General features: G+C 44.2%; 2 protein-coding genes across 12 annotated transcripts; one reads left to right on the forward strand and one right to left on the reverse strand.

Annotated features, from left to right (window-relative positions):
• Positions 1 to 3,138: 3,138 nt before the first annotated feature.
• Positions 3,139 to 94,481, reverse strand: SUSD6 (sushi domain containing 6). Of its 11 annotated transcripts, none has more exons than XM_030239810.2 (9): positions 94,323 to 94,481; positions 85,344 to 85,456; positions 75,437 to 75,528; positions 50,461 to 50,648; positions 46,010 to 46,039; positions 14,994 to 15,191; positions 11,901 to 12,039; positions 10,336 to 10,757; positions 3,139 to 9,338 (listed from the first exon to the last, which is right to left on the reverse strand). In XM_030239810.2, exons 4-9 carry the CDS (start codon positions 50,579 to 50,581, stop codon positions 9,313 to 9,315), a joined length of 936 nt encoding a protein of 311 aa, XP_030095670.1. In that variant the 5' UTR covers positions 50,582 to 50,648; positions 75,437 to 75,528; positions 85,344 to 85,456; positions 94,323 to 94,481; the 3' UTR covers positions 3,139 to 9,312. The 11 variants fall into 11 exon arrangements, with proteins under 11 accessions (XP_030095670.1, XP_050830605.1, XP_050830604.1 ...); XM_050974648.1 differs by lacking the exons at positions 85,344 to 85,456; positions 94,323 to 94,481 and adding exons at positions 52,590 to 52,681; positions 82,044 to 82,322; XM_050974647.1 differs by lacking the exons at positions 85,344 to 85,456; positions 94,323 to 94,481 and adding exons at positions 52,590 to 52,681; positions 81,102 to 82,020.
• Positions 94,482 to 96,247: 1,766 nt separating this feature from the next.
• Positions 96,248 to 99,904, forward strand: CCDC177 (coiled-coil domain containing 177). Its single transcript, XM_030239805.2, has one exon. It carries the CDS (start codon positions 96,248 to 96,250, stop codon positions 98,144 to 98,146), a length of 1,899 nt encoding a protein of 632 aa, XP_030095665.1. The 3' UTR covers positions 98,147 to 99,904.
• Positions 99,905 to 101,835: the final 1,931 nt, after the last annotated feature.

Below are 101,835 nucleotides of genomic sequence, written 5' to 3' on the forward strand. Positions count from 1 at the left end.
GAGGGAGGCAATAAGAGAAATACTGAAGAGTTTCACAAATAAATCAACTATTTTAAAGCTTCCTGGAGGAAGCAATTATTTGGAGCCAGGTTACATTTATGAGGGGAACAGACTGTAGGATGGTAACAACTCTATCTTGCAGAGCTGAACCCAGAATAATAAATCTCCAGGAAAGAGCTGTTACAGCGACATTTCTGCCATTCTGTGCAGGTGGGTAATGGAGATGGAGGAAAGTTGCACAAGTCTGGAGTCCTGTCTCCTGTGCAGCACCCAGGGAGAAGAGCACAAAATGGGAAACAGCACATCTGCACCCTTGGGTACCAGGCTTCCACTTCTGGCTCCCATCCAGGAGCTGGCTCCCTAGGAAAGCTCTGCTACTCCCAAATCTGGCCCCTGATCTTCTCAACATCAGGAGATTTTAAAGGTGGGTTTAAAGATGAACATATATACCTTCTAATTACAGGTAACATGTTATCCCTTCTTAGTGGAGGATCTGCCTGTTGGGCAGAGCTGGGGCAGAAGCAAATCCAGCAAAGCAGCCAGCAGCTCTGCCCAGTCCAGCCAACAGCACCCCAGCTGCCACTGACCTGTCAGGAAGGTCATGCACTGCCACTGCCAGCTCTCACTGCTACCTGCCCTCTCACCCCCAGCTGCCACTGAACCTGATGAATAAGACAGGCCTCCCTGGTGCTCTTTGGTATTCAGAGGATGCTGCGGCCCACAACAGCTCCCCCCTCCCTCCCTGAGAGCAGCAGCTCTGTGCCCAGTGATGCTTGGCTGCTCGAGCTGCTGGGTGCTGTGGTTTGACACATGTGGGGACAAGGGAGACCATGTCTGTCCCCCAGCCTTATTAGGGTACATGAGCCTGGAAGATAAACCCTGCATGCCACACAGAGCTGCTAAACTCAGTGTGATCTCAAACACCAACCACTAGAAGAGCTGCCAGATCAGAGGGGCATGTCTGGACAAGGAGTCAAGGGTATTTGTGCCTTGAATACTGGAACCAGTCTGTGCCCTCTTGCCCCAAAATCTGTTTTTTTCCTCACTGGTGTAACCTGAAAAGCCTGAGCTATATCCCACAGATGCACCATGGGCTCAGCACGGACCACATGACAAAGAGCTGTCAAAGAACAATCACCTTACGGCAAGGTACCCTCAGGGCTGCTCAGCTCTGCCTGTGTCCCACAGAAGGTTAAGGTGAGGAGTTTGGTGAACATCATTGACCTGCAAAAAGGAACAGAGAGAATTAGGAAGTCCATTGCGTGTGCTTTCCCATCCCTGCACCCCAGCTTGGTGCCGAGAGAGACCGTTTAGTTTTGCCGAGTACCACCACCGATGAGGAATGGGGGCTGGCAGTGTGTCCTGGCCAGACTCGGCTCTCCGCTCCAGTGACAGCACCGTAAGGGGCCCTCTGCACGGCCCCGGCAGGTGAGGAGCGTGCTAACGCCTTGTTGGCATGTAGCCTGCTGGCATTCTGCTTTCGGGAGGGGGAATCTGCATTTTCACGACACTCTCAAAAACAAGTCAGCGGCTGGGGGAGCTCTTAGTGCGGGGGAGGGCCGGGCAGGGGCAGCGCTGCAGCAGCGAGGGGCAGAGCTGTCCGCTGGTGGCGCTGCGGCACAGAGCGGGGACCGCGCCGCTCCGGCTGCGGCCGCGGCACAGCGCGGGGCGCTCCGGGCTCCCGGCTTTGTGCTACTCCCGGACAAGCCGCGCGTACGGAACATCCCGGCTGCGAGCGAGCAGGACGCCTGGTGAGGGCAGTAGCTCATCTATCCCCTTCCCTGAGCGAGTTGCTCAAACAGGCTTTGTGGCGGGGTCAGTCTCTGTGTCGGGGCTGCTTTTCTGGAGCAGAGATGTTCCTGTGTGCCCTGGCCGTTTTGCCCTTCCTCCAAAGTGCCAGCTGTCAAGGAAGATTGCCCAGGCCACCCACCGCAGGCTGGCTTCCTTCAGGCTTGTCACCCACAGTCATTTCTCATTGCCAGTACAAACCAGAGGTGACAAATAATTTCCAATGTGTCAAAAAGGGCACATTCCTGGCTGCCAGAACTGTGGCAGGAGACCATTGCCCAGCGAAAAACAATAATTAAAAACAAATCTTGGAGGCAAATGACTCCCATGTGCCAGCTGTCTGGTACAGGAAGGTATGCACAGACCAGGGAGCTCCAGTTTTGCAGTAGTAAAATTACAGTAAGATCTGCTTGCTGTGTGGGAATAATGTCTGGAACAAATGGAAATGGGGAAGGTAGATGTCACCCCTTCCCTTCTCTTTAACCTGGCTGTTCCTTCCCAAAGAATAAAAGTCATATCTACAATTACACAAAAATCTTAACATCTTTGAGGACTGCTTTGAACAAGCTGGACAAAAGGATCGCCTCCCTCCTTCCCTATTACATGACTGATAAATTCTGTTAAAAGAAAGGAACACTCATTATGACACACCTGAAAAGGCAGTTACCTTAGTTTTTGAAGCAAAACAAACATGAATAAAAATGGTAATGAACTGTATATAGCACTGAAAGAACAATGGGTGCCTACTCCTCTGCAGTTTCTTGCTTTCTCCCATCCTCTGAGTGCAGCACAACCACAGAAGAGGGACGAGCAGAGCCTGCCCCAGCCTCCCCTCTGCACTCACAGATGTACTAACCCATGTATCTGGAGATCTCTCTAATGTCTCCTATACTGTCCTGCTACCCACTTGGGATTAGTATTTCACCAATGAAACCTATCTCCCCTCTAAAAATAGCACTCTCTTCCTGTACAAACTGTTCTTACACAGACTCAAGGATTAATTAGCCATTTATTACATTTACTGTCTTCCTCTCTGAAATCCACTCATACCATACATGATCTCTTTAAACCTTTCCCCCTGCCCAGCTTGGTCTCATTCCTCAAGGAATTCTATGCAAGAACACCAAGGGCAGCCTTTGCTTCTGAACTTGGGAATTCGATCCTTCTAAGGCTGCACCAACTCTGAACCTCTCTTCCCCAAGCCACTTGAGCATCCCTAAGTTTATCATCTTCATCCTGGTTTTCACAACTGCAACAAATTAATGATCTGCTAGAATTCCAGGCCACAAGGCCTAAGCAGCTAAAAGAAGACAGAAAAAACCCCATCAAACAAACACAAGAAATTATAGCTTCACTTCAAAAGAATTTTTTTAATTTAGAAATGCAGTTATATACATAGAACAATTAAATTAAACTTTGTACAAATATTAAAATACTATTTTCACACCCACTGCAATGTACAGGATACCAGAAAATACATATAAAATAAAGCAAAATAAAACTGAGTGACATCCTGCACAGCATCAGTTATGGTTTTAAATCCCACATATATATGGAGTACCATTCTGCAAATAATTCCATAGTGGTGCAATTCAGATAAAAAGAAAACACATACAGGAAAGAAAAGATTAATGCAGAAAGGCAATCAAGCTCCCCTTGCACTTGGATCAGCAACTACCAGCAGTCTACCCACCACATCATTGGTCTTTGCTTCACAGACAATTTCACTTTGTTTTCTTTTGGAAGGAAGCAACTTAGACAATCTGAACTAAAACACTTTCCAGCAGAACTCAATTGCCTGTCTGACTTCACTCAAGGACAGGAGCAAAAGCATAGCTCACAGAAAGCATATGCAGAGCATCAGTACAACATGTTCTGGTGGGTACAGAGATCTGAACATCATCTGCAGAGGGTTGAGTTTGAAAGCAGTGCTGAACACAGGGCCCTGAAGTGTGGGAAGGGGCATGTTCTGTCCTGGTGTGCTAGGACTGGAAAAAGCCTTACTTCTTATATAAAAATACACCTTAAAATGAAGCCTGCTCTAGGAAACCTCTTTGCACTTTCAAAGCTTGTAGCAGAGAAAAACTGTTTTCTAATTAAGCTCTTCTGCAAGCAAAGGTTTTCACATAGAGCAAATTCAATCTCCTGTTCCCTGTTCCCTGGTAAGGACTGAAGGGTGAGGATGGGGTGAGGCAAGATGTGCAAAGTGAATGGGATTTATTGCATTTATATACAAAAAAAAAAAAACAACCCAATGTGATATTTATTTAAATAGATATCTGGATAGAGTAACAAGGCAGATTTTTTGTTTAAACTGCTATCAGAACAGTAAAACCACATTTTTTGCAAGTACGTTCTAAAAAGATCAGCAAGGACAGCTCAAGTGTGTCCAGCCAGTTGTACATTAATTTTTTTTTTATACAGCAAGCCTGCTGGTGTATGCTAAATCATCTAACAAAGCACAAGCTTCCTTACAACCTGGTCATGATTGCATTAGCTCATTAGTCTGTAGTAAACCTCTGTTTTCTGCTCTTCCTTACACAGCTCCTTGTGTTCCCTTTTCTGTACTGCAAACAACTTAACCATCCCAGATTATTTCCAATGGCTGAGCCAGTTGCTCTCTTACCCCAATCCTCAGTACTGACCCAAGTCATCCACCTCTTGGAGCACCTTAGGATGTTTCTCCTCAAAGCATGTGGAACAGATTTCTTCCTACACACCTGAGTTCTCCACACACTGAAAGGCCAAATTAAGACTCCAGATGCAGTAAACAATTCACCACACCAGAGCTGTAAGGCCAAGAAGAAACCTCAGCAGAGATGTCCAAGGGGTGAAAAGCACTCTGCTTGCTGAGTACATGTCCTGCTACCCAGCAACTTTCCTGCTGGTTAAGGATAAAAATGCATTAAGCTCTTCTCCCTCCCAAACTCATGTTTTAATTCAGCAACAACTCCAAAGGCTCACATGCTTCAGTGCATCTCTCTTGACTTAATTTTTACATCTGCAGTTAATGATGGGGAGGCACAAGCTATTTGAAACCAGAACACACAATTCCCTCTCTCACCAGTGCTGCTGACACCCTTCAAGGCTGTGACACAGTCCAAGCTGGCTCATCATTTGAGGTGAGCTGCATGATGCAGACCCTGATGAGAGACTGGCCCACTTCCCCATGGGTCACTGCCAACTTCACATCGTGGTTCTCTCAGGCTGGTCCAGTTCTACAATGCTTGGGCTGTAAACACTGCAGTGAGTTGCATTTATTTTTTGAAAGAACTATGGAACTGGAAAGGAGCAAGGAAGTTTTTCTATTGCACATAATACCCTGAATTTCTGAAATGCCCTTCCCCCACCCCCCAACTATCAGACTCCAAAAATAATGGAAAGCTTTAAAATAAGTGCTATTTTTACTTTTCTCAATATAACTAAATAATTTTAATGTTCTTGAATATCACAGGATCCAGCACATATGACAAAGCATGAGATGATTATGTTGGGAGTGTTAAATAAGAAAAAATGCCTCCTTTTGAAATCTTTTACCAGACACGGGTGGTGGAAGAAAAGGTATGGAGACTGTGGCCCCATCAGGGAAAACAAAAAAAGGGTAAAAAGCCATTTACAGTACTACATCTTGCAAGGCTGAGCCTCTGTGCTTCCTATCCACAACACTGAGATCCAGGCTGCATCCACTTATGGCAAAATCCAGAGAGAACACACTCACCTCAGAGATAGCAAACACTTCTGAGGCAGAGCACAGCTCAGATCTGAGCAACCTTTGGCTTCAGGCCTTGCTCCTGTAAGTAAAGACAGGACTGTGCAAAGTAGCTGTAACTCTACCCAAACACTTCTCAGTCCTTCAGCCTCGGCAAAATTAAAATAAATATGAATGAATAATAATCATTTGATAACCAGTAAAGTGAGGCCTTGCTCTCCCTCCCCCTTGAAAAAGTTGTCAGACATTTTCTGGGTTCCTCCCCTGTTGTTTCACCTCTTTTTATTAACTTTTTATTATTTATTAAGAAAATTAACTCTAAAGCTAAGGACATAGATGAGCAGTGTGATGCCTCCAAACTGTGTTCCATATTTTGGCTCACACAGATGCTGGGGGCCTGTTCCCACAAGATTTGCTTCAGGGAATAGAGCTCTTCTGCAGGATCTAGAATAATCAGATGGATTACCAGCCAGCACAGAGACTGGCCTGGAAGCTGCTGGCTCACTCTCAACAAGCCAACAGAAGCTGCCTGTTTATGCTTGATCACAACAGCTACACTTGCATATTTCCCTCCTCCACCTCTGCATTTCCCCAACTCGTTAGTAAAGCCATTTCCAACAACTTTTATAGAATCCAGTGATATGAGCTTTAACAAGACCAAGTGCCAGGTGCTGCACTTTGGCCACAACAACCCCCTGCAGTGCTACAGGCTGGGAGAAGAGCTGCTGGACAGTTGCCAGGCAGAAAAGGACCTGGGTTCCCTGACTGATGTCAAACTGAACATGAGGCAGTTTGCCCAGGTGGCCAAAAAGGCCAATGGCATCCTGGCCTGGATCAGGAGCAGCATGGCCAGCAGGACCAGGACAGGGACTGTCCCCCTGTACTCAGCAAGGTTAGGGCCCACCTTGAGTGCTGTGTCCTGTTCTGGGCCCCCCAGTTTAGGAAGGACACCGAGATTCTCAAATGCATCCAGACAAGAGCAACAAGGCTGGTGAAGGGTCTGGAGCACAAATCCTACAAGGAGGCTGAGGGAGCTGGGGTTGTTCAGCCTGGAAAAGAGGAGGCTCTGGGAGACCTTATTACTCTCCCCAACTTCCTGAAAGGAGGGTGTAGTCAGGTGGGGGTCAGTACCTGCTCCCAGGTAGTCTTAAGCTGCACCAGGGGAAGTTTAGGCTGGACATTAGAAAGAAATTCTTCACAGAAAGAGTGACTGAGCATTGGAATGGGCTGCCCAGGAAGGTGGTGGAGTCACCATCCCTGGAGGTGCCATGGTCTAGTTGACAAAGTGGTGTTTGGTCATAGGTTGGACTTGATGGTCTTAAAGGTCTTTTCCAACCTACTTAATTCTGTGTGATTCTGTGAAATTAAAGTACTCCCTCTTTGTAGAGCTTGCTTCCTTTTCTTCCCCACTCAAACTGAATTTTCTCTTCCAAGCTGGCAGTTGCTTGTTTTACAACAGCAGAGAGGAGGCCAGGCCACAGAGGATGTGTTTTCTGCTGGTGGTGCAGGTGCTCATCCAGCACAAGGTTAGGCCTTGGGATCAGCTTCCAGCTTCTCCCACCAACCCAGAACTAGCACTACCCCTTTCAGGAAGGCAACACATTCCTAACTTCTATACCTTGAATTGCAGAGGGTCAGTTTAAGCAGACAGGACCTTAAATGAATAAAAAGCAACTCCTGCTCTGAGCTGTTTAGGCAGCAGGAAAGTCACACAGACTTTCCTCCCCACTCCACTTGCTGAAATCCTCCAATAAACCAATGAAGGAGAATTTACTCAAGCTCAGGCCATTTCCTACAGTCAAAAAGCTAAATACAATCGTCCCCATGCTTATTTTTAAAATTCCAATGGCAGATGTGTAAACAACATTTATCCTCTACAGCTCTTGAAGCTGAGATACCACAGCCCACTGTAAAATGACACAAGATTTTCACCATCCAAACTTAAAAAAAATACCTAAACCACCCAAATGGGATTTATCAAATTCCTGTGTTAATTCAAGGTAACATGAGCAACAGGGAAGGATGTTTAAAACACTTTAATTTTAAATTAACATCCCTCTATAACAAGGATAGGGGGGAAAAAGGATTCTTCCATCCGCAGACACACACTGATCCATGTGTCCTGGGATTTAACAGCTATTCAGAAAAAGGAATAGCAAATACACAGCTGGACACTATGGCCAATCCCCATTTCAAAGAACTGGAGCTAAGCCACAGTGATTTTATACATAAAGATGTTGTATCATTGTTGTCAAGTGCTGTAATGGATTTTACTGTAGCAATGAGGATGAGGATGGTGAGGATTGCAAACCAAAAGCAAAGCAGCAAAGACAGCATCCCTGTTTACCTGCACATTACCACATCATGTGTAAGGCCATGACATTTTGCTCCTTCAACTCAAAAATGTAGCAGCTTCTCATAGGGCAAACACTTCCCTGGTTACTTCAAGACAGTTACGACAAGGTACATGCATCTAAGAAGCCAACTCTTCTTGCTGAAACCAAGCCCATGGAACAGTGTCCAGACCTCACGGAGGAACCTTACAATCACCACAGCACTTGGATTTGGACTGTCTACCCCAGACAAATGTGGCTTCCTGCAGTTATGGAGTCCCAACACACACAATCTGACCTGCTGTAGATAACTGTGGCAGGCAGAGGTACACCTATTTCTGAATTTTCTCTTCCTGACTACCAGAACTTGAAACAATCCTCAAAACTTCAGCACTGAGCTGTGGTGTCCTCTAGCACTGCTGTCATTGTACTCAACTTTCCCTCACAGCAACAGGCTGGCACTGTGTTTAGGAGAAGCTTTACAAAAGCTGCTTACCCCCAGCCACAAGGGAGGAGCCCTTCTCTAGGGGCCCACTGGAGCCCTCCAGGTTAGAATAGCAGACCCTTTGCTGTATGAAGCAAGGAAGACACACCAGCCTATGAGATGGCAGCTACCCAGGATTCAAGTACCTACTATGGCTGGAAAAGGAATTTGGGATTGCACCAATGGCACTAGGAATTCACTACCTACAGGCATTTTTTTTGTCTTGGTATTTTCAAACACCTGAACTTCTTCCAGTGGGCTGCACTGGTAGAGGAAGAAGGAGGAAACAAAAGTCATTTTCAGGAACGGACTCCTGCAGACATGGGACAGAGGGCATTCCTACATGCTGGACTTCTCAGCCTTCAGTGTTTAAGCAATTTCAGTGAACTGCTCCTGCAGGCCTAAGCTGTCACACAGCCCATCTTAGGCGCTTCTAGACATCACAAGTTGCCTCTTAACTCCAGCCCTCCCAAGCCCAATGTCAGTCCCAGTGAGTCATTTTGTTCTACCCTATCACAAAGAGGATGCTGGAAGAAGAGCCTATATAACATATATATGTATATTTAAACTGTGTCTGCACCCAGCGAGCAAGCGGGTTTAGCCCCTGCTCTCTGGGCAGCAGAAGGGCTAGAAAGGCTGATAAGCTGCAACAAGCCGGTGTGAGGAGGAGAAAGGCACAAGAAAAGAGCAGCTCTTCAGAGACTGCTGTCAAACATCTGGCTGGGGAAGAGGAGAGCTCAAATCCACTCTGTTCCTTGAGCCCCTGATGCTGATGGAATGGGGAAGCCAGTGCTGCACCAACTCCACTGGTGCATCCAGGAGGCAACCTGGCGACATCCTTTGGATCTTCAGCTGAGGGCATCTCTTCTTGGAGGTATCCAGGGTACAGCTTGCGAGGATGGGGAAGACTGCACAGAGTGCTTCTGTCCCAAAGGCAGGGAGAGAAGAGGAGGAAGAAATCCAAGATGGAGCAAACTAGACAAACAGCAGACCTCACCTCATGCTTCCTTCAATAAGGGAATATCTGAATGACAGGGAGAGAAAAAAAAAAAAAAAGTAGTCAAAGTTCTGTAGTTCAACACACACCAGAAAAAGTACTGCTGAAAGCAAGACAGGCTCCCACTTTCATAACATGACAATGCAGGGTCTTCCTCTCATCACATCACAAAACAGCACAAAGGAACTCTGGAGGACTCTGCTCCAACCTGCCCCTGAGAGTGGGACCATCACCAGCTCCAGCCTCGAAAAACTCCAGGGACAGATTCCATCACCACTCTGGGTGTATATTTGGTCCTGCATTATCCTCCTAGCACAAAGTACTTCTTAATACCACAGCAAGGGGAAGTTCTGCCCTGAGCTATCTACAAGCCAGTTACATTTCATGCCTAAGACACAGCAGTCCCTGCAGAAGCAACTTTAAGCTACATCTTCACATCAGCTCTGGCATTGCAAAGCCACTCCTTCAGGACAGGACAGAAGTGAGGAATAAAAGATGTTTTGACCGTTCAAAAGACTCGCCCCTCTGCCCTCTACAGTAAGTTCAAGCACATCCCTCTAATGTCTTGCAGGCTAAGGCTGCAGCACTGAATGCTTTGTGGCAGAAAGCTACTTACTAAAATAGTCTAAAAATTAAGCGGCCCAAACATCACAAAGGGTTTCTATTCCAAGCACGTCCTCCCACGCCCACCAAATTAGTTTCCACAAAATACAGTTATTTTATGGCTTTTGCACTATGATGCTAGAGGCTGGATTTCTCTGAAAATCCTTTTTTAAGAGTAAGCAGACTTGATCAGACTGCCCTAGGCTCCCAGTTCTGAGAAGAGTGAATTCTTCGGAAGGTATTAAATACTGCTTACATGTTTAAGAGGTGAAACATGCTATAGAGACTGCATCTTTTCAAAAGCTGCTCTAGTGGCAGACACACATAGGGGCATCCCTTGCTATTTTTTCACCCTAGATAATCAACTCAGAACCTACTCTTATAAGGGTCTCATGTAGTGCTCCTTGCACAAGTCACTTACCATCTGTGTATTCCTCAGAGGAAGTGAGTGATAAAAGGCTCTGTATGTCACTGCTTTCTGAATCTTGGACCTCTTTGTGTACAGGTCTACTGCTAGCCATGCCAGCTACCCAGGAAGAGGTAGCAGCCTGATGCACAAGAACAGTTTCAGAGCGCTGAGAACCACTGGCTTCACACAGTCCAGAATGTCCAGGGGCTTCATCTTCTCTTTCAAAGGTATTGTGAGCCCCTTGGTCCGGCTGCTGCATCTCTCTGGGTCCATTCTGTCCAGCTCCCTCTGAGAGCACGATCTGCACTCGGGAGTCTGAGGGTGGAATGCAATTCCCTGTGCTGCCATATACTGCTTCTTCATAGGATGGCAAGGCCACTTGGACACCATCCACCATAATAGAGACCTGATCTCCAGACACACCTTGGTCCCGCCTCAAAAAATAAAGGAACAAGGGGGGAGGGGGGAGAAAGAAAATAAATCAAGTTGAGTATTTATTTTACTATACATATCTTACCAAGAACCCCAGTAACCTCCCTTGGCAGAACTCTAACTCTCACCATTTAGGGGAGGACAGAAACTTGAATGGTGATTTTAAAAGGTCAAGCAAGCACAGTCTTGGAGCCCTACTGTGAATTGCCACTAAACATGAGCAGGGGCTGTAATTCACAGCACCCGATGGACTTAGCAGCAAGAGCTGAAAAGGTTACAGTGCTTCCCCCCACCCTCCCCGCTTACCTCCATAGCTAAATTTGACAAAGGTCATGACTCAGCTCTGTGCTTTTAGCAAAGAGCACCATTGAGGCCAGCCTGGTGCACTGCTGCATTCTACAACACCCAGCACTGTCTGTTCCACTGCCTCTGCTGCTGGCCAGATAACCTCTGGCAGGATGGGGAAGACAGCTCAGGCACAGCATAAATCACCTGGCCTCGTAAGACCTGAGAGAAAATTTTTCCTTTCTAGGAGTATGGGCCTTTTCAGAAGAGGGCAGACTGTAGGGCCCCACCTCTCAACCGCTCCACTGCTGGAGTGTCTGCCTTAGCTGGCAGCAGTGTTATGGTTGGGCCCTCCTCTCATCCACAAACCCAGGCCAGGAGGGTTCTCCTCCTGCAGCAGAGAAGGATGGCAGACTTGCACATGTATCTGAAGAGCAGCACTGTTTAATTTCAGGTCCACAGGACCTCAAGCAGTCAGGGAAAGATGCACATATATATACCCAAACACAGACTTTGGCAGCTATCCAAGGCTAGAAGAGGTAGGAAACTGATCTACAGCCAGGCAAATAAGTATCATAACTTTTTCCATTCAAAGCCAAGGCAACAGCATAAGGAAGGAAGTCACTCAATGGGTGGCACATAAGACTGGGGACTGCAGGTGGGCATCACAGCCCACCATTTCAGAGAAGTGCTGGATCAGCAGGATGGGGCAGAGATGTCTCTGAGGTGATGAAAAGGGGAACAGAGAAGCGAGGAGCCAGGTTGCTCCAAAACTAAGGTCTAGCCCACCTACCTGAAGGGGCTTCTACTGCAAAGAAAGAGGGGGGCCTCTGAGCCCCTCCAGACCCAGCTACACTTACCTGCTGTGATGGAATGACTTCAGCTTTGGCTGCAGCAAAACAAACAGCACAACTAACAGCAGAATCAGGGCGACGGAGCTTGCTGTGGAGGCTACTATGGACAGCGTGGGCACTCCAATTGTGGGAGGAGAGTCCTTTTCTACAAAACCAAGGGGAACACAAGGTAAAATGTGTAACTGCCATAGAGAAGGAAAAACATTCACACTGCTCCTCAGGACTTACTCCTGGGTGTGTGTAAGGAACCCGTTTCCCCTACAAGACACAGAACCTATCTCAGTTTGCAGCTTATGATGACACCTCTCCATCAGCTGTAAAGGGAAACCAACACAACACAGGCACATACAAGGGTCCTTTGGAAAAGCACAGAGCAAACAGAAAAGCAATGGAAGCAGGCCATGGGAACTGACAGATGGTGTAAGGGTCATGTTATATATAGATCTGCCTGAGCAAAAGCTAGAAAATGTCATGATGTCACCAGCAAGGCCAGTAATTGTCTAGCACAATAAGCAGCATATTTTAGGCCAAACAACAGAAAAAGTTACAGAAAACATTTTTTCTCAACTAATGTAACAGTCATGCAAAGAGGGGTGGAAGTCAATTGGCTGGGTATTATTATGCATTTATTACAATTAAGACACAGAAAAAATTAAGTTTCTCTCATACACAAACATATGCCAGAGGATGGAGAAGGAAGGCAGATGTTTTTTCAGGGTGCTGAGTTTTCAGTGTTAGATACATGTGCCCTGTTCACATTACTCTTTCCTGCCCTTCTGCAGCTGTGCTGTGTGACTGCATGGAAACCAATTTGGCTTTTAAAGGACCTGGGCAGGAATAAACTGGGAGCAAAGAGAGAATGGCTTGGAGGTGGTATTGCTGAGCACTGCATACCATGCCTAGAAGGCTACACTAGTCCTTTCACCTCTCTAGAGGAAATGTCTCTGTGTTGTTTCTGTCCCTAATTTGTGTCTTTGGTAGAGATCCAAAAAGCCTCACCTACCCACCAGCAAACACTACTGTGAATTGCACATTTGGTTTACGCAATTCCCCAGTTCCTCTTTCTATATCCAACACATTCTTCAGAAGCACAGGGATCAAACTGCAGAGTGAATTCAGGACACATGCAATGAGGGATGAGAGGCAGAGCAACAGGTAAACAAAAAAAAAAAAAGAGTTGGAGAATCATTTTTTTAAGCCTACAGCCTGAAATCTATCACAAGACAGGCATTTAAGATGGAAACCTAGTTTGTAATTTTCTGCATCATCTCTTGGGGTCAAACCTACTTGGTTTAGTTGTTTTGAACTTGTTTCTTCGAAATCTTTTAGAAGTAGCTTGACCCCTCCCCAGGGAAAAAAAAAAAAAAAAAAAAAAACAGTGTCTAGCACATTTTTCCCTCTGGCAAACAGGGTTGAGTAAGGATTTTAACTTCCAGCATTTCTCAGGGCACTAACAGGAACAAGGGAAGGCAAACAGAGATGCCCCATTTTCAGCATCAGCACATGATGCTGTCAAACTGCTCACTATCCAGGGTGCACTGCAGAACATTTATCATCTCATATGCCAAAAAAATGTCACTACCTCATACAATAAACTGCCAAAAGGCTATGGGGCTGATAGGCTCAGAGCTGCACAAAACACAACTGCTAGGGACTTACTTTATCCTATATGGAGCAGGTAGGATCTTACCCTTACCAATAATTTTAAGACCTACTGCCTTTGTAGAGTCTCCCACCCCCTTCCCCTTCTTTGAGCCTTTTGAAGGAGAACCACTAGTCAAGTCAGCTATCTCTGACCCTGAGCAGTTGATTCAAAGCTTGTGTGGTGAAAGCAATGGCTTTTTCATTGGGTCAGACTTTTGAGGCACCATATTTTTGATAATGCCACTGACCCTTCAAGATGCTAAAGAAATCTGAGGGATTTCTGCTCATCACAACACAATCCTTCAGCTAGACCAAGTGCCACCGTTCAGGAATGCCACTCATGGAACACCATGTGCAATAGCACAGCTTTGCTCTCCAGCCTGGGTGCAGCAAGCGGAAGAAGGATCGCTGCAGAAGGGAAGCTTAAGCTGAATTTAAAAGTCTCCTTCAGGATCAGGATTTGCTGCCAGGTAAACTCCCAGATCCTTCCTTATATATCATAGGAAGGGGCTATTGGAGTGGCATAAAAAGACAGCGTCTTTGGGACAGGACAGGATGTTCCAGAGATGAGATGTATGCATTGAGCTCCATAAAGAGTTTGATGATGGTAATTTTTTATTTCCTGTTTCTTCCCAATTAAGCTGACACATTTTGCTTTATGTATTATGAGACTTAATTCCAAAGTATACATCCTGCTGGCTCAGCAGGACTGAGTAGTAAGGTTCTATCAAGTAGCCCACCTAGAAGAGGGGAGAGAGTTCTCCTTTTATCCAATATACCCACTGTTAAAAGCAGAAGAGTCATAGGCAAATTAAGAGCTGTATTATCAACATTTTCCTGCAAATCTTTTTACTTTGCTGCTTTGGTGGAGGAATTCCTGTTCAGCTGGGGAGACACAAAACAAGAGCTGTCCACTTCTATTTGGACAGAAGCAGAAATCATTTGTCAGCAATGTCCTTTCCCACCAGTACAGTGAAAAGTAGAACCAATCTTTTCAGCACAGGAAACTGACGGTTACTTAACCAGTTTGCAGGGAAGACTGACTAAACACACACACACACACACACACACACACGCACGCATAGACTCACTGAAGGAGATGCACCATCAAACCCATCAAAGAAAAAACAGACAGCATGGAAAATGCTACTGTTAGGGCTTCCAGCATTCCTGGGATGAGAGGCTCAAGATAAGAGGCTCCACGTAAGTAACAAGTTGCCTACTTTATACTCCTGTCCATGGCTTTTCTCCTTGTGTTAGGGACTCTAAATCTGCATCTGACAGGCTGCTACTGAAGAGACATTTTAAAGAAAGAGTCGTGATTGTGAGCTGCATTTATGAAATTGCTGGAGCAATGAGAGACAGCCATATGGACTTCCTCAGCATTACACTAAGTGCTTAAGGATAATCTGAAAAGTCAATGCAAGAGCAATTCTAGAGTCAGGGAGCACTCACCTGGGCTAAGTCTGCAGCTGACTTCCATGGCTGGGTTCCACTCTCCATTCTTGCATGTCAAGTATTTATAATCTCCTTTCAGCATGTAGCCTTCAACACACAGATACTCTATAACACTGCCTGAAGTCAGAGGGTTGTTGCAGGGGCTAGGGTGGCATTTATAGCCTCCATTCTCAGGTTGTGGTGGCTGGGGACAATCTGGTAAAAAAGAAAGTATCATGAGGGACATCTCAGAAGAAGACACCTATTACACAGTATATATGAAACAAAGGCAGACTTCCACCACAAACACCCACTAAATTAGGAAACTACTAAAACCAAGAAGAAAGATTGTTATACAATGGTAGAGAACACCTCTGATAAGGTTTCTCTGATTGTTAAATACTGCTTGTTATCCCAATAGTACAGTCCAACTGGCAGGCACCAAACTGGTGATATTTTTGAACAGTGACACAACATAGATTCCACATGAGAGAGGCCCAGGAAATCCTTACTGCTATCTTCTCCCCACAGCTGTTTCACTAGAGACTGGGGTGAACCTAAATACCAGGCTTTCCTATTAATAAGGCAGTGGAGGAGTGTGAGACCTATTGAAAGGAATGAGGAATGCAAAAACCCCTCTGTACTATGGGTACACAATGTCAAGGTGCAGACCAGCCCCATCATAAGGCACCCTAGAAGCCTGTAAAGCACACAGATTTTGACTATTTTACATAGATATGCCACCAACAAGATTGGCAACAGAGCTTTGTTGCAGTAGGATGAAATTCTTCACTGAAAGGGTGGCCAGGCGTTGAACCAGGCTGCACATGGGACGGTGAAGTCACCATCCCTGGAAGAGTTCAAGAAACAACCGGACATGGCACTTAGTGCTATGGTTTAGTTACATGGTGGTGTTCCATCAAAGGCTGGACTTGATCATCTCAAGGGGACTTCTCCTAGAACCAAATGTTCCAGTCTACTTTTAAAAAGGAATTCAGTGTATTATGAAAACATTTCTTAAAAACCCACTCTGTTTACCTGTATGAGTGTTAGAAGTATTTCACATTCCTGTTTGTACCTCCATTACCCAGACTAGTGGCTTTGGCCCGTGTGGTATCCGGCACATGCCAGAACTTTTTTTGCAGAATTTTCAATAGCCATTCCAATACAAACAACAAACCAAAACTGAGGAAACTGCACTGAAAACAGGATGTTTGTCTTGCTCAGAACTTCCTCTCTTCTGACAGGTCACAATGACCCTTCAGAACAGCCCCAATAACTTCTGCTGACAACATACATCAGCTTCCCAGACTTCATAAAAGAAAAATACATCACAGATCCCTCTTGAGACATTTTGGGGCATGGAAAATCAGTCAACCCACACAGGGTGTTCCATCAGAGCATGATGACCCAGACCTGTCCTTCAACCCCAGAGCACACATTCTCCCATGTTCTACCTCTAAGTGACCCACTTACTGTAGGACAAATAGCAACAAACAGCTGGGCAAAGTTGAAGTAATTGGATTTTTAGCAAGATTTAAGAAGCAAAAGAAAACTTGAGATTCATTCACTGTGGAAAAATTTGCCACATTGCCTTAGTCCAAACGACTCTTGAACCTAAACACATATGAGAATGCAGCACAGGTAGTGCTTGTAAATGCCAATAAATGCTGAGATGAAGTGCTGAGTGAAGCAAAAAATGCTCTGGTATGAGTTCTGCCAGCTTTAAAACTGCAATTCAATTTACTTCTTCAGAAAAGGTTAACAGGGGTCTAAGCAGCAGCTTTTCAAGAGGACTTTGTTCTTGAGATTTATTCTTAAATAAGCTTCAGAGAAGCCACTGTCCTGTGCCTCATGAGCTTTAACTGTTACCTCTTCTGTGCTTTTCATCTTTTCTTTCTGCAATAATTTTGTAACTAATGTTTTAATCCTGCACACGATGAGGCTGAACTTCCTTTCACTGAGAACCTGTGAAACATTTCAGGGTATTTGGGATCAGCTAAAGCAACAGATTAATGGCAAATTTCACATTCTAATATATAGACGAATGCCCTGGTTCATCTGCAGTTCAGGAGAGGTTTTTGTGCTAAATTGCAAAACCATTTGAGCACCAGATTTTAGCAGTTTACCAGGTACCTCTCCTGGCAGTGGTGGAGAGCTGTGGGTAAAAGCCAGCATCACCACAGCAGTTGCCAAAACCCAAGAGCAGACAGGACAACTTCCCTACAGCTTTTTATACCACAGTAGGTACCTGGAACTGCTTGGGAGTCATGCACAGCATCTTTCTGCTGACCGCAGCAAAGAGCTCAGTTCTGTGGTTCCCTTTTCTCCTGAGCTATGCCCATGAGCTGAGCTGAGCCTGGCCACTGCACTAGGAGCCCTTCTGCACACAGAAGCAGCTCACTGTAGGTTCCCCTTCTATCATAAAGTGCCACCTACACTGATGAGATTTCTCAGTCACATACAAACATCATCCAGCCAACAAGAAACAGGCACTCATTTACTTTGCAATAACAATCTCAAAGGCTTGGAAACACTACCACATCAGGCACCTGCAGAACCCTGATCTGGTCTCTCAGGTAAGGTCTGCAGGAGATGCACAGCTATTCAAGTGGAAACTGGATTCCTCCTCATATCCACAGACAACTTGGACCAGAAAGGAGAGAAGCAGCTGGTAAGTGTGTTCAGGCAGTTATACCTGACTTGTCCTATTCACAGATTGCAGAATCAGCCACCTCCCCTTCCCTCTACCCCCAACCTTCATTTATCATCAGCATCACAGCATCGAGAAGTACACAAGTATTTTAAAATGTCACCATCACTGTGATGGAAGAACACTGCCTGTGTGCGGGGAAATAGATAAAAAAGGTATGGATTAGGCAGCCAGAACATCAACACCCTCCACCCTCAACGTGATTGAGCGGATCCTGGACTGTCCTTTGCAAGGCAGCCTCAGGGGAACAAAGCTTCTCAGAGCCTGCAGCTTTGGGAAGGTCTACTAGACAGTGTTGATGGCACTGAAAATTGCTGAAGGCAAGGCTTGGGTGGGTAAGATGATGGACTAGTGGTAACTAAAAAACTGAGGAAGTCAAATACCCCTGCTCCCTATTAGACCAGCTCTCTGTCCCTGGCATCTCTGACAGAATGCAGCACCTCTGCAAACTAGGGCCCAGTCCAGCATAACAGAGGGATACAGAATGCCTGGGACAGACAATGTTTCCTAAGACCTGTTTCCTAAGCTTTCACTGCTCTCAGCTTTCACACTCTCCAAAACAGGTTTCTTCAACTGCCTCCATATATGCACTCTGCACATATGGAGTGGAGTGGAGCCCCCACACACTGGGGCTAATAGAAGACAAAGTACAAGTTTGATTCTGCACTATCCTTTATGTCTCCAGCAGCAAAACTTACACCCAAGTTTGCAGCACTGGTGTATTCACAGCAATACAGAACCAGGCAGAGCACCCCATTTACTGCTGTCCACAGAACAAACCACTGACATTTCAGGGGTGAAAAAAGCTGGGTACCAACTGCTGCCAGAACGCAGACCCAGAGCAGCCCATGCCTGGCTGTGGTTAGCAGCAGCTAGAAGGGGCTGGGGCTGCCTGTGTGAACTGTGTATTACCACTCTGGAGCACGGCTGCGTCGGGATGCTTCAGTACTGGGAACAGAAAGATACATGCAGGGATTTCGTCAACTTCCTCCCTGAAACACGTATTTTTGGAAGGACAAATGTTCATGCAGGGGAGGGAAGAATAAGAGAGCCAAGTTACAGAAGTCACCAACTTCCTAGGGGGTTACTGACATTCTAGGCTTGTAAAGTTATTGCCAGGATCTTGATTTATCAAGCTTTCAGGAGGCACAGAAATAGGTTTTAAGCATTTCTCCACTTTGTGCAAAGGGAGCAAATACTCCCAAAGGCCCTGTTTCTAGGAGGTACTGAAGCTTATGACATCTCCTGAGAGAGCCGGTTCTCTGCCAGCATACACTGCTGGAAAACAGAAAGGAAATGAAAGTGCAAAGACTTAGAACATTATTGAACTCCATTCAGAGGTAAAGAAATTGTCATTTCCAGACTGACAGGCAGAAATTAAGTTATGCACCGGAGCTTCTGCAAATACCATTCCAAACCACTTAGTATTTCATATACAGTTTTTTAATATGTAAATGAAAAAATACTAAGCCAGAATGTACCTCCACCCCATGTCCCACCAAATCACCTACAAGCATCATATTTTCCTGTTTTGGTCACATAAAAAAATACTGTCCTCCTTCAAGGAGGGTCAACTGCTCTGATGTTCTTTGAATAGCTGTTACCAGCTTGACAATAACCACCACAACACTAAGGAACCTCTTTTTTGTTGCAGCAACAGCAACATCACATTGTACCTTCACCAGCTCCCTTGTCCATGGCTCTCCTTCAAGAAGCAATCCTCACTTGCTTCCTCTTCCACCAGATTCACAGACAGCAGTGAGGAGCTGGAATCCAGCTTCTTTTAGAGACAGTTAGAGACAGTTGGCCAAATTGATTAATCTAATCACCAAAGGATGAAATGGTTCTTTCATGCCCTGGCTGAGCTGAAGCTGAGCAGTGGTCCTGAATACCAACCTGATGCAGAACTAAAAGCATTTCCAGCATAATGTAACAGACACAAACCCAAGCCACGGTCATATATAATGCCACAGATGGAAGCATATGGTCTGTTGTGTGCTGACACAAAAGTGAGAGGTTTAAGTGCTCAGAATATAAACCACAGAAGCACAGCTGAGCCTCGATCACTGAGAGTGAAATTCACAGATAAGCAGAAGATTTACAAAGCTCAAGCAGGATGAGTCTGTTGTGGCAAGCACGAAGAACAATACACTCTACTCATGCATACAAAGAAAGACTAAATCATACTTCAATCTGACTGGATAATTGTCACAGAATTATAAAAGCTCCCCAGTATTAACCTTCTTTGCACAGGTATAACACCACATAGAAGTCTAAGACCTCTCTACAGTCTAATTTGCTTGTCACTGTCTCTTTTTTTTTTCAATCGGTAAAATTCATGGACTCTACGAGGGGTCTTACAACCCTCCTTTCTGCACCAAGCTGAACTGTTTTTAAGTCACTAACCTGTTTTACTGGGCAGTCTGCCTATACAGAGATGAAAACCCAACTCTCCTCAAAAAAATGCATTTTTATGAGAAAAACCCCAAAATCCAAACAAACAACTGAACAAAAAAAACCCACCCCAACCAACCAATAAACCAAGGAAGCTAACGAAAAATTCCTTCTAATTATGATCTGCCAGAGTGCATAACTAAGTTTGTAACTGAGAGAGAACAAGCCACGGCATTGCTCACCTTACATGGGCAGACAATTGTGCATAGCATTGCTTAACAACAGGATGTCTTACACTGAACATCCAGTAATAGTTCTTCTTCTCCTAAGCAGGACACAAAGGTCACTAAAACTAGGTAAGGAACAGTTCTGACAAAATAAAGTTGCTCTTTACGTGAGTCAGGCCCAAATCCCGGCAACTTCAAGAGGAAGCTGGACACAGCCTCAGGTAAATCCCTCACTGTCTACACAAGTGCTCTAGCAGGTTTGACTATCCTCAGAGCAGTGGCACAGGAGCCTTACAGGTCTATGCTGAAGCACTTGGGAAGACATTTGTGCTTACAACTGTTCCACTGGATGCCCTGAGTGTGTGCCCTGCTTGGATACTGTTAACACCTCCTGGCCTTTTAGACACACCACAATTTTTCTGTGATGTGGAAACTAGAAATGGAAGATGCTAAGCTCAGTACTTCTATTTCTTCATGTACAACATTTTCTCCATTTAACAGATACTATCAAGACTCACAGAAGAAAAACATCCTACAAACAAAAACCACCCTCCTAATCAAGATAAATATTACCCTGGCTAGTCTGGTTAAACTTGTCATGTTGTCTCATGTCAGCAGGTCTTACCTGGTGAGTAAATATCTCTGTGAAGCAGAACACAGAAGCACCCAATTAAATTGTCCCAGTGCTAGAGGTCATGCCATTGCTTTCATGCTGTTTCCCCTGAAGCTCGATCCTAACTTTTTGGTACTACTTTGATTGCCCTACAGTAGGATTTCTGTGGAATAGCTCAGAAAACGTTGGCTTGTCTCAAGGTCTGCCATCTTTTTGTCTCTTCCTGTATTTCCTGTCACATAGGAAGGTTTCCTCCTGGTCACAGTCATTTCCTGTTCACTCTCTTACAAGTTGTGTTTCAGCACACTCCACAGTGGCAAGGAGAACTTCTCTGACCAAGTCTCCAGTTGCCCAAAACATTGTCACCTTTATTCTTTTTGGCAGGACTTGCCACCAGCCTTAAAAACAGCACATGTAGAAAAGTACCCAAAATAAACAAAAGATATCCCCATCTTCCAATTACCTGTCTCTGCTACAGAGACTTCAGTTTTCAACTTGGATAATTTGTGTGTGTATCACCTCAGTACAGCTGAGGGAACTGCAAAAGCTATTACTAATTTCTGGCAAGGACCTTCCAAACAACCCCGAACTCTAAGGGAGAAAACCTCTCTCTCTACTCCCACCTTCAATCTGGGTCTTGCCATAACTAAATACTGAAATACTAATTCCATCTGAAGCCTTCTGCAGAGGATGTGCATTTTCAGCATCTCAGACCTGAGGTTCAGGTTTAACACCATGCTGAAAACAACAGAGCCAGATTCACAGTTTTTTTCCAGTTAGTGCCCTGAACGGGCTTGCAGCAATAGTGGGGTTTTATCAATTGCTATTTGCATGCAAATTCATTCACAGGGTTTCATCATTTTACACAATGCTTTTTCACAATAAAAACATGACAGCCTGAAGCAGTCAGCAGGCTAGAAGTGCAAGCCAGGGAGCAGCAAGAATGCTCACTTCAGCTTCTACAGGGTCTGGCAATTCGAGCAGAGTGCTGCCCATGGATCCCACCCAGGCACGACACTGAATGTTGGTTTGGCCTCAGCAAATGCATTTGGTTGCTTCCTAACAAGAACTCTGGTCATATTTGCTAATAGAAGAGACTTTTTTCTCTCCTTGCAGAGTTTCAGTTCTTGCCAGCAGGGCACTACCTGACCTCTCTGCTAACCTCCCAGTTGTTTAGCAAGCCAATAAGGAAATAATTTACTTCTCCCTTTGCCCACTTCTTGGATATACTCCTAACTTCTGTCACCAGTACTCAGAGAAGCATGAATGCGATCCAACCAGATAACAGCATCAGTGCTGTCCTTAGCCACACAGCAGGGTAGGCAGCCACAGCAGCTCCTTGAGCAAAAAGAGAGGAATGCATTAGCCCCACAGTGCTTCAGACAGACTCCAGTGCCTCAAGTTGCACCTAACAGAACACACTGCAAGTAACTTTAATTGAATTTGTTTGGTTTGGGTCTTCTTTGGTTTTGCTTTGGTGTGGTTGTTGGGTCTGGGTGTTTTTCTTATTTTTCAGTGCAGCATTTCCTCACAGGGAAGACATTGTCTCATACACTTCCACATTTGCTATGGCAGGATAGATCCTTACCTAGCATATGATGAACTCAAACTCCACTATGCACCTACTGAGAGAAAAAAACATGAAATGTAGCACCAAAACTAAAGGCACACACGTAACTGGCATATGTACCAGTTTCAACAACAAGCACTTATTTTATATGTCCTTGGACAGGAAATTCACTGTCCAAGTTAGCTGCTTTATCCCCTATGCTCTGCAGAGTCTAGGCAAAAGGTGGTTTCCTGCCTTGAGAAGAAAAAATATTTAAAAATACATATACACCTATTTTATTCAAAGAACATACAACTACCTGTCATGTCCCTCTAACCCAATCTCCTGCTGAGTCATTCTCTGGGGGAACAGGGGAAAACAGGCTGACTGAAGAAAAAAAACATTGCACAAGCTTCTTTTTCAGTAAGGAATTTTTCTTCTTAAAATGGGGCCTTCAGTCACACAAGATTTCCTTCTGGTGTTTGGCTCCAGGAGCCTTCTGCAGCAAGGGAGATGATGGAGGAAGATGACTAGCCAGCTTCACTTTCAGTGTGAAATCCAGAGAAGCACTATCCCAGTTTTTTCTTCTCCTCCCTTGCACACACAAACCAGCCTATAAACAGCAGAAGCTACTTTTGGCAGCCCTTCCCTCAGCAGCTCTTCAGTTTTAGTAAGAAGCAAGCCTGTTACAATTTCATACCCCTTTTAGACTAACTATGCCAACTAAACACCATCTTTTACCAAAGAAAGAAACACTTCCTAGCCAGTTGGTCTGGAGAGAAAAAGCACCTTGATAAGCTTTGATCAACAGCACTGCCACTCCCCACCCACACCTTCCTTCCTGTTGAGAAAGCAATAACAAGGGGATGTGCTTTAGCGGTAGATAAAAAAGCAGTCACCCCCCACCCACATTTTCCAACAAGAGTGCCAGTTCCATTTCTGAATGCTAAATACCTTCAGGTTTCCAACTAACCAGGCTTGCCTGGATGCACTCACAAGCTTTCAGCACAGCAGCTTCCCACTATGCACCCTCTGCTCCTGCATTGTCCTTCCCAGGCAGAGAGCCTGGATTAATATTAGGCTAGGAAATTGCTCATCAAGTACTTCAGGGACAAACGTCCCCGCTTTTAACAGGAGGTTTGAGCTGAACACAAAGAGCCACATGCTTTACACAGGGGTTTCTCTTGGCAGGCTGGCTCCAAGAAGCACAATGACCTGATCTGGGAATAATATTTGAGATTTTATCCTCTTCCAGCATCTTCAGAGCATTTTTTAGCCCACACAATGAAATTCCAACAAAATGTGTGCTGCAGTCATAAGAAAACCTAGAAGACAAGAAGGTATCTCCTGGCCAAGGTGAAGCATGCTTTGCTCCCCTTTCAGGTAGCTTGACTGGGTTTTCTTTGTTTACTGCCCACCAGTGTACTAGCCTGTGTGTTTTAACCATGCAAACACAGTAGCTGCAGATAGAACATGTGAAAAGGGACCCAGACTGAAGCCATCCTCTGCCAGCTGGCAACAGTTGACAACTTGGTGTGCTTCTAGCCAGAGACAGGATTCACTCTGTAAAACACATATTACCAGATGCCCAGGTTTTCCACTGGTCTGTAATTTCTGGGGAGGAGATGGGGATTGGAAGCAGGAGAACAGATTTTGAATCTTCTCCTTTTCAGTGCTCTGGCTTTCTCTAGCAGATGGGTCATTTCCCAAAGGGGCAAACCTGATACAGCAGCTGCTGCTGGGGCCTAGTCACAACAGCTGAGGCTAAAGGACCTCTTTATATTTAACTTACAGGCGGTAGAAGTCAATAAAAGACCTCCATTGTGAGTGCACACACTTCTCACTGACCCTGCCCCTAAAATATTTTAAGCCTTCCTAAAAACACACTGCAAAACATAACCTTCTTTTGGGTTCTGTGTATTAAGCAGGGGCCAAGTGCACTGAAAAATAAGCTCTCTGTCTTTACTGGCTCCAGATGCTGCTTATTCTGAAGTCACAGACAGAAGACCAAACTGAGCAGGACTGGAGTCTTCAGAGGGCAATTACAGTTTCCCCAGCAAGCGCATACTCTGAAAAGGAGGCTTATTTTTTATGTCATAATGTGGGTAAATGAGAAGAAGCAAAGCAAAAAGATTTGTATATATAATCATATAGCTGTGCATTTATATAATTAGACACAAGCACTTAAAATGTGTACAGTAACAGGCACCCCTCACAGCCATCCCATACACAGTAAAGCTGCTTTATTTTTTTCCTTTTCCTTCTTTCTTTTTTTTTCCTTAGGGCAGGGGAAGAAAAAGCAAGAAAGAAAAGACTCTAATTGCAGCCTTCCACCAATGCAGTCGCCATCTGGTAACTCAAGAGACACATGGAGACGAATTATCTTAATTAACATGTTACAACAGTATTTAAAAAAACTGTATGCTTATTAACACTCAGCTGTGATTAGCCAACCACAGAGGAAGCCTGCTAGTGCAACATTAATTATGGGTCTTGTCTGTCTTTCTATTAGAAATATGATTTTTTTTTTTACCCCCAGTAGTTTATCTATCTCCTAAAAAGAAAACCATTAGCATTAAAGCTTACACTAAAATGCAAATTATATTTACTTTCTACAAGAGTCAAAATGTTTAGGCTATATAAGCTGCCACTGGTGCTTCTACAGTGCTACAGATTGTCTGGATATAAAACATACTTCTCTCTGCCCCTTAGAAAGCCTTGCTTCAGTTAAAGAACTCCCAGTGCCACTGATATTTTGGCAGAAAAAGAAATGTTATGCCTTTCAAGTTTCTTTCCCCCTTCAAAACAGGACAGTCTTTGCTGTATGCTAGGCAGTTGAAAAACCAAGATCCAAATTCCAGGTCTAACAAAAACCACATCTGTGAAAGGAAGATTTCTGCAATGGAAAGCAGCAACCAAACACAACTGCACTCCAGCAGCACATCCACCTCCCTCGAAGAGTGCTACTCACTGTAACAACTGCATTATTTTCCCTGTAATAAGCCAACCTGTAATGTGGTCCCCTCAGATACATTCCCAAGTGATTCAGCCTGACGGGCTCTGAGACTAACACTTCCAAGTTTTTCAGAGTTGGCTCTGTGTTATGTTTGCACAGGGCTGGCTGCAGCAGGGCTCTCATCCGTGCCAGGCATTCAGGACATCAGGATAACATCATAACAAATCATAAGACAAAAACCTGGTGCTTCTAAACAAAGCCAGGATGATAAATTAATTCCGGAAGCATTAATAAGGAGGAGGAAGCAAACCAGGAACAACTGCAGAAGTACTTTTAAGATCTTCTGATACAGTAATCTTACTCTGTACACACACAAATTAAAGTTATTGGTGATGTATGTGGAAGCTCACGAAGCTTACTTATGTCCCATAAAGATGAAGAGCACCTGACCAGTACTTTACAATATCCCACACTGCCAGGACAGAACAAACGATTTGCATCTGGGCTGCAGTTGGAGTCAGCAGTACAGGGGCTGCAAAAAAGCCAATTTAATACTGAAACTTGCTCTCATCCATGGGCATAGTGGCCACATTTCATTTGCTTTTGTTTTCTAAGGCTGTCTCCAGCCTCCCTGTGCCTTCTTCGAGCCACCCTATAATTATTTTCACATGTTCCAAGAAGGAAATTAAGCAAGTACTGTAAAAACACTTTGTATAATCAAAAGGTTAAAGATTCTGCTGTTGAATCCAAAACCCAGTAGCCCTGTGGGCTCATAAGAGTGGGCTCTTCCAGTCCTAGATTTTCTTTTATATTGCAACAAAGAGGAGATTATTTAAAAATAATAAGAATTGTCAAAATAAGTTGATGATCTTACAAAAAAGAAATAGCTGTGCAGGAACTTACTTCATACAGCTTTGATTTGTATCTTGTCCCTGCTTACCTGTTTCTCGAAACTTACAAAACTAAAAACTGGTCTCAGTTGCAGGGGTAACCTGCACATATACTCCACTGTTTCCTTGTCTGTTCCTACGTGGGTTTTCAGTTTGGACATAGCAATACGCTAAGGTAGGGTTTTTTAGGATAAAAGCCTGACACACACTATGGGGCTCTGGTCTAATGAAAAACATCTCATGCTTCAGTAAGAACAATGAGACAGCATAGGAAAGAGCATAACTATGCTCTTCAGCATAACATGATATTCATGCTGATTTAGGACACCAAGTTTTGACAGCACACAGGCGACTGGTCTGTAAAGATCTGACTGAAATGAATACAGTCCCTCTATTGACACTAGGTGAGGACACCAGGCAAACACACCTTAAAGACACAGCAGAGCAAAACTTCTCTCGACCAGCGTGTGACACAAGGCCTTCAATTTAGCAGTGCCTCAGGAAACTTAACTCGCTTGTGGATTTCCGTATGGCTACAAAACTTCCATTCCTGAAACTTCAGCCTAGTACAGCAACCAGGCTTCTTTTCCCAATAAGGCTTTATAAGTTCTTGCTGTGACAGTTTCCAAAATATGTCCCTGTTGTGGACTCCAGCATGGCCACTCAAGGTCAGGATGACACATATCACTTAGTAACACCAACAGCAGTAGGAGTCAATTGCTCCCTGTCCACCATGAGGTGGAACTCAGGCAGACACCATCAACCACCACAACAACTGGCTTCCCCTTACCCTAGAGGCCAGTTCATGCCCACCTTCTAATCCCAGTTCTGTTATGGGTTACTCTTGACAAAGATCAATGCACAGTCATAAGTCTGCTCATGAGGCAGTCCTAAAGTCCAAGGGGACATGGGAATCTGAAGTAATAATTTTTGAGTTTAGATACACTTAGCCAAGTCACTGCCCTGGTAGGCCTCCTACGTACACTAATGAACTTTTTGCAACTGATTCATTTTTCATCCTTTCAGCAGCAGCTGTTCCCTCTGAGTCAGCCTATCCAAAATGTACTGATTTGGAAGTTTGGCCAAAGCTGATCTAGTAAAGGCTTATGCACAGGAGAGCGCTGTGCACTAAATATTGTTCCACCTTCATCTGTGTGGAAATCAAAGGGGGAAGCTCAGAGCCCTGGGTTACTGAAGTTTTCCCATGCAATTTATCTACTGACAGATTTGCTAGGGAAAGGTGGGTAAGGACAGTGATCCTGAAACTCCAATCTGATATATCAACACACAGAGGAGAGCACTTTTTCATTCTGCCATGCTATTTCTCTTCTGGCTCTTGGCTCTGCTCAGGACCACTGAACATAACAGAATCTAATATCTGGGCAGATGTGTTTATCCTTTAAGAATGACTCATCTGTATCACGGGACTTGTCAAAACAAGCACTCAGATAATTTACCACTGACTGGGCAGAACTGCAAAGACTTATTATCCTTGTCTCACTGGAAAGCCTCTCTTGAGCACAGTCATATTTTCAGTCTAGATGTGGTTAGTTTAGCTGTAAGTATTAAGTCATCTTTCCTACCAGCTTTAGAGAAGCTCAGCATGACAAACAACTTCACTACAGAGTCCATCACGATAGAGAAAAGAAAAACCCCAGACCCACCTGAACACTCCTCAAGTCATCCCGCTCCAAGTGGGAGGCATGTCAGACGGCACAGTAACAGAAGTACTGCACGTGGCAAACGTACCTTTCCCAGGGACCCCAGTGCTACAGACTCCCACTTAGGCAAGATCAGTCAGTCTGAGCTTCACTTTCTTGAACAGACAGCTGATACAGACCCAATCCAAACTCAAATAAATTCAAAAGCTCTATGACAGAGTGAAGCTGAAGAACTCATCTTCAAAGAAAAGTAAGAAGTTTCTTGTACTGAGACAAGCTAGCTGTGACACACCTCTCTAAGTTGCCTAACACTTGAACGGTGTTGGAGCAATTTAAGAGCTAGGGAGGTGATAGTAGGAAAGGTGGTGTCAGACCCTGTATAACCTGCACTGAAACTTAACACCCACTCAGCAAGTAATCTCTATTTACTGGCAATACAAATAATTAAAGAGTATTTTTTGGCAAGAAGGGAGGAAATACAGCAAAGCTACTAGTAAGCTTGCTTTGTGACTGAAGCATGACTAGCAAGAGGCATCAAGGTCTGGTAGGATGCTGCTGCTACTTTGATTTACCAGTCACAGAAGACATGATCAGCTCTGGCAGAACAGGCAAAGTCCCACACATTCCACCAACTCAGAGTCTGTTTGGGATCAAATGATACACAGTAAGAAAATAGCAACTTAGTATTATGCATGCAAATGCAGTGTATAGAAAATTCAGATTATCAGCCACCTTCTTTGAGAAGACTGTCTTGCTATTCAGATGTACCTAATTCAAAGTGTTTGTTTTTTCATCTCTGTTTTTCCAGTGCCTACCAACATCTCTAAGCAAATCAATGGATATGAAATGGCAATTGCCAAAAGCATTCCTAGCAGCAAATGTGAATTCTTCCTTTCTGTCCTTGTAGCTTCTCATCCCAAAAACCCACAGGGTAAACACAGCTGAACTGAAACAAGCCAGGATCGGGAAACTGTTCAAAAAAGAAGCTCCTTCCACAGCTGGCAAGAACAGTGTTCAGAGAAGATGCATAAAAGGAGTTCTCACCCTTTGAAATACTATTTGTCCTTTGACACTTTAACTATAACCACTGAATCAAAGCACAGTCATGGCAAAATATCCAGCTGAAAACACATGTAATAATCATAATAATAATAATAAAGTCAGAAGTAGCAATTGCCAAGACAGAACTCATTTGTAGCCCTTGATGCCTGATAAAACCATAGGAAAATTTTAAATACTATTATGTACATTTGACATCAGAAGAAATTATAAAGCATACAACCCCAAACCCTGCAGTGTAACCATTTTCAAAAACAAAATTTTCAGGAAAGAAATCAGGACTCCTCAAGGACTACTAAACTTCAATCTCTTTTCTCAGTAATTCACTGCTTTTAAGCAGTAAGAAATACAAGACTACATATTCTTTGCTTCTTGTTTATATTCCCTTGGAACCTAGAGATGTTCTTTGTTCTGTAACAACTAAAAAGCCAAGTTAAAGCCACAAAACAAAACAAAGATTCTCCCTATGCTTTATTATAGGTTTGCTTTTCATAGGAAGGTTTGGGTTGAAAGGGACCCTGAAGATCACCTAGTTCCAAACCCCCTGTGATGGGCAGGGACACTTTCCACTAGATCTTACAGTGCTACCCTCTCTTCTTCTGCTTCTTGCATGCCAGCTGTTTTTTTTTAATATTATTTGTGACATTTCATTAAGTTTCCTTTATTGTTCTGAGGCACTTATTTGCTCAGCATTCTCAAGTGGCTTCCTTCAGCTACATCTTATCTATACAGCATCATTAGTCCTGTCAGAGCAGTTCTTGCTAAAGCAGCAGTATTTCTCAGAGCAATGTACATTTCACAGGATAGCAACAGTGTGAAAATGCTTAATTGAATTTTGGTTCCATAAAGCACCAAGAATCACACCTCAGTGACCACATTTTACCTGGACCATTCTTGACTTCAACAGGCCAAGTCTGACAGATACTATTATAATTTCCTGCCAGCCAGACCTTGAGGTCTAGGACAGTACCTTATTGAAAAGGAGAGACTGTTGCAGGCCAGGTTCCTCCAGACAATTCAGCTGATTTTCAGATGCTGTTCCAAACCCTGTTTCCCTGACTACCACAAGAACCAAAATAACATGAGACCATTTTGTTTGTTGTCCTATGCAATTCCAGACAGCATTTACAGCATCAAGTAGGAGATATTCCAAGTCCCTCCTGAGCTTCTTACAATTTTTTTCTCCTCCTTTCTCAAATCTTACTGCTAGTCCTCACAGCCATCTTCCACCAAACACGAGTACATTTCTGCTCAGCTCCCAGCATTCCCTCACATCAGACAATAGTTTAAACTCCTGTTCTAAATACCTAGCTCCATAAAAGAGATTGTGTGGTATCTGGGGTTTGCAAGGTGTATTTTATTTTTCTTTGGGCTGGGTATTTTAAGTTGTATGGGGTTTTTTAAGCATTTAACTGTGAGGAGAGTTTTGCCACATTTCAGCAATGTTTAATGTAATTACTACATCTACTATGCTAGTAGATAATAATAGTATCCACTACATTGCTACTTGCTCGTTTTTATTTAAATTTTTAAATCCAGCAGGACAATATTTCAAACTTGATTTCAAGAGCTGCAAAACCATCTTATCACAGAGAGACCTATCAGAATGAAATCCTGATTTTATGCTGCAAGATGTCATTATAATAGCTTAATTCTGTGATCCTCTGAAAAAGATGACGAGGTGGGAGAGCCAGATTACTCAAAAAAACTCACAAAATAATTACTTAAAGGACTTATTTATTTATAGGTTCATGATTCCCTAGAGCAAAATCTGTTCCACTACCTAGGTCAACACAGACACTGATTTAGCAGACAGATTTCACAACCACCACCTGACTCAGGCATTGGAAGGGAAACAGTAAGCAAAAGCAACCAAGACAGTGGGAGAAGTTACAGCCTGTCAGCTAAAAACAGCATAATCTTTCCCAAATCATGCAAGAACAAAGCAGTTTCAAGTTCCTACACAGAAAAGAAAAGCCTACTTCAGATGCTTCCCAGGGAAGAATGCAGTAGAGGAAGCTGCTGCAGCATGCCTGAGTGCCACAGGAAGTGCTCTGCTGAGCACAAAAGAGAAAAATTCATGAGCGCTCCCAGCTTCCTCAGAGCTGGGGCCAGAGCTCAGGGGAATGCTGAGAACACCCTGGGGATTCCTCACCCTTCCACAGCTGGACCCAGATCTGCCTCCCACATCATCACATGAACATACATGGTAGGAAGCAAGTATCCAAATCCCAGCTCTTCCTCAGTATCAGTGCTCCCATCTAGTACTGCCTGAACCTAGCAAAAAAACCCCAAACCCACCAAGGGGAGGGCAGAGGTTATGCGCACTCGCTCCAGAACCAGTCGCTGAACCTGCCTTACACCTTCCCAGTCCTCACCAGGCTTCTGCCAATCAGTCTTGACATCTGACACGTACAGGCACGGGCACTGACTCAGCAAGCCCCACTTCTGTGAGGATGCAGCTCACAAGCACATCATCTCACACTTTCAAGAAAACCACAAGATCTCTCCACACATAAGGCAACCCATATCCTCATGCATTTTCCCAGGTCACTTTTCCAGGGAGCGAAGAAAGCGCTTCCTGCACAGGACTGCCCAAAGAGAGGGCTCAACTCAGGCTCAGCTAGTTCTGAGGCACCAGCCACCCACACGAGGCTGGCAGACAAGGCACAGGGCCTTCAGAAAGGAAGCTGAAGTTTAGGCCAGACATGCAGGCCACTGACTTCAGACCACTTTCAGTCACCAGGTCTACATCTGAACAGCTTCCATGCTAATTCAATTCCTGGACTGAGAAGTCTTTCTTCCTCATTTAAATATTCACTAGTTAATGCAGTTTTTCTTTCTTCCCATAGCAGATGTTATAATTTCTCTCATCACATCTTCTGGACTGTAATTCAGTCGAGAGGCAATAAACCACCAAGAGTTATGGCCAGATGAAGTTCACCAGCAGACAAAAATGAAGACCCCAAACACAGTGAAAAAAAACAGGGCACAGACAGCATCCCTAAAACAACTCTTTCTGAGGTGTAGAACATCTGTGCCAGGCTACTCTCTAATGTCTCTGCAGCTGCTCAGAGTAGAGCTCACTCTATCAGAGTGTTTGGCAAAAATGCCCAGACAGTGCTGACAGGTTTCTTGGTAGTGGAGTGGAAGCTTCCCATGCAAATTTGAGATCCATTTATTATAAGGTTCAACCACTTCACAATTAGTAAAAGTTTCTCACACAAAGGAAATGGAAGATTTGAAGAAATCATGCTAAAAATAGCAAAGCTGCTGCCCCCCAGAGAGAGACACACTTGGGAACTCTCCCGACTGTGTATGCAGACTCCTTGAGAATGCTTAAATAACGTGCCTGGGAACTAGTGGGAAAAACAGCATGAAGGGAAGTTATTTGATGCTGATAAATGAACATCCAGAGTGTAAAATACAGCTCCAGAGAAAAAACAGGAGTCCATTTACTAAATCAATCAGTTACTGTTCTGTAACTGATTTCTTTTTCATAGCAATATAGAAAATTTCACAGAACAGCACATGCATTTAATCAGGAAGAACAGGTATTACACGGAAACAACGTATACAGCAATCTGAGAGCTCTGAACCCAAATCTGAGCACTTGGGCCAAGTTTGCTAGGAACACATGGGATCTTGAACACTTACCATCTAGGAAGCCTAACAGACCAGCAGCAGGTATTACAAAGTCATTCTGATACTAAGGACAGGACTCCTTTACCCAGACCTTTCCTGGGTTTGTTCATCTGTTTTCCTATCTCATCTGTATGACTGGGGGAAATGACATTTGAAGTTTTCAGGGGAAGGAAATAAGACAAATCCCACTTCTTAGTAGTAAGGTAACAGGCACTGCAGAACTGTGTTCAGCAGGCAGCAGGGAGTTACCAGGACAAATGGTATTGAAAAAATGCTACAGACCCTTCTTTCAAACTTCTCGTAATTTTCTGTTCTTCCAATCTCCTCCATCTCTATACAATTTGCTCAGCACACAGGAATTACTGTTTCTTACCCTATAGATCCCACAGACACTGTCAGAACTTTCTTCCTCTTGTCAATTATAGCCAAAGACTGTCTAAAGACTGTTGTGCTCAATTACACAGCATTCACATCATGTTAGACAGCCTGCAGCACCATCCTTTATTCTGCCCCTTGTCCACCCCTGCCTTTTCTGTTAACTTCTTAGAAAAGACTACTTTAGGCACACTTAGTATTGAGGATGCTACTCACAAAACCAGCTACATTCTGGCAGCTGACATGGAGAGCAGATGACAATGTTCCTAATAGACAACTTGGCCTCTGTTGAAAGTAGCTCAAGTTTGGGAAAGAAGGGAGAAGTGTTAAGAGCACCTACTTCCCAAATGGACTTCCTCATAAATAATCTGTATCTTTCATCAGGGTATAAATTAAATACTTAATAGTCCTATTTAACCTTAAGAATTCTTGTGTCCTCCCAAATCACTGCTTACTGATTGGAACACCCAGCTGGAGTTTGACAACACATCCTCCAGCTAATACCACTTTCTTCTGTGCATGCACACAAGAGCCTACTAAAATCTTAAGAGGGATATATTAGTACCAATGCAGGAGTGCCCTTTTCCAAAACCTCTGGATTACATAGATCTTTTTATCTAGGATCCAGGCATTTCCAAATCACTGTTTCTAAAATACACGTTCAAGAATTAGCACTGTCAAGATATATATTTTCATTCTCTCAGTCACCCAGCAACAAACCTCAAAATAGGTTCTCAGTTCTTAACCTAATGCTGCAATTGTGTAAAAGCTATTTTGTGGCTAAACACCATTATACTGTGTGAACTCCCACCAGAAGTCAAAATTATTTCCCAAGAAACAGAAAGAGTATTTAATGTCTGGAAAACTAGAGTGTTTCTCAAAAGATAGACAGACTTCTCTTCTTGATGCCTTTTTATTTGGTATTTTGCCTGAGAACAAAGAAAGCAGAAGTCTCCCAGGCACTGGGAGAAGTCCTGGATTATGACACTGGACCTTTTTCTCTCCCATTTTTCCTCCCAGTCTATATGCCTTTGTCAGAAAGTAAGGTAGAGATGTCTGCTTATATCAAATGCCACATTCTACTTTCATAGCCCTGCCCCCACAAGCATCCAAACTTAAAACCTTAAACACAAATCACAGCAACCTAGTTATTGCACATCAAAGCTGTCACTGTCACTCATTCTCAAGGGAAAAGACACAACCAGACAGTTGACATTCACTCTTTAGCTCACAGCGTAAACAGAAACCAAATCAGAGTATCTCTTCTGCTGCTCTGGTAAGGCATTGATCCCACACTACCCTGCAACAACCACACTACCAGGTCTAGACTCCAACTGCACCTGTTTTCCTCTTAATAGCTGTGCATTTTACTGGTGTTTTTAAACTCCTCATCACAATGGAAGTCACAGCAATGTGTAGAACACACTCCAACAAGAGCATTTCTCTGTTACAGAGGCAGTTTGTGACCACATACCCTCTTATTCAAGGGCACATACCTCTGCCAATTACTGAAATTGCTTGCACTGAAAAGCAAAGAAACATTCAAAGCTTTATTTTAACACAATTAGAGCAGTTTGAAAGCAAGAAGCTGTCATCATGTGGCAGGCAAAACTACATGGGCTAATGTTATGTGTTCCAAAGACCACTGCTTGGAAACTTCTAATCCTAGCACATGTCAGTATGTGTGCTAGACATCCTAATGTCTAGCACACATACTGACAACAGATTTCCAGTCTAGACTCTGCAAAAAGCTCCCAGAAAAGTAGTTTTTTCCATAACAGTCCATTCTGACAGGAGGTCATGTGGCTGCAGATAGAAAATTTAGACATAACAAGTGACTTGCTCTCCTCAGTAAAAATGGTCAAAAGCAGGGTTCATGGCAATGGGAACATAACATGGCAACCCCCTTGAGCAACAAGACCATAGTGAGTTTCTGCCTAGAGGTGCAAAATGCCTGCACAGGGCCATAGTGCAGTAAAGGAGATCTCCAGGGCTGCAGTGGCTGAGAGGAACAGCAAGGATGGTTTTGCAAGAGGTGCAGATGGTATTGTCTGGGGACACAGACACCAAGAAGAAAAGGCATACGGTACTACACTGCCTTCCTGAAACAACTCAGAACAGACTGCCATCACTGCAAATTGGTTAAGGAAATGGATTTAAGCCTTCTTTCAAATGCTTTCTCAGTCTGCTTATGGTCAAAGCAACCTTTGGAGAAAGCCAGCTTCAGTGTGCGTTCATGGATTACCAAATGCTACTTAGTTGCTCTGTTCGAGTAATCTCATGTTACCCAGTTGTCATGGGAATTTTGCAGCTCTCCTTCAGTAATATACTGCCTACAAACTTAAGCAGCAGAATACTAAATCACTCTTTCAGATTGTTAAACGCACTGAGCAAAATTTTCAGCAGCGTTTGCATGATTTGAGACATCCCCTCCCAAGCGATTACCAGTGGGACACAAGCACGCTGGAAAATTTCATTTGATGGTAATATACCTGACATCAGAGCCGTCCTACCAGGTATCTTCACAATTAAAAGAAGATGCACTACTGTTTTTCTTTGCTATTTACTTGCTTAGCTGCTATATCACCTTATAAAGACCTGTTCAAGCTGACAAAAGAACAAACAATTTAGTGGAATCTAAACTATACCATCAAGAAGTGAGAAATTTCTGACACATGTTTTATTTATTGTACTAAGACCCTTTCCTGGCAATGTTCCCCATCTCCTTTCTCCCACCTTATGCACTCTTGCTGCTTGCTACACGGAATCACACTACTTTGTATAGCCATTTCCTTTCCATATTTGTTTCTATATTTTTGCTGACAGGAATAAAAGAAAGAACAACTTTATTATTATAAGGATCTATTTAAAAATCAGTATCTCACTTGCTTGCCTGCATTTAGAATTGCATCATATATTGCCCTGGTTTCTCCCTCTCAATACATCAGAGGCAAATTAATTCAGTTCTCAACATAGACACAAAGCACTTGCAATGAGGGATATAGTGGTTAAGGTCTCATGTCTTCAATTATTTTTACTGAATTGCCTCTTCTATTAAAATTTGCAGTCTTGTAAGAAGTACATTTGAAAAAAGCCACAAGTTTGCTACTAGCTATTTCCAAGTAATTAAATTCATTAATCCAAACAGGGAGCAAGGGAAATAAAACTACTTTCTCCTTCATGCTTTTTCCCTTCCTCTTACTCTATAATAATTATAAACGGTCTTAACTCACAAAATATTATGACCAGTTCTTATTCATTTGGGTTTTTACAGTCCTTATCTTTCTTTTGCAAGCCTTTAAACAGTAATTGCCCTGAAACAGAAAAGAGGGTTTTCCACACAGTAAATCTCAAACTTCATCAGCCTCTCAGAAACAAGGCTGTTTGTTGCTTCTTGCATTCTTTAGTTCTTTGGTTTTTAGTTCACAATATTCAGATTTACAGTTTTCCTTTTTCTGCAGCCTGCTTCCACCACAATACAGAATATTTAATTTCTAGTATCACTGCCAGAAAAGGAGTTTTGAAAAGAGGATGCAGAAGCTCACACATGCCAAGACCAGACACACGTAGGTGCACAGGAGGTAAGCTGAACTGTAAATCCAAAAACCTGTACCACTAGAGCTGGTGGCACAGCCACTCAGTGACTAACTTCCCAAGGAGCCAGCTGCTCCCTTGCACAGCTGTGTGTGCTGCTGCATCTGCGGAAACAGGAAAAAGGAGAGGACAGGACAGAACAACCACAGCTTTCTGTCCAGCACAGGGTACCCAGAAGCTCCCCCTTTCCTCTGTGCAGGTTCAATTGAACACCTAATGGTTAAGAAACTCCATCCTTGCTGAAGTTTATAGAGAGAAGTGGCTTCCACGGAAATACACAGATTAGAACGTGCCTGGAGATGGGCAGAGCTCGAAATACACTGAATAAGCACGCACATATTGTCAGCAGCCACCACACTACTGGGAGGCCTTCCACAGTTCCTGTTTCCACACAGATAAGTAAAATGCCTCCTTTTCTCAGCACACCAAATACCCTGTGCTGTGTTTACAGAGGAAACTACTCCTGCTCCTTCCTGGTTCCCAGAAGAACAGCTTATCTCTGGCTCAGGCGTGCCATGTCCCTCAGGAAGAGCCACAGCTGTGCAGGAGCCATGAGTCATCGGAGCAGGCCCCGCTCCCGGGCGCCCAGAGCAAGGGACACCCACAACACCTCAGCACTGCTTTGCAGAGCCACTTGCTGATCTCCATCCTGGGTGAACATGCAAGACAAGGCCTTGTGGACACACACAAAGATTAAGGCCTGTCAGCACTTCAGCCTCCATTATTAACAATGCCTCCTCAATAGACACCTTTCCCTGCCTATTCAACAGCGTAATACACACAGCACTGGCAGTACTGCTCCAGACAAAGCTCCAGGCAACCACCAGCATTTCCTGCTGCATGCCCTCCAAGCCTGCTCAGTCAGGGGAAGGGTTTCTGCTTTGGATACTGAGGGCCAGCTAATAATTTTAGGGCTCATGCATTTGGAGAGGTTGTACAAAGTAGTCCTGCCTCACTCTGGCAGGCAAAGAAGGCAATTCCCTTTGTTCTGCTCCCCAGGGACTGTCAATAATCTGTCTGGCCCCACCTGCCATTTCTACAGCTAATGGAACTGGAGAGGAAGTAGCAACCACATGGATTTTCCACCAGAGTCCAGCATTTTTAGAGCCTTAATGGAAGTTTCCAGCACAACTAACATCACAAAGGGTAAGTGAACTTAGTGAAAAACAATCAACTGAATATTGATCAGAGGTGAGGGTAATGTAACAGAATTGTAAGAGTCAGGAGCTAAGTTTCACAAAATAATTTTTGTTGCTAAACAAGACCTTATAAAAATACAATCACTTCCCAAGGAATCACCCTGAAATCCTGAGCCTGGGCAGAGAAAGGATTTTTTCATGACACAAGATGAGTGGAAGGCCGACAATGAATAGGATGCATGTGCTGCCCATTTCCTTTGGCTGAAATACACAAGACAAACTAGTATAATGTAACTTCTTCCTGTAAGCATAACTACAGGATAGTTCTCTAGCACACAGCTATGACCATAACACAGACCCTTTAACTTTTCCATCAGGAATTCAAGCAGTCACTCCAAATCAGTAAGAAAGAATGCTATCAGAAACAACCTTATATCTGCTAACCCACATCTAGGCCAATAAACAACCAGCTTCCTTGCAACAACAACAACCCACTTTCACCATGGCATGTATACCTTCATCAACCCTTCAGGATCTACGGGGAAGGGAGGGGGAAAAATTGACCGAAGTAACCAGAAAGCAGCTTTTCAACTAACAGCCAGAATAGCCTCCTCTCAGAACCTGGGGTTGTGGTAATCCCCTTTTTGAAATGCTAATGTCATTACAACCATAGCACCAGAAGACAAGCACGGGGCCTGAGTGACAGGGCTTCTGCTGCACCCTTACACAGATGATTTAAACTGAGCCTTTTGTAACTCTCCTCCCCAAAGCTCCCTGCTCGGCATCATGCTTGACAGGAGCTGCAGCTGCCATCCGACCCTCCCGAGGAGCAGGGGTGCAAAGATCAAGCTGATGAATTGATGCGTGCGGGCCGGGGTCGCAGCAGCCATGTGCTCTCTGATGCCAGCACAAAGATGGGCTCGGGGAAGACTTGAAACAAGACAAAGCAAAAGGTCCCCGACTGCTCTCTTACTACTGCTAAACAACTGCACAACAGTAAAAATCATTACAGCTGGTCATTAAACTGGGCACGGTGCATACCAGTGTAGGAGGGCATGGCTCAAAGAAACTAATCAGCATAAATCTATCCTTCCACCCGGGGAACCAGCTCAGCCTTGGGAAGAAATCCTTCCCATGGAGAAAGCTACTCCAAAGGGACAGGGAACAGTCAGTCCCAGTTGCTTTTGCTGGGGAAGTTATTTGCTGGGATGAGATTTGAGACCACACCAGGCACCACAAGTTTCATCTTGCTATCACATGATATTTAACAACTGACAGATGGTTACCAGAGGGCTTTCTAGTTTTGTTTTCAATTCAGTTTTCATTACCTCTGATACCAGTCATGGAAAACCAACTTCGAGTGATTATTCTGTTGTAAATACTACAGGATTTACTGCAAAAATGTTTCCTGTAACTTACCATTTCCTACCATCTCCCACTGTATGAAAAAAGAGATCATCACCACAATGCCTGAGAAGTAAATCAAGCTAAGTTTAACATCAAGTGGAATACAGGTAAACTGGAAAAGCAAACTATAGACTGAAACATTTGCCATTCACAAACACTGCTGCATTTATAGCAATTCCCACTTCACCAACGACAGTGGGTGAAGCTACCCTAACCCCACAGTCAAAGCAGGAGATTGTCCTGATCTGCTCTGCACTGCTGTGGCCTCACCTCCAGTCCTGTATACAGTTTTGGGCACCACAATATAAAAAAGCTATTAGAGAGTGTCCAAAGAAGGGCCATGAGGATGGTGAAGGGTGGGGAGGGAAAGTCATGTGAGGAGCAGCTGAGGTCACTTGGTCTGTTCAGCCTGCAGGAGACTGAGGGGAGACCTCATTGTGGTCTTTAGCATCCTCATGAGGGGAAATGGAGGTGCAGGCACCAATCTTTTAACTCTTGTGACCAGTGACAGAACTTAAAAAAAAATTACATGATCTTGTTGTATCAGGGGAGGTTTAGGCTGGATATCAGGAAAACTTTTTTCAAGAGGGTAAATTTTTTTGGGCACTGGAACAGGCTCCTCAGTGAAGTGGTCACAGTACTAAGCCTGAGAGAGTTCAAGAAGCATTTGGACAATACTCTCAGGCCCACGTGTGACTCTTGGGGTGTTCTGTGCAGGGCCAGAAGTTGGACTTCATGTTCCTGATGAATCTCTTCCAACTCAGTGTATCCTATGACTCTATGAAATAATACGTAAGAGCACATCGCCCCACTCTGCTTACGTGTTTTAAGTCTTACCTATAGAGAAGTATCTGCATTTAATGATGAGGCCAACCTCTACTGCCACAGAAAGAAGAAAGGTGACAGACCCCTCTGGAAAGAGAGATGTGTTTGGTTTCATTTGTGCACAGTGCATGCTGGCAAGCAGGTTTGAAACTCTGGATTCAGCAGCAGCTTTTTAGAAATAAACCACAAAAGCTCAGATTCTGCAGGCATCCTCCCTTGGTGCTACTAACAAAAGTCAGGAGAAAAATTTCCTTCATCTGAAACAACTAATTAAGTCAAGAGTTGAGCGGATGGAAACAGACTTAATGATAAGATGCTTTCCTGCTGTCAGAGGATGTAGAACAGACATTAATTTTCATCCTCTCAAATACCTCCATGGCAGCCAATGCAGCCAAGCATAAAATACTCCTGACTTGCCTCAGACAACTGGCCAGAGGTATGCAGTAAAACAGCTATGAATTTGCTCACCTTGGCTGTTGTCAGAGAATGAATCTCTTCATAACACTCCTAGTTAGCAACTTGCACCAATCCCTCTTTGTTTTACTAACAGCAGGAATCAAGGATGCTAAAAGCAGCCCTACCTCTGTCCCAGATGACAGGCTGCAATGTGCCTTTTCCCCCATGCAGTCAATACCACTGCCTGCCCAAGGACTCAATTCATACAAAAGATCAGCTCATGACTGGAAAGACCTGGTTAAAGCGGGACCAGACATGACCAAGGCAATACTGACAGAAAAAATATACAACAAAAAACCAAACAAACCAACCCAAAAAATCCCAACAAAAACAACAAAAAAATCCAGTTTTCTGTAAAGGTGTTCTAGCCCTGAGGAGTTTCCACAGCTGAAGGCACATGTCAAGAGGCAGTCAGTTCTCCAGGGTGTTAAGAGGAGGCAGGGAGGCAGAACTTCGCACAGGAGCTACCCTCTTCCAGCACAGGCCCCCCACACTGCACTTCCAGCGTGTTTGCCCAGCAGAGGCATGGCCTGGTGCCAGCAGACAGCAATCAGGCCACCACTGCACACACCTCCTCTCCCCACAGCACAAGTGCACCAACAGGGCCTGCTCTGTCAGTCTTGTGATCTGCCTCTATGTGTTTCACTACCGCTGCAGTGACTAAAATTTATGAGGGTCCTGTACCAACAGAGAGCTCAGCTCTCCCAGCACTGTACATCTCCCTGCTACTGTTCCAAAAGTGGAGTCCAGCTTACTAAATGCCATGGAGGAAACAGCCACCATCAAAGCACGAACTGTCAACTCGAAGATAACACTTAAATATTTGAGAAGTAAATGCAAATAAAGAGATTCAAAGTGAGAAGGCTCAAAGGTCAACCTTGCTTTGTGCTAATGGCATTAACATTTGCAGCAAGACTAGTTTGCTGGGAAAGGCAAAGAACTGGAGGACTAAAAGAATAAAGTGTAAAAAAACAAACTTGCCACCTTCATGGATTTCACTAAGACTTGCCATTAAAGGCACAGTCATTGCAGCTTGTGATATTCAAATTTCTCAGCTTACATGTGAAAAATTAGTAATTTCCTCATTTGAGAGAAAAGTGACAGCTGAACCCAAACAGGCAAATGATAAACCTTTTACCTTTTCTTAGTATCTCACAACCTAAGTAATTTACACCAAAGAAAGTGTTTACAATGAAACCTGAAGGTCATCCTCCAGGAGCTTTAAAGTGTTACTTTTGCTCAGGAAAGCAAAACCAGGGACAGAAGGGAAGTACTAGCTTTAGGATAATAGAGAACATTACAGATACTTTATACACTTAGCCTGTCCAAAAGAGAAGATGTGCTGCAGCACAAAGCATGGCTCAGCAAAACTCGTACAGTAGAGCTCCTTTTCAAAATGCACACCAGCAGGCCCAAAATTTGAACTACTGGAGACTGGTTACAGAGCAGGGCATCCCTAGGGCTCTGAGTTTCAAAGATAGGTGCTCTGAAGTTACAACAGGAACCGGCAGAAGGAAACTGTTAGAAATACACATTTCTCTCCTCCCACGACAGAGCTATATCAACAGCTGTGAGTTTTGTATGACACACCAGAAGCACATTCCTAAAGGTCTCTGCAGCATCAGCTAAGTCTCTTGGATGTTAAATCTCCCGCATGCTGGTGGTCCAAAATAAAGGCAGCACTAGAAGTTACTTACCCACTCTGACATAATTTCATTCCACACTTACAGTGACATACAAACACCACGCGGAAGGGATCAGCAAGGAGTGTTGACAAGGATCTAGAGTTAGGTAGCTTTAATAGCTTTATCTTCTTCACAAAAAGGGTTCCTCTACAGGGGTGAAGCAGCCAAACAAATGCAGGACAGGGGGAAGAGCAAAGCAGCTTTTAACTAGTAAAGTGAACACAAACTAAGAACAGCAGAACTTTGAGAAAGTCAGATACTACTCTAAACATGGCAGCAACTTCCACTTGAAATTCCTCCCTACATCGTCTTTCACAGAAAACTGCTATATGGTCTTTCACAACTTCTCACCATCCATGATGTTAGAGCACTTACAGACAGGCACAGCCATTGCTCCAGTAACTGGTCTCTTCACCCCGATCTGCTTCTGCCACAGATTTCTGCACTTCAGTCTCTGGAGGGCACATCCACTTTGTATGCTTTAAATTCTTAAACTCTCCATCAGTGTCTCACAAGTCAGTCTTGCTGCCTACAGAAAAGCTTCAAAACCCTGATGCTGTAGAGGCTTCCTCCTGCATTAAGACACTCTTACCTAACCCTTAAAAAATAAACACATATTTTTCTACTAGAGTTCTCCCTCCCAAGGCCATACTATTCTCAACTGTTCTAGTCCACTCGCATAAATGAAACACTACCTTCTTTTAAGATTTGCACTACTTAACCATCAAGCCACTAATTTGCTTTATAAACCACGAGGAACTTTGTCACAACTCCACTTCTGGAAACAGTCACACTTCTGTTTTGCTGTACTCCTGTCCCCCTCCTCTCCTTCCTAGAATTTTATTCTCTACTGATCCTCATTCACATGCAATCTCTTTTACCACCTTCCTACAAATCCCCATTTGCCTTACAACATTGGTAAGAGCACAAAAAAGTTCTCTTTCTGGACAGCTTTATCAGTGTCTAAGAATATGTCTGACACAATTATTTACACACCATGTTGGTCTTTTTCTCAGGACATAAAAAATGGTCTTTCTAGCCAGAAATGCAGCAGCAGCATTCGACTTTCTAATTATTGCATGTGTCAAAGCTTACAAAGCATGTTTCGTTCCTGTCTGTGGGCTGAAAACTCAGGCAACATCCGCCAGAGGTGCTTATCGCACTCTACAGAAAGGCAACGTTTTTCAAGTAAGACATATTTTTCCCTTTACTGATGAAGTAAAATATGTATCTCAAAAGCAGCAGCAATGGTATTTTTTTTGCTTTAGAACAAGAAATATTTTTCCCAATTGAATTAAGATGACTGGCTAGACCTAAAATGCTGAGACCACAGGATTTCAAGATGCTCTTTTGTTACCCTACTGTTCAATGCTTTGGCTTGTGCTCCCACTGAAACGCTTCTTACTATGCCAGGTGGATAAACACACTTATTTTTGCATTCACAGCATTGGACCTATAGAGAAGAAACACAGGAAACATCTCCATCCAGCACCAGCCCTGCCAAAGTACACAAGCAATGTGCACTTTGGAGGAGCATCCCAACAACCTCTTGAGATTAGGCACTCTTCTCAGTACAAGAAATCCAGAAGTTCCCCTCCATATAAAATTCCATAACAAAAGGATCACTGTTCTAGGCTGGGCCAAAAGCTCATTTTATTCTTCAACAGTTTAGCAACAAGCCCACTACAGCCCAATCCACCTAGCACATCCTGTAACTCATCTATACAGCCCCACATCTAAGGAATTACTTCAAATCCCTTTAACAACATCTGAAAGCAGTCCTCAAACTCCAATGCAACACTTTGCAGAAGCAGAGCCTCAGGAATTCCTGTTTGCAGGGGAAGATCAATGTTCCCCAGAGGTTCCAGTTCATTAAAAGGAAAATGTGATTTTATATACAGACCAGCACACACAGATAAGCAGGTATACAACCTCTTGTGACAATACCATAATCCTCTTCCAATTACTTTCACAAAGGTACAAACATTTCTGAGCTTGCTGTTCAAGTGCCTTTGGTACTGTCTTCACTCTGGACTATTGGCAGATTGTTACCAGCAGTGGTTCAGCAGCCCTCATCTAGACACAGATTCCCAGGTTTAGCAGAGCCTTGACAGATATGACCCCAAAAGCTGAAGACTCATCAATCTACAGTTTCCTACCTTGCCCTACCCCTTGTTTCTTCCTCATCACCTATGTCAGCATGCTAAGGTCATACCCACAGCTTTACACACCACACAGCAGCTATTCCAGCAGTATTTGCAGTAACAGCCCAGGCTGAAGTTTGCCACAGTTCCACAGCAAATGTACTTCTTGCTCTGCCATCCCCACTGCAGAATCACTATCAGCTGGCAGCATGAAGTGGTAACTCCTTGTGGTACTTCAGTTAAATGTAAGGGCTGGAGAAGCAATGGCAGACACGGGTTGCACAGATGAAAAACATTACATATATTCTAAAAAACAGTGCCTCAGCTGCTCTGGGAAGGACAGAAAGCAGGAAAGGAACTGGGACAAGGTGATAAACAAGCAAACTTTCTTGTATCCCACTGTCAGGAGTTACCCTGTAATACTAGGGAAAAACCCAAACTCTTCCCAAATGATTGCCTCTGGCCAATAAAAAGGAAAGGACTGAGTGAAAATATGAGGAGACAGAGAAATCTGTATCTTCAGCCTAGCAGGAAGCAGTCCTCAAGGAACACCAGGATGGTGATGACTCAGAACCTGGACTATAGTCCACAACTAGTTTCTCCTGAAGAACAAATGGCACTTAGCACACCTTCTGCTTCCCTTGACAATGAAACACAGTTTCCATCTTTCACATTCTAACCCAACAAGCTAAGATGAATTGGACCAGAAAACTCTTTGAGGTTTTTCCTAAAATGGCTGATTTTCCTGCTAGCAACCACAACCAAGAATTGAAAGCCCCTTATGTGTATGCGATACTGCTTTTCTTGCCAGGAGTAATATTGAGGCATTGAATAAAAAAAAGAGGATTCAGAAGATCCCATCAGCATTTCTCTTAACCCCCACTTTCTGAAGATCAAAATTTGGTAGGTGCCAAAATTCCCTTCCCAAGCCTTTAAATTCTTCTTCATTAATCCATTCCCTGCAGATTTTGTTCCTGTGGTGTTTTTTTTGGAAGTTTTTTTTTTTTTGGTGAGGGTTTTTTTGTTTGTTTGTTGGTTTGGTTTTTTGTTTTTGTTATTTTTCAGTGGAGGGGAAAAGTTCAGACTAAACAAATCCTATTTCAAAGTTTAACAAAAACGTACAGAAAATTTTATTTTATATATTTAGAAGAGATAAATCAAATATGCTTCCAAAGTTGCATGCATCCATAACATTGCATGCATCCATAATGTGGCTACCGGAAAGTAACTGAGCACATGAAATGAAAAGCAGGAGTATCCAATGGAACATATCAAGAATTATGCTGAGATGTTCACTTTTCTTGATTAAAGGAAATAAAATATTTTTTTTACCTCAGCCTGTCACCCTTGTCCTCTCAATACTCTGTCAGCCTCTCAAGACTCTCACAAGCAGTATGTCTCTGCATTTATTGAAATATTTATTCTGATTTGTTGTTTTCTTGAGTCATTTGAAGTTAAATGCTGTAGAAGGCACAAGGATCCCTTCCAAGCACAGTGAAAGATGGGAAGCTGAACTCCATCTCTCAAACTAAGGGCAGCTGTCATTCCCAAATCCAAGGGTCAAAAATGAAAATGGGACATAGAGATGAATCTCAACAAGACAAAAAGTATAATGGGAATCCTAGCTCACAGACACTCATATTAACCAGTAAAATATTGCACTCATTGCTCATAGTACAGCAGTGAACGTAAGTTTACTCACATGCAGGTCCTTTGGATTTGCTTAGCCAACCTAGGACAGACAAAAGGAGAGTTCAGGATTATTATTATGCTATCATGGCTTAAGCCAGCAGTTGGCTAAACATCACAAAGCTTTAATTCATTCTTCAGCCACTAGAACTCGTTAAAATTTAAAAAGTTATGTGGCTTCTTGAGATCCTTACTACTCCCTTCAAGGCATTTACTTAAGTAACACTGCCTGGTTCAGTGTGTGTAGCAGTGTGAATATTATTATCATTATATGAATAGTCTAATTCTGAGCCTACCTGCATCTGCTTCCTAGCCATCTTTCCAGCCTGGCCATTATTCTGCAGCTCCTCACCTCATGCTCTTCCATATTACTCTGTTCTTATTAAGCTCTACAAAGGGACTGGAAAGAGGAATTGCTCCTAAAAATGCTCCCTCTTCTCTCCATGAAGAAAGCCACACTGCTTTGGGCTGACACTGTAATTTCTCCAAATCCACACTTACATGAAGCATACAGGTTAGAATAAAGATCATCTGTTCAAGCATGACACTTTCCACATTTCTGTCTGGCCATCCAGTGCTACAGTGTCCTTGTTTTCAGGGCCATTGAATTCATCCCTAGCTGTATAAACGCCTTCCTTCCAGCTGCGCAATCAGAGACAAAGGAAAGCTCAGCTTCGCAGAGATTCCCAAAGAATAGGAACAAGTCTGGATCTGCTCAATGAGCAGAGTGCGCTCTAACAAGCTGCTCTGTGCAATGCAAACAAATGGCAGCAGTGTCCAAGAGCTTCTGTGCAGAATAACCTTGGCACTGAAAAGACCTTAGAACAGCAAGCAGCAGAGTGGCTGCATTTGTGTCACAGACAACACACAGCAATGAAGTCGTTTCAGTTTATTCAAGCTCAATTTATCACTTTAACGGCAATCCTAAAAATTAAAGAGCTAACTTTATAGCATTTTGCACGTGCAGTCAACAAAAATCAGACCGTGTCTAAATCTAAATGGACTTAGATTCACCAAGCCTGCATTACTATTAATTTTAAAAGGTTCATATTTACACACTCTCCGTTACAGGTATTGATATTTGCTCAATTCGGGATGTTTAATACTTTTACCAACACATTTACTTGCATGTCCCAGGATCAGGTGATGCTATTATCAATAATGAAAGGCCCAGCCTGTTTTGATAGGTTTCTGACAGAGCCAGTCATGAATCCAAGAGAGATTACACATTTGGAACATAAATCATAGGAAGCTTTCAGAGTATTTTACTGACTACATCTTAAAATTTAATGAACAACTTAATCTGATCCACTGTCATTCTTCCAAAAATAGCCTGGCCAGGCAGGAGGACCACTGTGAATGAGATATACATACAAGGCCTTAAAGGACAGAGATGGGAGGGAGTCACAGCAACAAAGAAAAAATGGGGAAGTATTATCTGTGGAAATGCATATAAAAAGGTTGCTACTGCTCTTCTCCAATGCTTTAAAAACTCTCCATCTCAATCTACTAAACATTCTGGCTCTTAGCAACATTCCAGTTGAACCCTCAAAGAAACAGAAAAGACAGATGAAGAACTAAGCCTCAGTACTACTGAGGAGCTTTCCAAGTCTCCTTGCTTGCTCATTCCTTCATTATTTCCCACAACTAATCTTGGAGAACTTGCCAGACAAGGAAAAATGCTGAAACAGTGATAAAGCTCAAAAAATATTCCTGAGCAGCACTCAAGTTTCCATAAATCCTCCTCTTCTGACACAGCTTCACTGCTTGCCTATTACCAAACACTGCATTTGTTTTGTCTTAAAATATGTGCAGTGGTTATTTTCATATTTATGCATATCTTCCCATGAAAAGGGAACAGTTTCCCCAAATTCTGCAGTATATTTAGTGACTAAGCAACTTATATTCATCTCATGGCACTTGAGGATATTTGGATAGATTGCTTGAGACAAAGTGCTGAGGATTTTTCTTAAAAATCCATTCATAAATAAAACCGATTTATTACCAGAGGACAGAGCAGATGCTTGCTGACTGAAAATGAGTCTGCTCTCTGCATTAACCACATGGCAAAGAGAACATCTTCTTGCCCAGATCATGAATATGTCTCTAAGCTTCCTGCAACTTAAGCAATAGAATTTCTAAGCAGCAAAATGATTGCAATACAATATACCTCATGGTTTTATACATACAAATCACAAGCTCTGCTTTCTTACTCAGGGCTGAGCCAGGCATTGTCTCCATGCTTGTCTTTTTATGAGAACATTCTTCAGCTTTTATAACAATTTTGAGCTTGTCACACTGACTCCACATTCAAGACAAGCATTACCACCACGAGATTTAATACAGTTTCCTGCTTTATGTTAACATTGTTTTGCTCTGCTTGCTCTGAATGACTTTGCTCTGCAAAGTAATAAAGTGAGGATTGCAAGGTGGTTGGGGGACCAAGATGAGGGAAAGCTGATTTTCCAAGCCCCTCACTCTTTGTTTCTCCATCTGGCTTGCTGCTCCTCAGATGACTTGCTAATTGATGTTACTCATGGCTGGCACACTGCTGCAGGTGCAGCTCCCTGGGCCCATGATGCATCAGTGAGCCCCCCCCATCCCTTCCAGCAATTGCCTTTTGGGTTGCTACATCCCAGCCTCAGAAAAACTGTACATGGAAGCACTCCTCAGCAAGCCCTTCCCCAGGATTTCTTCCCCTGCATGTCTTGCCCTCTGCTATGATCCTGGCTCACCTGTTTTCTCACTTCCCCTGCAGGAAATGGTTCCTGCCTAGCCACTATAATCCTGTTTAGCTGATGATCTGCCTTGATCAGTTCACCACAACTGGTTTCAGATCCTGAAGCAAAATGAACACAGAAAGGGAAACACAATGCAGAATCACTCTTGGGTCTTCTGGCATGCCTAGCTAGTGCTTTTGTCATGTGACTGGATGTCTCAAAAATTATATTAAAAAGAATTGCCAGTATTGTGGCAGCTTTTCCCCATCCAGCAGTCCGTGCAGCACAAGGCATTTGCATACTTATGCAGTCTCAGCTGAAGGTGCTGCAGTGCCTAATGGGGGTTTCAGATGGCATATCTGACAGGCCTACATCTGAAATGAGGCAGTGACACTATCAGCAACAACAGCAAGGCTGGAAAAAAACCATGGATACCCCAGATCCAAAAAGATCTTGTCCCTTTCCCACTGTCACTAACTATTCATGACAATTTGTCATGCTCTTAAGGGTGTCTTCCCCACCCCCTCATTATCTACAAGGCCAAAATCAGGTCAGGAAGACATAGAAGTCTGAGATATCTGATTTCAGTAGTCTCTCCCTTCCAACTCAAAGAGCCAGGAATAGTAAAAGGAAATCAACTCCTCCTCCAGAAGTTTTTAGCACCAGCAGACTTTTCCATATAGGATCACCTCAACTTTGACTGCATCTGGCAGCTAATGTTTATTCCGCTGTACCACACTGATGCTGAGGAATGTTGGTCACATGACATTCTCAGGTGCCATGATATGTCAAATAAATAGGGCTTTTGAGAGTTATATCAAGAACTGAGGTTTTCTTTCCATAGGCAAGCTAATGCTCTATGTTACAACAGCTGCTCAAGTCAAATCTGTCTTTTTGGGATTAACTCCTCCTCCTTGCTCTTGCAAAAGCAAACAAAGTTCCTCCTTCTATCTTATGCCTCCTATGACCAGACATCTCTCCACAGACAAAAACTAGATCATGGCTGGTCTGAAAAAAGACATATTTCAGGGTATCCTGGGTAACCAAGCACATACTTCACATCACATACTACCTTCTAAGTATCCAGTACATTTCCTTCCTCCACTAATTTCTAAGAGGCAGATTTCCAGTCTCTGGTGACATTTTTCATATCATCCCATTCCACTGCTTTTTACACTATTCACAACACTCATCCGTCTGAGAAACATCAAGAGATGAGGGGAGAGGGAAAACTTAAGCTGAAAAGAGGATCCAATAGAGGGCCAGAGATAGCAGTGTTAAGGTGTCAGAAGATGGCGTACAAGGAACCACTGAACAGATTCATCAGCTGTGCAAAAGAGCTGACACAGTCTCTGCTTCTACCCCTTCACATGAGCAGTTCTTCAAGGGCACACAGACAGCACTGCCTACATGAGAATCTCACTCAACAAAACCATGGTCCGTGATCTAGAGATGCCCCAAGTGTCCCCAGCTGCAGCAAAGGAATGAGAATGAAGGGGAAAAAACCCATGGGAGTCAAAAGTACAGGATGAAGAACAAGCAATAATATTTACTAATATGCAAGACTCATTCAGTTCAGACACTTCCCGCTCTGCTCAACAAGTAGTGATGGAATTTTTCCTGTGAGTACTGAAAGATGTGTACAAATACATCAACCATCACCAGTTTTCACCTAAAAATATACAGCCACTTCCAAACTGATATACTTCCCCCTCCCTGTAGCATATATAAAGGTTTCACTTACCAGTGGACTGTGCTTCCAAGATAAAGGAACTAAAGATAACTAGCAGACGAAATAACCCATGGCCAGTCAAGGCAAGAGATGATCCTGTGTTGCTCTTTGATGCTATCATTCCATGGCACATCTTTCACCCACCAAGGTTTCTTTCTAAAAAATTTCTGAAAGATCTGGTTGATCAGGAGCACTTTGGTCTAAAAAAAAACAAACAAAGGAAGAAAAAATGTTGAGCCAAACACCTACAACATCTGGAGAGGGAGAAGGGAAAGTCAGAAACAAAGAGAAACCTTTTACATGTTCTAGCACAGAGGAATCTTACTAAGTATTCACAGTTCTCAAGGTAACAGGAGCAGAAAAAGCAATCTTCTACACAGGAAAGACTAAAAGGAGCTGTATTAGAGAGAGACCATAACTTTTCACTCACTGATGTTTCAAATGTGAAGACTGCCTAGCTTACAATTAATTTTCGCTTTTCCTTTCAAGCCAGCCACAGAGCACATAGCATCTGGAGGATTTGTTTCAAAAATTCTTCAAGAGAGCCAGTCTTCCTCCACTCCCACCACTTTTCAGAGGGTCTCTGAGACACAGCAGACCGTAGGATAAATCAATCAAACACTCCTTCAGCCACCTGGAGAGGCACAGCAATGCTGACAGGCAGCCAGCAGGCAAACACACGCTTGTGAGGAGGAATGTAAAACAACTTGCCAACCTCAGGTATAATGATCTGACAGGACAGAGCACAGCAATTAAAACTGCAGGATGTGACACTGCTCATACCTGAGGACTGAGGGATTCACCCACAGCCTACGAGGCACTGTCACAGCAAAAACAGCCTTGTATACAAACACACAAAGCACAGCTGGGAAACAGAGAAAGCACAAAGCCGAGCCCTTACTTTTAACGAAGACCCAGCAGAACACATTTCACCAACCTACTGTAGTTTTAACCTGCAAGGCCTCTAATGGTAAACACACCAACAATCAACCAACCAAAAAACATCCTGGAAACACAAATCAACCAACAAAATAAAAACAGCCAAAAAAAACGCACATGGAAACACACCTCAATACTTGTATCCTGCTATTCATTACACATCTGAAGCTCTCAGATGAAAACAAATTTGCCAAAATTAATGGTTTTTACACCTGACAACAGGAATACTTTTAATTCTGAGGAAAGCTCCATTCAGCCACAGTTTGTTCAGTTAAATGAATATGCAGACTGAAGGAAGATTGGATTTTTTTATTTGGCTAAGTTTCCCAAGGAAATTCAAAATTGCTGGTTAATCTCAAAGAGATCTGAGAAGTGCAGAGGCAGGTACTGTACTCTTTTGTACCTTGTGAGGACAAACAGGACATCTGGGTTATCACTCTTACTACTGGGGAAGGCAGAACCTTCAGATCCTTAAGTACTTCCAAGATTAAAGCAATACATCAGCACAGACTAGAGAAACACAACTCAGCCTCAACTCACATTTCCAATTACTCAGGCAAAACAGTAGATGCATTATGGGAGGGAATATGTAGATTTGTCAATAAACCTGGTAGCCATTCCAGTGAAAAGGTTATTCCCTTAGTTACATGTCACTACTATGCTTATACTTCACAAAAGGGCTATCTTTAAAACCTGGATCTTTCTTTTTGGATCTCTCTCAATGAAAAAAATTTTAGAATACCCTCAGCAACAATTAGATCATGGAATGAAAAAAACACTCCATGTGAAAAGAGCCAAGCCAGTTAATCTGTATATCTGCCCCATCTTCTCGAGTCAAACCTCCTGCACAGCACCAAAGTTCATATTCAGTCAGAAGAGGCCAGCCTATGCTCCAGGCCAACAGATGGCTGCTCTCCTCCAAGAGTCCCTGCTCTACACAGAGTTACAGCTCTGAAAAAGCAGTGTATCATCTTCAACAAATGCCCTTCTGATTAGACCAAGAAAGCTCAGTCCTCCCTATTCCAATTTAATTAAGCCTCATTAGTATAAGAACCTCTGAAAGTATTGCCACAGTATTTTTTAAAGGTGGCCCTTCCTTCCCTTGAAACAATGCATGTCAGATGACCTAGTAGCAGCCAGGAGAGGTAGGAAGAGGGCATGCAATTATCACAAAATCTGCTGAGCCACCTGAAGTGTGCTACCTTTCCCCAGAGGCATTTTCCTCCCCAAGAGAATGCAGCCAGAATTCAGCAGTCCAGTTCGGGTCTCTGAACAGCAAACAACTCAGAAATACCTAAAACAAGAATATATTCAGAGGGAATAATTTATTGCTTATTCTTGATTCACTAACAGATTGCTCCAAAGCACATCACTGTTTCTCTCCTTTCTTTTAAAATCAGACATGGTTTCCAAACCTCTTTTTAGCTACCAAGTCACTCGAATCCCAGGTTACCAAATATCCTGTCTATTGCAGGTGCAGGACTGCCACTCCAGGAATGCTGTAAATAAATGCTGCTATGCCTCCAGAAACATCCCACTGAGCTGATCTAGTTTGGTGTGGATTTGAAGGAGACACAAGGGTAGCCAGCCCATTCAGTGGGTGACAACATAGACAAACCCCTCAGGACTGTTAAGAGAGATGGGGTACAGGTACTTCTTGCAAGGATCCTCCCTTTGGGCTTCAGCCACGTTACAAAGCTTGTTCCCAGGCTTGATTGTTCCCTGCCAAAATTAGAAGAGAGAGGTTCTGACTAGATAAGAAACTATCCCTTCTTCTCAGAGGAGAGCTGATTTTAAGGCTATTTAGACAGACATTCAATTCTCTGAAAATCGACTGCATTTTTAGCACACTCCTTATACCTACAGCTCAGGGGGAAGCAGCTTTCATAAAAACTCCTCAGGCCTCCACTGCCTGAAGTTAGCTGGAGTGCAGTGTAGATCACACACATTTGTCAAACATACTCCCAGGGGCATATCTTAACAATTCAGGGGTTTGGGAGAATCAAAGTGTACATAAAGCACTAAGGAACAGGCTGGTTTCTTTAATGGATACTAAGAACAGTAAGGCAGAAGCTGATAGTGGCACAAGTATGAAGAGCAAGGACATTTCAGACCCATTTCACATGCCACAGCCTAGGCTGAAGGGTTATGTAAGGATGAAGTTTAAACAAAGATGTTTATAAAGATAATATTCAGTACAGCCAGCAGTGCCCATAAACACAGTAAGGAGTGGAGGAGATTTTTCTCTGTTAAAAGTATATCAGTCAATGAAGGTGGAGGTTTTTTTGTTTTCTTTATAATGTGACCCTTTCAAAAAACCTACTAAATATGGTTAAGACAATAAGCCATCCTCTTTATCTACAAAGTCAATAGCCACACACCCTCTTAGGGAATGCTATGAACAAGTGAAGAAGTACTCATTGCTCCCAGCTTAGGGATATCTCCAGCTCCTTCTTCAAGTCTTGGCATCAAGCAAGCTTCCCAGTGATGCTTCAGCAAGAGTCCCCCTTGTTGCATGGCCAGCCTTGCCTGCACAGGGAACAGTAGTTTGCTTCTACATGAAGTCCGCAAACAGACATCAACTCTCATTGAAACCATGCAGGCCAGACTCCCTGCTTGCTCCCAGCAGCCCTTTCCAAAGATAACACACTTGTATATGGCAGGAGCTCTCTTTAAGATAAGCTCTTTGGGGACCTTTGCCATTCATCTTCCAGACTTTCAGAAGCTGCCAACTCATATCCCTTGAACCAAGATCCCTTTGTAAGCACATGTAAATTTTCACAGGATTATGACTTAGTTTTCTTATTTTTCTTATTTTGTCATAGAAGGACTCCTAGGTCCACAGGGAAAAGCATTCTTTGGAAGGTCATACGCTCAGGACATGCTCTGGACAACCAGAGACTGGACAGTCTGAAGCTCTCTAGTTGCTCAAAATGCCTAGCACAGTTATGTCCTGTGTCACTGCTGTTGGAAAACAGGTCTTCAACCTGAATTCTTCAAAGTTTATTTAGGGAAGTGTTCAGAATGTTTGGAATGCTACTGGCTTGCTTTTAAATACCATACTTGAAACTTAACAAAAGAAAATTAGCTATCCTCGTGCACGTAAGAAATCTCTATTTTATCCACATGACTTCCCCCTCACAGAATAATACTCAGACATTGTTTGCTGACTCTTGAATGCACACAGCAAAGATCTTAGCAGTGGCATGAGTGATGGGTGTGCACAGCATAGCTTTTGAAAAGCTAAGCACAAGTGTTGTTCTTGCCTCATGGTCATGCTGCAAGTGGAATCTAATGTAAGCAGTGTGGTTTAGAGGATTTAACCTTCACCCTTAGTTGCTGGTTTTGTTGTATCCTTATTTTGCCTGCTTTCAAAGAGCAGTTAAGCTTTAGAGCAAAAAAGTCACCCTCTTGACTGCTAAATAAAAAAAATACAGAAAAATCAAATCAAGTCCAAGTGACAGCAGAGGAAAGGAATCCTTCATTCCACTTACTTTCTGTGGTTAAACCAGTTTAGTTGAAAGCTTTAAAAAACGGAATTGTGCTTTTAACATTTAGGAATACCATCACAATTCAATTACACTGTTCAGTTTAAGTTAGGGACAAAGGAAAAAACCAAAGCCTTTGAAGTTACCTGCAGGCAGTTCAGAAAATTCTTAATTATCTGACTTTTCAGCACAGCCAACTCTCAACTATTCAGGATAGATCGGAAAAGGTGGAAGAGTAAGGGAGGAAATATGAAAAGCCAAACAACATGTAACATTCCTCCTGTCCAGTAACAAGATTATGTGTTTGGTAGCTTCATTTTACACCTTCATATTTGAAATATAAAAGGCAGGTTTCTGCATAGCACAGTCACAGCATAAAGCAGATTAGCAAATTGCACATATTCCCTGCTACAAAGAAGAATCACTAGGAAAGACCAAGCTGCTAATTCTGGACATTGGAATCAGCACACACCCTACTGCAAATAACCCCACTGCTGAAGTGGAATCCCAATAGCTGGATTTCCTTCCTCATTCCCCAGCTGCACCGAGGGTTTAGCCTATGACCTTCAAATTTGGCTGTTTCTTTCATATAATTGTTTTGATTTAGCTTTTACCTGCTCTCTCCCACAAAGGTTTCTTGAACGCTTCTTTGAAATTTTAAAATGTTAAATTAAAAAAAAAATCCCAACAAACTAAACCGGCAATTGTTGATGCACAACTTTCATTTTCAAGAGAGCGTTGGAGTTTGCACAGAAAGAAGCCTGCTGGACAGGTTAAACTCTGAAATTCCATTTTAATCTCTGATAAATGGCATGTACCTAACTATCCACAGACTCACTAAGGCACAACCAAGCTTTAAGCCAGGGAACTGGATTTTTCACTAGAGGATAATCAGTACCTTACAACTGATAAAGTCACACCAATATTCCTACCTCAAGTGAATAAACCTGTAAGATTCACCAATTTGCACAGCCTACTCCCTAGCTTCCCCCCCTCTACCCTTCCTATCACAGGCTAAAGTTCTCTTGGCACCTAGATTGTGCTTTTGTACCCCTCCCTTGTTTGCCTTCTTATCTTGCTTGATGCTCCTCTAACCATCCTGAGGTTAGCCAAGCATATTTTCCTGTGGGCTGATTGCAGGGAGCACTTCCTCCAGCTAATCCCCTTCCATGCTGGGTGCAATCCTTTGTATACCAGCTTCTTCCCTGCTGCAGCTCAGAGAAATGGACAGCAGGTTCAAAGAGACGTATTGTTCCTGTGGGGTCCAAACAAGCTTCAACTCCAACATTCCTTTTAAAGGTAAGTAACAACGAAGGAACAGACTTTCCAAGGTGGGTGCAAAGAAGAGGCGGCAAGGTTGCCAAGGGGAAAAGGGGTATTCAGTACCTTTCGCTGTCCATTGCATGATGGAAATGCTCAAGACAGTGTGGATTAACAACTGCCAAGCATGGCTCTGTTTTCATTCCTACAGATAGCACTCATACTTTTAGAAACCGAATCAGAAACAAACTACTAGAAACAGTCTCAGTATTGTGTGATCCTTCCCCTTTTCCCCATACCGTGGTTGTCATGACAGGTCTGACAGATTCAAAGTAGATTCAAACTGTATTGCTTAAAAAAAAAAAATCCAATTTTCCTTGTCATGGTAAGCCCAAGAGAAAGGCCTAAATATCATTAGCTCCCCAGATTTTAAGATGTTTTCTTTAAAGTCACAGAATTTCACTGGAAAATTTTTCTGTTTTACTTGGGAAGAGGAAGATAAGAGATCAAAATCCACTGTCCTTCCAAATAAGGAAGAAGTTAGTTATGGGCTGGCTGTGAACTTCCAGGAACCAGTAAGAAGAAAAACAGAGCTGCAGAGGAGCAGTGGAAGAGTTAGGTTAATGCACACAACTCCAATGCACTGCAGATTTCTGCACTATTACAAAAATGCTTATAGCAGTGGGATCATGTCAACAGTGAATGAAAAGAAAACAGTAATTTTTTTTTAACATGCTGGATCTGCTTTAAAGGATTATTTTTTTTAAACATACTGTCGTCTATGCAATCTATGGGAAGAACTAGAGACTGCAGGATTGTGGAAAACAAATATCTCACAATCTGTGTCAGTTTTGGTCTTGGGTGATTTTTTTGTTGTTGTTGTTTGTGGGTTTATTGAAAATTTCTTTATTTGGAAAAGTATTCCCTTTAGAAACCATTGTTTCAGCGTTTTTTCCCCTGCCACACTGCATCAGAAAAGCTAGGTTTCATGCTTTCAGCTTTAATCAGTACAACAGCACATTTACAGAGGACCATATGCACAAAATGTTCCAGAATGCCTTCCAAAAATAATAAGTCCTAAAAAAGAAAACTCACAGTAAACTGGAATGGCTTCAGGGAAGGAGAATAAAGAAAATCCGTGCAAAGGCAGAACTTCTTGTAACCACATCAAGCTTGAAATGTTACTTTCAGTAACAGGGTTGACAAAGAAGCACTGGATAGGTAAGGTCACTTGTATATCCAGGATGCTATTCTCATTTATGCAGCAGTCTTAATCTGTTTCAGAGAATGAAAGCCCATGTACAGTATAGGCTTATTTTATAATTCCTCCCTACCAGAACACACCTCTCTCTATCCTGACCATTTCTTGTGCTTTCATTTCAACTAATGAGGCTAAAAGCATCAGTCTGCTATACATGCAGCTGCAATACCACCAAGCTGCACAGCCACTTGGGAGGACATCCATTTGGAAGTTTTTTTCCTATCAAAGTCCTCTAAATATAAACTTCAGTGAAGCAGCCTGACATTTAAGTAAGGAACTATACTAGGAGATGAAGGAACTCTTACATTTATTCCTAAAAGCACAGCTGCGAGACACAACTCAACTTTAAAATTATTACATTTCCCAGATATAAAAATATCCACTATACATAAGTATCACCCCCTTTCAAGGAATGGTGACAAATATTGTACAGTGCCTGTTATTTGTATTCCACCTTATAAAGAAGGTTCTCAGCAAGAGACGTATTGTTGTATCAGAAGATTCCAGGCTAACAAATCCTTAATGTTTCAATGTCTGTCAGCACATTCAGAGATAAACACACACACACAAAACCACCGAAAAATAAGACTGTCCTTTAAGTCCTCTGAAAATTTAATCTTCCAACAAGATAGATCATTGACCAAACCAAAAAAGTCTTAACTTCTGGTTTTGGCCTTAAGACTGCATTTGGGATTCTAACACAGAAGAGAATTACTTCAGTAGGTCTTGATAAAGCAGTCCTTCAAAAGGTCTCAAGCACTATGGCTTGGTTTTGCATCCATTAGCCCACTAGTCTTCTTTACTTATGTTTTTTAGAAGCTGCAAAGTTGCTAGATGTTTCTTACTGCTTTTCCTCCTCGGGATGCACTGTCTAACAGCACAGATGCACATGTACTGCCACAAACCCCTCACTGTGGCAGACATCCATCCCCGTGGCACTGGGCAAGTTTTATTCCACAGTGCCACATCACTCTTGCCAGTGCACAATAAAAAAAGAACAAATTCTGCATGCCCATTCAACCCCCTAGCAATTAAGACCACAGGACAATTAGCACACTGCCTGCACACAGACCTGCTGTCAGTGTCCCTGGCAGGTCCCCCAGCAGAGCACCCTCACCAGCAGCAGGCACACCCCACACAGACTCCACCCCAACATTCAACATGAAGATTTCAGACTTCAGGCAAGTTAACATAAACTAATTTCAAAAGTCAGTAGGACCAAGAGAAGAGGGGGTGGGGAAAAGGAGCTGAGACAGCTTGCTTTCTTTTAAATCATTCTTACAATTACCAGAATTACTCAGAGAGAAGACACATCACTATGCAGAAGACCCTCACAGCCTTTTTTTCCTCTAACTGGTCTCCCTCAACAGGCTACACTTAACTTGATTTTCTTACAAGGGATCAGTTGCAATTACATTCTGATTTGAGCAGCACAAGCTAGAATAATCAAGTCAGACACTCCAAAAATGATACTGGCTTATTACATGTCACAAGGGGACATACACACACCGTGATATGGCCAAGTGCTCCAAGTGCTCCAAGCAGAATTCTCAGGATAGATCCCTTACCAGCAGAGTACCAAACCATCATCTGAGACCTACAACCATCACACAAAGATTTTGCGTTAAAGATGTAGACTTTGTGTTAAAGATTTCCACCATCAATTTGGGGTGGGAGAGAAGCATGCCAGAAAGAAGCATAGAAAAGTAAGAGTTTGCAGAATGAAACTTCATAAATAACACCTCAATAGAAGGTGTTATTTATGAAAAGGTGTTGTACCTCAATAGAAGGTCAGTTTAAAGCTTCAACTTCTTCCTCACCTGACTCAGTGGCATTTAGGCTTCACAAAGCATGGCTAGTAGAGGAAAAAATATTTTAAAAAATAAGTCGCTGTTAGCTGGAACTAGGGTAGTCCAGAAGTGGGACACAGGATGCTCTGACTTACAGCAGGACAGGGAGCACAGCCAGTCTTCTGCACCACCCTGCAAGTGTCAGTGGGATCCCCATTCCTCGACTCCCCAGGGAGGGGCCTCTGTCAAACTGTTATCAAACTCAAACAAAATGTTAAGACAGCCAAGGAACACTGCCTGAGAGCAACTGCTCACTTAGCAGCTCTCAGCACCTTGTTTATATAGTAGGAATGGTTCCCTCACCCTTTACTGACCTGCAGTCTAGTCCACCTCTTGTACATCAGCATCTCCCCTTTGCAGAGCCAGCTGGGGCTGTCCCTCCACCACTTACAGGCTACCTGGGCTGAAGGATGACCCTTGCTCCTGAGTGAATAGACACTGCCATGCTGCTGCTCCCACACCCACCTTGCAGCTAAATATCCCCTTTGCAACAGTAATGAAGTTTTTGGGAACTTCTGGGAGAAACTGGGCCCTTGCACAAGGTCAGCTCTGGGGCCAGTGGAAGCAGCAGCTGGGGAAACACTCCCACCTCAGATTTGCTGCCAAGGCCTGAAGTGTCTGAAAGCACTCTCTGGCTTAAGCAAGCAGCCCACTATGCTGGGCGAAGAAATTGTACAGGCCTCTTGCCCCTAAAAGCATCTCAATTTTCAATCCACATTGAAGTGCAGAAAAAAATAATTTACGATACATAAAGATACTCTATATCGAAATCATGGATCCAGCATCATGGTTTCCATGCAGATTAAAGGCCAGAAAGGTGGGTGAGAGTGCTCCAAAACAGCCAAAGGTAACACAGGCTTGTTAGAGTTAGAGGCAGGCAAATGAAATCAAAGCCAAAAGAGAGGGGAAAGTTACACAAGGAAGAACAACAAGAGTCAGCAAAAGGCTCAGCAGTAAATGTTAGAGTTTTGTGCAGGGCTACGAAGTGGTGCTGCACACAAGCAAGAATGACACACATGCCCGTGCTAGGTCAAAAGGAGACACACCCAGAAGTCAGAGCATACTGGTTATTTAATCTTCTACGTCACACTTTGGTTGTTTTGCTAGACCACCTCGGACTCCAAAAGCACAGCTAGGCTTTGTCCAGTCTACCTCAAAACTCTAGGGAAAACCTTTCCAAAGATCATAATCCCCTCGATACTCAAAATGTGCAAAGACAAACTTTGGATTAAGCCACAGGCAACACCTTTCCACCAGGGACCAGAATGCAGAGGTAAAGCATCCCACGATTGACCTGAGCACTTGTTTCCCTGCCTTTCTCCCTCAGCCAAGCACACCACTCCAGGTGCTGCCTACCTCCTGGCTCCAGGTATAGTCCTCCATGCCTGAATGGGCCAGCTACCAGGCAACCATCCATGAAACACAAGCAAGAAGACAGATTATGGACTCTTTTGGATTTCTACTTGTTTTTTTTCACTTGTCCAGCATACTTGAATTCAAATGTCAACAGGCTGGGCACATGAACATGAAAGATACCACACATGCTACCCCAAACACCTCCATGCTGTGCTCCCCTTGCACACACAGACCTGAAAAGTGGAAGATCCTTCCCCATTCCCTCTAAAAAGTGCATTTTAGAGTAGGAATATTTAACTCTCTACTATCTGAAGGTAAGGAATAAGTATGTCAAGCAACTAGCAGCTAAGTGAACAGTACATCCACTTGGGAAAGAGGTCACTCCCTGCTTTGCTTGGGGTTTTTAAGGTGTCTTCAAGTATCCTCCAAGAGTACACTGAAGCTATGAAACTATTTCTCAAGAAAAAACAGTCTAGTGAATGTGACCAGTGACCTCTACCCAGCCTCATGGGAAAATCTCAGCAACTCCAGTTTCAACTGCCTTTAAAGGAAGACTGATCCTATTATTATTTTTTTTCCAGACATTTTGCAAATAAATATGAAGGTCTTGCCACAGCCAGTAATCCTCAAGAAATTTCCTGTCTCTGGAAACAAGGTTCCCTCAGACTGAATTGATTAAATAAAGGTTATTAAAATTAGTATAAAGCAAGCTTGTTTAAAGTCCTGCCCTTCATGTTTTTACCTGTAACACAGTGCTCCAAGCAGCAGGACAAAGAGATCAGCTAGAGGAGCTTACAGCAAAAAAAAAAATTAATATGCAAGACCCACCAAAGAGTGAGAAGGTGATTTACAACTACTTTCAACAGCATAAGATTCTCATGTTCCTTTAATCTATTTTGAAATGAGTTTCTCAAAGGGTATGCACCTTTTTTATACTGTACTCTTAAGACTCGATTTGTTTTCCCCATTTTGTAAATCTGATATACAATTTAGTCTTTTGAGAGTCAACAGCTGCCATAACCAAAGCTGTTTTCCTTTTACCTCTGCAGTTTAAGATGTGCTGCAAAACAACTGGTTAAATCCACTAACGCCATCTTTCAGCGTTACTGATTTCCTTTTCCTCTAAAGCCAAACATTCTAAATAAAACCCATACAGAGAGAAGTGTTAGTTTCTACAAATGCTACACATATGTAGAGGAATGCAAACAGCTTGGCATAAGGATCAGACACTTGATCAACAATTCTCTGGCATCTCTTGGACAAGAAGAAACAGGAAAGTAATGACACTGGTGCAACAGTTTAAAAGAAACAGAGCAACCGTTTAAATTAAGGCATGCTTTACAAATAAAAAACCCTGAATCTTGCAGAAAGATCTAAACATCAACATCAGACTGGCAATGGTCTCCAATGCACAGGTAAACTGAGCTCCTTGCTCTTATCCATAACAAAAAAATACATTATGCAGAGTTTTCAGAAAGGGTCCCCGCACTGGAATTGACCAAGAATGGGGGGGAGGGTCGGTGGTTTTATTTTAATAATCTCACTTCTCTTCAGTATATGCAGACTAACAACTGTTAAAAAAAGACAACAAAACACCAAACGTCATCTGTAGCTCCACCTATACGGTTCAGAGAGACTGTATAGCACAAATGTCACAGCAGCTATAGCCAGAGGAGTTGGTGGTCTGTCACTCACAACTATTTGGATTTCCATCAGCATCTTTTAAAAAGCCACTTGCAAGCTTCATTTTGTGAAAAGACTAGTCTCTGCTGTTTTATACACATTCTAACTCACCTAGAGCTGCTTCTCTAGGTAAGCCAAACACTGCATTTAACAGGTGTAAGCAGCAGTTGGCTCTGGATAACAAAGGATGTCCATTTGTCTCCTTTTGCACGTCAGGGTCTGCTCTCCTCATGAAGCAGAATCACCCTTTCACATGAAGAGGGAAGAGGGGGGAGGACAAAGACAAGCCTGCATTGTGGAAAATAAATAGCTCCACTAAGGCTCCACAGGACACTACAAGGCTCATTTTGAGGAAACCACCCTTCTTACAGCACACTACAGACCCCAATAGCTACCAGAAGCCTTTTCTCCAGCCCTCACATACCCTTCCCTGGTCTCTAGCAACATTGCCTCAGCCTCCACCTCCAAGTCCTGCTCCTCAGAGGCACTCGAGTATAGCTGCTGGAAATCACTGCAGAGGCTGCTTCACAGCACCCTTGAAAATGAAATCTCAGAGAAATGCTACTGTGAGCCCTTTTGAAAGGTAGGAACACATAGTAAGGACAGAACTCAACAATGTACTTCTGAGGGACCAAGGTTAAGCTTCATCATCTCTGCCAAGAACAGCCACACTTTATTTACATCAAAGGCATCAACAGTCTTTACAAGCTCCTTGCAGACAAATCAAATCTGAAAAAGCTAATTATATTTAGGCTACATTTGCTACAAAATAAGTGAAATTGGGCAGGAGTTTAAGTTCTTTGAGGAAGCAGTTCTACTAATAAATTTTTAATCCTGACCAAGGAAAACTGTTGGGTTTTGTCACTAGACCAACAGCAAGTTTCACTCTCAGAAGTCATGACATAAAAGGTTACTCTTCCCCAAAGGCAAAGGCCCTCAGGAGTGAGGCCTTTTAGAATTTACAGCTACAACCTCAACACTACCATCATCAAGGGAACACTATTCCTTGCAAACATTGAAAGTACTTCCACCAGCAAGGAGAAATGCAGAGCAGGTGACGGTCTGCAACATCAATAGTTCCAAGATGCCTGACCCAACATTTTTGCTTGCTTTTTTTTCTGGGGAAATAATGTTGACATCCTAACTGCAGGAAAGACTCCTGATCTGGGAATGAAGAAATGGAGAAAAGAAAGAACTGGCCTTGTGAGAGCCATGTCAAGAGCACAGCAATGCTCAACACCCACTGCACATTCCTGAGAATGGGCTACAGAGCTCACCTGCAAATCAGTCAAGAGACGAGAACATGCAGAGGGATCCCAGTTCCCTTCTACAAGTGTCCACCCAAAATGCAAAGGGTTTAAGACCAATGATAGTAACGTGAAAGAGACTGCAACAAAAGAAAGATGTACAACCTATATTGAGACTCTGACTTTGCAAAAGACTAAAAAAAAAAGCTGAGGAGGAGATTGAAACAGGGGACATGCACATTACTGCCTTAATGTCATCAATCCTGGGATGGTTTGGTCCCTGACATTAGCTGAAGTTCAGAGTTGAAACGATTTTTTAGATATTAAGATTAACCCAAGGCCTCCAAACACCTTCATTTCAAGATACAAAAAGGAATCCTTGGTTTTTTCAGCCAAGAAAATTATTAAATCCCCATTTCTGAGACAGAATTTTTTTCCCTCCGCTATTGTAAGTCAAGAAAAAGTATGAGGGGGGAAGGGTATCAGGAATGAAAGTCTAAAAGAACTTCAGAGAAGTGATTAACATAATCAACACTTCTTTTTCAAACCACAACTGAAGCGTAGGTGGCCATGTATAGGTGACTTGCATAAGAAATCATTTACCAAGAGTCAAACCAGAGCTCTAGAAACCTTCTGGAAAGGTGTTGGCTTACCATCAGCTGAATAATCCAATTATGCTGACTTGAGAAATGTCAGGCCTATCCCCAGCAATGCCTGGCTAAATCCCCTCACCTATAAGTAGTCAAAAGACTTTAGGCAAGCCTGCTATTTCACCAGAATCAAGCTGGAGAAGACTAGTCTTTAAATAGCATAAACGTGGGCAACAAAGACTGCAGCTACCACAGGTTTCTTTGGTCTGTTTTTCTACAGCTGAATGCTGAGACACATTTTCTGAAATAAATGACAGCCACATGCTTCCTTACAGCAGGCCCTCCTTGCCTTACATGGAAAACATTTCTTGTAAGACACACAGGAAGCAAAGGTTAGATCAGATTTTAGTTGTGGGATCTTTTCATGCCGTGCAATAAAAAGCCCACTGATCTCACGCTCCTCCCCCTCATACAATGAAAGCCTCTGGGCTGAAACGTCATTTCCCATCCCGTCCCTATAGCACATGCTTTTTAACATCCTTTTTCCTACAAAACAGCTAGCTGTTGTGACTCGCTGCAGAAGACCCTGCAAAGGAAGAGCTGCAGACAGGAAGCCTGAGGCACATGCCAAAGGATAAACTTTTGCTTTCAGAAAGGTATGTGACTAGGCAAAAAAAGCCCTACACAAGCACTTCTTGCCTCATTAACACTTGCAGGTCAAAGACAAGTATAAATCGGAGCCTACAAATCAGACCATGCTGTGCTAGGTGCTGTATAAAAAATGAGGAAAAAAAAAAAAAGAAGTCCACTGCTACACGGATATCGCAAGCTACCATCACATGGAGAGAAACCACCTCTAATCTGAGCTATCACTGGTCCCAGAGATCTTAACTCTCACAGCAGGTTCTTGCTGTATCACACCCAAGGAAATACAGAGCTCTACTGCAAACATGCAACAAAATCTGCATCACGCCTGTTCTTAATGCTTTCTTTGTTCACTTCATTACTCACTACAGTTCAGAAGACTGAAAAGGAAATTAAAAGGTCACTCCAATACGTGAGCTATTTCTATCTCAAATATGCCAATAATTTGACTCAGTAGCAAGAATAAAAGAGCAAAACTTCTTGAAAACATGTTTTCCCTCAAATTCTTGTCTGTAAATATTTAATCCCCTTTATATTTTTGTAGGTACAGTCACTGACATGAGCTTGATATTTATTGATTTATAAAATTACATTTATGAAAGGACTAACAACTAAGACTTTCTTTGCCAATGGCTACCCTCTCCAGTTTCCAGCTCTTTTCCTTCATTTTCAAGTCCTAACACTGCCTCACCTTTGTTTCATTTCTTTCATTCCTTTGTAAGATATTCGCCACACCTCTTTACCCTCTTTGCACACATTCTAGCTCAGCTTGGCATGCCAGAAGGAGCCTTCCCTCTCCCACAGTTCTTTGTGTGATTTCCTCAGCTGAACTCATTAACAGTGTCTCCATGATTGAAAAAAACTGCCCTTGGGCAGACAGGAACGAGTTTGCAAGGTTTTGAGGGCAGTTACTTTGTGCATTTCGCCAAGGTCCTGCGCGCTGCAGCAGCGATGCAGGGCGGCCCGTGCGGGCACAGCAGGGCTGAGCAGGGCCCCGCTGCAGAGCTCAGCGCACAGGGGGCTGCGCACCGACAGCGGGGACCGTGCTCCTTCATGCAAGGGATTAGCACCGCCCGGGAGATACCTGCAAAAGGCTTCTTCCCTAAACAACCACAAATGGCAACAAAGGAATCTCCTGCTCCGGGAAAATGAGTAAACTCTCCTCTCCCATGCCAGATGAGCTTTCAGGAAGTGTACAGGTTTTGTGGTAGGGAGAGCTGTTGGGGGGCAGGGGTGGAGGAGAGATGGGAATGGGGTGTAGAGGTTTTATTTTGTAATCTTTTTAAACTGTTCCCAGTTTAGCCATGCCTCCCTAAGAGGCAGAACCTACACAAGCATAGAGCATACACCCCCTCCTTGGCTGAGATCATGAGCTGATACGGAACATATCTGTCAGAGCCTGATATTAGGCCAAAGCATTCCTGCAGCACGGAACATGGGGTGCCACAATGGCAGTGCAGGGTAAATTACTGAGAGCAGTGAGACAGAGAAACACACACACTTGCTACAAAACAGCCATTTTGAACACTGGTCTTGTCCATCAGAGTTTAAACAACCTTTTTGTTGTTGTTTTTGCTTAAACTGTGTACATTGCAGCAGCACCTCAAAGACTGTAGTAACTCTGTAAATACAAATGAGATTATTACAAAGAAAATCTGTCTCTTCTCAATGTCTTAGAATTTATCTAGCCTTTCCTTGCATTTTATCCCCCAGAGCAGCTGTTCCTCTTTTGATTATGGACAGAGATGAAAACATTGCTTTGTTGCATCCTTGTAACTGGGCCCAGTGGGATTCTCAGGGAGCATGAGTCTGCTCCCAAACACAGTTATGAGGAGGTTTCACTCTTGTGGTTTTGTCTTCTAGTAAGAGTAGTATTAAAATTTTAGAGCCACCTATCATAACTGAACAACTGTACCATTAATCCTGCCATCAAACAGACTCTTTCCCCCTTAGACAAAGCACTCTGGGTTTCAGTCTCCTTCACAAGCAGATGCTTAAGAGTTCAGTCTCTTGACTGGCTCTGCTAATGAGCCACACTAAGTTTGGAGTACCCACAAGTGACAATATTTTGCAGTTAAAGCTTCCTACAAAACCACCTTGTCTCACTGAATGTGAGAACTACAAGCCCTCACATGCTAAGCAGAGTGCACAAACCATCACAGGTAACTTACAGCACCAAGCAGAAAACAACAGGCCCAAGAGCACCCAGACACAAGTCTTCCAGAAAGAATTAGTGGTTTCTGAACACAGACAGGAAGGGCAGTTCCTTACTACACACTTCTTCAGTGCATGATTTGAGGGCAAACCCCTTGGGCTGAGGTAAGCACCTCCCCACTTCTATTTCTTTCATCAGAAAGACAGAATCTATCTCTAGACACCCATGTTTTCCCCAAAGGGGAATCGCCCCATGTCACTACCACAGGCCTTCCCAAGTAAAGCAAGAGATAAAGTGTCAACACAATGGTCACAAGTGAGTGCTGTGTCAAGTACAAACAGAAGACACCACAGAGAACAATACTTTATGGGTGCAGCCATCAAACTCCTGCATGCAGACTGCCAAATGCCACGGTGGGGTGGAACACATTATTATGCTGAAGACCAAGGTGCAAAGGTCATAAGTAACAATAAAACAGAAGGAGAAGCTATTGAGCTGAGCATAGAACCATGGTTTTTACCACCTATACACACACAGACATCAGATCCACAACCCAAGCAACATTTCATGCACCCCCTGTCTTATCTCTAAATGAACATTTAGAAAATCAGGGCAATAACCTGATATACTTAAGATGAGCAATATAACAGCCCACTGCAGACAGGACAGAAAGAAAACAAAGAGAAACTGTGTACCAAAGCAAAACACAGCAGAAGAACATCTGCTGCTTTTACCAGGAATACCATATGGCCAATATCTGAGGTAAGGAGAATGAGTTCATTCATATTTAAAAGCAGAAGTAATAGGTCATTCCATCCAAGTTAAGAGGAAAATTGCCTGTTCCCCTTTCCTTGTTATAGACACAGCATTCCCAGTCCAGATAAGGCCTTCGAATGAACTAGTACCATCAGTATTCTGGCCCAGACTGTCAAGCTCAGGGCACTTTCTGTGTCAAGATGCCAGAAAGAGGAGGATGAGAATGTTAATGTAGGAGTTTTCTTAGTCCTAACGTAAGTTTGGTTTATACACAGCCAAGTCAGAGCTGCAATACTGAAAGACCAATTTTGTCACCAGCAGATTACAGTTAGCACTCTGGAACTCTGCAGCATTTGGCAGCAATAAGCACGGTTATAGCACAGTACTCTCAACCACTATGGTGAAACAATCTTCAGTTCCTGAAAGAACTGCTCAGAATTGCAACCAACACAGTTGGTTCCAATCAGAGCATCCAGAAACATATCTTTCTTCAACAAACGTGAGGGCAGGAGCACGGCAGCAATGTTTCTAATATCTTGCAGAACACTTGCCTGCCAGCTGAGAAAGTTTCTACTTCTGCAGTGCTATGCACATGTGGATCTGCCATGCAGCAAAGTTACAAGGCAAGAGGGACAATCTTAATGCATTCCCATTGTCTCATCAAAAAATCCAAACCAGATCAATAAGGTCTTTTTCTATTTGAATACCTGTTGGTGGGTACCATTTAGCTGTGGAAGCAGATAAGACCCCTGATACTAGCAAAGGCCCTCAACAGTTGCCAAGATAGAGCACACAAGTTAATTCACCTCTGTAAGACTCCCTCCTTCCCAACAAGATCTTGCCATATTGCTGGTTCTTCATTCTTCCCAAGCCTGAATCCACACTTGCTCTCTGGAATTCAAGTATTCATTCTGTCAATTGAGTTTTTGTTACCAGAGACAGATAGCAAAAAGGATTAGAAGGACTTCACAGCAGTGCTGAGCAGTCTAAGCCACAAAGAGGACACAGTATAAAAGTCTAGTCTGACAATCAAGTGTCAGGAGTAAATAAAATGAAAAACGACAGGCCAGATTAACTAGTGCCAGCATTACTTCCCAGATCCATTCATGTCACATGTCCCAGCCTCCCCTCTCCACCTCTTAAAACACTCAGCTGTGAATCCAAGTATATTATTGCCCTGACCCATACATCTCACTTTGTATTTGCTTTCTGTCTACAGGAGGGAATTTAGGAAGGAAGCCAGAGATGAACATTCTTACATGAACAGTAATCCATAAGTGCCTCCAGCAGAACCAAGCATTTGTTTACAGGAAGACACAAAGGCAGTGTCCCAGGTACCTGGTGTACACTCTTGTGTGGGGTTCAAGTCCACTGCTGAGACAGCAAGGCTTCTTCAGCCTCCTCCCAAGCAGTAGGTGAAAAAAGAAATGCAGCAAAAAAGAGACCCAGACAGCCAGTGTCTGGCTTAACAGCCCCACAGCCAGAGCCAAAAGGAGATGACATCAGAATTTTAGCTACTGCTAGGTTAAGAACTTCCTGAGAGAGTTGTCTAGAAGTGTCATCTTAGGACCAGGAGTTTTATCTTTTAAGCTTATGGAATCCAGCTTTTGTTATTGTTATGTAAGTTTTTCTATGTAACCAGAAGTAACTCACAATCAATTTGTCACAAGATCTCTAGTCTCTATTTCTTCCATGTGAGAAGGAAGACTACTGCCTATAAAAGCATCTCATAATTAAATGCATTTTCAAACACAGGGCAATCAATAGTCCGGGAAATCAGAAAGGCTGTGGCAAGCCAAAGGCTACAGGGAGAGATCTAAAATGGACTTCCATAACAAATACTCCTAGGCTCTTTTTTGTCTAGTATCATTCACTCTGATTCCAGCTAACAGCAGTCAAACCCTAGCAGACTTGCTACAGTTTCCAGAAAAGGCGGATTTTGCGGACACAACTAAAATCCATTTTTTTCCTGTGTGAAACTTGGGATAGCTAGACTATTTAGGATCAGCTGAAACCAGAGTTGGACAGTGATCCCTTTGCATGTGGAAGCCTAAGTAGAAAAGGTCAGAGCAGACCAGCAGTTGTGTGTGTCACCTCAGCAGACGCACACAGGACTGCAGAAAATGACAGTGGCTGAAGTTACTCTGCACATGGCACCTGCCCTCTGCCAAGGATAAGGAGGTCAAGGGGACAAGGCCAATATATCACAGGACAGACAAAAGACTTTTACACTGTCTTTCCCAGCTCTGTCCTCAGTTCTGTAGTGCCAACATTAAACTTCACTACAAGAGCCATGATTACTTCTTATAAACCAAGCTTTGCCTCAAAAGTCTCACTTTGATCTGTGTATTTGTCACCTACCCAATAATTAAAGGATTTTTTCCCCCTGCAAATTAAAAGAAGCTTCAGGTATAAGCAATGCCACCCAGCTGCTGTGCCAAGGTCTGAACTTTAGATACAGGACAGCTTGGTTGCTCATCACCTCACGTAGCACAGAAAAGAAAAGCAGCAGCATAGCCAAGCCTTCAAATTTGGAAGGACCAGATGTATTCTGTGGGATACTAAAATAACCACACCTATGTCAATGAGCACACTATGATCTGAAAAATAAAGCAACATTTCACCCTCCAAACTTTTCCATAATCTTACAAACAAATATAGAGAAGCTTCTGCAAAGATAGCAATTTCCAGTTGACCAAGTCCCTTTACATAGTGTGCTCATGAGGCATTAAGAAACCCCAGAACAGCAGGATTTTTGTTTTCAGAACACCAAGTATTTCAGCTTTCCTGCCCAGTGAAGTCTGGTGAGGAGGCACTCCTGTTGAATGCAAAAGGCGCTAAGTCTAGCTCAGAGCTACTGCTCTGAGCAGAAAGAAATCAGCAGCAGCACCTAAATGCTTCTCCTCCCTGCGGCTGCCTGTGCCCTGCACACCTACAAGGTCACCTCCTCCCCATGTGCCAGGTGTGGCTGGCACAACCCTACACCAGCTTGGCAACCTTACAGCCTTACACATTGGGAAAACCACAACATAATGAAGTCACACACAGGCATGCAGCCGCCACATGTTACACCCTATTACACTGGAAAGGGCCATTAACTGTGGAAGCACATAATTTTTACACAATGAGCTTTTGCTTATGTACTTCAGCTATTTTAGCTCTTCTTCCAGAAGATCAAATAAGCCCACCCTTTGCTACAGAGTTACCTATAGGACACAGACAAGTTATCCAAGTGCAAGGCTCACCCCAGCAATGTCTTTATCATAGAAAGGCCAAGGAGAATGAATGGGACTTAAGTTTTAATACCAAAAAAAAGCAAACTGGATTAAATGTACCTAAAACTTATTTTGCCAAACACAGCTTAAAGGCAAGAACCTACAGCCAAATGATAATTCTTCCTCACAGGAAGCTAATGAACATCATTGCATTCCAAGAACTAGCTCCTGGACACCAGGAGACTGGTGGATTGTTGCAAGGTTTGTCTTCCCAAATGTACCACCAACATCTTAAGAGTAAGGTCACATAAAAGAAACAGACTATTTCAGTTTTAGTTACATTTTTACGTGCCTTTTTATCCCCCTTACCATCCTCCATCACATGTTACTGGCCTTTGACTTGGATTTGTGTTCTCACTTGGGAGTACTGCCTAGCACACTGTAGATTGCACCTTGAATACAGACAGATATATACTGAGGAAACTGATCTACCCTCAAAAATTGCACATATGTGCAAAAATCCACAAGTGATCAAAACAAGCTCATCTCATTTACTGTGCCATTTCCTGCAGGTGCTTTGAAAGGCAGGAAGCTTGCAGAAAAGCCAGGCAGCAGCTACACAACATTCATGGCACTACACAAAGCTTGCATTAATACTGCCTACACTAATCAACTTCCCTAACCTCACGGGTTTTTCCTGAGACACTAATAGAGCCTCACCTCCAGAGCTATCAGTCTGTTCTCACTGACCATGCAAGTCAAATAGCTTTCTCAGGATCCAATTCCTGGCTAGCAGTCACAATCCTCAAGGCACTCCACACACTCTGCATGCAATGTTCTTGTGGTACTTCCCTTGGCCAAAGGAAGAGAGGGTCTCTGCAATAGTCTTTTCAACATCAGGTGAGGGGATAACAGCAATCACCTTCATAGTGCAACTCTGAAGTAACTCTACTGAACTCATGGGATAATCTCAGTATACTAAAGTATTAAGCCAGCTTCAAAAAGCTTCCTTTGAATATCTCACTGTCCTTCTGAACCTCATCTACATTAAAAATCTTTTTTTTTCAATTTGAAAAACAGGCCACCTTCTACACTTAGAGGGAATTCTATCATCATCACGTATAACATTTTTGGCTCCATAGCCAAGTAGAACTCAACGACAAGAAAGACTAAAGCAATTTTTTTGAGTCCTAGAGGAAAAAATATGTAGATAAAATTTGCTGATTTTACACTTAATATTGATCTTTGTGGCATGGAAGACAAAAAAAACCCAAAACAAAACAAACAAACAAACAAACAAAAAAACAAGAAAAAAACACCTTTGATTTTGTATCCATCCTATAAAATTCAGCATTTACGGGGATTAAGCAACTTGAACAGTCTGTGTGAGCTGCTGAAAGGGAAGGAAATGTTGCCTTTAGCTTCTCTGAGCACCTGACAGTGCCTGGCTGTATCTTCAGAGTTTAGGATATACACAAGCCCTTGTTAAGACACAGCACTGTTTTCTAAGCTGAATACCTCTCAACAGCTACAAGTACTACTTTAAGTAGAAAAAGGGTGCAAAGTTTCCCTGTGTACTGGGAGACTGTTAAACAAATGGTATAAAAACCCCCAAAATCAATGTTGGCATAAAACCCACAAAATCAATGTATGTTTGACAAAGAAGGAATCAGTTATGCAGCAATTAATGCACAGTGCAAGAGGACTATAAAATACCAGCTTGCTTTAGCAAGTATGGTTGCTTGACACCAAGTACATCAGACAATAAAAATAAATCTTATCACATATTCAATTCAGCAAGGCTTGTCTGGAACAATGCCCAGAAAGCCTGCAGCATGCACATCACTCGGTAAGACGGCCAGCTGGAGATGGTGGAACACACTGGGCACAGGTAGCCATGTCTACCAAGCTAACAGAGATCAACTTAATTTGTTTCAAATCACAAAAGATGAGCAGGATGTTGAAAAGTGATAGAATATGAATAACTAAGTACAGGGCACTCATTTGCAGGAAAGGCCCTGCAAATGCAAATCAAGGGTAAAGAAAAAATAAAAATCAACATCACATACATCTTCCAGGTTTTATTTTCAGGCTGTAAAAGCAATCACCCTGAAAATGAGCATTTCCTAGGATTTAACAGTTGCTGGGTTAATAGCACTAGGCAAAGGCAGTTACACCTAGCCCAGAATTTTACCCAGATAAAATGTACCACATCTGGTCATGATGTCTCTTACCTGCTCGTGATGTCTCTTCAGGATATTGTCAGCAGAATCAACCTTAAAAAACAACATTGTTTAGAAGTGCTGACAAACCCCTTCCCACAGCTAATGTTTCCATGCAGGTTTGCATCAAGGAGCCAGGCTGGATTACTTTGAAATGTAAACGCTGCATCTGTGCATAGTCACTGGCAGAAAGCACTTCAAATCAGTCACCTAAATTGAGCATCTTTCTCCCTCTGCCCCATTACCTTTTCACACATGTTTTTTTGCTCAACTTATCTAGATATTCCATGTCTACATAGGTAAAATTGGGCAGTTGGCAAAGAAATCAGATTTTTACACCATCACTGCAGGACTTCTCCAATTCTGCATTAAGGAAAAAGACTCCACCAAAATGAAACATGAGAGCATTGCACAAATATGCTCATGCTACCTGCGCACACATAGGCAATCTCTGTCTGCTAGGGAAGATCTTAACTTATCTAAATGCTTCCTATCCCTCTGTTCTGTACTGATACCAAAAAGGGTCTCAAACCACCCTGTGGAGGGAACAGCCCCTAGCAAAAGACTGCAAACTCCGTCACAAATTCACCAGAAGGCCAGCCCAGCCAGACCCAGGACAGATTATCCACGGAGGATTGCCACCATCGATCCTCAGAGAGCCCACTATCACTACCTGCTATATTAGCAGACCTGCTTTTAGCAGCACAAGGATGAGCTTCTCATCAGCTTCTTACTCCAAGGAAAGGCTAAAGAGGATAACCCCGAACACTTCTTCCTCTTCTTGATCTGCATGACATTTTTTAACAGCTCTGTCTGATGCAAGCATTTCACATGAGACAACTGTATTTTCACCACCATCCTTTCCCTATTGTCACAAATAAGATATGGTGAAGAGGCACTATATTCTGTGTTACATCACAGGCAGAGTCATATTGCACTATATACTTAGGTTTCAAGCTTATCTCTGATGCTATGCAGATTATGTTTAGGCTGAGAGCAGATTACTGGCATTAACCAAAATATTACCTAGGTTGCACACACATTCACTCTAGAAAACTTAGAGCTCTTTGGACTAGGGATCAGAAGTTAGTCTCTTAAGGAATCCTTAAAAGCATCTGAGAAACAACACCTATCTGCTTTGGCCAAGAAGAGACAGAATGAAAAATACCTTCTAAATTTGAGTTACATGTGCCCAGTACGTAGCAAAAGATACCACTGCATTCAATCCAATGTGTCTTTCATCAACAGAGTCGGGATTTTTTACTTAATGAGTCAAAAAATAAACACACACACACATAGCCATCAAGATATATATTAAACTGAAGTGTACAAGTACCACCCAAGAGTACCCAAAAAAATCTCATAATGTTTAAGTAAACATTCCTATTGAGGCCTTCCTAAAACTTGAACCTTTGCACTCAAGGTAGCAGTTACAGAAAACAAGGACATCAGGCAGGCACAGAAAAAAGAGAGGTAGCAAAGGAGCTTAATGCCTTATCAATTCTAGAGGGTTCTGAGGGGAAGAGGGCGTAGTCAGAAGAATTATCCCTATCTTGATTAGCATCAGAACAAAGGCTCACATTAGTTTGTCTGCTCTAGGACTCCCCTAGAGTGCTGGATAATAACCTGCTTGAAAGCATTAAAGGGATTTCCTCCCCACTTCACCCCCCTGAAATCTACACCCCTTCTCTAAAGGGGGATAAAAGGATGAGGTCCAAATAACAGCTTTATAATTTAATTATTACTCTGAAAGACATATCTGGGTAGCTTTTTACAACTAAAACATCAAATATACAATACACAAGTAAGATCCTTCTGTGATAAGTTTTCAAAGGTAACATTTGGGAGCAGGTAGGGGAAAAATTCAAATCAAAACAAAACCTATTTTTTATTCAAGAGTAAAGGTCATATAGCACAGGTGACTTATCATGCATGCTTAACTCTGGAAGGCAGGAAGGACTTCAGTAGTTTCTTCAGCAAAACCAGGGAGTGGTACAGGAGTGAAGAATACAAGGAAAAAAATCCACAGCTTGTGGTATCTGAACACCACAAAAAACAAGTTAACAGAGGAGTAAAGAAAAAAGCTATAGCATGGCTACAGAGGAGTCATGAACAAAAGAGTCTAAGAACATTTTAGAATACTTCCTATTTCAAAAGCTAGAGATGCTAACACAAGTGGCTGTCTCACTGCAGGACGAGAACATGGAAGGCAGCACATTCTGCCTTCAGTTTACAGAAGCATCCTGGCATTTGGACAAAATGCAGGTTTTAAAAGCAAAAACTCAGGAGAAACAAAGTAACAGCATCAGCTTTCATCTTACCTGGTATTGACACAGGCCGGATACAACAGTTGTCAAGTTCGCCAGATTAAACTGACGATTCAGTGATGATAGGTTGATTCACACACCTAGAACTGCATAAAAAAAAAATAGGTATTAGCCCTGTAAGTACTAAGAATGGCACTCTGTCACATAAAAGAGCAGGAGGTTTGAGGGGGTAGAAGTAGTTCTATTATGTTTTTAGGACACAGGCATACATCTATGCTTCTGGTACAGATGTTACAAAATTCAGATCTGGGCCTGAGATGTACTGCACAAGTTACTCAAAATCAAAGAATATGCAAACTATCCTCACACATTCCATTTAAAAATCTCAAGGGTAAGAAGAGAAGTGTTTCAAATGTAGCAGAACATTACCAAGAACATTTTCAGCACCATTCAAGCTTGCTTGATGGGGTTTTTTCAGCAGGACAGAAACTTCCCAAAAGTTACTCAAAATACACTTACTAAAACTACATCAAGTCCAGCCATCAGATACACACATGCACTTTCAGTGATTGCAAATACTGCACACTTCCCAGATAAGCATAACAGAAATTTATTTCTACAGTGCCAAAATTCACAGGTATGTTTCATTATCTCATCACTATATACCCTCTTCTTATTCAGCATTACTACTAAAAATTCCAATATTTAAAAAGATGGCTACTAATAAGGCAAACCTTCTCCACTTTGGGAAGCACAACAACAAACTGAGAACTGGGAAAACTGGTCATCGAAGTGGGAGCAAAAGCTATGCAGCTGAAAGGAATTTTTGTCTAGCCTGCTTAAAGATCTCCTTTGTTGCTAAACATTTCATTGTCACATTTAAATGTCAGCTTTTTAAGTCACAGAAGTGTGCAAGCCCTGCAAGACAGGAAACCACAAACAGACTTGAGATGAAGGTTCTCACAGCTAATGAAATGAAAAGTAAACCTAGCAAACTGCTCCTCACATCTCTGATATCCTTACGAAAAGGAACCCTGATCTTACAACCTTCCTCCCCGTACCCATGATATTATTTTTAATTAATCTCTATTAGTAAGTCTGTATGGTTTTGTAGGCTACTGATACACCAGGGCAAAGCTTGCAATGAGTCTCCAGCACATTTTTCTTGCACATCACAGAATGAGTCCCCAGCATTTCAGGATCACGCAGCTCTTTGCAATAGTGCTTTAGCTTATAAAGACATACTACTCTGTTCTCCTTAGGGGAAAACAGGACCCTCCCTTTCCTGAAGCAAGCAGCATGCCCTTTTTGGACTCTGAAAAGGAGTGAGGGGCCCTCAAGAGAGAAGCTGGCTTTAAAGCTTTCAGGATGATCGCACATATGGCCACTGGCTCGCCAGTGGCATATGCGGCAGCAGATGGAGAAGTGAAGCTTTCATACCCTCTGAGCAATGCTCTGCAATTCTGACACTTCTCCTGAAAAGCAGATATGTCAATCACCCTCCCAGGCTGGTGTTTTGGCACAGAAGAGATTCTCCTCAGTCTGCGTATCAACACCAAAGGACAACCTATACAGGGTATTTTAGAGGCAGTTTCTGTCTTAGCTTTTAAATATAATGAATCCATACACAGCAGAGGATGATAACTTACTGTTGCCTTCACTGAACATCAGCTGGCTTTCAGCTCTTTAGAGAGCAATACATACCCAGTATGCACTTTCCTTTAAAGAAGAGGTGGGGGGAGGTGTTTTAATCAACATTAGAGCACCTTACTGGGTCTAACAAATAAAATGCCTTTTGAGAGTGGTCAGCACAAATAAGCTCCAATACCCAAAGGGGATTCTAACACATCCCCCCCATAAAACTGTATCACTGGGGGTTGCTCTAATATATTGTCCTTGAAGACTTTTAAGAAGTTATTTACAGAGAAAAGAAAACCCAAAGAGCATAAATGGGTTGAAGACATTCAAGCATTTCACTAACCTACAGGTTGAACACTACACATACAGCGTCTTTCAAAACAAGCAGCCTTTAACACCATTGTCAAGCTCACTTACAGGAATTGGGGGGTTGGGAAGGATGTTGTTTGGTTTTGGTTTGCTTGCTGATTTTTTAAAGAGCGATTAATCAGCAGGGTTTCCCTCTTAAAACTTGTGTACCCTTAAAGGTCCTGCAGAAAGAGATCTAACATACCAACGTAATTTCTTTTCTATCTGTAGAAACAGGCTGTAAACTTGGTTTTGATCAGAAATTCTAGCAATTCCCACTCATTTTATTACAAAATCCCATGGAACTGCAGTGAAGCACAGCAATATTATAAACTGTGAGGAAAATTAGTTGAGGAAAAAATGTAAATGGCTTTGAAGTTTTCCAAGTGGTCCTGGCACTTTTGAAGTGCAAGCTAAGAGAGCTATGAACAGAGACACGGTATTGAAGCTGGTTCACTTCTGAGCATGAGGTTAAAATGATGCACATTTCAGCCCTGCAAAGTTCAATTGCCAACAAGGAAGTTACTCCTATGGCAATTGTACACTGTAAGAACTAAAGCCATTCTATTCTGTAGCACAAATAGGACGTGGTGTTTTATTTACCACATGAAAGTGATTCAAGTGGCCAATTTCCCTTGACTCTGCTAAACCAGCTCCAAAAGCTGTACTTTGCCTTGTTACAAGGTTACCACAGCAGTGATGACCAACGCATTCCACTCAACACTCACTAATACCAGGAAGCCAATTTACTTTACTGCTGGTGGGCTGGTTGCCAGGCTAGCAGCTCCCCTCAGGGAATTGCCAGAGTGACATGAGACACAGAGATCCCTTGTGCTGCAGACAAAGTTCTCCATATATGCTCCACTTTTGGAGCATGCCCACTGTTCAACACACAGGGAAACTGGGGGGACAACTGAGACAGTGGGAAAACAGTAGGGTTTTTACACTTCTAACTCCTGGCCCTGCAGCTCTTCAGGATGAGCTTCCTCAAAAAACTGTCTTGAATTACAACACACAAATATTTAAAATAAATAATTAAGCAAGCAAACAACAGGCCAGGTTTTCACTGGTCTCTTATCAGCATCATTATGCTTGGTCTGAAAACAGACTTTGCAGACTGCATCATGTAGTAAGCCATGTGAGAGCACTAAGCTTCCTGTGAGAGAGCAGTAGCTACTGTTCAGTAACAAAACAGCCAACGTATGAAAGGCAGATGAAAACTTTTTCTGGTACATATAAAAGCTCACCTCCTGACATTTATAGGAAGTATTTCTTCTGATTAAAGGTAAAATCAATTTTTGCAGCTGCATAAACAAGACTTCTAGCAGAGTCAGGGAAAATACAATCTACATTAACTACAGACCAGCAAAACCAGATGAATTATACAGAGGGGCTTAAAAAGAGTGCTTCACTATAGTAATCTACCTGCTCCCAACTACAACATTGTGTTGGAGGTTAAATTGTTACTTCTGAAATAATTCTATTTGTACCCAGAGTAACTTAATGACAAGAGATTAAACATGTATGATGGCATTTCTAAGGACATGACACTTGTCATGAAAACAAGACATAATTACAGACTACTGTATTTTGGCAAAAGAAATCTACTGTAATACCGCAATATATTTTCTATATATGGGTTAATTTTTCCCTTTCCCTGTTCTAGGAAATGCCTTCATGTTTATATTTACATATCCCTAAAGCAGAATTCAACCCCTGCTGCCTCTCCTCCCTCCTTTCATGTCTTTCAGGCAAACAGGTTGTGGGACCAAGCCTGCCAGTGAAAGATGCCTCTCCCAGCTAAGCCTGATCAGCTGGGATCAGCTTGTTACAGCAGCCAACAAGTGGCTCAGAGGGCAGAGGAGCTGCAGGGAGTGTCTGTGCCAAGCAGAGTGCACAAAAGGACACAGTCCAGGAAACTCTGCAGCAAGGCTTCCAAGCTACTGTCCTTTCATGCAGATATTCATAGATAATAGGCTTCTCTGGAGGTATCTCATGCAAGCAAAAAGAGATGCAACTTTTAAAAGGGAAAAAAAAATACAACAGCAGTGGCCTGACACAGACCCTGAATGCAGCATCCAGCCCTCCTGGACTGACAGAGGCCAGCAACTTACATCCATTTGCTCACAAAAGCAGAACAAGCAAGAGTTGTACTTGGGCAGTAGAGCTGTAGGCAGCTGGGCTGGTTGCGGCGGGGTGAGAGCAAGTACACCGATAAAAAGCAGAAGTGACGCAACAGGAACAGTCACAGAAACCCAAATCTATGGTTAGGATGTTGCACAGCTGAGGTTGTTAAGACCATCACAGGCTGCTCTCACTGAGAGTTGTAACAATTCTCGAGGCAGGAGCAAAGCTTCAGAAAACAACTGACCCCAAGACAGAATGAATTCCATCAAAACCACTACACTGCACGCAGGACGCACATTTCGTGACTCCAGTTACCATTACTTGCTGACTGCCCAGGCAGCTGTGCTCAAGCAGCCATTTCAGTCCACCTTCACAGGCTGCACTAAATATAAACTGCTGATAACTGTGTGGAAACTGTTTCAGCAGAGACACGGAGCACTGCACAACTCAAGGACATTGGGTCCTCCTCAAATTCTGCAGGTGGTCAATTTGCATGACAAGCAGAGAGAGAAGGGGACAGAGCTAAAGTCTCTGCTACACTTGTGGTTGGGAAATTTCTGCCTCGAGATTAGTACTTTCCCAGACCCATACTTCAGAGAGTAATCTGCCTTTAAAGAGGATATGGGGGCACCTGGGTTTTGACAGTAACTTGTCTAAGAGGAGGTTATGGCTCCCTTATCATGTGGTACTTCATTCTACAGTGACCTTCGATTTTAAAATCTAGTTAGATTAAGTTGCAGATCTTTCAAGCACATCCTTCACTCAGTGGCCCTTAAAGAAACATACTTTCCTACTTTCAGATGGCACTGTCTTTTCTAGTGATCTATAAAACACTCATATTAATAACAGGACAAGCCAATGTAAGAGGGAAGATGAAACTGCAAACAAGAAAAAGAAAACTAGTTCTTTCTCAAAGTTTTGCTTAGAGAATTACTACCAGAAACAACATGAAAGTTACAAAGACAAAAGTATATGATCTGTAAAGCTGCCAGTGCCACAACTGGCCACCAGATTACACTACTAGAAAAAATTATTCTCTCTTCATCAAAATATGCCCCCAAAAAAGCATGTCACGAAAAGAAGAAAAGGAAGCAGATTTGCAGAGATTTATGGCAGACACCTGAAGAGGAGGTGCATGAAATCAACGATAAACTACAGACACCACAGAGAGCACTGATCCTTACAGCACTTGCATTTAATATGTAAATTCCTTCTCTGCTTAGGCATTTTGCCTTCCTTTGATGTATACAGACAAGTTCAAACTAGAGATGAGAACTGGGAGAGTTCCCTTTCTCCATTATCTCAAGTTTTTTCTGGTCTAAGCAACAGTTAAGTGCTTTAACAATATCACTTTTGCATCTGTTCAGAGGGGAAAAGAAAAAAAACACTAGAAAGACAAGCATAACAAATATTATTAAAGGAGAGAGTCAATGTTTTCCCAGCTCTGATGCAGATGTAAGCAGCTAGCTGGTGCCCGACAGCTATAGCGCAGCCTAGGAGAAGAGAAAGACAAGCTGAACAACAGAGGACGGCAAAGATACTCTGGAAAAGATCCAGATGTCTTCAGCTTAGTCCTACTGCATGAAAAATTAAAGAGGTTAAACACCTCCTCTTAAGAACTTTTCTTCCCATTGTTCTGACCACGACTCTTCTGAACAAGCTGATTGCTCCAGAAACCTCAGGAATTACGGTGACAATAGATTCCTGCCAAGAGAAGCACCATTACATAATAGCTTTTATGGGAACACGCACAAAAAGCCACTAGGAAGCGCAAACAGACAAGTGCAAGATCCTCTCTGCCCATCGACTCAGTTTAGCTCTTAACTACTTCAGAATATTTTTAATTTGTATATTTACTTCCTCTCATTCCCCTCCACTCAACAAAATCGTGTTACTGTAACTACACTGAGATCACGTCTATCCCCCACAATAACGTAACCCTCTTGAGAATACACCCACTTGAAACTACTGTATTTGCATTAATCTATTTAAAAGAACACTACAAAGCTGAGAAACTGTATCACTATTTCCATTAGTATATTAGAAATAAAAACAATTTATTATGGTATTTTTTCATCCTTTACCCAATTTTAGGGATACTTAGAACAATTACTGCTTGTCGGTTCTGAGAAGCTTAGCACGGCTATTTTTGAGTTCCAGGTCTTCCACGGGGGATTTACCATAGATTTCTTACACACACAAGGAGAGGCTCAGCCTAAGCACTGCACAAGTGTGAAGGCAGCTGCTAGGGAAGCTCTGACCTCTGGACAGTGTTAAAGCACCATAAAGAAGAAAGCAAAGATGAAAACCTAACAAATACAAAGTTTCTCTGGTTGAATTGTCCGCAGCAGTGCCTCCACTACCACCTTCATCTCGGACACCACTTTCCCCGTGTTTCCCTATACACCCAAAAGCTCTACGAAAGGAAAAAGCGAAGACCGCGGCGAACGCTTATCCGCTGTTACTTAGGGGGTTTAAATCCTAGAGGTTCATCCCGCACCAAGCGAATCCTCACGCCCGGAGACACACACACTTTAAGACCGCTGACCTCAGAGAAAGCCCAGCTCTGCCGTCACCACCGACCACCCGCCGCTGTGACACGAGGGAGCCGCAGGTACCACAGGTGACATTATGTAAGGGAGGCGGCCGGGCAGCCGGGCGGGGAAGGGCTCCCGCCGCAGCCCCGAGCGCCGCGAGCTCCGTGCGGGGCCGCACCCGGGCAGGGCTCCCCTCGCCGGCCACCGGAGAGCGCCGCCGACACCTTCCGGCTCCCGGCCCCCGCCCAGCACACGCTCCCCGCTCCCCGCTCCTCGGCGGCGGGCCCGGCTCGGCGCCCCGCCGCAACCAGCCGGCTGCCCCTGCCCCCGCCCCGCGCCCCTCGGCTGCGCGCCCTCCCCCCGCGGCGGCGGCGGTGCTCACCGGGCGGGCGGGCTGGGGCGGCGGTGCCGCTGGCGCTGCAGGTCGGCGGCCGCGCGCCCCGGCCGCCCCGGCGTCTCGCCCGCCCAACGCCCCGGCCGCCGCCGCGCGCCAGGCCCCGCCCCGCGAGCTGGGCCCAGCGGCGCGCGGGGCGGGGCGGGGCAGCCCTTAAAGGAGCCGCGCGAAGGGGCGCGGCCGGAGGGGGGCGCTGCGGCGCGGCCCGCGGGGGGCGGAGCGCGGCTCGGGGACCGGCAGCCGCCGCCCCGCTGAGGGACGGGACGGGCCGGGGCGGAGCGGCCTCCCGCCGCATCTAGCGACGGCCGCTCTTGGGAGCCGGCGGGAGCCCTGCGAGCGTCCTGCCAGTCTCCTCGCCTCTCCGCGGGGCGGCGTGCGGCTGCACGGACACGTGGCGCTCGCTTTCGGCACGGCACCGGGGAACAACGGCTGTGAGCGGAGCTGGAGCCCTCTCCGGCCTTCTGCCGCTCTGTGCCGGAGCAGAAGCGGCTCCGCAGCAGCGGGGGTGAGCGGTATTGCACAGCCCCGGCCGCTTCCTTGCGCTGCCAGCCCCTTCTGGGCGGGCCGCGGGGGCAGCCCACGGTGACGGTGTCCCTTGCCTTTGTCGCGGCTGCGGAGCCACCCCAGAGCTCGGGCAGTGTGGAAATAGCCACGGGCACGCTACTGCGAACTTGCCACAGCGGCACAGAAGCCCCGCCAATGCTCTTGCAGCAGGCACACTCCTGCCAGCCCGTTCCTTGCCCTGGCGCACTCTTGGGCAGGGCAAGGGTGACAGACTGCGGTAGCACAAGGCACAGCTGGGTCCGTCCTGCTGTGCAGCCCCAGCAGAGTCAGACTGCTGGCTGAAAGGTCCGAGGCTGAAGGAGGAGACGCTCATGCTCGCTGGGGTTTAGTGCATACAGGTGAAGGGGGATGCTTACACCTTGCCACCTCCTCTCTCTTCATCTGATTTTTACGGTTGCTCCCAAGACAACACTCCTGTATCCAAAAGTGCTTTCAGGGAATCAAGGAAGGATTCCTTGATTTGCTTTCCTTTCTGTTGCTTGAACTAAGACCCACCTTCTATGGATCTGTTACATTACTCATATTTTGCTGTGGAGAATGAGCCGCCTTCCCTCGTATATGGGGAAGGAACCATATACAGTTCTACTGGAAAGGTGAAGGGAAGTTTACCTATTTTTCTCCAATAGTATAGTGATCATTCATAGTAAAAACCCATGACAGGTTAAAGCTTACCAACAGCTTACCATCATTTCATCAGATGTAAGAAATAAATATGATACATCACAAAACATTCCCTATAAATGCTCCCCTTGTAATCACTTCAACACCAAAAAGCAGGAAAAAACTACATCATCATCTAGAAAACATGCTTAAAGGCAGGAAGGAAGAGTGGGAGCTAGAGCTGCACACAAACCTGCTGATTCACACAGCTGTTCTTTTTGTGACGTCTCAGATGCAAAGGTGGAAGGCGTGGAGAGAAAATATTGGCCTGTGTTTTGCTGTGCTTTGATCAATTAGTGCAGCTGTCCTGGGCCTGAAGGAAAAGTTAAGAAACCTTTGTACCTCTGAAAAGAGCTGTGAGGAGGCTGCTACAGTGCTCCCTCTGCTCATGGCATTAATGCACAGAGAAAGGTGCAATTCCTGGCAAATTCTCACTAAAATGACCTCTCACTAAGGGCTGATTCATCACATTTGTGGATTTAACCAGTTCAACTTTTTTAACATTTAGAGATCCTTTTATTTCTATGCTATACTTTGTTTCTGTAATCTTCATTCATACATATTTCTCTTTATAACTGTATCAAGCCATAATAAAAACCACTATATTCTTCCTTTGAGGCTTCAGATACACTAATTTGGCCAGGCTTATTTTTTTTGTTTACCATAGAACCACAGAAATCAGCATTCACAGACCATCTTAAATGTCCAAAGTATCACACAGACATCAACTAATGCCTTTTACATTGAATTTGCCACACTGCATCAGACCACCAGCCAGTCTAATCCAACATCCTATTGCCAGCAATAGCCAACTGCCAATGCTTCAGAGGAGGTAAATGCCACCAACTGCCCCCAGAACAGTTACAGCCTTCTTGCAGGCAAATGCCTGTGACCCAGTGGTTGCAATCTTTTCAGGCTCCAGGTTCTGAAGAAGGAGGTGAAACATTTTCTCTTTATTACATTTGTCAACAAAGGAAGGTTGGGAGCTGCTACCATCAGAGCACCTCTCCCCAAGGCACAAAGCTTGGGGTCTCAACACAGGTATTTTAGCACAATTTTCCTAATGTTCATTTTCCAGTTGCTCAAATCGAGATAAAAATAAATAATTCATTGAAACATTTCATTTTCAGTAATAGAAATTTTAAAGCATAAAAGCTGCCAAACTCCACCAGAAGGTCAAAGCATGCTTAGTTTGTGTGGCCCCATCTGATTAAATAATTAATTTCTTATCCAGTGGTTATGGATGTTGCTTTTACTCCACAGAAGAGTTTTACTGTCACATAAATCTTAGTCCATCAATACACCCCTTTCTGACAGAGACACAGATGGGATTTGGTCAGACTCACTAGCACAGGGCTGGGGAAAAGGGCAGCCCATACATGGGGGCAGTGAGACAGCCCACACACATTTTGCCCTAGTTCTTTTGGCAAACCTGCAGCAGTGGGATGGCAGTAGAAGCTGGGCTAGAGAGGACATGTTTTACAACAATATAAAACATCTCTCATAGTGATGCAAATGCATGCTGTTCTGATAGACTCCACAGGGACAGTGGCTGCCCTCCAGATCCAGATCTGCCACTGGATTAATCAAATAAAATAAATATATTTTTAATCCCAGACTTGAAATTTGTATCCTGCCATTTAAACTGCCAAAAGCCTTTCACAATCTTTTAAAAACAAATGTTTCTTCTTACCCTCCTGCATACATCTGCCCATCCCTTCCCTCCCATGGTGGACTTCTGTAGTAGGTTGACTCTGGCTGGATTCCAGGCACACACCAAAGCCCCTCTGTCACTCCCCTCTGTAGCTGGATAGGAGAGAGAAAATGTAACAAAGGGTTCATGAATTGCAATAAGGACCAGGAGAGATCACTCATCAAATACCAGCACGGACAAAAACAGGATAGAATAAGAGATATTAATTGAATTTATTAGTAAAAAAATTAGAGCAGGATAATAAGAAGTAAAATAAAACCTTTGAAACACCTTCCCTCCAGCCCTTCCTCCTTCCTGAGCTCTACTTCCTCCCCCAGCAGCACAAGAAGACAGGGAATGACGGCTATGGTCAGTTCATCACCCATGGCTTCTCACACTGCAGAGGGACGGGAATCCTTCCCCTGATCCACTGTGGGTCCCACCCACAGGAGAGACAGTTCTCTATGAACTTCTCCAGCCTGAGTCCATCTCACAAGCAACAGCTCTCTGTGAACTGCCACAACCTGGGTCCATCCCAGAGACAACAGTCCTCCTCAAACTGCTGCAGTGTGGATCACTCTTCCACAGGGTGCAGGCCTTCAAGGACAGGCATTACCACCATTTCTAACTGGTGTTTAGCCTTGATCAGAGGCACATCTCTCTGTGGAGCCACCAGAGATTGGCTCTGCTGAACATGAAGGAAGCTTCTAACAGCTTCTCACAGCAGCCACCCCTGTAGCCCTCCCCACTGTTACCAAAGCTTGGCCATGGAAACCCAATACAACTTCAAAAATTACTGAACTCTGTTCAGGTGTCACATACCTAACATGACTCCAATTTCAAGGTAAATTTACTTCTGTGAGAAGCCACTGATAAAATATGATTTCTGATGCTAGTGCTCAGTTAGAAAAGGTCTCATGACAGTCTAAGCACTATCAGAGGAGAAAAAACATAATCTAAGAGATAATGTTACTTCAGGCTGTCACACAATCTATCCTTGGCCACGAGCCTTGGTAATGTTACCATCCTATGTGACCTCCTTCTCCCCAGCGCTGTGTGCCCCAGCAGACAAAGAGGGAGTGCTGCACTTGCTCCACACCATTTGTTCTGTCCTCCCATTGCTGCCCAGCCAGCAAACCAAAATACTAGGACAGCTTCACTCTAAGGATAGGCTGCTACAGACACCCTGAGCTCTCAGCTCAGTCATCAAAGACTTTTTGGCTTCAGAAGACTCTCTCACAAGCCCTTTTTTTTCTCAGAGAGAGCTCTTACTGCTAAGATGCAGGAGAGCTACTCACATTTTTCTGTTTCCATCAACCCCCACGTCCAGATTCCAATGGGAAAGCAGGTAGCTGACATCACACCAGAGATGCCTTTTTTTTTCTTGGAGCTGCCAGCATTCCAGGCCTCATTCTAGCAAACAGCATCTCCCACTTGGGCATACATGACAGCCACACACACTCTTGCTCCTCCTTTGCCTTCTTGCTGGTAACCCCTCTGTGACCTATTCATTGGCAAGTTGTTTGAAATGGGATTTGTGCAGGAGTAAATCAGTTTTCAAAATCCTCACAGCCCATTAGCCTCCTGTAGATTACACCTCTCTTGTTTTGCTTTCATTTTTCCCCCATTTCCTTCTGTCCATATCTCCTGGCCTGCTAGCCTTCAGCTACACTTCCAGATCATAACACTGGAACTCAGCCACATTTTTTGTGTTTAGCAGGGCATTATATTAATTATTAATACTCAGAGTAGATGTAAATAGAGCAGCTCATCTCCAAAAGACTATTAAAGCAACATGGGAAAAACAAGAATAAAAGAGTAATCTTGGCACACCACCCACCCGTTTGCCTTGTTAGGGCACTTTGTGTTCACAGTCTGCTGATGAAAAACAGGTAAGGCTTAACCTGGCTCTGAGCATTATCCTTGACATGCCATGACATTTCCTTTCTTGGAGTACCACAAACATGCACTGCATTAAGAGACCTTTTTATTTCTGTGACTTGAAATGCAGTATATAGTTGTGGAGCAGTCACCAGGGCTGTCATGGGAGCAAGAAGCTCCAGCTCACAGCCTGGAGTTTATAGGGATTTGGGTCTTGAAGCTGCACTACTTTCTTCTGTACATATAGGCCTGTACCAGAGAAGCTCAAAAAAATCCCATCTCCTGGAAACTACCCAGAGCTTTTCTCTCTGAGGGAAACAAATGAGGCTTTAATTAATTTTCTTTCAAATACAGCAAATTGACTTCTGCTCCAGTTGTGCTAGTTTCAAGCCACACAGCACAATGGTATTAATTCCACTTCACTTAAGGGCTAAATGTTCAGAGCAAGGAAAAGGGAGTTTCCTGTAGGTCTTGCTATGAAGTCAACAACCAAACCACCCTGGTTTTCACAGGAGTGGCTTCTTCAGGGTCAGCATTTCTGAGGGTGACTGTGACATGTCCCTGGGTTAGCACAGCAAAATGCAGGATACATGAAAGGCACTGGCTGAGCAAATTGCCTGGTCCTTTGCATATTTTTAAAGGTCTGCCACATCCTGCCTCAAATTTCATTTTACAGGCTCAAAGATAGAAGCACTTTTAGTGCCCTGTCCTAAGGCTAGCTTACTGGTTCACTGATCATCCTAACTAGCCCTGCTGTCTCAAACTCAGTTTAATCTTTTTTAACACCAGAGTCTTTTCTGCAGGATTTCCCAACATTGGAATAATACACAGTGTTCTGCACAGGGTCTCCTCAGTACCTTGCAAACCACTGGTGTATTCCCTTGCTATTAGACACACTTTGCCCAATAAACCAGAAGATCACTTTTGCTTTCTTAGCATTTGCTTCCTTTGGGTACAATCAGCACCCACCCCATGTCCCAGAGAATGACACTCAAAACCCAGCAGAGCAATTTGCCTGGACACAGTGCCACTGTACAGGTATCTAACTGTGGTGTTCTTCAGTGCCTTGGACCTGTGCTAGCACCATCTCATGAATCTCATCCCTACATTGTGCTAAAAAGCATGAGAGCTGGAAGAAAAAATTGTACAACAAAACCCAAATCACTGAGTACAGTGAGCCTGTTAGTTTAAGGAGAGAAACTGCAGGATCTGACCTATATACACATGTATAGGAAGCACCAATTCTACAAAACTGCTATGGTAAACTATGCCTCATCCCACCCCCTCTAGTATGTTCAATGATACAGTAGCTGCATCACTGCTTATGTGCTACAGTAAAGAGGTAAAGGGGATCTCAGATGATGAAGGACAAAACCTCCTTGGGTTTGGAATGGGATGTAATTGCATTTAGCTTCAGCTTGAAAATGTAACCATGTAGCATTAGGATGTAGCCTTCCTGTTGAGTTTCCATTCAAGGGCACTTACTTATAAGAGACTATTCTGGGTCACTGCTTAAAATCCTGTAAGCAATTTAAGTTACCCTCCAACTATCTTAAATTCCTCCCACTGCCAAGTTTATCTAATGTACTTATTATTCAGCTTCATTATCATATTGACTATGCACTGCTTAGGGAAGGTGCTATTATTCCTCTTCACAGATGGAAGAGGGTGGTACAGATCCCATAGATACCAACTTATACCATTTGCTTAGTAAAAAAGTGACAAGCAAAGAACTGAACCTATTCCTGTCTAACATTCATTGTTCTCAACCCTTCCTTCTTTCCAACAACTTCATGTTCCACAATTTCCCAAAAAGCAAACCAATTTACTCTCAGCTTGTCCTCTGTCAACTCTGAAAATTAAATTAAGAAAGTCAGGCATCTCTTGACTAATTCTTCAAAATTAAGGGTAGCTGTAGAAGTCTTTCTATTACACAGTAGGTTTTTGTTACAGGATATTTGTTAACTTCTTGGATTCCCACCTGTTCTTTCCACATGATTTTTTGTAGCATTGTTTGGCTACATACAGACTCTGTACACCTCAAGAAAGCAGCAAATCTTAATTTTCTTTTCTTTATATAAAAATCAGCCCTTTTCAAGCTGCATACTAGAACTACTGTCTGCTGACTTTCATTTTTTCTGAGGCAACATCTGGCATAAAAAATTGATTGCAAATATGATCAGTTAGGAAGATTTTTTTCTAGCAGTCTTCCAGCTGGCTTTATTCCCAGAAATCAGCCCAATGGAAAAGAAAAATCTATTTGGCACTGTCTCCAGTTGCAATTACTCATTCTTCAGGTAGAACAGTTTCCCCTTTGGGGAGGTTTTGCTGACATGCGATTCACATGATGGGTTCTGAACTGCACTGGAACTGGTATGACCTCTGGGGTCCTGGACAGATGCTCTCTGATGCCTAAGGAATTCAGAATCCCCATCCATGCTGTAAAAGAATAATAGAGGTTATCCCCTCCAAAATCTAAGCATATAACTAGGTATAACATGAGGAATTTAAATGTAATCCTATCATTATGGGTACTAGGTTTCAGCTGCAAACATTCACCCATAATTAAGCAGAATTATTCATAAGGGGCTTTGGCCAAAGTCATGGCAGCATTGGTAGCTCAGGTCATTGTTAAACAGTGTTAACACAGCAGGGGAACTCAGGACTGGGCTACCTCCTGTGAACCTAATGTGGGACAGTGATGCAACCCTGCCCATGCGTGTTCACTTTGCCTATATGAGTGGGATATTTGTCCTCCAGTTCTCCCGAATTCAAGAACAGGTATCATGGGTTTAACACTCTCTGCCTTTCTCCTCAGGCCATAATAGACAGCAGTGCAGGCTGAGTGCATTGGCCCCATATACATCCTTTTACACTCCAAAAGCATGGCTGTACAGATAACAAAACAAGGAAAGGTCCAGGTTCCAACTCCTGACCCCTCTCCTGCTCCCTGCTGGGCATCACTCCCAGATGAGAGCAGAAGGAAACAGCAAATCTCTTTCTGCTGGCTGCCAGCTCCTTGGCACAGCCCCATCAGGCAAGACCAAGTACAATCTAGGAATGGAAAAGTAGCTCATATTTAAATTGGAACATTAAATACTATATCCTAGAATACTGTGTTCTGATGTGGCTTCCAATGGGCCAAAGAGGAGTGATGTGAGATTTCTGCAGTTCTAAAAATACCTAACTGATAAAATCCAAGCAGTGGTGAAGGTAAAAATCATACCAAAGAGAAATAATCTTACTATTCAGCTAATAAACACCTGAGATTAGTTTAAATGAAAATAATTTAAAATCTCCACTCTTAGTCTGACAGTTTGTTCTGTTTGATTACACTTTGCATTTTACTTCCCTGGAAGAGCATCACCAGCAATGTCACATTTCCTACTGTTCTTCAATAGCTTCATGTTGGGATTTCCAGGCTGTGCTAGGATAAATAGTGCAGCTTGGAAACTGAAGCAGCATGCAAGACTGATCATTTGCTCAAAACCAACAGTTTTCAAGTAAATGAATGGGACGTAATTGCATTTCAGCTTCAGCTTGAAAATGTAACCATGTAGTATTAGGATGTAGCCTTCCTGTTGAGTTTACATTAGATGGCACTTGCTTATTAGAGACTATTCTGGGTCACTGCACTATTTGTATATGGAGAGTAGCTCATATACATGTAGTTTGTAGTCCTGCTTGGATCACTCCAGTGGTGTATTCTGACCACTCATAACAAAGGCATCCTCATACTCATTTCAGCTATTTGTTTACCTCATCTGAAGTTTGCTCAATGACCTTGGGGCCAAATCCTCCATGATTCACTGTGTGCAAGGGCTCCATAACTCCCTCATGACCCATGAGTTCTCTAAAGAAGCCAAGCCTGACCAGAAGAACTGCATGCATTAGGTTCAACAGACATCTGAGGTTTGGTTTCTGCCAATATATGCCAACATTCTAATTGCTCCAGAAATAACCACTGACAACAGAAGATCTTGAAAACCAAATAAAATTTACCCTAATATCTATACTTGTTTCCATGGAAATATGCAGTGACAAGGTTTTTTTCCCTCAGTTTCTCTGCCATTCTACCACAGTTTTGTTCAAACAGCCCTGGTAACTGACTAGGCTTACCCAAATACAAAACTACTGCAGATGTGCCAAACTTGCACAAAGCCAAATAGAGAGCTGTTCAGCATGACCCCAAGAAAGCATCCATGCAGCAAGACTGATGCCAGTCCTCAACACAGAGACAGACAATTCTCTCCAGATCCCTTTAGCCAGGGACCAAGAAAATCTTTTCATTACTGAGGACTGACTGGTTTCAGTGAGACAGCAGACAGCACACACCATGGTGTTTCCTAGCAAGATGAATACAAAAAACAACTCCACCAGCACACTGGCCTTAGACTCCAGCTTTATATTAGAGTGAAAGCTATAGTATTTGCAATGCAAGTCTGTCCCCAGCGGCTGCCAAACATTTTGCTTCTGGCAGTAGCCCTCTGCATCGCCCCCACCATATGTCACCGTTCCCAGCTCCCTCCTCATGCCCTGTATCTTCTCTGCTTCCCTGCTCTGGGCATCTGCCCCAGACAGAAGTTCCATTTCCCTAGAGACTCCAATGAGGGTCAGGCACAGGTGACAACATAAGGCAAAGCCTCTGGGCTGTGAGCAGTGGGGACGGTGCTTTGGGCAGTTTCTTTGAGGTCTCTCAGGATGCTGTGCACTCACCACACCAGAACAGCCTGGCAGGGGGCAACAGAGGAGGGATGCCTTGCCACATCTCTCAGCAGACAGTTTGTGATGGCAGGAGGAAAGCAAATGACCATCCTGCCATCCATGGAGGAAGGTAAAGGCAAGCTGTGCCAGGACTGCAGGCAGAGCAGAAGCACAGAGAGACAAAAACCAAAGGCAAAGCATGGGAAATATAAAAATGGAACCAACACTGAAATCTCACACAGGACTTTGGCTTTTGTCAGGTTGTTATACTGACACTGTGGCATGCTGGGCATTGGACCTTGTCTATCAGGCTAGCCCAATGTATAAAGTCAAATGGGACTTTATGTTCAGCATTATCACAGAGCAGGCTGTAAAATCATTTAGGTGGATGGGCTGCAGGACTGTAAACAAAGGATTATGGCATGTTACAAGTGGCTGTTCAGAGGGAAGGAACCAGGGATACCATGGCACTGGGGATCAGTAAAACATTAGACTGAGTGCCTCCTTAAAGTTTTAAATTAGTGCTTAAACCATCCAGCTGACAAAAGAAGGTTGGGCTGGAGAGGCACTGGTGTGTCCTGGGAGAGGGGCAGGAGCAGCATCTGGGCAGGGATGGGACATATCTGGGCAGATGCTTGGTGCCTATGTCCCAGCAGCAGCTAGGAAGAGAAGGGCAGTAGGCCTGGGAGATGCTAGCAAAAATTGTGTCAGAGGCCTCCTTACTCTCCTCTCCCCAAGGCTGTCACTTTGTCCTTATCCACAGGGCTCAGGAAGGTGCAGGAATATTCTGGTGCAAAACCAGGAAGAGTCTAAGGAAGAGGAATAGGTTGAGAGTTGAGGTAGCTGCACAATAGGTCAGGGTTGTCCCAACAACAGTATAAAAAGCCTGAGACAGAGAGTAGAAATTGCAAACTAGATGAAGATATGATTCAGCCTGGAAAACAAAGGCTGTTTAGCAAGGAGGAAATAATTCATCAACTAACATTCCTCTTGGCAGAAGAGGGAAGAGTTCTGGAAAGTCAAATTACATTGATCCAGCCTTAGGAGAGCTAGAAAACTAGAGAAGGGGACACAAAGAAATTAGCTAGACAGGAGGAAGGCAACACACCAGCACCAGGAATATGCACACAGCTACCTGCCAGGCAACACAGAGCTGAGTGCTGGGCAGGAACCCACTGGTCACTTCAGGGCTGTGGCTACCATGAGAGTCTGACACACTGGGAGGAGACAGAAGGTAATAGGTCCCTGTGCAACTGTGGGGGATTGATTTGTGATGACAGTTTGTGTTCCTTGTCTCTGAGAGGACATAGAAACAGTTTGCAAATATTTGTAAGGCATAGACTCAAGCAGGACAGAGTGCAAATCACTTAGAGATGATAAAACAAAGAGAGGGAAAACCGAAGCTGAAAGTAACTCAAAAGTTTTTGCCAATGAGCTGTAGTAGGTTGTTAAATAGCTCTCATGAAGAGAGCAGAGAAGAATCCAGGTATGGGCAGTTTTAAAGTTGGATGGCAAGAAAGGTAATAATACATGAGCAATGGAAGGCATAATGAAGAATTTGTTGAAGTGATACAAAAATTTCCACCCACTCAATCTGTAGTTCCAGTTTTCCACTGGAACTACATCTCTTGCTATCATTAGTAGTGATGCAAAATTGGAAATGTTTATTAAAGCATAATGTTATAGTAATGCTCCACCTGAGCATATGGATTTCTAGACACATCTGGCCAGCAGAGAATTAAGCTTTATAATTGTGTCTGGGAAAATGACTCACTAGCAGCAATCCACTTAAACTCCTCCAATGATCTCCTTCACCACCCCAAAACTCCTTTAGACTTGATGAGCTAGGGATATGACTCCGTGTTTGGATAGTGTGTGTCAATGTCTCCCAAAGTCACATCCAGCTGCTTCTAAAAATCTCCTGATAAATCTCTTTTTAATTTCATCTAGGAAACCACTTACAGAGCTCCCAAAGATCCACATGGAAACCTGAAAAGATCAAGGCCCAAATACAGTCCTGATGAAGGCTGAAATAGCAACATGCCAAAAGCTTGGAGGAGCCAACACCTTACCTGGCATATGCACTTAGCAGCTTAATTCTTCCCATGAGGAGGGAACGCAGCTATGGCTTGACAGCTATGGTGCTTCAGCAAGTATTAACGGATAGCCCCATCAGCCAGAAGGCTGGGCTCTTCATATGGCAGAGCTGTTCCCTGGCCTGAGGATTTTTCACATGACCAATAGCCAAGCTTTATAACTGCCCCCTGCAGACTATCATGATGATGAATGAATGAGATCAGATTAGTCAAGATGGCTTATTGGTGGAGTTTGCTCACTTGCTGTGGATGTATCACTACCCAGTCTTTGTCTTTACAATATGAAATGACAACCAACCTTCAGCTCATTAGCTTTCTGCTAACAACTCCCAAGCCTTTTGGGGTCCTTCTTTTGCTCTGTATCCTTGTCCTGGGCCATCCTGGAAAGTTGTTTGTTGAGTGCCATATCCTTCCTCATTAAAGCAAAGCATATTAAAGCGTACCTGTAGAAGTTAAATGAGAAATTGCTGAAAAACATTGACTTCATAACACAGTGACTAATGGTGCATTTACTACTCCTGTTCTCTGCCTGAAAAAATCAAGAGTTGCTCCACTAAGTGGCACAGATGCTCTGCAGCTCCACAAGCAGCAATGATCCTCTTTTGGCTGAATGGTATTTCCAGAGCAAAGCATTTCTCAATTCCACTGAGGCTGTTGAGCCCAGGATTCCTGTAGAAACCAGGGATATTTCAAAGTAACTGCAAGCACCAAATTCAAAGTGGGTACTCAAAAAGGCATACTGTATTGCCTGACACATCTTTGCATCAAGCAATAGTTTACACTAGCACAAAAGGGAATAAGGTTTCATGGTTGGAAACTGCTTTGAACTGAAATCTGAGAGCTTTGCCATTCCTTTCCAGCTCTGGCGTGAATTCCCCAAGCAGCCCAAGGCAGGCATCTTCATCTCCCTGGGGCTCAGTTTGCCATCTGCAAAACTGGGTTAGCATCTCCTGTTCCTTCTTACACCCTTTTTATCCTTGTCTATATTAAGGGTAAATACAGATGAGCTTGTTTGTGTGGAAGTACAGTGCAAAACAGGGGGCACGACATCAAAGTGCCGTTCATTTAGGGATGGTCTGCAGGGAAAGACGAGAGCTCGGAGGGGCAGGCGCAGGGCAGGACGCACGTATTAAGGGATGCGCACAGGAGTGGGGATACCTGCAGGGAAGGACACTCTCCTGGCGGGCCGGGCGCTTACCCGCCACCAGAGCGAGTGCCGCGCCGCGCTCGCCGCAGCAGCGCCGGGCCCGGCCCTTCGCGGCGGGGAGGCGGGGGCGGGTCCCCGCCCGGCCGCAGCGCTGCCCCCGGCCCGGCGCCGCGGCGGGGCTGCGGGGCGGGCTCCCCCCGCGCACGCCTCCGCCCGCCCCCCGCGCGGGGCTGCAGCGGGCAGCGCGGGGCGCCGCAGCCTGCGGGCGGCCGCCGTGCCCGCCGCCGCCGCCCCGCAGGTGGGGGCGCCGCGCGGGGCCCGGGGTGCCATGGAGAAGCCGCCGCCGCCGCCCGCCTGATCCCCGAGGCCGCCGGCACCGAGACAAAGAGCGGGGCTGCGGCCGCGCCCGCCCGGTGAGTGCCGCGGGGGACCGGGGCGGGCGGGGGGCTCCGTCTTGCGCCGCGGCCCGGGAATAGGTCTCGGTCCCACTGCCAGCCCTGCCTGACACCCCCGGGCATCCCTTTCTCTCTTCACCCATTCACGCGCGGACACCCTCGTCCGCCACTCCCCAAGCCCAGCGCACCTACAGCATCCTCCTTCATAGCCCGGCTACTCTCAGCCCAGACTGCCCTCCCGGCCCAGACACAGGCGTGCACCCCCAGCACCCCCGTTCCTTGCCGAACGATTCTGTGCCCACCGCCCGAACCTGCCGGAGGACCCTGAACGTCCCCGCGTCACCCCGCACACCCCCGTCACCCCGAACGCCCCCGCGCGCACCACAGGGCGCAACCCGCGCGTCCCGAACACTCCGCACCACGACCCTGTGCCCGACCGCCCAAACGAGGCTCCCCGCCCCGGGCACCCCCGCCCCCGGACGCTGCCCCTCCGCGCCCAACACCTGCCGCAACCTGCCCCCTTCCTGCACAAATGCAGCCCAGCCCGGGCACCCCCGGTGCACACCTCGCCGCCGCCCCCTCCCAGCCGCTCCTCGCCGCTGCCCCGGGGACACAAAGGGGTCTGTGCGCCCGCTGCCCGCCCGCTCACCCGCCGCCGCTCTTTGCCCCGCAGGCCGAGCCATGGTGGAGCCGCCGGCCGAGCCTCCCCCGCAGCCCTGCCCGACGCCCGGGGGGGCGGCGGGGGGAGAGCCGGCCCGTCCTGGAGAGCAGTCGCCGCTGCTGCACCTGGACCTGTACAACTTCGACTGCGCGGCGGCGGAGGGCAGCCGGTACGTGCTGACCAGCCCGCGGTCGCTGGAGGCCTGCGCCCGCTGCGCCGTGCGGCCCGTGGAGCTGCTGCCGCGGGCGCTGGGGGACCTGCTGAGAGAGGCGCCCGGGCGCTCCATGCGGGTGGCCGCCGGCCTCTACGAGGCCTACGAGCGGGAGCGCCGCCGCAAGCTGCAGCAGTGCCGGGAGGAGCGGGAGAGGATTATCCGGGAGGAGAAGAGGCGGATCCTCGGGCCCCTCGGCAGCCTGCCGCCTTCGCCCGCCGCCCGCATCTCCTCCCGGGCTGCGGCCGCAGCTGCCGGCGGGCCCCGGACCCATGGCGGGGGGAAGGCCAGGGCATCGAGGGGTGCCAAGGGCAAGAGCCACTCCCTGGACTCCTTGCAGAAGCGCCGCGAGGGTAGCTGGGGCAAGACCTCCTCTGAGTCGGGCGCTTCGTCGTCCTACAGCGGGGAGAGCCTGCGGGAGCGCGGGGGCAAAGTGTGCGGCCGGGGTCGGGGGTTAGCGGCCGCCAATGGGACTCTGCTGGGGCGCAGCTTCAGCCTGGGCGACCTCAGCCACTCACCACAGACTGCCCAGAGAGTCGAGAGGATCGTCAGGGAGGTGAAGAGGAAGAAGGGTCTCTCAGAGGTGCCAGAGAGAGACAAGAAGATCGCTGCACTGATGATCGCCAAGCACCAGGAGGCCAACCTCCTGCGGGAGCAGCGGCAGGCAGCTCACCTGCAGTGGGACAGCCAGCGGCGCCTCGCTGAGCAGCGGAAGGAGCAGGAGGAGAAGGAGAAGCAAAGGGCCCTCCTGCAGGGTCAGCGGATGTGGGAGAGCCAGGTGGAGAAGCGACGAGGGAGACTGATCCAGGAGCAGGAGGAAGCTGCCCTGATGAAGCAGAAGCAGCTCCTGGTATGTGAGGAGAGGTGGCGGGAGCAAGCGGAGAAGCAGGAGCGGCTGCGGAGGGAGAGGCTGGAGAGGGCCATGAAGGAGGACAAGCAGAAAAAGCTACATCAAGAGCTCAACCTGAAGGCAAAGGAAGAGGTCAAGAAGGAACACCAGGAGCGAGAGGAGCAGCTCCTGCAAGAGAAGCTGTCCACAGCTGCACAGAAGAAGCTGAAAAAGGAGGTGCAGCTGCAGAAGGAAAAGAGACTGTTCAACCAAGCAGAGAAGCTGAAGCATGAGGCCTTGCTCAAGGAACTGGCCAAGCAGGAGGCAGAAGAGAAGGAAATGCTGAAGGCATCCCTGAAGATGAGTTTGACAAAGGCTCAGGAGAACTACGAGCAGCTTGTGGAGAAGAGGAACCAGGAGCTGAGGGAGAAGGCCAGGCGTGAGGACATGCAGATCCAGAGAGCTAAACTGGCAGCAGAGAAGAAGGAAAGAGAGCAGAAGGAGCACTTGGAAGCACTGGCTAGAGAGACAGAGAGAAAGCTCCAGCATGCTGCCCAGGTGGCTGAAGAGGCTGTCCAAGAAAAAGCCCGCAAAGTGGTCTTGAGCCGCCTGGAAAAGGAAAAAGTGCAGAAGATGAACAAGCAAAAGGTGGAACAGTATGAGGACTTACGGCGCAGGGAAATTCTCCTCTCTATAGAGAGGAAGCTAGAGAGAAGTGAGCAGATCTTCAAGGAGAAGAAGACTGTCTTAGAAAATGCCAGGTCTGTTGCTCGAGCATCCTTCCATGTCCGGGAAAAGGTGCGGGAGGAGACGAACATGCGCACCTTTGACAAGATGGCCTTCGAAGCAGAACTACATGCTCAGCTTAGTAAGAAATGAAAGATCGTGTCATGGATGAGTGAGGATGCACCACTCGTTGTTCATTGTAATGCAACAGAAAGCTCCTCGGCATGAGCATATTACAAACAACAAAGACCAACATCCACCCTAATTTCGTATTTGGGGGAGCAGGGTACCGCACAAAAATGAGGCAGCTATTTCACATACTGTTTTAAATACATTTTTTGTTCTGGGTGTGTTTTAAAGACTGACCTAAGTCATCTTTACAGAGAGGAAGCAAGTTTTTCTGTCCTCCACTCCAAAAGCACATGCATTTTTTTCAGAGAGGGCTGCAAAATCTGCTTGAAGCCTCTGAGTTACTGATCGATTGTTTACAGCAGAGATGACTACAGCTTCACTCTCCAGCGGGAAATGGAAACAGAGGTTGCTGACTACTAGAGCCTGCTGAATAAGAACCAAAACCACCCCAGCTGATTCTGCCTGGAGTGACGGGCAGTTTGGTTTAAGTTATGGGAATGCATTTTCAAAGCTGCTGCAATCCCAGGCTGAAGGTGAGGAAGGCTGGAGCACAGAATGCCATATACCCTGGGTACCCCTTGGCTGCTGCCAGTACCAAGCTAGGGAAAGCACAGATCAAGGCCATGTAAGTAGACATCATGATCAGAGCTGGGCAGAAGCTGTCTGAAAGTGCTCACAAACACAATTTCTTTTTTGCTGTTACCCCTCCCAAGGTATCCCCCCCTCTCCTTCTCCTTTCCAAGTTTCTCTTACAAACATCTGTAGAATGTAGAATTCCTTCTTTTCTTTTGGAGGAGGGAGAAAAGGAGAGAAATTTGTGGACAGTCCACAAACTGACAAGCACTCACACAATCCACTTGTTCTTTAAGATACAAAAATGAATGAACCTGTGGAATCTGGACTTTTGGGGAAACACAAAGGTCACTTGTAAATGGAAATCACCACCCTCAGGAATTCTCAAAACTCAAGAATACCCTCAGCCACCTTATCCAATTTGCCCTATCTTGAGCGGGAGGTTGGACCAGATGTTCTCCAGAGTTCCAACCTTATCCTTCTCATGAGCTGCATACAATGACATGTTCGCCCAGCTCTTCCCAGTGTCTACTAAGCAGGGCAGCATTTCTCTGCCACTGGTGCTAAGAGTTGTATTTTTATAAAGAGCACAAGAAAGAGTAGGTGCACAAAATAAGGTACATTACAGATTCTCTGAGGATCATGTCTTTTTTACAAGAGCTAACTCAATGCTATTTAGGGGGAACTGAGTCCTTCTGCAATTAAATACACCAGAAATGTGAAAAGCCTACCTGTGCCCTGTGCATTCAAGTACAACAGCGTTCTGCTCCAGGTTTCCACATTTACTCTTTGTTGAGTTGGAGTTGTAAGCACACATCCGAAGCAAGCACTTTGGTTTGGTATTTTCTGGCTCCGGGCAGCATCAGCTCTCTGTTCCACCATCTGTGACGCCGTATTGGGTTGCTCTGGTGATAGCAGTCAGACCTGGAGCATGGAGGAGAAGCACCAAGAAGAGACAGGATCTCGTTTCTTTGCGGATGTCTCTGACGTACAACATAGTAGAAGAGACAGCCAGGAGAGGCTTGGCATATGGCACAGACATGCAGTCTAGCATGCATAGATTGCTTACCAGAATTTCCCTGGAGGTAACAGCAGGTCAGAGCCCTCCTAGAAGGCTTTAAAGAAGTTGTTAAATGAACACTAACAATAGACCAAATACACTGGTGCCCTGCAAGGTTAGAGACGTTACACAGTGTTGAAAATTAAGACATAGGTATTTTTTTTTTTATTTTTATAAGACTTGAATCAAGGTATGATTGGTGGTGTTAAGGGCAGGCAGTATGTATGAAAGTAGGAATTAGGGCGCCTGAGCAATGTTTGCTCTGTCAGTCATTGGCTCACTGTGTAATGCCAGGCAAGTCCTCAGAGTCTGGACCTGCTCCTATTGATATAAAGGGAAGCAGAGTTGGGCTCTTGGGACTCAGAGGAAATGGTAAGACTGAATGGCAAAGCACTTCAAAGACTTTGGACAAATGTTGCTTATAAAGTACAAAGTAATATTTATTTATGTATTTATGTATTTATTTATTTATTTATTTATTTGAGTGGTTATTAAAGTAAAACATCCCTCGGTGAAAAGTGCTAACACCCAAATCTGGTAACTGTGGAAAGGACAGCTGTGTTAGTGTTTCCAGCAGGGAGGCTGTCCCCTCACCCTCATCCTCAGAGCAGCAATTAGAACAGTGAAACGAATCCCATTCTAACACTGGACAAGGTCCTTGAGAAAACACAGACTTCTCCACATGTTGTCCTTGGCTCAGTGATGTATGTGTGCCCTTGTACCTGCAGAAACCTAGAAAAGAGATGGTCAGTGGCTCAAATCCACTGCAGAACTGCCCATCTCCCTGGCAGTGCTAGAGTTGGGATAAAACCTGCAGTGACTCCAGCATAGCCAATGTTTCATCTGATTTGTAGCCTTTGGGGCTGGAGAGAAAGCCTGCCAGCATGTATATGAAGGGTTTTGCTTCCTGTGTCCTTGCACTGGGGTTGAAATTCACTGCTTGGTTAATTTAGCAGAGAAAAGGGGGAGAGATGGGAAACAGTGGAAAGAAGGCAAATGGTGATGGGTGAATGAGCAGGCAGCCTCTGACTGGAGGAGCATGTTTTCCCTAAAGCTCTACTGCAATCTACCTGAAGACTGTCCAAACCTCCCTCTGACAAGGGCATTTCGAGACAGAACATTCTGCAGCCCAGGAGACATGTCTTGGCCACTGACTGTAATTACACCTAGGGTCCATCTCCTGCTGCTGACTGAGTTTGACACCTTGGGGCTACAGCTGAACTAATCAACACAAACCTACATGAAGGTAATTGGATTGGCAAACTATTCCTCTTCTGTGCAGTGTACATCTCGAGTTTTGAATGTGCTATCTGAGAAAAAATATTTTTTTTCCAAAAGACACTGATCTGTGTATGGATATTTTTTACTTCTGTAGTGGTTTAAGTCCTAAGTCCATGAAATTCAGTGAATTTTATGAGTTTAAAATTGCAGCATGGAAAATTTAAGTCAGCAGTTTGGATGGAGGCATGAGAGGTATTTCTTGGGTCTGCTTATGCTTCCTTCCTTCAGAAGGAATTCTACTGGATTTCTGTAGGAACAAAAGTTAAACCCTGAGTCACATGTAAAAAGTATGGCCCTTTTAGATGGGGCTTATTTGGTGTTTTTGCAACTGAGCTGCATGTTTGGGAGAACTAAAAAAGCAATCAACATGGAGTAGAAGCACTGACTAAGGAGCAGTTTCTTTTGGCTGATCTCTGGAGGAATTTTGGAACACAATGGAACACATTTTGCATGTTCAGAAATTCTTGTTTATGTGGATTGTCTAGTCTTTAATGGCATCTGGGCTGAAACTGGAGCCCTTCAGTGCCAGAGAGAGTGCCAACAATCTTACCTCTTCACGCAAAATTCATCACTAAAACTCATTCTCTCTGTCAAGGCTGAATTTGGCAGATATGTCTAAAAGCTATTTGGAGGAGCAGCTGCACCACCACTGGTTAGTATTTTGCAAGGTAGATTTTAAGCCAGTTTATACGAAGTTCTTTCTCCACATGCATAAGAGGGATGTGAGGATTAGATTTCTCACCTTGGTTATCTGTTTTCCTCTTAGGATGCTATAGAGCTGCAGACTCCTTTTTTG

Source organism: Serinus canaria, chromosome 5 (genome assembly GCF_022539315.1).
Source record: "Serinus canaria isolate serCan28SL12 chromosome 5, serCan2020, whole genome shotgun sequence".
Classification (NCBI taxonomy): Eukaryota; Metazoa; Chordata; class Aves; order Passeriformes; family Fringillidae; genus Serinus; species Serinus canaria.

Excerpts from the sequence above, each read along its gene's own strand:
- SUSD6 (XM_030239811.2), bottom strand. The coding sequence starts at position 50,581 with ATGTGCCATGGAATGATAGCATCAAAGAGCAACACAGGATCATCTCTT. Across the intron at positions 46,040-50,460 it reads CTTGGAAGCACAGTCCACTG|GTTGGCTAAGCAAATCCAAA; the intron begins GTAAGTGAAACC and ends TGTCTGTCCTAG. Across the intron at positions 15,192-46,009 it reads CAAATCCAAAGGACCTGCAT|ATTGTCCCCAGCCACCACAA; the intron begins GTGAGTAAACTT and ends CTTTTTTACCAG.
- CCDC177 (XM_030239805.2), top strand. The coding sequence starts at position 96,248 with ATGGTGGAGCCGCCGGCCGAGCCTCCCCCGCAGCCCTGCCCGACGCCC.